General features: G+C 43.6%; 1 protein-coding gene across 2 annotated transcripts; it reads left to right on the top strand.

Moving 5' to 3' along the window:
- The first annotated feature begins 8,286 nt into the window (after positions 1 to 8,286).
- On the top strand, positions 8,287 to 70,826 carry KCNS3 (potassium voltage-gated channel modifier subfamily S member 3). Of its 2 annotated transcripts, XM_074946798.1 has the most exons (7): positions 8,287 to 8,428; positions 9,161 to 9,305; positions 36,484 to 36,670; positions 37,376 to 38,907; positions 46,515 to 46,574; positions 68,459 to 69,081; positions 70,145 to 70,826. In XM_074946798.1, the coding sequence occupies exons 4-6, from the start codon at positions 37,437 to 37,439 to the stop codon at positions 68,560 to 68,562; spliced, it is 1,635 nt and encodes a 544-aa protein (XP_074802899.1). In that variant the 5' UTR covers positions 8,287 to 8,428; positions 9,161 to 9,305; positions 36,484 to 36,670; positions 37,376 to 37,436; the 3' UTR covers positions 68,563 to 69,081; positions 70,145 to 70,826. The 2 variants fall into 2 exon arrangements, 1 of the variants encoding a protein (XP_074802899.1); XR_012638510.1 differs by lacking the exons at positions 36,484 to 36,670; positions 37,376 to 38,907; positions 46,515 to 46,574; positions 68,459 to 69,081; positions 70,145 to 70,826 and adding an exon at positions 22,327 to 22,907.
- Positions 70,827 to 121,896: the final 51,070 nt, after the last annotated feature.

Below are 121,896 nucleotides of genomic sequence, written 5' to 3'. Positions count from 1 at the left end.
CCATTTCTAGCAGCTGACAAGAATGTCTGAGGAACAGTGGGGGGGGGGGGATAAACATGGGAAAATAGTTTTACTTTATGTAATGACCCATCCACTCCCAGTCTCTATTCAAGCCTAAGTTAATTGTATCCAGTTTGCAAATTAATTCCAATTCAGCAGTCTCTCCTTGGAGTCTGTTTTTGAAGATTTTGTTGAAGTATTGCCACCTTTAGGTCTGTAATTGAGTGACCAAAGAGATTGAAGTGTTCTCCAACTGGTTTTTGAATGTTATAATTCTTGACATCTGATTTGTGTCCATTTATTCTTTTACGTAGAGACTGTCCAGTTTGACCAAAGTACATGGCAGAGGGGCATTACTGGCACATGATGGCATATATCACATTGGTAGATGTGCAGGTGAATGAGCCTCTGATAGTGTGGCTGATGTGATTAGGCCCTATGATGGTGTCCCCTGAATAGATATGTGGACACAGTTCGCAACGGGCTTTGTTGCAAGGATAGGTTCCTGGATTAGTGGTTCTGTTGGTGGTGTGTGGTTGCTGGTGAGTATTTGCTTCAGGTTGGGGGGCTGTCTGTAAGCAAGGACTGGCTTGTCTCCCAAGATCTATGAGAGTGATGGGTCATCTTTCAGGATAGGTTGTAAATCCTTGATGATGCGTTGGAGAGGTTTGTAAGCAATCTAGTTAAATATGCGTTCGATTCTGTTTTGTTTAAGTGGCTGATAAAATAAGTTGTGCTGAATGGAATGTATATTCCTGTTTTTGTGTCTTTTTGTAACTTAAGGTTTTGCCTAGAGGGATTCTCTATGTTTTGAATCTGATTACCCTGTAAGGTATTTACCATCCTGATTTTACAGAGGTGATTCTTTTACCTTTTCTTTAATTAAAACTCTTATTTTAAGAACCTCATTGCTTTTTCATTGTTCTTAAGATCCAAGGGTTTGGGTCTGTGTTCACCTATGCAAATTGGTGAGGATTTTTATCAAGCCTTCCCCAGGAAAGGGGGTGTAGTGCTTGGGGGGATATTTTGTGGGGGAGACGTTTCTAAGGGGGCTCTTCCCCTGTTCTCTGTGTAACACTTTGGGGGTGGCAGCTTTTAACCTAAGCTGGTAAGAATAAGCTTAGGGGGTCTTTCATGCAGGTCCCCACATCTGTACCTTAGAGTTCAGAGTGGGGAAGGAACCTTGACAGCAGCTATTCTTACCGTCAGTTGAAGGAGCTGTGGTTTTGGAACTGAGTGACTCAGGTTCTAGTCCCAGCTCCTTTGAGGTATGTGAGGTTTATCTACCAATCGAATAACTTATCTAGCAATTTATCCAATCCCAGACCACTTCATAATCCTCAAAAAAATCTATGAAACATTGAGGTTTAGCCTTATTTTTTTCCAGGTATATACAGTGAATACAAGACAGTAATGAAGAAGATGTAGTGGTCCCTTTCTGCACTTATTTGGACTCACCCAGGCTCACAAGAATGATGTTCCTCCTTCCATTATTCATGATAGCTGAGCAGGATGGGAAGGGAATGTGGTTGAATGCCCTAAATAGATGTACATATGCTTACATCTCAATAATCAGTGCTGCGTGCCTATACAGCAGTATTGATCCACTGCCTCCTTTCCTCTTAAGATCTGAAAGAAATCTTTAAAATTCTGTCTGCCTCCCACACAGCTGGTGGCTGACTCCAACCCCTGCAAGGTGCTCAGAGGAGGAGACATGTCAAGGGCTAAGAACTGAGCAGACAAACAAAGAAAAAAGAGGGTTAGAATAAAATTTAAAAAAATATTGTTTGTACGAAAATAATGGAAATGGGAAGAGGGGGAATAATGAAAAAGAAATAAAAAGCAGGAAAAGAGGAGAATAAACAAATGGGGAGAGTGCAGGGGCTACTTCTTTTGTGCTGCTCTCTGTTCATTTTATTGCTACGTCAGCTCCAATCCCTGTTTTTCTCTCTCTTCCACCAGCTGCACCCTGCCTCATATCTACGTTGTGAGATCTCAGAGGAATGGACTGTCTTGTTTAGTACTTGGCTGTATAGAGCCTAGCACAATAAAACTCTGATCCTTGATGGTAGTTCTTAGGGGCTACCTCAATGGAAATAGTGATAATCAAGAAACAGAGATGAAAACATGGAAAGAAAGATGATAGAGAAATAAAGACGAAAATCAAGACAAAAAGAGAGGGAAAATACGGAAAAGAAAGCATAGACTTATAGAGGGAAAGAGCAAGGAAATATTATATAGGACTTTCTAGGCCCTACAGCCACCACCCTTACATAAGATGTTTTGTTCCCCCCCCAGTAGCAGCTACTGAAAGGAGAAACACTTTTCCACATGGGATACCTCTCAGTGGACAAGATTGCGCATCTCTGCCACTTGCAATCCATCCTCCTTTGTTATATAAACTACTGCAATTGGAGGTTATTTTCAGATCAATAGAAAATATATCCCATCCCTAACGAATATAAAATACCCTCAATGTCTGTACATTTGTCTTCTTCTCCTGTGATACTGCATTAGCTTTAGAGGCAGTATAGTGCTGGCTGTGCTGGCCCGTAGGGCTGATTGGAGGATATTCTCAGGTACAAGTACCGTAAGGGTTCTCTTCTAATATTCATAATTTAAGTACCACCTTTGAAAGGAGGAAGGGTGATTTTTGTGGTTAAGGTATTAGGCCAGGAGTCAGCAGCCTTTGGTTCTATTCTTGGTTCTGTCACGGATTTCTTATCTGCCCTTGCTTCTAGGGGTATGTCTACATTGCAATAAAATACCCATGGCATCAAGCCTCAGAACTCAGGTTAGCTGACTCATGCTTGGTGGGCTGCAGGGCTAAAAATGGCTGTGTAGATGTTCGGGCTTGGACTGGAGCCCAAGCTCTGGGACCCTCCTCCCTTGCAGGGTTTCAGACCCCAGGCTCCAGCCTGAACTTGATTATCTACACTGTAATTTTATAGCCCTGCAGCCCAAACTGTGCAAGACAGAGTCAGCTGACTCAGTGAGCCATGGTGGTGTAGCTTTTTACTTCATGGTAGAGATACCCTAAATCATTTAATCTTAGATGGGTTAAGCTAATGCTTTATCACGGGAAGAGAAGAAAAATGTAATAAATACTTCCCTATCTCCTTGCCATATTCTGAGGATGAATTCATTAGTGAATGGAAGGTGCTTAGGTCAAGTTGTTTTTTACCATTGTAATGAAAGTAGAAATAGAACCCTTTTATTATTCCAAAATAAGTGTCCAAGTGCACTGAAATAACCCACTGTGAATTAGAACCAATTTAGTTATTTCAGTGCAAGTTGTGTGTAGACCAGTGGTTCTAAAACTAGGGCCGCCGCTTGTTCAGGGAAAGCCCCTGGCGGGCCGGGCCGGTTTGTTTACCTGCCACGTCCTCAGGTTCGGCCGATCGCGGCTCCCACTGGCCATGGTTCACCGCTCCAGGCCAATGGGGGCTGCAGGAAGGGCGGCCAGCACATCCCTCGGCCCGCGCCGTTTTCCGCAGCCCCCATTGGCCTGGAGCGGTGAACTGTGGCCAGTGGGAGTCGCGATCGGTCGAACCTGCAGACGCGGCAGGTAAACAAACCAGCCCGGCCCACCAGGGGCTTTCCCTGAACAAGCAGCGGCCCTAATTTGAGAACCACTGGTGTAGACAATCCTTAACTTGATGAGCCCTTTATCTCACTTTTTACACACCAATGTAAAAAAAAAAAGTAACTTCAATGGAGTTCCTGTGGTGTAAACAAGAGAAGGATCATCTCCTCTCTGTAGTGCAAAGTAGTGTAAATCTGGTGTAGATTAATCAATTTATATCCAGACAGGAAAGGAATCCAAAGAGAGATTCTGCAGTCAGCAGCAGGCCTGACCAATGCAGTGTGCAACTCATTAACTGACAGGTGAGAGTTCAGGTGGCTTGTTTCTTAGTGTAATAGAAACAAATGCACCCATGTAAACAGTGTCCCCATCAACTATTAGTGCAGGGACTGCAAGAGGTCCCCATTATCTCACTATACATATCCCATTGATGTACCAGCTCACAGGCTGGAGGAGAATGTACAGGATAGTAAGAACAGGAAAGATCTCAGTTACCATGGTTTATCCCCATTGGCGCTAGTTTTCAGTTAAAAATATGACCACCTAAAGCATATTTACTCCCACTTTATACCCCAACTGTGCTGTTTAAATTATGAATGTTCAATAGTGGAGAACACTGATTCCATTTGCCTTCAATGGTTTCTACTGGTGTATCCGGGGACAGGATTTAGTTGAATGAAGGCAGTTTAGGAAGGAAAGCAAATAGGGAAATGTAGAAGGCAAGCACACAGGGATCGCAGTATTTCACAAACAAAAAAAGCTCACAGTAACCCTCAGACATAACAGTGTTTGGGTGCACTGATGTATACATTGTAGGTTAGCCAGGGAAGCTGTCAAACTGTGTGTGTGTATCTAGTGGGGTCCTGGAGTCAGTCCTCGGTCTGATCTTCATCAATATTTTCCACTGATGACTTGGATAATAGCATGGAGAGTATGCTTATAAAATAGGCAGATGACACCAAGCTGGGAGGGGTTTCAAATACTTTGTTTAGGTGGTTTTATGATGTTGATGGGAGATCTCTCTCCCGTCAGCTTAGAGTGGCTACGTAAGCAATCTTACAGCGGCTATGCCGCTGTAAGTTCACTAGTGTAAACATGGCCTTCCCTAGGCTGTGCAGACACTTAATTCAAGGTTAAACTCCTAGTGTAGACAAGCCCCAAATGGGTTAATGGTACAAAAAAGGCTCACTCTCCATAGCCTTATATAGTCATTTACACCAGTGCAAAGTGGGTGCAAAATGCTATGATTCTGATTTGGTACCATTTTAGATCCATTTTGCACTATTGTTAATGACTGCACAAGATACATGGCAATGAAAAGTCCCCAGTCTGAACCAAATTTTCCCTTGGTTAACTTTTTCCATTGTCGTATGCAGTGCTGTAGCCAAGTTGGTTCCAGGATAGTAGGGAGAAAGGTGGGTGAGGGAATATCTTTTATTGGACCAACTTCTGTTGGTGAGAGAGACAAGCTTTCGAGCTACACAGAGCTCTTCTTCAGGTCTGGGAAACATGCTGCTCGTGGAGGTGGTTTTGTCAGCATAGCAGGGGAGTTAAAGTGGCAGGAGGAGCTTTTCAGTGTGTACACCTCCATTGCTTTGTCGACGAAAGCTGACGTTTGTTGGCAAAACTGTGTAGTATAGACAAGGCCTAACTCCGAGCATCACAGCTAAATATAAGGTGGACTAGATAGTTTAGTATAAGCAATTCACACATATCAAGGTGAAGTGGCCCATTAACACTCCTCCAGTGATAGGGAGGAAAGGAAGGAAGGAGGGAGAAAAGCAGCTGTGTGTTTGTGTGTGTGTGTGTGTGTGTGTGTGTGGGTATTAGTGGGTTATAGATTGTTGTAATAAGCCATACATCCAGTGTCTCTGTGCAGTCCATGATTTTTAGCATCTAGCGAAGTTATGAATTTAAGTTCTGAGGCTTGTCTTTTGAAAATGTTGTGCAGGTTTTCTTTCTTTGAGGATGAGGACTGACCAGTTAGCTATCAAACTATGAAAAGTGTTCACCCACAGGTGATGTGGGGGTTAGGTGGGAGACAGGCATCCACATGCTTAGATTGAGACAACAGCGCGCATGCCCAAAAGCAGAAATGTAGGCAGGTAGGGAATTTTTACCCTTAAAACTTAGGCGTTGAGTGTGTTTAGACACCTACCAGCATGGGCGATGGGTGAACCCCCACTTTCGGGAGGCTAGCCCATCAGCCCCACCCCGTGTGCCCAAGGCCCCGCCCCTCACATGCTAGAGCCCCGAAACCTGCCCCCCCATAACAGGAGGAGCCCCGGACAGCCCCAGCGCTCTGGGCTGAGCGCCAGGCCAGGCCGCTGCCCTCCCGCCCCCGCCGAGCCAGGCTGAGTTGAGCCCCTCTCCCCGGAATGCCACGCTGGGCTGGCCCCCGTCCAAGTGCCAGGCAGAGCCAGCGGCGGTCCCCTGCCGAGCCGGCAGCCCCGGTGCCTGGCCGAAGCGCCTCACACCCCTGCTAGACCCCCGCGCCTGCCACTTGCTCGCAGCGTCCCTCCTCACTCCCCTGCCCCTGAGGAGAAGTGACGTGGCGAGTACTGGGGACCTGGCGGGGGGGCAAGGGAGGTGGAGTGCAGGTAGGCCGGTGGCAGCAGCAGCAGGCGGTGGGCGCCTCAGAGAAGGGGCGGGACCACCACAGCCCAAGTGTCTGTCGGGGGCAGCTGCACCAGGGAAAGCTTGGCCTTTCCTGGCCTATTATACCCGCCAACCATGCCTACCAGGTTCAGCAGAAGTTTTGTGGATCACAATGCTTTCAAAACTGGGATTTAGGCACCTAACCCTGATATTTTGGCATCTCAGTCTGATTTAAGTGCCTATATTCCATTGAGGATCTGGGCTCAAGTGCCTAAAAGTTAAGTGTTGCAGTGCTGAGCTCAGGAATGTCTAAGGCCTTGTCTACTGTAGAAAGTTGTACCAAATTATAGTCTGGATCCAATTATATCAATACAAAGAGGCTTATACTGGTATGAAGATTATCCTAAGAATAAGAAGAATTTCTGGAATGGGGGAAAATCTCACACATTCCAAATACTCAGCACTGTGGGTAGGATATACATTTTCCACAGCTTATAAGAAGGAGGAAAACATTTGTATTTCCTAAAAAGAATTTTTGCATGTGTAATCCGGATACTGTGTGTGGGAGTATAGTGTTTGTATGTGTGCAAAAGAGTGTGTATATGTAGTGTGTGTACATAGTGTCAGTGTGCAGTGGGTGTGTTCTGAAGGATAGCAGTTGTTATAAATATTGGCAATCACAATCAAAGGTAATCATATTCTAAATGATATTCAGATCACATTTATGTTAATGTATGTTTTATATACTGTATAAGCTATAAGTATCATTACTTTGCAGTCCACACCCTCTCCTCTGCAAATGAAATGATTCGTTTTCCACATTAGTAAATCAGCAGGTTGAAAACTATTGTAAATCAGTGTTTTCATTATACATGTGATGCTCGATACTATTGTTGCATAAGAGGAAAAAGGTAAAAGCTGGATCCTGGGCATTTTTGGTCCCCAGCCCTCAAATTCCATTGCGCATATACACAACAAATCCAGCCACTCCAACTGCACCAAACTAACAAACCTGAATGCATCCCAGTACAACAGCATCTCAAACTCTGATCTGGCACCTTGATCCAGTTTGATCCAGTGAGCTTTTATGTTGGGATCCAAATTATTCTGATGGAGCAGGAGAAGGTGCATATGTACTGAGTTGAGACAGTAGAACAAGGTCTGTACCCAAAAAATTAGCAGGATCCAGGTGCCAGTTGTATGTGCGGCTTTCTTGTACCAGGATGTGTTGGGATCAGGTTTGGTGGAATAGCAGAAGCAAGACTCGCTCTCTATTTTGAGGTAGTTTATTCTGGGGCCTGTGTTTTAATTGCGCTGTTGAGCTGGGATGCATCAGGATCTGGCGTTTGAGGGGCTTGGGGGTGCAACAGGAGCAGCTAAACATGCTCGTTATTCATATGGCAGAATGAGGGTGACTGGGGCGAAGATGGAGCCGGAGGCAGGTGCCAGCGGTGGGGTTGGGCAGTGCTGCTGTGCTCGGATGCAGGGCGCTCCGCGTTCCATTGGCACACAGGGGCAGAGACACTTGCTCTCTGTTAGATTTTAAGGGGAGGGAGCCCCAAATCGGCATGATCCAGCTTCTTACTTTCTCCCCGTCTGATGGGAGGTTTTTGACTCTCCCCTTGTTGGCTAACACGTGCTGGGGTGGGGCGCACGGCTCCCCCCAAAGACCCTAACACTTCCCAGTGATGTGTGTCCGGTGAGCTCTTTTAATTGTCCCCAGCGGGTAAATAATACACACACACACCGGTGGGAGAGGTAACAGAGCAAATACTCCGCCCCAAACTCTGCTCTGATGCCGGGGCTGGCTGGGGGTCCAGCGCCCAGGATCGCTGATGTTCCCAGTCCCGTCCCAGCGGCGGCTTCACTTGCTGGCACTTGAGGTCTCTGGCAGCCTCCTGTCTCGCACCGCGCCAAGGAGCTCGCCCTTGGTGTCCCCGGACGGCCGGGGCGGGGGGGCAGGCTGAGTCCGGGGGGGGGGGGAGGCGCTGTGTCCGCAGTGGGGGTGCGCACAGCCCAGCCGGAGCTGGGACTCGGCGGCCAAGGGGCTGGGGAAATCCAATGGGGAAGGCGCCTCTGCGTGGCTAACCCCGCCCACCTCTCCCTGCGCATCTTCCCCAGCGCCGCGCCGCGCCGTGCCGTGGCGAGCCGGTCCGGGCCGCGGGGCTCGCTGCGGGAGCTGGAGAGACGCGTGGATGGGCAGCTCCGCGCCGGAACCAGCCGCGGCCCCTGCCCCCGCCCCAGGTATGTCTGTCAGTCAAGCCGGCGGCTTTGCCTTTCCAGCCGGGCCGCCCCTCCCCACTCACACCGCCCGCCCCTTACGGCGGCAAGCCCAGCGGGGAGTCCAAAACTTCCAGCGGCTGCCCCCGACCCTGAACCCCGGCCAGCGCCGTGGAGCAAGAAGTCAACTTCGTTCCTGCCTCTCGGCCACCCCCCTTCCCAGCCCGCCGCTGCTCCTCGCTCCAGTCCCCTGGCGGAGTTGGTCTCCAAGTTTCCGTGTAGTTTGAGGGGCTGCATCGGCTGTCGTCTGCTGCTGGGTGCCTGGGGACGATTCGTCCCGGGGAAGGCTTTTCTGCCTTTCGTGTTCAGCGTGTGGGGAGACTCCCTGCCTCCCCGCCCGCCCGCCTGCCTGCCCTGCGTGCGGGGAACACCGCTGGCTCTGCCCTGGGGCCAGCGCTGATCAGTTAATTCGAATCTAGTCCCCTTGGACGCCAGAAAGTCGCTGGTTTATATTTGGGGTCAGTAGCGCCCTGGGCTGAGGCTGAGGACTCGGGGCTCTCTTTGGCCCCTGGAAGAAGAAACGTCTGCAATAATGGTGATTACTCCCGTCTGATCTTGGACGAGAGGCTGGGGCTTAAGCTAGTTAGTTTCGCTGCTGCTGGGAAGGGTCACTCTCGTTCGTAGCTTCTCCAGGGCAGATCAATAGGTGCATAGCTGAGTCCCTTTCGCATTGCGGAGCTCACTCTTTCCTTTCAGAACATAGACAAAAAGGAAAGTAGCTTTAAAACAGCCTTCAATCCTAACAAGAGACTGGCCAAGAGGATCTGAAACAGCTCCCATGGATGGCAGGCTCAAATCGGACTTGCTAAGCTGGAGGTAGACTCCCTGCTTGTGGATCAAGGTAGGTTTTTTTGTTGCTGTTGTTTTTTTTTAAAGTGCCTCCCTCTTATAATGAAGAATTTTAATCTGTGTTTCAATGAGACAATGAAAATCCTCATGGCTCACTTTCAGAACTCTTTTCCAGGGATCACAGTCTGACACAGCCCCATTCCAACACAGTTTATTCTTGCCTAATGCAAAGTACAACTGCTGATTGGTCTTTGTGAGCGATAGTCTTAAACAGAGTACCAGCGATGTATCTAGAGGGAGGGTGTACCTGAAGACTTGAACAGCAGGAGTATATTGATTCCATTAGCAGAATTTACAGATCTACCAACAAATCCTTTTAGCACAATTTCTTTCCCAGAATTAAAGTTATCTAAGCTTCTATCACTAAAAGAGGTGGAAAGATGGAATGAGTTAGAGTAACTTCCAAATAAGTAAAAAGAAAAGGAGTGAGGATGAAGTGAGCTGTAGCTCACGAAAGCTTATGCTCAAATAAATTTGTTAGTCTCTAAGGCGCCACAAGTACTCCTTTTCTTTTTGCAAATACAGACTAACAGGCTGTTACTCTGAAACCTGTTCTAAATACGTGCAATAAAAAGAATGTATCTATAGGTAAGCAACAATTCACTATGTATAGCCATGAGCCAATTCTTTTTTTTTAAAGTGATTAGTGATTCTGGGTGCTTCAGTTTTTGGGCGTCCAACATGAGATGCATTAAAGGAGACTGATTTTTCAGAGGGTGGGCATTCTGGGCAATGGTTTCTTATTTTAGCCATTTTCCTTGATCGTGAGCACAGTATTCTAAGAAAATGTATCATTGTTATAATCAACTGGAATTGAATAATTCGTTTTAGCAATAATTGGCCAGGTTTCCTGAAAGTTTGGCAAGAAACAACTGGCTTTACAACTTTGCTTAGTATGTGAAAGAATCAGTTAGCGGTGTTGCCCGTTTGTCACCAAGCAATTATTTGTGACAAGAGCAGAGATCTAGGGAAATGTGTCCCCCAAAGCCCATGCTTGAACTGAATTGTATGTGGGGGAATATTGGCTAATGGTGGAAAATCTGAATTTTGAATATTTTCAAGATTCTGAATTTAAACTACTAGTAAAAACAGGATGTTATGTCCTGATAATACTTATTTAAAATATGGTGTTAAATTAAATTTTTCATAGCTGAACAAACATAAAGGAGAGCAACACCACTTGACTTAATTGAAAGTGAAGAACAATTTAAGAAAACTTATTTAATTAAGTAAAATCTACTAAGTATATTGGTAATTTAGGATGTAAAGCAGCTTTCTAAGAGGAGCCAGTGAGTGCATCCTTCCTCTGTTCTTTCTGCCAGAGAAAGTAAGTGTGCGCGCGTGTGTATGTGTATATAATTCATAGCACTAAGCCAAGAACAAAAATGTCAGCAGTCCTTCAACAAGATGTCCTTAAATACAAGCAGAAGAAGGGGAATGAGAAGGGATCAGATTCTGATTTCAGTTACACTGATGTAAATCCAGAGTCACTCCGTTGAAGTCAATATTCTAGATTTGTGAGATCAGAATTTGTCCTAAAATGTCCTTTGCACTAAAAAAAGGTAATAATTTTATTAAGATAATGTTGAAATAAAAAGAAAAAGGTACAGAGTTTAGGCATAGAAGTTTCTGGTTATCTGGGAATAAGGTACAGATTATCAAGGGGTGCGAAATTCGGTTTAGGAGCTGGTGGAGTAAGGATTACATAATCTGCAGTCTCCCCGATTGGGGGTGAAAGTTTAATGGGTCAAAGTACAGACCTTGAGCTATGGGGGTAAGTTATCCATATAATGGCTATGTTCAGGTGTGGAGTATAATGAGCGGATACGATGATGGGGATGGATCTATCCTACTAAGAAACATTCCCTCTGTGACCACTCCAGGCACATCAAAATTTCCCAAGGGAAGAATAAAACAATCAAAAGCCAGAGTGAATAATAAATCAGGCAGTCAAGATTACCCTAAGAATTTAATTACAGTTTCCAAAGAATAATAGTAACAATCAAGTCAGCAAGTTAACATCAACACTGGTGGCTTGATTCAGCCCTGACAAAATGAATGTCACAGAGGCCCAAATCTTCAAGGGTATGTAGACTCTTAACTTCCACTGGTTTCCTAAATACATTTGAGGATCTGGGCCATTGTTCTTGGGTGCAAAAAGTCTGCCTGGAGTTGAGATGCAGCTGCACAAGGCATCTCAATCTCCTGTTCCACCAGGGAACTTGCAAGTGGTTGGGGAGGTGGCATTGTTAGGCTTACGGATAGACTGATTCAGCATATTCCCTTGATAGCCTCTGCCACTGGTGCTCCCTGTGTATGGGAATGTTCTGGCAGAGCCCCTGGGTCAAGTCAGTGTTGGAAACGCAACCTGTCCTCTCTCCTGGAATGAGTGTTGTCCCCTAACCTGTAGCTGCCTGCACTCCATTCCGGTTTTATTTATACTCCTCAGTGCCAACAGAAGTGAATCAAGCTCTACGTACCCAGCCATTCTAATGTAAATTAAATACCAGTTAGCAAGGAGATAAGGGCATTTGTGTATTTTTGTTTGTTTTTTGCCCTTAAGAATCTGGATGCTGTGTTGGGGCTCTGACTGCTCTAGCTTTAGCGGAGGAACAGCTGGTCTCCATCCATCCTGACTATATATAAACAGGCCACTCCTCCTGTTTACCTTCCTCCTTTGAATCCCTCTCAGATTCTTTTTAGTTGTTTTGCAACATCCCCCTCTCTGTCAAGCCTTGCCATTTGAAGAATGCAATTACCTGCCACTGGGGCATTTACATTTCAAAAGACCTACCCAACTGTAATAAGAAAAGGAGTACTAGTGGCACCTTAGAGACTAACCAATTTATTTGAGCATAAGCTTTCGTGAGCTACAGTTCACTTCATCAGATGCATTCAGTGGAAAATACAGTGAGGAGATTTATATACACACAGAACATGAAACAATGGGTGTTATCATACACACTGTAAGGAGAGTGATCACTTAAGATGAGCTATTACCAGCAGGGGTGGGGGGACCTTTTGTAGTGATAATCAAGGTGGGCCATTTCCAACTGTAATAGTATTAAATGCAAGACTCAGATCCCCAAAGCAACATTATTCCCTTGCTCTCAAACTTCAGAGTTGTGGCACGTCTGCCAGGGGACATAAAATAAAATGGAGGCTCATGAATAAATAAGTTATTCCACTAGCCTACTGTTCGTGGGTATTTTCTAGCTTATTTTTTTCTTTTTTGCTGCTTTTTCTTTCTCTCCTCCCATCTTCCATTTTCATGAACTTCTAATTCTGCTCAAAAAGAAACGGAGTACTAGTGGCACCTTAGAGACTAACACATTTATTTGAGCATAAGCATGCATCCGATGAAGTGAGCTGTAGCTCGCTTCAGCTTATGCTCAAATAAATGTGTTAGCCTCTAAGGTGCCACTAGTACTCCGTTTCTTTTGGCGGATACAGACTAACACGGCTGCTACTCTGAAACCAGTCATTCTGTTCAGTTACTTCTCCTTTTTTTTTTTTACCCACTTTTTTCCCTGTTTTCTTCAAAAACAAAACAAAACCATGCTTCTCTCACTTCCTGTTTATAAAATATGTATATCCCCTAGTCTGGTTCTTCTTAAACAACCAAATCCTCAGCTGGTAAAAATGGTCTTAAGGTATATCTACACTACAGCTGCTAGAGCTGTACCGCTGTAGTGTAGACACTTCCTATTTCAACAGAAGGGATTTTCCTGTTTTCTCTGGGAGACTATAGCTATGTTGATGGAATACTTCTTTCGTTGACCTACCTGCACTAAGGGTTAGATTGACCTAATTACATCGTACAGGGTGCAAAACTTTTCGCAGCCCTGAGTGATGTAGCTAGACTGATCAAATTTTTAAGTGTAGACTAGAACCATGGATCTGTTCACTTCAGTGGAGCTTCACCAATTCATGCTAGTTGAGCATCTATTCCCATAGTTTATTTTCCTTTTCTCTCCTCCTGGCTTCTGTGTCCTCTTCCATTATTCTTTGCCATATTCATCATTCTCTCTGCTTTTATCTTTCTGCCCCCTTTGATTTTTTCCCTTGTTTCTCCCCCCCCTTCTTTAATTTATTCTGTTCTATTTTATTCTATGTAAGTTCTTATACTACCCTAGTCAATGTTATATCTGAGCACTTTCAGAAGTTCACATGACTAATATCTGTCACCTGTGGTTCACTTTCTCTCTCAACCTCTCCCAACCAAGGAAATTCTGTGTGTAGTGTAGTGTTTTGGCAGGGATTTTTTTTGAAAATAGATTTGTACACACTGATCTGCGTTTATGCTAGAGAAGGCAGGTCAAGAAATTGTGGAAGGCCGGTCAAGGAAGTGTGCCTTGCACTTGGAGCTGATGGTGGTGAAGTTTGTGAAGCTGGGGAGTTTCTTCCAGTCTAGACTGCCCCCCAAGAAAGCTCTGTCTCCCACATAGACAAGCTTTAACCTTATGGTAAAGAGTTCCATTGTGTCTCAGGAGTGGAGCTATTGACTGTGGTTCTCATTCTGGGGCCTTAGGAGATCTTTTAGGTATCTTGGGCTCAGGCCATTGTGTGCCTTGAAGTTAAGGACCAAGACCTTGAACTGGTCTCTATTCTGTGGGAGGCCAGTGTAGAGAGTCAAGGACCGGTTCAACGCTCTTGTGGTAGCCTGTGTTGCTCAGGAGATGTGCTGCAGCATTTAGTAGTAGCTCCTTTTTCCTAAGGGCTGATGGCTTCAGCCCATTTGGTTATCCCTGTTCAGCCCTTCTCTCTGGCTACCCCATGTTATACTGTCTGCTCCGCCACTGAGCCCTCCTGCCTCTCCCTTACTCCAGTAAGGTGGTGTAGGTTCCCTTTGGCTTTCTCTCATGTTGTCTCTATCCCATTCACCCACATGTATTCTCTTCGGGCCTACCAGTGTTCCATGGCCTTGCTATGACCTCCCATTCTCCATCTTCTTGTGCTCCCTCGCCCCCACCACAGTGGCTTACCCCATTTATTTCTCCTTCTTCCTATTCTCTGAAGTGTTAATGTGAAAGGAGGTGTGGCTCCCGCTGACTTCTGTTCTATCTGTCTTACCCTCTGCCTCGTGGGGGAGGAGCTGGGAGACAGCCTGCAGAAGAATGCCCTTCAGGGACAGAAAATCCAGTATGGTTGGCCTCTTAGGACCACGTGCAGTGGCACATCTGACTCCCTCACTGTAATAGTGGATAACAGGACTTTGCTAATGTGGGAGTGAGAGTACGCCCACCATGTGCAATCACACATCCCAGCTATGGAAATAAGAGTGGTTTTGATTGCAATTGGCATGGAGCAAAACAGCTCCAGGAAGATTTGCATCTGAAAGTGAGAACTCAGGCAACGAGAGCTGCTTGACCTCTGGATCTGGCAGCTTCAATATAAATTGCCATGGAACAGTTGGACAACGTTCCTCTCCGGCATCAGTAACAAGAATTGTTGTTTTTCTCCTGCATCCCGTACATATTAATTCCTCTAGAGGAAAACAATCCTTTCCAATCTGCGGGACGGATCTCTAAGCTGCAGGGTGGATTTCTCTTGCATAATTTGTTACCCCACTGGCTCTCATCCCCTTTCCCCTCGCTGATGGGTTGGGAAAGTGGCAGCCCATTGCAGTGTCACCTTTGTATTTCAGTCCGCCCAAGCTGTGGTTAAAGTAGATTGAAGCAGGAAGGGGTGCTCTCGCTAACACCAGCCATTAGGCAGGAGCATCATGGGAGCACTGCTTATCTTAGCCAGGGCTGGAGGGCAGCTCCCTTCTGATTTTTACCAGAGGAGGTACTGTAAGCTTCCATTGACTTTAGCACTTGTGTAACAGGGAAGGGGGACACTGAGGCACTATTATGTGTAACTCTTGTAAACTCCCCTTCTCCCTGTAACTCAGTGCAACTCTTTGCTAAAACACAGGCCAGAGTCCTGTCTTTACAGGACTTTTCAGAACGCGCTACACAGAGTTAAACGTCGGGACTGTTGTATATAAAATCCTGAAAAGTGGGCGTTAATAGTTCCCAGTCGAGTTCAAAGAGGGTGCCGTACAGTTTCTTAGGCCATTTCTGTACAGTATGGCACTGCAGCGGCGCAGCTGTATTGATACAGCACGTGTGGTAAAGATGCTCTGTGCTCATTGTAGAGAGCTCTCCCATTCGTATAATAAAACCACCTCCGTGAGTGGCAAAAGCTACGTCAGTGGGAGAGGCTTTCTTGCAGACATAGTGCTGTGCGCACAGGCCCTTACGTTGGTGTAACTTACATCGCTCAGGGGTGTGAATATTCCACCCTCATGAGCAACGTAAGTTTTGCTGACATAAGTGACAGGGTAGACATAGCCTTAGGGAAGGTCTACACTTAAAACGCTGCTGTAATGCTGCTGCAGTCAGTGAAGACTATACCGAGGGGAGAGCTTCTCCCATCGGCGTGGTTAATCCATCTCCATGAGCGGCGGGAATGCTGTCTACACTGGGGGGTGCGCTGATATAACTACGTCGTTTAGGGGGTTTGAAAAATCACACCCCTGTACGATGTAGTTATCCTGATGTAAGTTTATAGTGTAGACCTGGCCTTAGTAAAAAACCACATTTAATGCACACAGAAAACATAAATAGTAGAAAATATATTCTAAATAGTATTTGGAATACTATGAATAACTTTTCAATGTAGGCTGTTAAGCAATACATCTACTGGTATCCCTTATATAGATTTACATGTATTCAAATGTACGGTTCCAACATAACATGCTATACTTCAGCACGCACAGCTAAACATACTCCCTCTGATCTTCCCTCAGAGCTGATTTCTTACTCTTTAAGGTGTGGTGATATGTAGTGTGTGCCACAGAGACTCTTCAGAGCTTGAGAAGAATTGCAGAAACTGAGTCCCTTCAAACGCTGCTGCAGAACAAGCTGTCAGCAAACACACAGTCTGGGGATCTTTACAGTTAGCACCATTCCAGCTCTTGGGTTAATAGCTTAATGGTCCACAGTTGCTGGTGAAGCAGAAATCTACAGCCTGTATCCAAAGTGGTTCGGGTATTGGGATCAGCATATAAAATATTAATTCTCTGCTTCATGCTTCTATACTATCCCCTCTCATCCCAGTGATGAGAGCTGGTGCTACCATTCAGATTTCAGTGCAGAAATCTAATGATGTCTGAGGAGAGCATGTTGCATAAAGTAATGGGACTTGTGTCATTGAGAGCAGGATTGGGCCCATAATTTGTCATGTGCTTTGGGATGAAACGCATTCTATTAATGTACTATATGCTTACTACCAATGAGAACACAGGTATTTAAAAAAGAAAACATGGGAACTGTCCTCAACAGTATTTTCCTTTTAATATGGGGATTTTATTGTATCTTTAAAAAACCGTAATTGTTTTTCAGTTGTTAAAATAATTATAAACTACCAAATTGGCTAATAATTCTGAAGCTGCTCTTTAATTTGGTTAAATGTTCTTTATTACAACTTTAAAGAAAATCAGATTAGGGTTTGACTTTGAAAAGGACAAATCTAATTATTGCAACATCTCTTTCAGTAAGGTTTCAGTAGCTTAGTTCTAACAGAGTGGCATGTATTGAATAAGGGTTTCAGCATTGTATTGTAGCAGCAAGATTGTTTTTTGTGTATGGATAGCCTACTCATAACGAAGCTGCCTTATAGAATCCTCTCAAGCTAAAATGCTCTGTACTTCACATATTAATACATGATAAAGCTCACCTAGTATTTGCAATGGAAAACATGGTGTTTACCCTGATGGGTTAAGCACTCGCCCATTCAAGTCAGTGAGGGTTGAGGATGCACAAAGAATGTATGGTTGGGTCCCATATGATATTTTACTACAGCCCCATTTGCAAGGCATAATTAAAGGCATGTCAATATTTCCATTATAAGCCGTTATTTTCAGGGGGTTGTAACTTGCTCTTAATGTCTGCAGGGCAGGCCAGGAGCAAATATTTTTTCCTACAGATTAATAAAAATGTTGTTTGATACAGAGGTGCCAAACCAAGAAGTGATTAACTCTTTCAGATACTTGGGGTATTCAGTAGCTCAAAGCAGAAACGCTGCAGCTCTGACTTTTTGTTCTTGAAGTTAACAAATACATCTAAAGTGCCCAAACCTGCAAACACTTAATACTAGGCAGAGTGCTCACCTGTCATTTCATTGATCCAACCCCCTCTAAGGGCTGTTGTTAAGTAGTTGAGGTTAGAATGAAGGTCCTGCCTCCTTACTGTCCCTCTCACCATCGGGGGTGGGCTGTTCAAAGGCCAAGATCCTACATGACACTAAGGCACGTATTTAACTTTAAGCATGGAGTGCTTCCATTGACTGTAAAGGGACTGCATATGAGCTTAGAATTAAGCATGTGCTTAAGAGCCTCATCCAGTTCCTATTAAAGTCAATGGACAGACATCAAGGACCTGTTCTAAGTCCCAGTGAAGTCATTGGGGCCGCTTCCATTGATTTCAGTAGAAGTTGGATTGAACACCTGTTGACTTCTTCAATAGGAGCTGAATCTAGTCTAGTGGTTCTCAAACAGCGTGTTGTGACCATCAGCAAACGGGGATGCGGCAATCCCTAGTGTGTGGAAGATGCTATTTTGCTCTGCACAGCGAGACCTTGCATGTACAGTGTGTGCAAGGTCATGATGCATGGGGGACACCATCTTGTAGAGCAAAATGGCATCCTCTGTGGGACATGACCTTCCATTTAATGTGCGTATGAGGAGGTCACATTGTGCAAAGGATGCCATTTTGCTCTTCAAAATGGCGTACTTCACGCTGTCTGGTGTCCTTGGAGGAAATAATTCATTAAAATGGGGTCATGCCAGCAAAAAGTTTTGAGAACTGCTGATCTTTTCCTAAGAGCTTTACAGAATCGGAGCCCAAGGGATCAGTTACTGGCTCCCACAAGCGCAAGGACTGCAATTGTGGCAGGCTCTCATACAGTTTATGCAAGCCAGCTTTCTGTACCCTGCCCTCCGCGTATGGATTAAGGACAATCTAGCCCTTAGCATGGTGAATATTGTAATGAACCATTAGATCTTGGATGTTTTAATTCACTCCACATTGAAAGTTGGCAAGGTGCTCTAAGCCTGTCAGCATTTTCTCCTTCCAAGGTTTTATTTAAATATATTGGGCCATGTTCTCATTTGAATGTAGCAAAAACAAACAAAAACCAACCAGAGAACTACTTTCAGTTGGTTTCATCCTCTCCCCCTTCCCTCCCCACCCAACATGTCTTAGTGGGAAAAAGAAAAATACACTTTAATTTTTGCAGCTAAATAGTATTTTGTTGAACTGGGATTTATTGGTATGTTTTGTTTGTTTTAAACAGCTGTTTATAAATGGAAACCATCTAGGTAGAAAACAAACAAACAAAAAATACCCAAACAAATTTGTCTTAAAATTTTCCATACAATTGCAGAGGGTGTGCTTAATTAAAAGCTTATTCTGGTTCTAGAGTGTTCCCCATTTTGAAGTATAGGGAATCTCTCTAAAGTCAAACTGAACTGATTAAGGCCCTGACCCTGCACACTCATGCATGTTTAACTTTATACATTGGGGATGGTCCATTTTAGTTGGGACCAAAGTGTGCTTACTGTGTTCCACAAAATTGCAATAACTGGAAGAATTTAGAGAAGATTTTTCTCCATTTTCTTGTTCTGTTTGTTCTGTTCTGCATTTGACAGCACTGTCTCTCCTTTATAGTCAGGGTCTCTCATCTTGCATCAGGATCTGCTAGCATGGACGCCTCTCACTGTGTGAAGCCCCCTTGAAGCCAATGGGGTCCATGTGCAGGGCTATATGGACTAGACTGAAGGACTGTGGCAAAACCTAATGCATGTGCTTAGCTTTAAGCACATGGTAGCCCTAATGATGTTAGACTATTCATGGTTCAAGTTAAGCACAGGCATAGGTGGAAATCCTGGCCCTACTGAAGTCAATGACAAAACTCCCACTGGCTTCAGTGGGGCCAGGTTTTCACACTAAGGTTATGTCTACATTGCTCTGCAGTTTGGACTATGGGGGTGTGAATAGCAGTGCACACCAAAGTGCTCTGCTGTAACTCTTCCCCCTCTCTTCCTCCCCCAGCTGCGTTGTCTCCCTGCCCCTCCTCCTCCCCTCCCCGGTGTGGATGTTGTGGGCGCAAATTAAAAGTTCCTACTTCACATTAATTGGACCTGTTTGAAGAAAACATGATAATGGCAGCTGGGAACCTAACTTCTCCCTAAGCCACGTGGCTGCCAAGCAGTCTATCAAGTGCCATGCACTTCAGGTGCCCCTCCTGCCACTGCCATGCTGCTTCTGCCCTCTGGCTTGGAGTCCCTGGCCAGCTTCTCCTGGGAGCCTCCTGCTTGCTGTGTGTGTGTGGGGCGGGGGTTATGCATCTTTAGGAAAATGTGGTTGTAAAACCAAAAAAAAAAAAAGAGAGAGAGAGACTGTGGTTGTAGTACCAGCTCCTTTGAACTCATTTTTGAATCTGTATAAGTTTCACTCTGTGTCCCCTTTTAGGCCCCAGTCTTTCTCCCATTAAAGTCAATGGCAAACTTCACATTGACTTCAAAGAGAGCAGTGTTGAGCCCCAAATTTAGTTTGGTATTTCTGTACATGTATATTTTATACCTATTGACATGACCAGAATACTACCTGTTTGTATATAACCTTTCCCTAGAATAGATAGAAAAGCACCATTACAATGTGTTGTGCCAATGTGCAGCATTTTCCTGCATATTAAAATCCATTAATAGCTACTTAATTCTACACGCAAAGATGATACATGATGATGCTAACGGAGCTGGTGAGATGTATTGCACCAATGTTCAGTAGTAGTATTTAATAAACTACTTATTTTCAGGCAATTCCTTCTCTTCATTAGTTCTGATTAGAGCTGGGATAATGCCTCAGAAATGTCTGTGAATATTCACCCAAATAGAACATTTGGTTGCTGTGTCTGTGTTCAGGTCCTTTCTGTGTTCGCAATCCACAGATATTCTTGCAAATGCTTTTTCTGACTGAATGATTGTGGAAACAGTGAAGTTTAAATGAACAACAGGAATATTCAAGGAACCCCATTTCTGCTTAGTGGGGTGACCAGACAGCTAATGCCTTCCTGAAAAGCTGGGGTGGGCATTGGAGGATGGTGGCCTCATAAATAGTAATGGTGAATTGGTGCTCCACGAAGCTCTTAGATCCAAAAAGACTCAGGGTTCTAAGTAGAGGTGGAGATGGGTTTCACTTCACTTCTGAACCTTGGAAGTGAAACATGGATTTTTATGGATCTAAACAGACTTGAAAATTTTAGGTCCTTTGGACCTGAAAGTGTGGTTCAGGCCTGTCTCTAGGACTCCCACTTTAGTTAGTCAAAAACTCCTTAAAGCAGTGTGTTTTACATTTTTACTAGGGCCCCGTCTACTCTGGCAAGTTTGTGCACAGTAAAGCTTTGAGCACTGTAACTCCCGAGATGCACACACTGCCAAGCCACTTAGTGTGCAGAAACTGCACAGATGCAGTGCTCTGAAAAAAACCACCCCAATAAGAGGCGTACAGTTTCCTGTGCCGGGGCTACAGTGCTGCGGTGCCAGTGTAGACACCGTGGTGATTACAGCGTGGCGATTGGCCTCCGGGAGGTGTTCCACAATACCTGTTCTCGCCTCTCTGGCCATCAGTTTGAACTCTACTGCCCTGTCCTCAGATGACCAACTGTCAGCCCCACCCCGTACAGTCCTTTTGCAAATTTGAAAGTCCCCTTTCTGTTTGCTCGGTGACACATGCAGTGGACTCAGCGCATCTGTCCAGGTGGCCGTGCTCGCTCCATGCACCAGGCGATCCCCCGCTTGGAGCAATGCCGAGCTGCTGGACCTCCTCGGCATTTGGGGAGAGGAGGCAGTGGAGTCACAGCTGTGCTCCAGCCATCGGAATTATGATACCTGCAGACAGATTTCTAGATGCATGACAGAAAGGGGCCATGACCGGGACACATTGCAGTGCAGGGTCAAAGTGAAGCAGCTGCAAAACGCCTACCACTCCAGTGCTACACCAACAAGCTGCTGGCTCTACAAAGAGCTGGATGCGAAACTCTGGCGACCCCACCTTCACTGTGAAGGACCTTGTGGATACTTTGTTGGCTTGCATGCCAGTCGAGAGTGGACTGAGCCAGGAGGAGGCAATCATGGACGAAGAGGGGTAGGGGGACCCAGAGGCAGAGGATGACTTGGAGGCCAGAGATACATGCAGTCAGGAGCTCTTTTCTATCCCGGAGGAGCCTAGCCAGTCATAGCAGTCAGATCTTGGCGAACTGCAAACAGGAGAGGAGGCCCCTGGTGAGTGGATCTGATTTCGGGAATTGTTGAAGCGAGTTGTTGGGGGCTGGAGGGTTGCAGAAAGCAGGCTTGTCTCCCACCTCATACCTAGCCTGAGCGGCCGAACAGGCTGTTGATCCACTTCCTCATTTCACAGGAATCTTCCCGCAGTGATCTCCAGGAAACTCTCATGGAGATACTGGGCAATCTGCTGCCGCAGGTTCCTCGGCAGAGCTGCTTTGTTTCTTGCCCCATTAACGGTAACTTTCCTGCGCCACTTTGCCCTGACGAGTGAGGGGACCATTGCTGCACACAGGCTAGCCACATAGGTGCTAGGGCAGAAGCCGCAGGCTTGGAGAAGACCCTCCCTTGATTCCCTGCTCACCCTCAGCAGCGAGATTTCTTCCATAGTGATCACCTCCTGTGGAAGGTATGGGGACAGGAATGATTATCAGGCCCACCCTACAGGGCTGGCTCTCCCCAAGAGCCACGTGCCCAGTGTACAGCAGGGTCTGGGAACAGTGATTTACCCTGGCCCTATGGCTACTCACTATTTTGGGGGTCTTGTGGCTCGTGTGTGCTTGCCTGGGGTCAGCCAGTTAGTGACAGGTGTGTGAGTACTGGCTGTGTTTTAAAGCACTGAATCAGAGTTGTGTGTGTTGCAAACAATACTGCTTCTGTAAAATGTTGCATTTAAACTTCACAGAGATGACCTTGGGAGCACAGCCTCCCTCTTTATCAGCGGCAGAATTAGAAAGCGTCCAAGAAGAACTAAGGAGGACTTTCTGCGTGAGGTTATGATGCGCTCTGCCACCGAGAAAAGAGAATTGAAGGAGTGGCAGGACAGCGAGAAGAGGGACCGAAAGGAGAACGTGGCACACCAGAAAGAAGACACAGAGTGGCTCTTAACAGTTATGGAGCGTCAAGTGGACATGCTCCAGGGGATACTAGTTGTTCGAACCGAGCAGCCCCGCACTTACCCTCTCCTACAGCTGCTGTCACAAAACTCTTCCCCATGTGCTCCCCCTACACCCTCTTATCAACCTCCTGGCTCCACCCTGTACCTGCAGCATTCAATTCCTCCCTCCTCACAGTCCAGCAGTGTTGTCTCCCACCACCCTCTGCACTCAACCTCCATCCCTCTGCAGTTTGGCCCTGCTGAAGTACAGCACGTGCTGCATCGCACTGCAAAGGAGAAGGTTGGGTATGATCCCTGGACATACACAAATCTGTAGCCGTCACGGGACCCCTCCTCCTCTTGAGACCTTCTCTTCCCCCATCCTGCTCCCGGCTGATCATTTTTTTTCATTTGACTTTCTCCTCTGGTGGTTGCCTTTCAATAAAAGATTTGTTTGTTTGAAAGCAGTCTTTATTCTATTAAGTGAAAGCAAAAAGAGCACTGAAAAGCAACATACAGTTATGCCAAGGTCCCTTCTTGCATCATGTGCACCTAGCTTTACAAGCTCTGCAATCCTGAGCATAGCAACAATTAGTGGCTTTCAGCTTCAAATTGCTGCCTCATGGCCTTCTAATAGCCCTGGTCTCTAACTGTTCAAAGTCAGTCTCCAGGCACTGAGCCTCTGTGGTCCAGCCCTCAGTGAAGCTTTCACCCGTCCCTTCACAAATATTATGACGCGTACTGCACGTGGCTATAAGCATAGGAATATTGTCATCGGCCATGTCCAGCTTCCCATACAGGCATTGCCAGCGGGCTTTTAAACGGCCAAATGCATGCTCCACAGTCATTCTGCACTTGCTCAGCCTGTTGTTGAACTGCTCCTTGCTTTCAAGTTGCCCCATGTCTGGCTTCATGAGCCATGGCATTAAGGGGTAGGCGGTGTCTCCCAGGATCACACTGGGCATTTCAACTTCCCCTATGGTGATCTTCTGGTCAGGGAAGAAAGTCCCTGCCTGCAGCTTCTCGAACAGGCCAGTGTTCCAAAAGATGCATGTGTCATGCACCTTTCCGGACCAGCCTGCGTTAATGTCTGTGAAACACCCACAGGGATCCACAAGTGCCTAGAGAATCATTGAGAAATACCCCATGTGATTGATGTATGCGGTGGCTAGGTGGTCTGGTGCCGGAATTGGAATATGTGTGCCATCTATTGCCCCTCCACAGTTAGGGAAGCCCATTTGTGCAAAGCCATCCGCAATGTCACGCACGTTGCCCAGATTCCATCAACACGACTCCAGTGGTCGACTTTCCCACTCCGCACTGGTTAGCGACTGATCGGTAGCAATATGGAGTAGCCAGCTTCCACAGTGCAATCACCATGCACCTGTCCAGCGACACAGTAGCTCTCATTCTCGTGTCCTCACGCTGCAGGGCTGGGACTAGCTCATCACACAGTCCCATGAATGTGGCTTTCCTCATGCGAAAGTTCTGCAGCTACTGCTCGTCATCCCAGACGTGCATCACGATGTGATCCCACCACTCACTGCTTGTTTCCCGAGCCCCAAAGTGGTGTTCCACTGTGGCCAGCACCTCCGTGAATGCCACAAGCAATCTCGTGTCGTAGCTAGTGTGTGGCGAGATCAATGTTTTACTTCTCTTGCCTTTGTAGTTTAAGGAATAACTCCACTGCCACTCGTGACATGTTGGTCAGTGCGAGCAGCATATTGGTCAACAGCTCGGGATCCGTTCCTGCAGCCAGAAAGAGGCAGGACAGGGCGTGCAGTACACAAACCGTTGAAAGATGGCACCAAATGTGGACAGAAGCACAGGGATTGCTGGGATGCGAAGCAATGCATCACGGGGCATTGGGATAGGACCCAGGGTGCCCTGCGACCCCTTCTGCCTTCCCACAAGTCTTAGCGGCAAAAAAAAGAAAGAGGTGCTCTGTGGGATAGCTGCCCAGAGTGCACCGCTTTGAATAGCGCCACAAGTGTGAACACGCTATTGCTCAGGCAGCTGTCAGTATGAACACGCAACAGCGATTTTCCTTCGGCGCTCTCTGAGCGGCGCTCTGACGGCACTGTAACTTTGCAAGTGCAGACGTGTCCTAGGTTTCACAGAAACAATTTACAGTAACAACTGTAAACTGTAGTATTTTTGCTGTTCAAGAGCCTCTATAAACATCTTGGAGATTTAGGACTTGGCTAAGAAACCAAAACAACACTATTACTGTCAGCAGTAAACATCTTTCAAAACATCAAAAAATCCCATATAACTTCAGGTGCTCAATCTGCAAAGTGCAATTAGATATATAGCAAAGGAAGTGAGTTGTTAAGCAGAATTTGAAGAAGTCTGATTTCTACCATACATCCTCAGTGATTCCATCCCATTTTCACGGTACTCTTTAAATATGTTCTCTTTCTACACGTGCGCGCATGCACACACACGCATGAGTCTGAGGGATTTTCATGAATGAAGCACAAACAGTTGGGGCAATATTGCATGGCAAGAAAAGTAATCTCTCAAACAACCAGGTCCCAAACCATCTCAGGCATTACAGGCTAAAAACAACCAATCCTTTGAACTCCACCTGTAAACTTACAGGCAGCCAGTTCAGATTCCAGAACACTGTTTAATAATGTGCTTTCTGTGGCTGCATCTATGCTTGGAATGTGGTACCCACTTTCCAGTGCTAGCAACAGTGTAAGTGCTAGTGTAGACAAGGTTTAGCCATCTTCAGCATGTCAGAACAGATTTCTAACCTGTCAGAGCTAGCTTTCCTGACATGGTGTTGCTGAAAACACAAGTTTGGGGGTTGTATATTCGGAGGCTTCACTTCACAGAACAGGAAAAGTCCCTCCCTATGAGGTACCTAGATTACTTTTTAATTCTAGTCATGCCTTCACAAGGAAGGTATTGTGGAACTGATGAAATTTAGAGAAGAAGAAAAGAAATGGTTAGAGGGCGGGGAGAAAGTTAGGATTTAAAATGAGAAATCAGTTATGTGTAACTTGTAGTTAGTTGCCTCAGAGTGTGGGTAGGAGAACAGTTTACAACCGCGAAAGATGTACATTTCAAGGAGAGAAAGGAACAATTAGCAGGATTAGAGTTATAACTAGGAGTAATGGGATGAAAATACAAAAGGGAAAATTTTGCACTGAATATCAGGAAAATCTTCCTGGTATGATATGAATTTATTCCCCACCTTCTCTTGGACCAAATGCAAGATTTCTGTGTGTGTGGTGTGTGTGTGTTTTTTTTAAATTATTAATTAGAGATCATAGACTCTAAGGATGGAAAAGATTTAACAGCTCATCTGCTGTGCAGTTCATTATGTGCAGAGGATAGCACTAGGCCTATGCACCATTTAAATCCTTTTTTGAGAGTTCAAGTGGGTCTTAAATAAGGTTGCCAGGTGTCCAGTTTTCGACTGGAACGCCTGGTTGAAAAGGGATCCTGGTGGCTCCACTCAGCGCTGCTGACCCGGCTGTTAAAAGTCCGGGTTGGTGAGGGCTAAGGCAGGCTCCCTGGCTCCACGCTGCTTCCGGAAGTGGCTGGCATGTCTGTGTGGCCCCTAGGCGGAGGGGCGATCAGGTAAGCTCCATTCAATGCCCCCGGGAACCATGGCCAAGGAGAGCTGTGGGGGTGGTGCTTGCGGGCATGGGCTTTGGGAGCCTGCCCTGAGCCTTGCTGCACTGCTGACTGGGAGTTGTCTGAGGTAAGCGCTGTCCGGCTGGAGCCCACATCCTGATCCCACTCTTGCACCCCTGCCTCAGGTTGGAACCCCCTCTCACACCCTAACTCCCTCCCAGAATCCTCACCGTAACTCCTCCCAGAGCCCACACCCCTACCCCAGCCCTGCACCCCCTCCTGTACCCCAACCCTCTGCTCCAACTCTGAGCCTGCTCCCACACTCCAAACCCCTCAGCCCCAGCCCGGAGCCCTCTCCTGTCCCCCAAACTCCTTAGCCCCACCCAGGGGGCCTGCACCCCAACTTCTTGCCCCAGCCTGGAACCCCCTTCTGTATTCTGAACCCCTTATTTCTGGCTCCAACCCTGAGCCCCCACCCCCAGCCAGAGTCCTCACCCTCTCCTGCATCCAACCCCCTGCCCCAGCCCAGTGAAAGTGAGTGAGTGGTGGGCAGGGCCTCTGGGAAGGGGCGAGGCAGGGGCAAGGCCTCAGAGAAGGGGCGTGGCAAAGGTGTTTGGTTTTGTACGATGAGAAAGTTGGCAGCTCTAGTGTTAAATGTTACATAGGCCAATGCATAAGGGTAAATTTCACCCTTTAGATTGTATCCCTTTCCTTTACATTAGGCCTGGGTGCTGGTAAGGGGCAGAGTAATTTGTGGAGTCTCACCTTATTAGAAAATTCTGCCATCTGTCACTCCAAATACTAATGTCTAAAAATCCATTGCACTCTGGGATGTGTGAATAATATTCAAAGCTTGCACTGTTGCTAAATACTTGGCTTTGTTTAGGATGAGACATCAAAAAACGTTATATAAACCTTCATAGGATTGATCACAACACAGTTTGTCAGTTTTGGGGGGTAAAAGCAGTGTTGTGCATAATAAGACCCTGGATCTATGTGGGTGGAACCCTCTGCTTGTGTGGTGGATTCATTTACATCATTGTTTTGACCAGTTGATTTATCTGGGCTGCTTGCAGGTTCAGGGGTCCATCTGCATGGATTCAATTGCAGGGTGGGCTGAAAGGCCCAGTCCTGAAACCCCTTGGACTAGTATTCCATTCACTTTATGTCCAGTTTCTTTGTGGAAATAGTGTGGACAGAGCACTGGATTTAGAGTCAGGAGACTTGAGTTCCGTTTCCCACATCTACAGCTGACTTGCTGTGTGACCTTGGACAAGTCACTTAACCTCTCTGTGCCTTTGGTCTGTTTGTCTCATTTATTTAAATGATTAACTCTACGTGGCTTACTTGCCTCTGACTATGTGAATGTACACTGCCTCGCACAATGGGGCCCGCCTCTCATTTGAGGCCTCTAGACCAGGGGTTCTCAACGTTTTTTTTTTCTGAGCCCCTCCCCCCCAACATACAATAAAAACTCCAAAGCCCAGCTATGCCACCGCTGTTTTTCTGCATTTAAAAGCCAGGGCTGGCATTAGGGGGTAGCAAGCAGGGCAATTACTCAGAGCCCTACACCAGAGGGGGCACCCTAAAACTAAATTGCTCAGGCTTCGCCTTCAGCCCTGTGTAGTGGGGTTCAGGGCCCCGGGCTGCAGTCCCTTGCAGGGGGGCTTTGATTTTCTGCCCTGGGCCCCAGAGAGTCTAATGCTGGCCATGCTTCGCGACCCCCCTGAAACCTCCTAGCAGCCCCCCAGGTCCCTGGTTGAGACCCATGTCTCTAGATATTACTATAATATAAATATTGATAATAATATTGGATGTTAACTGGACTGCTCATGTGAATAAGAATTTCCTGAACAGATGCTGCAGGACTGAGCCCAATATGAAATTCAGCACATCTCAAAAAAGATATACTGGCATTAGAAAAAGTTCAGAAAAGGACAACTAAAATGATTAGGGGTTTGGAACAGGTCCCATATGAGGAGAGATTAAAGAGTCTAGGACTTTTCAGCTTGGAAAAGAGGAGGCTAAGGGGGGATATGATAGAGGTATATAAAATCATGAGTGGTGTGGAGAAAGTGAATAAGGAAAACTTATTTGCTCGTTCCCATAATATAAGAACTAGGGGCCACCAAATGAAATTAATGGGCAGCAGGTTTAAAACAAATAAAAGGAAGTTCTTTTTCACACAGCGCACAGTAAATGTGTGGAACTCCTTGCCTGAGGAGGTTGTGAAGGCTAGGACTATAACAGGGTTTAAAAGAGAACTGGATAAATTAATGGAGGTTAAGTCCATTAATGGCTGTTAACCAGGATGAGTAAGGAATGGTGACCCTAGCCTCTGTTTATCAGAGAGTGGAGATGGATGGCAGGAGAGAGATCACTAGATCATTACCTGTTAGGTTCACTCCCTCTGGGGCACCTGACATTGGCCACTGTGGGTAGACAGGATACTGGGCTGGACGGACCTTTGGTCTGACCCAGTATAGCCATTTTTATGTTACATCCATCTCATTCCAACGTACTGTGGAAATTTTCCTCCTTACAGAGTTCTTTCAGCTAAAATGTACAATATTCACATCAAATAGCATATCTTGTTTTTAAATTGTGCTCCTGATAGTAGCTGAGCATCATTAAAACTACCCGACAAATAAGATTATTGTCTCTTTGCAGAGAGACATTTTTCCTTTATCATTGAACTGTGCTGATGTTGACCTGGACATAACAATGCACTCGGGTTCTCCTCATCTTCCTAAATCGCTCCGTGAAGTTCAGTAATTGGGGCAAAGTAGCTCAAGGAAACTCTTGACATGATCCACTGCCTCAGGCAACTGAAAGGTGTCATCCTTGCAGCACTGTAATTGTTGTTAAATTGGCAAGGATCACGGATGGGCTTTGAAGCAAACATGATTATTTTAACCTGTCTATTCCACTTAGTACAAGTTGATAGTGATCTATCTGAACACTGAACCTTTGAGTCACTGTATGTATTCTGAACAAAATACAAATGATGAAGCCATCAGCAACTGCGTCAGGTGTGTGTCTCATTAATTAGCATACTGCATGTTATCTCCAGGGTGTCTCGTTGTGTTAGGAAGACTGTTAATGGTACTTTTTTTTTTTTTTTTGATCCTTACGTAAATGACATTCAGATAACTAGGTAGTATTGTATCACACTCCTGGGTGTTTAAAGTTCATGAGAAAGCAATTAAAATAATGGACTACAATCACAATTTACCCCCTATAATACTGCCTCTAGAGCTGATAGCATTCTGGAAAGTCAGCATGCCCTTCACCCACATCTAGCCATATACCCTGTAACTGCCAACCAACTCAAAACAAAAACTAGTAGATAGATGCAAATATGCAATCTGCATGAGTAGATACTTATTTAAATAATTTGCATAAATTCTGCAGTCCTTATATGTGTAAAACCTCCCGCTGACTTCAGTATGTGTTTTGCCTGAATAAGGAACACAGAATATAATTAAAAATGAAATATAGAGATTGGATCCCAAAGTTTATTTACTAAAAGGTCTCCTTGGAGGTTGGATTTAATCCATTTCAGGAGAAATGTAGTGGAGTAGTTTTGTTTGCACATCACAGCAATGCAATGTACTGGATAAAGAATACCATTGCCAATGGAATGCATAAAATATTTTTATGGCTGAGCAGATCATTTAGTTGATGGATTGACCTTCTTTTTCTGCTTACAAGATGTCCATAAACAAAGAGCAATTTCTTCACATGTTCTTACTACTCACATTTGACTTTTTTTAAAACAAATTGCCCCTATCCATTTCTTGTGGACATTTTATTATGAATAATCAATATTTGATATACAAAAACTGAGCTATGTTGGTAATTGTGATTGGTCACATCAGTTACATGTATTATTTTTGTTTCCTGATAGGATGAACATATGAGGATTTAAGTGAGATGTAATTGATGCATTGGCCTTCTGCTAGCCTGAAGCATAAGGGAAAATTTCACCTTCGTCATATTTGTCTTACAGTATGTCTACGCTGCAATCTGAAGTGTGATTTCAGCTCAGGTAGACATACCTTTGCTAGCATGGCTAAAGCCAGGTCTATGCTACAAAGTTAGGTCAACGTAAGTTGCCTTATGTCAACCTACCTGTGCATGTGTCCGCGCTCAACTTTGTCTCCGGCCCATGTAAGCGCACAGTTACAGCGACACGGTAAAACCACCTTGCCAAATGGCGTGGAGCTTTGTGTGACCTGTGTTGACCCCAACAGACCACCAGCAGCTGTTCTGCAATGCCCTATGACAGTGACCACTCTGCTTACAGTTGTAAACTCCACTGCCCAGAGGTCACAGAGACCATAAGTCTCCTTTCAAGAAGAGGCATTTCAGAAACACCTGGGAAGTTTTAATGGGGATGGGGGAGCAAACCTAGTAGCTCTCGCTTGTGTGTGCTACCCAAATGACCATGCCAGCTCCATTCACTAGACACAATGTTTTCTGGAGTTGAGAGGAGGTAAGAATAGAAATGTAGATGCAGCAGTGCGGGCTTCAGCAACATGAGGTGGTATCTAGAGCCCCAGGCATACTTGTAAAGCCTGTGCTGAGGCCTGCACTGCCACATCTATGATGCTATTTTTTAGCTATGCTTCGGGTGTCCAGGTATCCGGTTTTTAACTGGAACGCCCAGTCCAAAAGGGACCCTGGCGGCTCTGGTCAGCACCGCCCACTGGGCTGTTAAAAGTCTGGTCGGTGCAGCAGGGTCCTGGGGCTAAGGCAGGCTCCCTGCCTGACTTAGCTCCACGTGGCTCCCAGAAGCAGCCGCCAGGTCCTTGCGGCCCCTAGGCACAGGGGCAGCCAGGGAGGCTCCATGTGCTGCCCCCGTCCCGAGTGGCAGCTCGGCAGCTCCCATTGGCTGGAAACCGCGACCAATGGGACTGCAAGAGTGGTGCCTGCGGGCGTGAGGGCAGTGTGTGGAGCCTCCCTGGATGCCCATGCGCCTAGGGGCTGCATGGACCCAGTGACCGCTTCCTGGGAGCTGCAGTAAGCACCACCGGGACCCTGCACACCAACCCCCTGCCCCAGCCCAGAGTCCCCTCCCGCACCCAAACTCCCTCCCGGAACTCTTGCCCCACACCCCCCAATACCCCAACCCCCTGTCCCAACTCTGGGCCCCCTCCTGAACCTCAAGCTCCTCCTCCCTGGCCCCACCTCAGATTCTGGGGTGGGCAGACTACGGCCCGGGGAGCCAAATCCGGCCCTTCAGCCATTTTAATCCAGCCCTAGAGCTCCCGCCGGGGAGCAGGCTTGGGAGGTTGCCCCACTCTGTGCATGCCATGGCTCCTTGTGGCTCCCGGAAACAGCGACATGTCCCCCTCTGGCTCCTACATGTAGGGGCAGCCAGGAGGTTCCACACACTGTCCCCACCCTGAGTGCCACCTCTGCAGCTCCCGTAGGCTGGGAACCGCAGCCAATGGGAGCTGCAGGGGCGGTGCCTGTGGACAGGGCAGCACGCAGAATTGCTTGGCCGTGCTTCTGCATAGGAGCTGGATGAGGGACATGCCGCTGCTTCCGGGAGCTGTTTGTGGTAAGCGCTGCCTGGAGCTTGCACCCCTGACCCCCTTCCATGCCCCAACCCTCTTCCCCAGCCCTGATCCCGCTCCTGCCCTCCAAACCCGTCGATCCCAGTCCTGAGTACCCTCCTGCACCCCAACCCCTCATCCCCAGCTGGAGCCCTCACCCCCTCCCGCACCCCAACCCCCAATTTTTTGAGCATTCATGGTCTGTCATACAATTTCCATACCCAGATGTGGCCCTTGGGCCAAAAAGTTTGCCCACCCGTGCATTAGAAAGTTGGCAACCTTAGCCATGCTAGTGCAGTTAAAGCTAGCGCAGGTATATCTACGCATGCTGCAATTACACTTCAGATTGTTGTGTAGCCATATCCTTGGTGAAACAGTCAATATTGCTTATTCTCTTTTATTTCCCCAGATCCAAACACCCCCAAATATGGGGGAAGTTTTAATCATGCTATGAACTTTGTGGTGAAGGTCAAGTTTTTAAAAGTAATCTAGGTGTCTAAAGGTGCAGATAGGTGCCTTAAGGTAATCTTACCAGGTGCCTACCTTCATTTTTAGGTGCCTAATATCTTTAGAAATCTGGCCCATTTAAGTGCTTTTGGGTGTCAAGCTTGAGACACTGTATAGGGTGGGTGCTCACCATATTTTGAAAATCAGGACCCTTTAAGACTTTTCATACTGGAAACCCAAAAACTGCAACTCTCCTAATCACTTTTGAAAATCTTGTCCTTGGGCTTATTTATACATATTTTAGTTAACTTACAAGGTTAGGATCTCATCCTGCTACCATTGAAGTCAGAGGGATATTGCTCTTGACTTCCATGGTAGCAGGATCTGTCCCTTTGTTAGTTGTTCTTGTTCAATTCAGTAGAAAAGTCCTTGAAATTTGAAGATCTCTTCTCAGCTCTGGAGAGATGTCTGAGGAGCCTACACATATGCACAAGGATGTATATAGCTGCAGACTAATTAGCCACAAGATAAAATACTAAAAATCAATAGGAGCTTTCTGTGTTTAAAAAATGCAGTAATAAAACAGTGACATCAATCCAACCATGAATCAATTTAATCTTTAGCATGGTAGTGCTTCCTTTTCTTTACCTGTGATTGACAGATCAATTAATGCTTTGGAAAAAAACCCTCCCACCATAGTAGTTTTGGCAAACACAAATATGCCATTAAAACAGCATGACACCCATTAAGCTCTACATTGTATCTGTAAGGCATATCCTTACCCTGAATGTGTTGCAGATCTGCATTATCCTAGTGGGAGCACCAGAGGCATTCCTTTTAAGTCATAGGGTCTACTCCCATAAGTGGACATGGTGAAGCCACCTATATTCCCACTCTTTGGGCTTGTCTACACTTACCGGATTGACGAGCGGTGATCAATGCATTGGCGGTCGATTTAGCGGGTCTAGTGAAGATCCGCTAAATCGACTGCAGATCGCTCTCCCATTGACTCCTGTACTCTACAGGATCGAGAAGAGTAGGAGGAGTCGACAGGAGGGCGTCTCCCGTTGAAATTACATAGTGTGGACCCCACGGTAAGTAGAGCTAAGCTACATCGATTTGAGTTACACTATACACGTAACTCAAATTGCGTACCTTAGATCGAATTTCCCCTGTAGTGTAGACAAGGCCTTCTTTGCTCCCCTTTGGACATAGAGGATCTCATGGGAAGCACCTCTGAACAGTTATGAGGTCCCCAGACTGCAAAAGCTGTAACACTGGCCTTAACCAGGCCATGCAGTGGGTAGGGAGAGGATCCTGTACTCTTCCCCACCTCCCCGATCCTGGCTAGCACTTATGCAGCCATGCAATCGCTAAACTGGAAATAATTAGGTTCCAATATTTTCTCCTGGTGTTTACAGCAGCACCCCATATTATTCCTTTCTTGTTCACACAATGACTGGGGTTCCTCGGTGCTATGATAATACAAATAATAAATAGCAATAATTTAATACATGCTATGAAAGAATTCTGACCAGGCCTCTTGAAATGTCCTCCTGCAATCTGGGCCTGATTCAAAGTCCACTGTTGTCTAAGGAAGAACTTCAGTGGGCTCTGAATCAGGGCCTTTATAAGCAGGAGTCAGTTGCCCTGTATACTGTGCGTTAATGTTGATTATTATCCTCTTAAAACAAAGTGGCGGATGCTTGCTTACTGGAATTATTCAAATGAGTAATCAAATGGAGGCACCATTATAAATATGCATAATGATCTGCATAATCAATAAGGAATTATATACTGCAAGTTCAACAATGGTGCAGTGTTTTAAAGAATTGTTGAGCACTAAAATCTTCCGTTAGTTACAATGACTTCAATAAGTCAGCAGTGGGCAAAATTTTCATCTTATTTCTTTAGTATACTTAGTTATCCCAAGTTTAATTAAATTTTTCTCTTGATTTGATCAGCATAAAAATAAATGGATTTGACAAGGCATTAAGGCATGTTCGGACCCACTGAAGTCGATGGCAAAACTCTTGTTGATGTCCATACAGCTAAAATTTGGCTCACTATTTCTGTGGCATTGGTGTTGAAGCTGAAATGTTAAGCTCAGGGCACTAAAGTATCACTTGAACAAAGATAAAGATTTCCCACTGGAAATTAATAAACAAAGCCTATTTGAATTGACATCGATGTAAATCCAGAGTCACTTCGTGACTTCAGATAAGGTATTCTGGGTGTGAAACCAGAATTTGCGTCAGGACCATGAATGAAGTGGAAAACCATGTAAGGATTGAATTCTGACACTCTTATTCCAGGAGTTGGGCAAGGTGCTTCTCAATGTACATATAATGCCGACAGACCCCAGTTGTCGGCGGGCAGGATCGAACCTGGGACCTCTGGAGCTTAGTGCATGAGCTAAAAGCCAACTGGCTGTTAGCTAAAGCTGTAGAGCAAACTCATTAATCTCTCTCTCCAAGTGGTCTCCGTGCCACTAGATGGGACAGAACACCATACCCAGGAGGTGTGTGGGTTACATACACATCACAGAATTAGGCCTAGGAGGCCGCAAAGGGATGTGACTTTGGAAAATACTCAGAGTGAGCGTAACTCCTGTTATCAATTTATTATCTTGAAAGCTCCTATTTGCAGATGCATACAAGATTGTAGTTTATGCTATAAATGGAATGGATAAATCATGTAATCTCTCTTCACCATGGTTTCTCATATATAAAATAGAGATTATAGTACTTCGTTTTTGGTCTTATCTAATTAGCCTTTGGCTTGAACAGTTTACAATCTGTCTCTTACTATGCCCAATGCTTTAGCACAATGGTCCCTGATCTTGGCTGCACAGTAATTAATCCAGTTGCTAAAAATAAACATGTCAATTTAATTTTGAAAGAAGTCATTTAAAGGGCTTTACAACATTATCATAAATGAAGAGCTATTTTCCCACTGAAGAATGTCAGTTTCCACAGTTCTAATACAAGAACGGATTGGGATGTCTGCTGTACAAAATGAATTAAAAAAAAACCCCTCTCTGGCTACACATCTGCTTTTGTAGAATTGAAACTACTTGTTCTGGTAAATAACTTCTGGGCCTGATCCCACAACTCCTATAGATGTGAGAAGTCTTGTTGGCCTCCCTTTGGGTCTGATCCCACCAGTCAGATGAATTAGGGCTAGTTAGGCTACATCTACGCTACAGCACTTACTGCAGCATAGCTGCAGTGCTTGTGATGGAGTTGCTCTAAGCCGAAGGAAGAGAGCTCTCCCAATGGTTTAACTCCTGCCTCTGCGAGAGGCGGTAGGTATATTGGTGGGAGAAGCTCTCCTGCCAATACAGCGCTGTCTACACCAGCGTTTAGGTCGGTATAATTTACGTCACTGAGGGGATGTGGATTATTCACACCCCTGAGTGACATAAGTTATACCGCAGTAACCTGTCATGTAGGGAAGGATTTATATGCACACAAGGGTTTTAGCTTCTGGTCCTCGGTCCCCTCTGTCCCCTGACTGCCCCTGGACTCCCTGCCCCTAACTGCCCCCCCACTACCCCATCCAACCCCTCCCCTCCTCTCCTTCCTGACTGCTCCCCTGGGACCCCTTTCCCATCCAACCACCCCTTCTCCCTGACCACCCCGGGACCCCCCACCCCTAACTGCCCCCTGCCACCCCATCCAACCCCTCTCCTTCCTAACTGCCCCCTGCCGCCCCATCCAACCCCTCCTCTCATTCCTGACTACCCTCCTGCTCCCTATCCCCTGACTGCCCCTGGAACCCCTGCCCCTGACTGCCTCCCGCCTCCCCATCCAACCCCTCCTCTCATTCCTGATGGCCCCCCTTGTTCCCCGCCCTCTGAGCGCCCTGGCCCCTGACCACCCCCTGAATTCCCCTGCCCTCTATCCAATCACCCCTGCTCCCTGCCCCCTTACCGTGCTGCCTGAAGCTCCGGTGGCTGGTGGTGTGGCTGCACCACGACAGGTAGCCGTGCCGCGCAGCACAGAGCATCAGGTCAGGCCGGGCTCTGCAGCTGCGTGGCCCCAGGAGCTCACAGCCCCGTCGCCCAGAGCATTGCGCCGGCGGTGCAGTGAGCTGAGGCTGCGGGGGAGAGGCCGGGGGCTAGCCTCCCGGGCCAGAGGCTCAGGGGCCAGGCAGGAGGGTCCCGCGGCCCACATTTGCTCTAAAGCAAAGGTTTATAACTAAGGAAAGGAAAGCCAAGGGTAATGTCTCCTAAAAATGTTAATAGACATTTTTTATGGTATAATATTATCTGCCTTTTTTATCCAATTTAGCCTGAATAATATATTTATGGTGAAGGTGTGTAGATATTAAAATGCCCTTTACTTGTGTCTACCTACAGGTACTCCTTCTTACTTGCTGAGACAAAATATTTCTGGAAGTGCCATCTCTGGAAGCTGCTCTTTCCAGAAATGACATTTCAATGTGAGTTTATCAGCATAACCATAATCTATAGACATGCTGTTGCAGAGAAGGAAGTTCTTCTGGAACTGATACAGGTCTTAAGGAGGAACTTTGCATCACTACAGGTGAGTAGCAAGGCAGGTAACAAAATACCTATGGTGGAATCTTCATGAATGCAGATATCCAAATGTGGTGAGAGATGTCTGCAAGGTCAGGAAAGGAAAATGAAGAAAAGCTGTTTAAAACAGACTCTTGAAATGTTTTCAACCAAAGAGTGACAGGAATATAGAATGCTCTTTAAGGGAAGGGTGTAGATTAAGATGTGTTGGCATCATGTAAGAAATAATAGCATGCCCCCTGAGTGAAAATTATATAATAAAGAATGGGATACTATGGGCCAAATTTTCAGCTGGTTTAAATTGATGTAGCTCCCTTGATTTCAAAACTGATTAACTCGTCCTCAGGATCTGGCCCTAAATGCTTAATAGTCTGAGTACATTTTCCTTTTAGTCCCAAAACTTGTAATTTCATTTATTTTTCAGTATGAATATTAATTTAAATTTGGTAGTACTAGGGGAAAGGAGTAATAATAAATGAAGGGAAAAAAAGAATAAAATAGTTTCTGGTTCAGCATTCATCTTTAAGTTTGCTAACTGATTTAATCACCCAGACTAATTTAAGTCTACTTTAGTGGAACTGTTAACAATGTATTTGTCATTTCATTTCTTGTTTTTCAGTGTAGCATTTCCACAGTAAATGGAGATTGGAAAATAATTGTAGCAAGAGCAAAACTGAATTAAATTGTCTAATAATATCTTATGTTCTTTTAGGTGCAATGTAATCTTATGGGTTAGTGCCTCGGAAGCCAGCAGCAGAACTACTGTGTTCAAAATGGTTTATGGTGAATTTTTCCATAGACCTGGGAAAGATGAGGAACTTATCCACTTGAATGTGGGTGGCTTTAAGCAATCAGTTGATCAAAGTACTTTGCTCCGATTTCCCCAGACCAGACTTGGAAAACTGCTCAAATGCCATTCTGAAGAGGCTATCCTGGAACTGTGTGATGATTACAGTGTTGCAGACAAGGAATATTACTTTGATAGGAACCCTTCTTTCTTTAGATATGTTTTGAATTTTTACTATACAGGTAAACTGCATGTCATGGAGGAACTTTGTGTCTTCTCCTTCTGCCAGGAAATAGAGTACTGGGGGATCAATGAGCTGTTCATTGATTCTTGCTGTAGCAATAGGTATCAAGAAAGAAAAGAAGAAGGTCAAGATAAGGACTGGGATCAGAAAAGCAATGACAGAAGTATAGACTCTTCCAGTGAAGAATCATCCATATTTGAAAAAGAGCTGGAGAAATTTGATAAACTGTGGCTTGGTGAAATACGAAAGAAAGTATGGATCAGAATGGAAAACCCTGGGTACTGCTTATCAGCCAAGTTAATTGCAATTTCCTCCCTGAGCGTAGTGCTAGCATCAATTGTAGCCATGTGCATCCACAGCATGCCAGAGTTCCAAAGGTGGGATGACAATGACAGAGAGATTGAAGACCCTGTTTTGGAAGCCGTGGAGATAGCGTGCATCGTCTGGTTCACCGTCGAGTTAGCGATAAGGCTCGCCGCAGCTCCAAGTCTAAAGAAGTTCTGGAAAAACCCTCTCAACATCATAGATTTTGTCTCTATTATTCCATTTTATGCTACCTTGGCTGTGGACACAAAGGACGAAGAAAGCGAAGACATTGAGAATATGGGGAAAGTGGTTCAGATCCTACGGCTAATGAGGATATTTCGCATCCTGAAACTGGCAAGGCACTCTGTAGGACTGCGGTCTTTAGGTGCCACTTTGAGACATAGTTACCAGGAAGTTGGACTTTTGCTTTTGTTTCTGTCTGTTGGGATTTCTATATTCTCAGTTTTGGTCTACTCAGTGGAAAAAGATGATGATGAGTCAGAACTGCACAGCATCCCAGTCTGCTGGTGGTGGGCAACTATCAGCATGACCACTGTCGGCTATGGAGACACTTTCCCGGTCACCCTACTGGGAAAGTTCATTGGTAGCATTTGTATTCTCTGTGGAATATTAGTGGTGGCCCTTCCAATCACTATAATTTTCAACAAGTTTTCTAAATACTATCAAAAGCAAAAGGATATTGATGTAGACCAGTCCAACAGTGATCACAAAGAGAAATGTAATGAGCTACCTTATTTTAACATTAGGGATATTTATGCAAAAAGGATGAACTCCTTCATTTCCAGCCTTTCTTCAGTAGGGATTATAGCCAGCGATCAAGATTCAACAGATGCCTCCAGCATCCAAGATATTGAGGATGTTTATAACACAACATCTGTAGAGAATGGTACTGGAAAATGAGTTGAATCACTTTCTCTTTCCTTTATTTCTGTTTTCAGATATTTGGTTGATGCAGATTTATAAACTCCAGTGAATTTAAGAGCACTTAATTCTCAGGGTACTTAACTGTCAGCCATATTTGGACATTCTTTGCTCTCATGTTGTCACACAAGCTTTATTGTTTAGATGAGGCTTAAAAATATACCTCATATGGCAATTTAGTTTTCACATGACTAGTTCTATGCATTTTGGGAGTGTGGGGTGGAAAAAGCTGAAAAATGGTATAAATTAAATGCAAGTCTAATGTTTGTTCCTGCAGCAGTCTGATTTATACAGAATGTGTTTTTGTAATATATTGCTATTTAGGTAACTGCAGATTGCTAATATGTGGGAAATACAGCACAATTAAGTGAAGTTTCTACATGCAAGTATACTTGCAAAAAAAAAAAAAGCCATTAAAATACATGTAAAAACTACATTCACTAAGTAGACGTGGAGATTAGGAACCTAATAGGCTTCCTGAGTCAGGATGGGAAATTCATTGGGGGGAGGGATAGCTCAGTGATTTGAGCATTGGCCTGCTAAACCCAGGGTTGTAGTTCAATCCTTGGGGCCATTTGGGATCTGGGGCAAAAATTGGGGATTGGTCCTGCTTTGAGCAGGGGGTTGGACTAGATGACTTCCTGAGATCCCTTCCAACCCTGGTATTCTATGATTATGTTGTTACTCCATGGAAGCATAATATTTATGAATTTTTCCTTCAAAAGTCAGAACACGTTTTAGATTTAAAAAAGAAATTGTACACACGGAGCGTGTTTCTCTATATGGTTTTGTTCCTTGTGTAGTCAGTTACACCTGTATAAAGTGAGTGGAAAAAGGGGTTAAAACACTGTGGTTGAGATCCTGTGTGCACCTCTAAAAGGCCCAGCACAGAATTTATAGCCCAGGGGTAGAGGGCTAGGGGGCCTGTGATGGGGTCTTCAGACCCCACATTAAGGCTGAGACAGCACAAAGGCTGAAGCAGTACTGGGCCTGGAAGGTCCTGCTCCTTAGCCATTGTTGAGCATGGTCGTTTCCCCCAGGAGCAGCATAAAGGAAGCTCCAGCAGCTCCAGGCAAGGGTGTGAGAGGAGAAAAGAGAAGTATTTTGTAGAGGAGCACTGCTCTGCAGCAGCAGGAGTAGAAACTGCTACTGAGGGTGTCTGGCTGTGATTTCCCTCTGTCCTGATACTACCCAAAAGGCTGGTGGAACCAGGGGCAAGGGCACCAGAGGGTTACAGGCATTGGCCCTAGGCTGCGGGTTTGAGGCAAGGACTTTAACGCAATTGCAGTCACATCCCAAACTGAGACATAGGGTGCACTGGGAAGTGGCCTAGGGGATTGTGAGCAGTGGGTGGGCTGAACCCAGGCCATCCCACACCACTACAATTTCAGGACCCTGGGCAGGGACCCCTCACTCCCATGCCCAAGCCAGTCCAGCAAGGCCTCAGGCAGAGTGCCAGGGACACACTGAACTGAAAAAGAGACTGAAGTGTCAGTCCCTGCTACAGTGTCTTTAAGCCACTTTTGGCTCTTCTGGTCCTGGGCTGCTCTGGGGGCAGGAGAGGCCCTTGGCATAACTTTGGGTATGTCTATACTGCAATCACAGGGTGTGACTGGCTTTTGGTTAGATGTACCTGAGCTAACTATCTTGGGTCTCAGAGCAATGAAGCTGAGACACCATGGGTGGTACAAACCTGCCTGGAGCACTGGTAGTCGGGCAGCTAGCCTGTGCTGAAGCACACGCGACTGCGGCTTTATTGCTTCGACACATGAGCTGGCTAGATTAAAGCTAGCTCAGGTATGTCTGCTTGAGTTGCAGTCACATGTCATGACTGCAGTGTAGCTGTACCCTTAGGTGGCTCTGGTGGTCTGAGTTATGGCAGCCTCCCTGAACTGGCCTACGGTCTACAGCATGGACCAGAATCTCTGCCACACTGCATGCTGCAGCCACCAGCATGCCCCTGGCATGTCCCTAACACCAGGATTTGTGAGGGCGGTTCTCGAAAGTCAGCCTTAAGGCAGTCTTCCATGGTGATGGCACTGGGGTAATCCTTCCCCAGCCAAATACAGGATGTTTAGGGCTACTATATACCACGTCAGACCTTTAGCCTCTGAGTGAAATTCTGGCCCTGTTGAATCCACTGGGAGTTTTGCAGTTGGCTTCAGTGGAGCCAGAATTTCGCCATATGATTATGATTTGGGGGTATTATACACCCATTTTATACTCCTTTTGTCCTTAAATGACTCTGCAAGGAGCAGGCCCATGGAGAATCAGACCTCTTGGCTTTTTCTGTTTTGTTTTTTTTCCCCCCCTCCCCCTTAAAGGCATATTTTGTTTATTATTAATTGTGGACCAAATCCTGAAGCCTTTAGTCTATACTCAGCCAGAATGCTTATCAATGGGAGTTTTGCCAGTGAAAAACAAAGGCTAGATCTTATTCAGCACCTGCAGAGTGCCCTAGAATGCTGTGTAACTGGTGGTGTTCATACATGCGTCAGGATTTCTGGAGATGCATAGCTGGGCAAGGCAAGCCAGCAGAGGAGCAGAGATGGGCTGATAGATTTGATGACACACAGATCCACTGACTGTGCTTCCACCCCACATCATAGGCTGCAAGACAGCAAAGTGGATCATCTGCCACACTCTGTGTGGAGAGGACGATTCCTTCTCCTTAGGTCCTTCAGAGCCCCCTCACGCTAAACCGAAACTAGCTGTGCAGGATTTGTGGAGAATATTTTAAGCTGTGTAGGGACTTCAGAATTTGGCCCATTCTTTATATAGTACCATAAATGTGCATGATGCTTCACTTACAATTAAGGCAAGAAGACCAGTTCTTCTCTCGGTTATACCATCAAGAGCAGAATTTAGCCTTAAATATGCCTCATTCTTGCTGGACAGTTAGTGTTACAAAAATGCCATGACTGTTTTCATCGGCAGGGATATTTAACACAAACCACACAGGAAAAAACCCAACAGCAAAGAAATTACTGAGTGCCCGAAGAAACCCTCTCTGTAGCCTTCACATATAAGTAGGTTTCAGAGTAGCAGCTGTGTTAGTCTGTATTCGCAAAAAGAAAAGGAGTACTCGTGGCACCTTAGAGACTAACCAATTTATTTGAGCATAAGCTTTCGTGAGCTACAGCTCACTTCATTGGGTGCATAAAAGTGGAAAATGCAGTGAGGATGTTTTTATACACACAGACCATGAAAAAATGGGTGTTTCACTTCAAAAGGTTTTCTCCCCCCACCCCACTCTCCTGCTGGTAATAGCTTATCTAAAGTGATCACTCTCCTTACAATGTGTGTGATAATCAAGGTGGGCCATTTCCAGCACAAATCCAGGGTTTAACAAGAATGTCTGAGGAAGGGGGGGTAGGAAAAAACAAGGGGAAATAGGTTACTTTGCATAATAACTTAGCCACTCCCAGTCTCTATTCAAGCCTAAGTTAATTGTATCCAATTTGCAAATGAATTCCAATTCAGCAGTCTCTTGCTGGACTCTGGTTTTGAAGTTTTTCTGTTGTAATATCGCAACTTTCATGTCTGTAATCACTTGACCAGAGAGATTGAAGTGTTCTCCGACTATATCATTGGTACCAATGTGATATATGCCATCATGTGCAAGCAATGCCCCTCTGCCATGTACATTGGTGAAACTGGACAGTCTCTACGTAAAAGAATAAATGGACACAAATCAGATGTCAAGAATTATAACATTCATAAACCAGTCGGAGAACACTTCAGTCACGCGATTATAGACATGAAAGTTGCGATATTACAACAGAAATTGTTTCTTTCCTCTTTCCTCTCTCTTGCTTTCTCCCTCACTGCTTTTCTTTTATTACCTCCTCTCACCACCCTTAATATCTATATTTTGTTTCATTTGACAGTCACAAAATAAGTAGTGTAGTCCCTATCCCAGAAAGAGCTTCTGCCTGAAACTGGAGTTGCTGCTAACTAGTTGACTGAAAGGTGCACGTATGACTTAATGGAGATGCTTTCAATGTGTAATCTTGCCATAGCATTGAGCTGCATTTAAAGCTTTTAAAGTAATATCCCTATTTGCTTATTGTAAGAAAGGCCAAAATGCAGCACTAAGCAAGAGAGACAGTCTGAAAGTAAACATTCTGGGCCTAATAAATGGCACATCCAAGTCCTCTTAAACTTAGAAGCATAAATTATATCTTCTCAGAAAGCAGGCTCTACATTGATTTCCATATGAACTGACTCCTGTCTGAGAATGCAAAAAGTATTAGAGAGATTTGTCTGGTAAGAGGAGTTTAGCTGCCTGCACCGTTCTTAGAATGCTTGACATGATGCTGTTCACTAATGCATATATTCAGCCCCTAACAGCTCGAGCAAGTGACAGAAAACTGTTAAGAGCTGGAGAGATTCTCCAATGTCCTTGATTAACTGACAGCGTTTGTGAGCCCATTAGTGTCTCTTCACACAAAAAGCAGATGTCTTGAAAACAAAACCAAAATAACCACATCTTGGATATGCAATTAGTATGTGATTCCAATAACTGTATCCCATGAATATAGTTATCTAGCATTTTAGCTTTGGCCATGGCTGCTAATGCATACATTTCCTAAATGTTTAGACTCAGTTAATCAATCTACAGCAGGTGTTGTTAAAAATCAACATTTTTTTGCTCCACAATAATTGTAGAGCTGTAGCGTATCTTCTAAGTACAGAAAGATGTCCTGGCTAGCAGTGGTACGTAGGACAGTGAACGTTGAGTTTTTAATTTTCATTTAGTTAGGGCTATGGTGTGATTTGAACTACAGGCCCACTTGAGGCCAAGAGGGAGTAAGATTTGACGCATATGCCTCTAAAATGGGCTACTGGGACTTGGGTATGTGCCTGCTTACTGCCTCCTTGGGGCACCATCCTCCCACTTGCTATCTAGCACAACTGAGCCAGTACAGAATGTGGTAGTAATTTACTCTGATAAAGGCTAATAGTAAATCATTACTGAGCTGGAGCAAGGGTAGAGCAGAGAGGGATGCTCCTGGAGTGGTGTCACTAACACCACCCTTGCATTACTATGGCCTGTGTCCTTGAGATACCATCTAGTCATTATTGATTACATTTTATAAAAATCTCAGTTGGGGCTATCCAGTGTTCTGGGCATAAATTCAGATACACGTTATGAAAGGACTTTCCATACATACATGAATTTCTACCAAACCCATCAGCCCTCTCGCTCCCCAGGGAAAAAAGGCTTTGCAGCCTATATAGAAGGTTAACAAACCTGGATGCTGATGGTCCAAGAGGAGAGTGCACTCCAAAGTAAAGGAACCTTCATGGAGAAAACCTTGTCTATACTAAAGGGGATACTGTTGATCTCAACTGCTGCAGCATGGTACAGGGAGGGAGGTGATCTCTCAGATAACCAAAGCCCTACCTATTTACTGGTTTAGGGATTAAAACCACACCTTGAGTTCCACCTGGTAGCCTATTGGAACCATTCCACTCTGACTCCTTCCCCCAGGTGATTTCATGGTATAGTCCCATGCCATGTAGAGTGCATCACTATAGTCTAATCTTTAACGGCACCCACTTTAATATCTAGGAACACTGGCCTTTTATTGGGGTTGTAAATTAACGCATGGTCTCTGCATTAGAAGTGTGGTGTAGTACCTGAAGAAAGCAGGCTGTATAAGGGATAACTGTATGGCTGGGGAAGAATTGCTTATGTTAGTCCAATGTGCTATAACTATCAGTAGTTATGAAAAGCAAAATTTAGGCTGAATACCACAAAAACCCCATTCTAACAGTGACACTCATTGGAGTTTGGAATAACCTCTCAACGAAAGCCCAGTCTCCTGAAGCATTTAAACCTACACACTATAAGGCCTGGTCTACACTGCGGGGTGGGGAATCAACCTAAGTTACGCAACTTCAGCTATGTGAATAATGTAGCTGAAGTCGACGTACTTAGATCTACTCACTGCGGTGTCTCCACTGCGGTGAGTCGACAGCTGACGCTCCCCCGTCGACTCCGCCTACTCCTCTCGCCCTGGTGGAGTACAGGAGTCGACGGGAGAGCGCTCGGTGGTCGATTTATCACGTCTAAACTAGACGCGATAAATCAACGCCCGCTGGATCGATCGCTGCCCATTGATCCAGCGGGTAATGTAGACAATTACTGGAGGGAACAATCCTGTACTGGCAAGGAGTTAGACAAGGTACCCCGAAAGTTATTTTCCATCTTAAATTTTCATGATTTCTTGGCTTCATTATAGCCCATGTGAAGTATTCATAGTGTGTGGTGTGTGCTGTATGATTAATGCAGGAATAATATGGGGCCAGATCCCGGCATGAGTTCACAGCCTGTGGGCCTGGATTTCCCTGAGGGCAGGGTAGGAAGGTTCATCCTCCACAGCAGTGCAACCACTTTTTTGGCTGCTACTGTAGCCTAAAGGCCACAGAAGCGACCAACTCCAGTAGGGATGAGTGACGAGCGGCTCCGCATGGTTGCAACTCCCTGGGCCAACCCACCCCTCTCTCTTGCATTCTACAGCACAGTGAACCACGGTAGAACTATTCTCAGTGGTGCATAGGGGACAAAAATACTGAACCTTGTGTGAGGACCACCAATCCTGCCCTTGGGAAGTAGAGCTGCACCAGTTCTGTTATGGCCAGGCCTTTCCACCGTCTGGGTAGGAGGGGGATGACGTTAGACAAAAGCCTTTTTGAGCTAGAATTGGCATCAAGAAATACTACAAGAACAAGCAAAACCGAGGACGTTGTTCATATTTCAGATGCATAAGTGCAGCCTGTTGCAACATGTAATTGTGTGTCTGAATCAAAATGCTTTCACTGAACCACAGTTAGTGATTAATAAATAACGTTAGCCCAAACCCATTCACTAGTATAAAGCATTTTCCTCTCTTCCCTCCCTCCTGACACTAGGTCTTGCTTTCTAAGTGAGCCTGTCAGAAAGTAGTGATGATGTATTCTTGTTTCACATCGTCTGAAGTTTTCCGGTCCCTAGAACACTAAAAGCCAGGTGTAGGGGCTTTCCTATTTTTGTTTAGGAATAAACAAAACCAAACAATACATGATCTTTCTAGTTGCCTACCCCAGTTTCTAGGAGCATAGGAACTGCCCCTGTGAAACAGCTCAATGGTCCAACTAGTGCAATATCATGTTTCTGACCGTGTCTAATGCCCATTTGTTCCAGAGGATGGTGGCCCTCCTGTACCATAGGGAAAATTTCTTCATAACATCTTTTGACAATGAGCTAGTGCGCTGAAGCATGGAAACACTTTTAGGCTTTTATCCCAGCTAGTGCAACTACAGGAGCTCTGTTTCCTTAGATAATCATAGAATCATAGAATATCAGGGTTGGAAGGGACCTCAGGAGGTCATCTAGTCCAACCCCCTGCTCAAAGCAGGACCAATCCCCAATTTTTGCCCCAGATCCCTAAATGGCCCCTCAAGGATTAGAACTCACAACCCTGGGTTTAGCAGGCCAATGCTCAAACCACTGAGCTATCCCTCCCCCCCCCATATGATAAGTATCTGCCTTTTTTGTTTTGTTTTGGTGTTTTTGTTTTCCAGAAGATGAGGTGCTAATTCTGCAGGTCTGGACTATGGAACTTCAGCAAAACCAGGTGGCAGGTAGGTAGGTCACACCTTTCAAAGCCAATGATAAACCTTAAATAATTATTAACAAAAATACTGCAGCTCAGTATAAAAGAGAGTAAGCTGTTGCTAGCACATTTTCCATGAAGGTCCTCAGCTTTGGAATTTGCTCCTCTCCTTGGCCCACCACACTCTCGATTTGTTAACCTTCTAGAAGCATGGCACCTCATCCTTCCCCTCCCCCAGCTCCTTCACAGGGACTGGAGAAGGAGGTGGGGTGATGGTCTTGTTTGGGAACTGGGACTGAGGGTAAATAGGGATAAGGGGTCTGATATGCGCAGGATGTGCTGAAGGTAAGGCTGATATAAATAAATAGGATGACATTACAAAGAAAAATTAGAAACCAACATTTTTCATTTTGTTAAAATTGTTCATTAATTTTGTCAATTTTTAGTTTAAAAAAAAAAAGCTTCAGTCGTTAAGGTATTATTTTTTTTAACAGTTTCCCCACCTCCGCATTTTCAATTTTTTTTCATGCTGGAAAAGGTTGATTTGGTCAACAAAACATTTTTTGTCAACGCACTTTTTCTTTTTGCCCAGCTCTAGTAAAGATTGGTGAAATATTGATGGCATGTGGTAGGATTTTATTACAATGCAGTTTGTAATATTGCGTATTTCATTTGCCATTAGGGAACCCACAGCATTTGCCTGGGTGATTTTTATATGTTGGTTTACAAATAAAAATATAAAAACATTATTTCACAGGAAAAGGTCCTTGGACAATTGAATCAGAAAGAAAAACAGGAACATAAAAAGTGTGGAGTGGTGTCATATATGGAGTGTCCTCACTTTAATAGTTTCACAGTCCTGTGGGATATTTTGCAGAAATCTCTAGGAGCTGTGAAATTCAGGCTGCTATCCTGGGAATAAATTCCCAGGGAATCTTTTCAAACATTAGCAGCTTCATTGTCAGTTGAAACAGAATCATTTGAACCCAGGCTTCTATTGCAAACAACTCTCTAATATGTTTGGTTTTTTTTTCAGTTTAATACAAATGTAAAACTGGAGAGACTACGTGATCCTTGGGGAGCATTTTTCTGTTAATCTGTCCGTTAGTTTGTTTGCCTCGTGCTTGCTTGTTTGAATATTATTTTGTGGTCTGGTGTGGGGGTTGTGTGCTGAGCCTAGCAGCCTGCTAGCCAACTGGCCTTACTAACGAGCTCTAGCCTGCTCCCTTCAATCATTAATCCCTTTAGGATCCCTTGACAACGGGTCGGGGCTAGCTCCTGGAGAACGGGGGTTTAAAAAGCCAGCCCATAGCTGTTCTGTGAAGCTAGCAAATGGGAGTTTTGTGATGGAGTTTAGAGAGGGAGCATGAGAGCCAGATATGCTTAACAAACATGTTCTAAATTTAGGCTTATAATCGTCTCCAAAAAACAAGCAAGCAAGCAAACACCCCTTCACCCAAGAGTAAAAATAATGCACCCAGAAGTACAGCAGAGTGGGGGGCTATTAAGTTTATTGCACTGAATGCAGCATGTATGATTACCTGCCTCGTGGGCAGGTGCCATATAAGTGCATTCAGTATAAGCAACTCATGGCCTTTAGAGACCCAGTCCAGGCCCTTGAGACCACAGTGGTTGAACTGGAGGACCTAAGGGAGACAGGTACATAGACAAGACTTTCTGGAACACACTAGAGTGATCCTTCCCCCAGTCTGACAGCCTGTGTGCTGTTAAGGAGGATGAAAGTCTCAGGGAAGGAGAACATTAAATTGGAGCAGAGGCAAACTATCCCATAGTTGGTACCCTCTTTCCAGATGATGTCATGGTATCCTGTGACACTGAGAATACCCCAGCAGGTGAAGGGTCCCCAGTTATCAGGAAGAGACAGCTAACAGTAATGGGGGATTCAATTATTAGAAATATAGATAGTTGAGTTTCTGATGACCAGGAGAACCACATGGTGAATTGCCTTCTGACTGCAAAGTTTGCAATCTTTTGAGACAGCTAGGTAGATATATATGCAGTCTGGGGAGGAGCCGGTGGTCATGGTGCATGTAGGTAACAGTGACATAGGGAAAGGTAGGAATGACCTCCTGGAGGCCAATTTTATGCTGCTAGGTAAGATATTAAAGTCCAGGACCTCCATGGTTGCATTATCTCAAATGCTTTCAGTTCCACGTGCAGGGCCAGTTTGACAGACAGACCTTCAGGGTTTCAATGCATGGATGAGACAACTGTGTTGGGAGGAGGGATTTAGGTTTATTAGGAAATGGGGAACCTTTTGGGAAAGGAGGAGCCTATACAGGAAGGATGGGTTCCACCAAAATCAAAATGGAACTAGATTGCTGGCATATAAATTTTAAAAGGTCATAGAAGAATTTTTAAACTAAAGGAGGGGGAAAGCTGACCGGTATGCAGGAGCACATGGTTCAGACAGAGGCATCCCTTAGTGGAGGATTTATTAAAGGGAATACTCTATATCCTAGTAAAGAGGAGAAGATAGAAATGGATAAAGTACAGACAGAAACTGAAGAGAAACAGTCAAATGAAAAAGAGTTTCATTCAATTATATCACATGAAGGCAGGCTACTAATATTGACAAATTTTAGAAGTGCTTCTGTACACATCCTAGAAGTCTAAGTACTATGATGAGTGAACTTGAATGCCTGGTATTAAATGAGAATATTGATATAATAGGCAGCACAGAAGCTTGGTGGAATGATGATAGTCAATAGGATATGGTAATACCAGAGTACAAAATATACAGGAATGACAGAGTAGGTCATGCTGTTGGGGGAGTGGTACTATATGTGAAAGAAAGCATACAGACAGATATAGTAAAAATCTTAAATGAATCAATGTGTATCATATAATCTCTATGGATAGAAAGTCCATGCTTGAATGATGAGTGTAGCAGTAGGGATATACTACTGACCACCTAAACAGGATGGCAATGGTGATTGTGAAATGCTCAGGGAGATTAGAGAGGCTACAAAATCAGAAAACTTAGTCTAAATCCCCCATTATTATTAACTCCATATTGACTGTGAATATATCACTTATGGAGATAGTATGCAGAAATAAAATTCCTAGACACCATTGATAGTCTACAGCTAATGCTGAAATTCACAAGGGGAAATGCAATTCTTGATTTACTCCGAAGTGGAGCAAAGGATCTAGTCCAAGAAGTGAATATAACTGAACCACTCGGTAGTAGTGACTATAATGTAATTACAATTTACATCCGTTTAGGGGAGGGAAATACCAAAGAAACCTAACATGGTACCATTTAACTTCAAAAATGGAAATTACACAACAGTGAGGAAGCCAGTTAAATGGAAATTAAAAGAATCAGTCAGAAGAATTCCTGCTAGCTGCATGGAAACTGTTTAAAAACACCATAATAAAGATTCAGACTAAATGTATTCCCCAAATAAAAAGGAAATAACAGTAAAAGGACCAAAAAATTGCCACCATGGCTAAAAAGCTGATCAAGAGAGGAAGTTGAGGCAAAAAGGCGTCCTTTAAAAATTGGAAGTCAAATCCTAATGAGGAAAATAGCAAAGAGAGTAAATTCTGGCAAGTTAAATGTAAAAGTATAATTAATCAGGCCAAAAAATAATTTGAAGAATAAGTAGCAAAAGAGAGACAAATTAACAGCATTTTTTTTAAAGTACCCCAGAAACAAGAAGCCTGCCAAACAACCGGTGGAGCCACTGGACGACCATGGTACTAAAGGAGCACTCAAGTTAGGGCTGTTGTGGTGAAGCTAATTAATTCTTTGCATTGGTCTTCACTGTAGAGGATCTGAGGGAGATTCCGACACCTGAGCGATTCTTTTTTGGTGGCAAAGCTGAGGAACTGTCCCAGACTGAGGTGCCAGCAGTAATAAGTCACCAGTACTAGATGGTATTCATCCAAGAGTTCTAAATGAACTAAACTATGAAATTGCATTAAAACTGTGGTATGTAACCTACTGCTTAAATCAGTCTCTTTACCAGATGACTGGAAGGTAGCTAACGTAGAGCCGATTTTTAAAAAAGGTTCCAGAAGTGATCTTGGCAATTATTGGCCAGTAAGCCGAACTATAGTACCAGGCAAATTGGTTGAACTGATAGTTAAGAACAGAATTATCAGACACATCGAGAAACACGATATACTGGGAAGAGTCAATACTGCGTCTGTAAAGAGAAATCGTGCCTCACCAATCTACTAGAATTTTTAAGGGAGTCAACAAGCATGTGGACAAGGCTGATCCAGTGGCTATAGTGTACTTGGACTTTCAGAAAGCCTTTGACAAGCTCCCACACAAAGGCTCTTAAGGAAAATAAGCAGCTCTGGGATAAGAGGGAAGGTCCTCTCATGGATGAGTAACTGGTTAAAAGACAGGAAACAAAGGGTAGGAATAAATGGTCAGTTTTCACAACGGAAACAGGCAAATAGCAGGGTCCCCCCAGGCTATGTACTGGGGCCTGTGCTATTGAACATATTCGTAAATGGTGTGGAAAAAAGGGTAAACAGTAAGGTGTCCAAGTTTGCAGATATAAAATTACTCAAGATAGTTAAGTCTAAAGCTGACTGAAAAGTTACAAAGGGATCTCATGAAAGTGAAGGACTGGGTGACAAAATGGCAGATGAAATTCAGTGTTGATAAATGCAAAGTAATGCACATTGGAAAGAATAATTCCAACTATACTTACAAAATGATGGGTTGTGAATTACCTATTACCATTTGAGCAGGATCTTGGAGTCATGGTGTGCAGTTTTCTGAAAACATCTGCTCAGTGTGCAGCGGTAATCAAAATAGCTAATAGAATGTTAGGAACCATTAGAAATGGGACAGAGAATAAGAAAGGAAAATATCATGCCACTATATAAATCCATGGTACATCCACAACTTAAATGCTGTGTTCAATTCTGGTCCCGCAGCTCAAAAAAGATACATAGCAATTGGAAAAGGCAATACAAATGATTAGGGGTATAGAACAGCTTCCATACAAGAAGAAATTAAATAGAGTGGGTCTGTTCAGCTTAGAAAAGAGACAACTAAGGGGGGATATGATAAAGGTCTGTACAATTACGAATGGTGTGGAGAAAGTGAATAGGGAAGTGTTATTTACCCCTTCGCATAGCATGAGAACGAGGGGTCACCCAATTAAATTAAGTCAGCAAGTTTAAAACAAAGATAAGGAAGTACTTCTTCACACCACACACAATCAACCTGTGGAACTCGTCGTCAGGCCAAAACTATAACCGGGTTCAAAAAATAACTAGATAAGTTCATGGAGGATAGGTCCATAAAAGGCAATTATCCAAGATAGTCAGGGATGAAACCCCATGCTCTGGGTGTCCCTAAACTACTGACTGCCACAAGCTGGGACTGGACGATGGGGGATGGATAACTCAATATTAGCCCTGTTCTGTTCATTCCCTTTGAAGCACCTGGCACTAGCCTCTGTCAGAAGACAGGACACTGGGCTAGATGGACCATTGGTTTGATGCAGCATATCTATTGTAAAAAGAAAAGGAGGACTTGTGGCACCTTAGAGACTAACCAATTTATTTGAGCAGAGCTTTCGTAGCTCACAAAAGCTCATGCTCAAATAAATTGGTTAGTCTCTAAGGTGCCACAAGTCCTCCTTTTCTTTTTGCGAATACAGACTAACACGGCTGTTACTCTGAAACATATCTATTGTAAAGCTTAATACATTGTCCTAAGGATTGCACTTTTGGAGGATTGAATCTAGACTTGTTCCCATATGCAGTGTGGGCGGTATCTTCATAGTTTCTTTGATGGGAGACAATAGTTGATTGAGTTCATCCACCTGAGAAATAGATCACGCTCCGTTAAACCAAACAGTGCTGAAACATGTAGCCATTGTTAGATCATCATATGTTGGTCAGGATTGCATGGATAAGCACTATGTCTAAAATGCTTTCCAGACCACAGAAGTTACAAGCATGGTATACTTTGTCATGTAATAATATGAACACTGAGTCAACTGTGGTTAGTGGTAAAATTGCAGTGGTTAATGCCTGCTCTTGGTATGTAGTGTAGGAGGCAATCCCTTAAGAGACACAGTAGTGTCCAAGGGCTAACTAGAGACATTACATGTAGCTACAGACCTCAGGTACAAAAAAGATCTGGTGACCCCAAAATCTAGACAAAATGAAATATTTTACTGGCAATAATGAATTAATGAAGTGTACCTTTTTTGAGCATGCATGCAATATCTTTGGAAATAGTCAAGTGAGATTGGGCAGACTTTTCATGATTGAGATGAAACGTTTTGGGAGAGTGAAGAATTGCTATTCTAGCTCCTCCTATAATAACTGTAATTATTGATTGTACATATAGATCAGGACTGTATTGAGGAGCACATCCTAGTGCTTCAAGAGACTCTTCCAACTGGTCAGCAGCAAGATCGTCTGAGGAGGTGAATACTCTATTTTGAAATTGTGCTCTTACTACAAACTTTTTTAGACAGAAGCAACTTCAGTATGCCATGATCCATCTGGAGCCAACCCAGCATGCTAGAATCTAATGAAGACCTCATTCAACCTTCTGAACAAGCCAAAAACACCCCAGAAATTTTCTATAAACATGTCAGACCCAGCCTGCACCACCTGAAGCCATTCCTTAGTAGATAAGAATGAGGATCCCCCTCCCTAACCTTGCAGAATAACCCAGGTTCACCTTCCATTACTGCAGACCACACTCACCAACTATAAAGAAAATGTATCTATCCCCACTATGCAAGAACTATCTGCATCAACCTGGGATATTTCCCCTGCTACTGGAATAAATTCTGAACTATTCCCAATAGCAGTAATGATTTTCATTTACTCCTTTTTTTTCCCCTTGCCTATTGCATTAGCTTGATACTCTCATCGAATTTAGCTTCAACTCATGTTCTCTTTTCAAAATCAATTACAATTTTTCTTTTGTAAGCAGCAGCATTCTGTGGTTTGTTTTTGGCTCTTTGGACATGGTTCTGGATTAATTTTGGTGTGTTTAAAATGTGTAGAATTCATTATAAATGAGTCCAGTTTGATAGCTGCTTGTTGGGGATGAGGGTAACATGGGGGTAGTTTACAGGTGGTTCTGGCTGAGTGCAGGCTAGTGAATAGTTGATACCAAAAAATTCAGGCTTGAATTTAGAACTGTTCTGGTTATAGTTTCAAGTTTCTTTCTGGATTAAGGTTGTCTCCTTAAGGAAATGCTACTGCCTCTGATATTACTACATATACTGATTGGATGGCTGTCGAAACATTATTGTATAACTTTAAACATTCTGGCACCAACGATAACCTCTGCTAATGTACTGTGCTGGCATTCATACAGGGATTGCGGCACTACAGGAGTGTGTAATGCATGCAAAGTGGTTCTGTTATAAAATGCAGTATGAGTGCTAGGTTGTGAATGCAGGGCTGTTTGCTGGGAGAGCTTTGAGCAGAATGCTGAAAGTTTCCATTTTTGCTAGCTTGTTTTTTTTCCATTTTGTTGCCTGCTGAAAGCTTTGAACATTGGTTAATGCTTAAAGAAATGATGTTAATAATAATAATAATTAATGTGGCTTGAGTGGTTTTGGAAAAACAAGACATGTATAAAGGCTTATCAGGATTTAGAAAATTGGTACCCCCCCCCCCAAAATAAAAAAAATAAGAGTGGTTTAAAAAGCCAGGTTCAAATTCTGGCCTCTGATTTGGCAGCATTGCAGATGGACTGTAAAGCTGTCCTAAATAGGCAGCTAGGATTTCCGGGAGAAATCTTGGTGGGTGTAGAGCCAACATAGCTGGCCTTTTATCACCTCTTCTGCCCCAGGCCCATGTCAGGGATGGAGGGAGTGGGATTAGAACGTGCTGCGCAGTGGTGAGAGTCCCTTTAGGGTCATTATGAGCTGGTATGAGAGCAACTGTGAGGCAGGGAAAGAGCTATTCTGGGATCCCAGGTAGGGAGTGATGACTGGTTTCAGAGTAACAGCCGTGTTAGTCTGTATCTGCAAAAAGAAAAGGAGTACTTGTGGCACCTTAGAGACTAACAAATTTATTTGAGCATAAGCTTTCGTGAGCTACATCTGATGAAGTGAGCTGCAGCCCACAAAAGCTTATGCTCAAATAAATTTGTTAGTCTCTAAGGTGCCACAAGTACTCCTTTTCTTTTTGCAGGTAGGGAGTGTGCACCCTGCACATACCACAGAGCTACTGTGTGCCTTGGCAGTGCACCCTGAGCCATAGTTTGAGGAGTTTGGGGATGGGGAAAGGGTATCCCAGGGAGACATGGGAGTGCGGCCAGTGGATCTGCCTCTGGGCAGAGCTGGGGTGTAGGAGTTGCAGGAGCTACTACAGCTCTTCTTGCCCGAGCATCATTTAAGACCCTTGATTTTTTTTTTCCAAAGGTTTAACTTGGGGGCTGTATTGTCCTCTGGGCTGCCATTGGTGGGGGGACAGCCACGGCAGCTGGAGTGGGATTGGGCTCTAGCTGTGGACACAGGCCTGGCAATGCCTCTTTTGCCAGATCTGTGGTGTTGTCCTTTGGCTGGTCCACTCACCTCGAGTGCTACTGTGCTGAGCTATTTAACGGTAGCCCACTGCACCCTCCTGGTTGCTGGCGGGAACTGCACTTGAGTGCATCTGCTGCAGGGAGTCTGATCCATACTCTGTACAGCTAGTCATGCTTTAGGGCTCTGGACCACTCATTACCATATCTCTACCCGCAGATCCTCCTTAGGGCTCCAGAGCTTCAAAGCATGGGGCTGTGAACTGGAGCAGGAAGGTGGGTGAATGTATGGGCCTGGTGAAGGGAGCCTGCCGAATGTGGGTGCCCATATGGGTGACTGAGCGAAGGAGAGCCTCAAACAGCAATGGGAATAATTGAAGTGGGATAGAGAGGAAGGGATGTAGATGGGGGAAGGCTGCAGGAATGCTGTGAGCGCAGTGATTGGAGAGTGGGCACATTGCAAGGGGACAGGCTGCAGGATGCCTCTATTTTGAAATCTTGTCCCAGACCCTAAAAACCTGGCTGTAGCCTTGAGAATCCTATTAGGAAAAAATCCTTACAAGAAAAGGGATTGGACGGAGGCACAGCCTGCCAAAGGTGGAAACCCCTTCACTTGGATTATAGAAAACTGGTCTGGACAAAGCACTGAAGAATGTAGTAAATGAGATAATCTTACAATGGCAGGGGAAAAGACTAGGTCACCTTCCAGGTCTTTTGGATCTTTATAATTCTGTACTTGGTATCTCCAAGAGTGTTCAGGTTTTTTTTTTTTTTTTAAACTTCAGAGTTTGCTTTCTCTTTTCTTAGACCATGTATCCCCAGCAATGTGCCTAGCTAGTTACCAAATTACTGAGTGGGAGGCGGAAAGACATGTATTTCAAAAATCCATACATCCTTTTATGTGATCTTTTATTGTCACATTAATATCCTTAAAATGTCAGTGACTTCCCTACATGTCTGCAAGCCCTGCTTCATAACCAAAGATGTTTTACATGTTTGCAAGCCCAAATTTGTAGGCTTCAGGTTTGTTTGTTTTTTTAATGAAGGGGGGAGAGGAGGAAATGACAGAAGTGTGGTTTTTCTCATTTTTAGTTTTGAAATTCAGAAGAATTAATTGCAACAGGAGGGCAATAATCTATGCTGGCCAAATATTTCCCATAATCATGAGAGTGATTTCTATTAGATTATCTTGCCAAAAGAACACTAAAATAATAATATAATAATAATATAATAACCAAAGAAAGAAAAATTGCTGACTCATTATCTCTCTTTGCTGACATGGAGACTGGGATACCTGGAACTTTTCTCCTGGCAAGTGAGATTATGAATATGTTTTTCATTAAGCAGTCAAAAAAGGAGTTCAGGATCTGAGTAAGCTTAATGCAGAGAATAAAAAGCACTGTTCATCAATACTGTCACAGTTCTACTCCATAATTAAAGGACATCTTTGGTAGCATTCCATAGATGTGAAGGAAGTTCAAGTGCCAGGGAAGTGCACACCTAAGCTTTGTACTGTGACATGGAATGACATCACATAATAGAGTTCAGTCCTTCTTCCATTTATGTTAAGGGAAAAAATCCTGTTGACTTTAATGAAAGCAGAACTGGATACATAGGGAAAAAATTGGGCTGGCTCATGTGTAGTTGTGCTTGGGGTGAGGAACATTAGTCATGGACCCAGGAGAATTGGGTTCTATTGGTGGCCCTACTACTGACCCTAGGCCAGTCATTCCTCCTCTCTCTGCTTCCGAGTTTCCTCATATCCTTTGTCTGTCTTGTGTATTCAGTTTCTAAGCTCTTCAGGGCAAGGGCTCTGTCTATGTGTTTTTTACAGTACGTAGCATGGTGTAGTCCTGATGGGTTAGAATGAGAGAGAGGAGTTGAAGAACCTGGGTTACAGGCCTAAGTGTCAGGGAGGTTGGGAATGCCATAAGCTGTGGAGAACGGGGAGGGTTTGGGAGGAACGATTATGAATTTAATTTTGACCAAGGTGTTTAAGATGACAATGAGCCATCGATGATGAAATATCTGAGTTAAAAATGGAAAGATGAGACTTATTAGTAAAAGCAAGAAAAATCACTGTCCCATTCTTTCCTGTCATAGTTGTTATATCCTTTGGAAATGGTTTATATTTCTGAGAGCATTAGCAGTGAATATGTGAGTCTGTCCATGGTCTCTATAACCAACTAGCTGAAATCCCTCATTGTTTTTGAAACTCAGGTAGTGTATGAGACTGGTCCAAAAGAGAACACTGTGAAGATAAAAATGGTGTAATTTGCTCAGACAAGGGTCTAGAAACACATTACGAAGAAAATCACATCACGTCTTAACAAGCTTATGAGTGAGACCCTCATTATGTAGGATACTTAAACTCATGAACTGCTTGTGGCAAAAAAACTATTTTTCTCATGAGAGCCTTTTTGAAAGGAATCTGATAGTTAAAGCTGTTGGGGTAGCTTTTCTCTGACTATTAAAATGATTGGTTAACTGCTGTGACCTATGTACTTGACTAATGAAAATTCTGAAAAATGTAATTCTGAAATGTATTCTGAGGTTTAAAATACATTATATGTAATGTTTCAGGAAATAAAACAAACTGATCAGATGGAACTATAACCTTACTGAGGAAGTACATTGCTGCTTCTTTGAAATGGTAGATACAAATGGATATTTTCTTTCTTAAAAATGGTGAATATGGTGAATATGTTGTAGATGGAGTCATCAGTCACTAATTAACTAGTAATTTGGGGAACATAAATATAGTACCAAAGTGGACTAGTAGACTCAGGAGATAGATTATTTAATATTTGTTTTATGGTAGTACCTAGAAGGGTAGAGCTTCAATTGGTCTTAATTGTCATAGCTCCATAGAATTCAATAGAGCTATTCCAATTTACACCACTGAGGCTCTGCCCCAGATGCCTCAAGGATCAGGGCCTCATTGTTCTAAGCACTGAACACACCTAACAAAAAGACATTTTCTGCTCCCACAGAGTTTACAACGTAAGTATATGATGAGAAACAACAAATGGATAATGGGATGCACCTTTTACATTTAGATCAGTGTTTTGTATCTAGTGAAAGACAATAAGGGTGTTTGATGGCCTACCAGAAATGAAGTAGTTGTTCTCATCCTGCACCTATTGGACAAATATCCACATCACAGAAATGACCTCTAGAGCAGACAGAAACAAACAAAAAACCCCAAGGAATGAACATGAATGAAGAGCAAAGTATCTTCTGATCCCATTGTATGGCATGGTTGATCGGTAGTGGTGATCGGGTGGGAAGAAATGTCAACTGCTCTTGGTGCAGTTGTAACACACACACCTCCTGGATGTGGTGTTCTGTCCCATCTAGGGGCACCGAGACCACCTAGAGAAAGAGAGAAAATGAGTCTGCTCTTCAGCTTTAGCTAATAGCCAGTTGCCTTTTAACTTATGTAGTAGAGGCTCATGCACGAAGCTCCAGAGGTCCCTGGTTCAATCCCGCCCACTGACGACTGGGGTCTGTTGGCGTTACACAGTCACCCTAGGGGATCCCAGCTTTTCCCTAACTGGTCCATTTCAATTCAACTGCAATTAGATCGGTCCACAGACTCTTAACTTAAATTGAGTCTATCAGCTCTTAAATTCCAGAGCTTACTGATCTCCTTTTGTCTCCTTGTTGATTTCCCAGATGCAGCCTGGCATGGGGTTGTTGTCCACTCTGCTATCCCAGGCCTCTCTGTTCCCCATCCTTTATAGTTTAGCTTATTTCCTTTAGCTGTGGGTGCATGTCTCCATGTTTGGCAGTTCTGGCAGCTATGCAGGGGTGTGATCAGCCTGGTTGCCTGTAAATCTCCTCTCCCTTCTGCCTGTGCTCAGTATGGGATTTGTAAACCCCATTGCAGGAAGATTCCATTGCTATTTTCCATACTTGGCCTATCTGCCTGCTTCTTCGGCCTCAAACTCTTTAGTGTCTGAGCACCTCACAAACAAAATTTTATCCTCAAAGCACCCGTGTGAAGTGAAGAAGTATCGTCATCCCCATTTCCCTTCTGCTGTAGTAAATCCAGGTAGAATGTGTGGAAACATTTGATTTTTTTTTTTCCCCCTACACCTTGTGACTCCCACTATTCACTATTAATCAGAGAGTTTCACTGGCTGCTTCTTAAATTGGAATAAAAATAGATGGGAGACATTTTAAAAGGAAACTAAGGGCTTGTCTACACGAACATTTAGCTTACAGCAAGCTGCATTGTGAAGCTACTCAGGACTAGTCTGCCAAGGACTAACTATCCACTTGGACCCTTCTGACACACAATAACAGTTTGTTAATGTGGTTTGATCTAGTCCTCTTTGAAACAGGTCTAGATGCACGTCAGCAGGGTCCCATGAGGACAGTTAGTCCTCGGCAGGCTAGCATGGGGTAGATTCACACCCCAGCTTGCTGCAAACTAAATGTTTGTGTAGACACACCCTAAGGAAGTGGGTGCCAGCATCTCACAGGTAGAGCTGGTCAAAAAATGTTCGACTTAAGTTTTCCATCAAAAAATGCTTCTTTGAAGACTTCAATCAGCATTTTTATTACTGACATGTATTTGAAAGCCAATATCGCAACCTTGCAGCTTCACTTAGTTCAATGGAGCTAATCCTTTTTTTCCACTGGAGAGGAGAATTAGGCCTTTATTCTCTTACTCTTTCAGGTGTAATTTGATTCATGTTCATGATGATTTCAGGATTATGTTCACATTCTGGGTCCGGTTCTTTCCTTGTTATGGCATCAGTGCTTTGTACAATTTCTAAGAACAGGGCTTTTTCAAACCTCGCTCCAAGGTTGTGGAATATAATCTTCTTTCTAGTGATTCCCGGAGTGTTTTTAAAGTCCGACATCTCAAATCTCTTACTTCTCTAGTTTTCTATTATTGAACATTGTGTGTATTTTTACTCGATGTTCAGAACGTCCAGCACCCAGATCCATGTGATTGATTGCTTTATAAATTCATAATATAATTAATAAATAACAAATAAATATTACTCTTGCTATTCATGCAATCTTGAACTATTTCAGAGTACTTATCCATTGTAACCTGATTTCTAACTCCCGCAGCTCTGTCAGTTTGTGTGAACCATGAATTCTCATTGTATTTAGCACCATCCTCACCTGTGCCCAGTGGTGGATTAGCCACTGGGCAAACGGGGCCAGTGCCCGGTGGCCTGGAAAAATGGGCTATTAACCTATTAACTCTAACTGGAAAATGTGATGGTTTGAGGTTGGGGTTGAAAATCAGGAATCAGACTGCGGTGGAAAGATAGCGGTTTGCTCCCTTGCTCGCCCCACAAAATAAGCTCCGCCCATGTGAGCTGTCAAAATGAGACCACACCCACTGTTGATTGTGTGGCTATTCCTCCTTCAAACTCTCCTTTGCAGTGAGGCCTACAAAAAACTTGACAAAGGCTAGGCTGCTGGTGTGCTGAGGTCACTGCTTATCATGCTGATCAATAGTGTCTCATTGCTTCCTTGTACTCCCCTGTCAGTCTGTCTGTATCCACTTAGACTGTAACTCTTCGGGGAAGGGACTGCCTTTTTTTGTTCTGGGTTTGTGCAGCACATCGCACATTGCGGCCCTGGTCCATGACTGGGGCGTCTAGTCATGATACAAATACTATTGTATTTTCATTATTATTAAGTGCCACTGGGCTCCTTGAGCTTAGCTACCCCTGAGTAGGGCTTGAATATGTGCATACTAAGCTCTGCTACGCTCCTGAGGCTGGGCTCTTTTTCTGCTTGGGGGAAGGGGGAGGAATTGATGGTATCTCCCAAGTCCTACCTATTTGTGGTACCAAAATGAGTAAACTGTGCAGATCTGTGATTCTCCCTCTCCTTTCATACACATGAAATGAAATAATTTAAATGCCAACATTATTAACTATCACAGGAGATCTGAATTAACATGCAATGAATGGGGCAGCTCACATCTCTCAAAGCTATTCTCCACTCTCTGTAGACTCAGGCCAGGTCTACACTGTAAACATACATAGGTATAACTGTGTTGCTCGGGTGTGGATTTTTCACACCCTGAATGACACAGTTATACCGACCTAACCCCCAGCGTAGACAGCGCTATGTCAGTGGGAGGGCTTCTCCTTTCGACATAACTATTGCCTCTTGCAGAGTGGGATTAACTATGCCAGTGGGAGAAGCTCTCCTGTCAGCATAGTAACGTCTTCATTGAAGAGCTACAGTGGTGCATCTGCATCAGTCACAATTTTGAACTTTTCTTCACAATCATAGTAACTAGAGACTTACTAAAAACAAAAAAGCTGAGATTGCAGGGAACAAGTTAATAGCTTCCCAGAGGTGTCAGAATGGCTCAGGGTACTATAAGCTGTTCCTGACCCCTGTTGAGTATTTTCTGTTTGGCAAAGACAAATTTAACATCTTAAAGATTTGATAAGATTTAACTTCCAACTCACCTGGAGGTTTCCTGTACTGTATGGCTATCTGTCTGGTACAATGTAAGCTTTTTATGTTTGTTGTTCTTTTATAACTCAGTGAATTGACATGCCTCTGGCTGGTACTCATATTCATTAATAGATATTTATATAATATGGGTTTTCTGCTGATGCTGCTAGAATTTTGCTCTCTGCTGATATTCAGATCTGGGGGGTTAATTTGGACTCTGTACTCCTGTTTGGGGGTCATAGTAACACTAGGATAAGCATTGTCCTTTTACCATTAATGGAATCTAGCCAGACTTTGTCCATTGCTGACACTCGTGTGCTTTCAGAATCTCTAGGTCACATTATTGTCATGCTTTGCTTCTACGGATCACTGAAGAAAATATTGCCTAGGTGCTGACTTGCGGGAAACGCTGCCGTCAGATCTTAATGTGCTCCAGCATGACTCAGCTTGTCACTTCACTTTGCAGGGAGTTACACTGGCTGATTTGATAATTGTTTTGCTTCAAAATGCATAATTTGGAGACTGTATATTTATCCGAGATTTTATCTCCTTATAGGCTTGGCTATTTCTGAAGGTCATCTGAAGTTGCTGTTTTGGCTGTTCTGAAATACAACTTAATCAGTCAGGAAAAGTGGGACGGGGTGAAACTGAATGGTTTCACTTTGCAGAAGATTTTGCAAACATTTTCATCCATTTTGAGCTCCATAGGTTAGTCCAGGTTCATATGAAACTTTGTACCCCAGCAGACCTTTCAGATAACCTTTTCTGAAGTTTGTGGTCACAGTGAAACAGTCATGCTTTGCAACATTTAACCCAGCATCTCCAAAAAGTTCATGCCATAAAGGATCATTGAATGAATGAATTTAAAGGAAAACTTTCCATATAAAACTCATAGGTATGAGTCTGCAAATATATTATCTACATTTTGAAGAGAGACATGATTTTGGGTGGCACAGTTTTCCACCTCGAGACTCTTTAAAGGGCGAACTTGACTTTCAGAGAGTGGGTGCTTGAAATCGAACCCCTTCAAGGTGACTCAAATACTTTATTAGATGTTGCAGGTTTATAGAGTAATTTATATCAATCCCTCTTCATTTCTGTAGGCCTTTTCCATAAGGATGGTTTGAGAGAAAAGTTAAAAAGAAGACTAAGAGGGCAGTCTTGATGTGTCCTTCTTCCAGATGAAATGCTGGTGAATTTAATATGAGAGTTAATTTTTATGCAAAGAGAAGTATATATTACCTCAGTGCTGATGAGAAAGTTTGACCAAATTTTCTGAATACTGATCATAGATAGAGAATCAGATGGCTCTAAAAATGCTTTCTCCACATCTAATGACAAATGGCAGGTATGACTAGTAACTGGGATCAAGTGAATGGTTTTCTTTTCCAGAGTAGTTGACAGTGACACTCCTATATGCAAATCCTACCTGATCTTCATGAATAATTGTTCGCATAATATCCTTTAAACATGTTGCTTGAATCTTGGCTTTAGTTTTACAGTCAGTATTTATAAATATAGGTTGATACTGCAGTCCTTATTGTGTGCTCCCATTGAAGCCAATGGGTACGTCTACACTGGATTGTAAACCTGGGTCTGTGGGACCCGGACTTGTGGATTCAGTGTTTCCAAGCCTGTGCTTGAGTGTCCACACTGTACTGTAAACCTGGGCTTACTGGTGCTGGACCTGGGTCTTACAAACATTCTAACATGTCCATACTGCACTACACAGCCCTTCTAATTCAAGGCTGTGGCTTCAGCTATGTCCACATTGCAAAATGATGGGGTTTGCACTCGAGTCACAGCAGGACTTGGGCTCCAACCCACCCTTCCAGTAGGGTCTTAGGACCTAGGTCCTGCCTGCTTGTTCACCCAAATCAGATTGATGTATGTGTGGATGGAGGAGGGGCTAGGGCTCAAATCTGAGTCAGAGCCCAGGTCTAATGTGCAGCATAGACATACCCAATGAGACAACATAAGTCAGTGAAGTCCATCCTTGAAAGTTTTCAGAGTAACAGCCGTGTTAGTCTGTATTCACAAAAAGAAAAAGAGCTACAGCTGAAGCTCACGAAAGCTTATGCTCAAATAAATTGGTTAGTCTCTAAGGTGCCACAAGTACTCCTATCCTTGAAAGTGTTTGCAGAATTGAACTTGTAGATTGATCTCTCCAGAGCTGTGTCCCTCTTTGTCTTTTTATCAATAACAAAGGCTGTTTTCATGCTTTGGGACATGATCCCCTGTATATCAGATTAAGATATAGTTTAGATTCAGGACAATGATATGACTACTGAATATTTTACTTTTTTTCAGTTGATTTATATACTATGTATTGTTAATGTGGGGATTTAATTTCTTACAATGTTTCAAAATGAAGCAAATCAATAATACGGAGTAGCATCTTAGCTGAGATCACTTACAACCAGGTACATTTTTTTTATTTCTCATTTTCTTTTTAGGATTGGTCCTGTAGAACATTCAATTCTGTCATTTAATTTTTAATACTTCTCATCTTGTAGTTTAATTATTAGATGAACATGAATTATTACTTGTCATTCTGGATGCGTTTGTGAATGCAGAGATAAGTGTAGGTCATTGATGATCTGAACTTAACTGTAGGTATTTCACTTTTAATTTTCTAAATTTTTCTACAAAGCGTTATCATTATTATTCTTACTAGTGATTTGTATTATGGTGGGTGCGTGGGAGCTCCAGTCACAGACTAGGATGCTGCTGTGCTGGCTGTACAAATATAGAACAACAATTAGAAATAGTAGTTTTACTGTGAAAATCAAATAATGATTCTTGAAGTTATTCATTATGGGTGTACATCTCTTTCTCATATTGGTAAGCATTTCTTCACACAATTAGTCCTGTTGGGCTCATTGACTACTCAGATAAGTGCTTACCAACATGAGTAAAGATTGTATAATTTAACTGTATGGGACCACCAAAAAGGCTCACCAAAAACTGTAAATGGCTAACTTTGAAGTCAATAGGACCTGCTGGGTGTTCAGCATCAGGTTATATTTATCCAATACTTACTCACTTCTACTCAATATAGTCATGCTATGTGCAGATAAGGAAAACAGATCTAGGACTTTTATCAATCTGTGTACTTATATGGTTCTAAATCACCAGTGTTTCTGAGCACCTTCTTTCCAATAAGCCATGCTCGGCCATATGCAGTCAAATAAGTTATGAGATAATGGGTATCATATGAATCTGTTCATGGAATGTGAAAGGCTTTAATAACCCATCCAAAAGAATAATGATAACGAGACAAAACCAAGAAGAGTGAAATAGTCAAATATATGAAGAGCAGCTCTGTATAAGCTCAAAAGCTTGTCACTCTCACCAACAGAAGTTGGTCCAATAAAAGATATTACCTCACCCACCTTGTCTCTGTCATCTGCCACCACTGAGAACAGCCAAGCTCCATCTTCTTTGGAACCCCCCCTTCAGGTAGTTGAAGGCTGCTATCAAATCCCCCCTCACTCTTCTCTTCTGCAGGTTCTAGGTTCTGTACAAACAGAACAAAATAAAAGATGGTCCCTTCCCCAAGGAGCTTACAATCTAAGACACGAGACAACCGATGGAGGACTACAAGGAAACAATGAGACAAAACTGGCCAGCCTGATAAGTAGTGGTCTCAGCACATCAACAGTCTATCTATTGTCCAGTTTTTTTATAGGCATCACAGCACAAGAGAGTTTTGAGGAGGGTTTTGAAGGTGGATAATGACTTGAATTAGCTTTGCAGATGTTTATGGGGAGCATCTCTCAAGTGTGAGAGGCACTGTGGGAACAACCAGGAAGGTGCTTGTTTCAACAAGTGGATGTTGGAGGCATCATGGGCCAGCTAGAAGTGCATTGAAAGCTCAATATCAAATGAGAGGCAGAATGAAGCTAGCTAGATCATGAAGGGCCTTGAACAGAGGCTCTGACTTTCTGATTTCCCAGGGGGTGCTTGACCCCTGCTCTGCCCCCACTCCACCCCTTCCCCATCAGTTCCTGAACGGCTGATCAGCGGCGGGTGGGAGGTGCTGGGGGGGAGGGGAGAAGCTGATTGGCAGGGTCTGGTAGTGGGTGCTAAGCACCCACTATTTTTTTCTGTGGGTGCTCCAGCCCCAGAGCATCCATGGAGTTGGTGCCTGTGGCCTTGAAAGTGAATAGGAGCAGCTTATGTTTGATGTACTAGAGAAAGGGGAGCCCAGTGGAGGGATGTAAAGAAAGAGGTGACATGGTCAGACTGACGGGCTACGAAAAGGACCTTAGAAATGGGAATCTGAATAGGGATATGAACAGGGCAAAATTGCATTTGTTGCAGCAATCAAGACGTAAGATGATGAGAGCTTGGACAAGAGTTTTAGCTATGTGGATGGATAAAAAGGACCATACCTTAGAGATGTTATGCGGAAAGAATCAGCAAGACTTAGGTATAGCCTGGATGTGAAGATCTAGAGCGCATTCTGAGTCAAACATCACATCCAGCTTATGGGCCTGAGTGACAGGTAGGATTGTGGTGCTACCCAAGGATTTTAATTATTCACATTTTATATGTAATAATCCTACAATCTAGTCTAGAATTGTTTTGTTCTCCTCCTAGTATTACATGATCTGATTTCCACATGCTTGGAATTAAAGACATTAATCTCTGACCATCCTCCATTCCTGCTATGATGAGGCCTACCAGATTCTCTCTTTCACATATCCTCGTGATAGATAGTGGATGATCAGGTATTTCAAACTATACTTCATACAACTATTATTTACTTTGGCCTCGGTGGAGTCTTAAGACCACTGCTCTTGGCAAAAGGGACATGCAGGGGTTGTGCTGCAGTGGAAGGCCCCTGGAGGAATTCCACACTATGATTTGGATAGGATGCAGCATACACTCCCTTCTGCCTGTGGGCAGCTCTTTTAGTCAGACTAGAGAGGGGCAGGATCAGACCCCTTCCTCCTCCCACACCATCCAGCCCTTTTGGGTGAAGTTAATGCTGTTGCTTCCTACAGAGAGACCCGTTGTGCTAAACAGTACAAAGCTGAGGTAAAGCAATAGTTCAGGGAACACTAGTTATGATCCCATCCTTTAGCAAGATTATTTGCTTATATAGTTTGGAAAACACTAGAAGAACATTAAAGACCAAAGACCCTGAAGTTGGCTTAACTAAACTGAGATTGTTAGGGCCTGCTTCTACTCTCAGATCATATGTTTACTGAAGTCAATGTAGTTACATTGTTGTGAAAACAGTGTAAGAGAGAAGAGTCATTAGTATTTTTTTCTGTGTTTAAACTATTTCTTCAAGGAATGAGGGCAATCCAAGACAGCTGTAAACTGTAGAGAACTTTAATAATTAGCTACAAGACATCACAAAAGTACTTTGATGGTTGTTCTTAATGACTTTCTTTGCTGCTTAATGATGATGAACGGCATTTACTAGTAGTGCTGTGAGAGCCTAAAGGCCTCAAACCCACTCAGCTGGGAGAAAATGCAGAGTCTGGCATCCAGCTTGAGTAGCTAGACTGACGTGCAGGAGATGGGTGAAGAATCCACCTACCAGAGGCTGCAGAATAGCTGCGGATTTGTTCTAGGGAGGCTATTGCTTCCAATGGCTGACATACATTATTCAGTCCCTTACATGGGGGAGGGCTGAAGGCTCTCATAGCAGTGGATTCTGCATTCTGATCCTTCCCAGCCTGCCCATGCACTATTTACAGCTGCCTCAAGAGGCCACATTGGCCCGTTCTCTGAGAATTGGATCTTTGCAGTGGGAGGTGGTGTATTCTGGAGCGGAGTGGTGAATTCTGGGTTAACTTTCATGGCCAGGGTATAAACTTGCAAGAATTCCTTGTGCTGGAGCTTGTCTGGAACTGCTGTTGTTTTCCACCGACACTAGAAAAGTTTTTTGCTTCTTCTTTTGCTGCACATAGTCATCAGGGTACCTTGGAGATCTGTAGGGACAATAGGAAGGGAAGATGCTAGAGTCTCAGTAGCCAGGCTTAGTAACTGGTAATGGGGATCCACTAGTTGTTCTATTCTATGCCTTTTGGTGGGGTAGAATCACCAGCAAGGCTGTTTTGAAATTTTGCTGGGTTCTAGATTGTTATGGTTGCTACTTCTTGTCTGAAGATGGAGGAGGGTTCTGATCTCAGCCTGCACAAGATGTTGGTTGTTCTAGGAGGTGAGGGGAGTTCTGTGAACATAAGAATGCCCCTACTGGGTCAGACCAAAGGTCCATCTAGCCCAGTATCTTGTCTTCCAACAGTGGCCAGTGCCAGGTGCCCCAGAGGGAATGAACAGAATAGGTAAACATCAAGTGAGCCATCCCCTGTTGCTCATTCCCAGCTTCTGGCAAACAGAGGCTAGGGACACCATTCCTGCTCATCCTGGCTAATAGCCATTGATGGACCTATCCTCCATGAATTTATCTAGTTCTTTTTTGAACCCTGTTCCTTAAATCCAGTCTGAAAATCAGATCCATTGTGTGCTGCTTACTTGAGTCTCTTTTTTAGTGGGGACCCTGACATTATTTCAAGGTCCCAGTTGCCTTGGGATATAACATATCCCTGGGAAGGAGAGACCCACAGGGTATGTCTACATTGCAGTGTAAGCCTGGGCTCAGACTCAGGCCTGAGGCCAAACCCTGGTTCCATCTTCACACAAATCTCTCAGACTTGGCTCAGACCCAGGGTCCTAGGACTCTGCGTGGGTGGAGGGCTTGAGCTTGAGTCAAGACAGGACCCAGGGTTCAAGATCTGTTGCTTTACAGTGTAGATGCAGCCCCCCGACTCGGATCCTGGGAGTCCACCAAAAGTATCCCACAATCTCATGTGCTGACGACCTTTGTCCTCTCTATCGGGAGCACCATCAATTGACTCCAGGGAAATGGAAGCAACTCCCTTTGTTCTAGTGCAGGAGTTCGGCGAGTTAGCATTTAACCCTTCCATTATTTTATTAACTCTGAGCAGCAAACACCTTTGGAGAATCTTCTCTGTTTACAGTGGAGGATGACCAGAAGAATCCTTTGCGAAGTGAGCTGCTTCATGGTCATGGGAGCACACCCAGATTTTGATGAGTCTTTGGTGTGAGGCCAGCAAAACAGTGGACTTTAGTAAAAGTACCAGGAGTGACCATGCAGAGCAGCAAATAGCGAAGAAGTTAGCAGTATCTGATATCTACTGGATCGGTAATCAATGGAGGGAGTGGATTAAGCAGCTCAAGACCAAGTACTGAAAAACCAGGAACCAAAACTGCACCTTGGGCAACTCACTGACATCATGCCTGTTTTGTGAGGAGTTTGGCTGGGTGCTGGGTACAGAGCCAATTGTGGTGCATGCTGACCTGGTCAGCCATGATGGTGCCCTGCTGGCCCCCAAATCCATCTTGGGGATTCATAGGAGCCAGTAGCTCGTGCTGAGTGAGGTCAGCACGGTGACTCTGTTGTTGAAACCAGTCCCAAAGGAAGCTTTACCGTAGGAGCAGCACATCCTGGGGCCATATTTGGAGGAGCTTTTTAATGCCCCACCTGAGGAATGGCCTGCAGTGGAACTGGCAGTGGATGTGAAATGGACAGAAGCTGCCCCAGAGCCTGGTAAGTTTCTGGTTCCATTTTAATGTTTGTTAATATAGGAATGGAAGGGATTTCTGTTCTGTGAACCAATGCAAAAATTATTGAAGCAGTATGCCAGTGAAAGTGAATTTTTACTGGAAAGGTGCAGAGTTTTGCAAGGGCATTCCTGTTTCTTAAAAGTAATAACCTTACATTACCATGCCTTTAAGCACATTGCTCTGTAATCACTCAACAATGGTGGAAGGAATCTGCTGGAAACAGTGAACTGTGATGGGGGTGGAGGGGTGGGGTGAGGAGGAAATGTGTTCCATTTACAAATAGCCCATTTCAGTTAACTGCAGTCCATAGGTGACAAAAGCATTTGTCCCAGGTATGACTGGGGTTTTAAACATTGTCCAGATATGTGCTGGGAGATGGGGGGGAAGAGGGTAAGCAGGGTGGCAGTGGAGGTCTGTGTTTACATGAAGCCATAACAGGCTGAGCATGTGGAAGCTAAGGCAGCATTCTGTTGATTTTCTCATGAATTCTGACACAATCCTGGGTGCTGATAGCTGCAAACTGTTCCTGTAGCAGGAACTCCAGATGGGTAATAACATTTTGGGGAAGGGTATATTTTGCAAGGCCACCTTGGTAGCTGCCCAGCCCACTCCACTTGTAGATGTGCTGTTCAGTCACTGTACGTTTGAGTACCTTGGTTGCATATGCTGCTGGTTTCCTACTGGCAGCTTGGAATAACATCTTTTGCACGGCACCACAAAACCTGTTACGTCCTCTACAATGTGGAAGGCCTAAAACAATAGCAGAATCCTTTTGTAGCATGGTCAGACTGCCCCACAAACCCAAGTTCTGCAATTTTGGGGAAGAGGGTTTTTGTTTTTGTTTTAAACTTGCCATTGTCTTTGCACTTCTTTTGCTGCCAGTAACCCAGGTGTGTCCAGGGAGCTTCTGTGGTCTGAAACATCCCTCTCACAATATATTGAAGTTCAGTCTGGGAAAGTAATATTTTATGTCCTTGAAATTCCACAAGGATTTTTTCTGTGCTCCTCTTTGAGACGGTAACCCTCTGTGTCCTGTCCTATTCCAGGCTCCTTGATCTTTACCGTCTGCAGCACCTCCACAGCCACCACACTGCATCAGAAGCCTGGGTCAATGGACTTTCACGGATGATTCCAAGATGAAGCGTTTCTCTGATGAACTTATGGCTGAACTTCTGGACAGGGCCTAAAAGCAGGTCCAGTACCAAAGACGGAGGAACTTGTGGCTAGAGGAAAGTCATGGCTCAGGATGGCTGCACAGATTGAGGACAGGGCTTCAGAACAGGAGCAGGCCCTTGTGTTGCAGTTCCTGGAACAGGAATGGCAGCTAAGGGAGGATGACAGAACTCATCAGAAAGAACAGTCTCAGCAGGTGCTATCAATAATGTCTGCAAGAGTACTGGCTCCTGCTGCATCACCCACACCACGGCCTGAGTCCCCACTGTGGTACCCTGTGCTGAAGTCCAGAAACAGCTTGGGCCACTCCATGGCTGAGTGGCCCATGCAGTCAGCCCCTATGAGCAACTGGGCAGGGCAGCTTTGCCCCATGAAGTCCTCCATATCGACCCCCTGCCCAGTGGTTGCTTCCGCCCCTCTTCCTCAGTGCCAAGTGTGCAGCAAATGTGGAAGAAAAGGAAAGGGGAACAGCGGGCCAAGGGACATACAACATTTCTGTCTTGAACATAGTTTCACGGTTTGTGCTTGTTCGTGCACATTTTTGTCAGGTTTTGCTGTGACAGGTGTTTTGGTGTGGTAATGGCAGCTGGCCTGCCAGGAAATGGGTTAACATTATACTTTTCTAAGGCATGTTTATAAATAAAGCTTTTTATTTGATCAAGAAAGTTTATTGATATTGCTGCATCACATCATACAATAAAAGTAAACACATGATCAGGGACAGTTAGGAATTAGTATGCAAACACTATTCCTTAGTACATTGATTCCATCAATCCGTACATCAATCACTTCCTTAATCAACCCATACTGTGAATCAAGCCCCCCCCCCAGCATCCCATTTGAGTGGTGAGGTCATTCATAAGTATATTGCATGGCAATCAACTCCCCAACAATCCACAATCAATCAACCCCTTCCCCCTCCCCTGACAAGCACATTCATAAAGGTAATATTTCCCCTCATCCATTGGCCCATGCAAGTCCATAGTCATAGACTCATAGAACTGGAAGGGACCTGGAGAGGTCACCTCGGCCAGTCCCCTGCACTCATGGCAGGGGTATTATCTAGACCAGTGGATCTCAACCAGGGGCCAAGGGCCCCCTGGTGGACCACAAGCAGGTTTCAGGGGGTCCACCAAGCATGGCTGGCATTAGATTCACTAGGGCCCAGGACAGAAAGCTGAAGTCCTCCCAGGCAAGGCTGCAGCCTGGGGCCCCAAGCCCTGCCACCTGGGGCTGAAGCCGAAGCTTGAGCAACTTAGCTTCGTGTTGCCCCCTGTGGGGCCCCAGGCACGTGCCCTCCTTGCTACCCCCTAACACCAGCCCCAGAAAATAGTTGTTGTGGCACAGGTGGGCCATGGAATTTTTATAGCATGTGGGGGCCTCGGAAAGAAAGGTTGAGAACCCTGATCTAGACCATCCCTGACAGGTGTTTGTCTAACCTGCTCTTAACAATTTCCAATGATGGAGATTCCACAGCCTCCCTAGGCTATTTATTCCAGTGCTTAACCACCCCTGACAGTTAGGAAGTTTTTCCTAATGTCCAGCCTAAACCTCCCTTGTGGCAATTTAAGCCCATTGCTTCTTGTCCTATCCTCAGAGGTTAAGAACAACAATTTTTCTTCCTCCTCCTTATAACGTGCTTTTATGTACTTGAAAACTGTAATGTCCCCGCTCAGTCTTCTCTTTTCTAGACTAAACAAACCCATTTTTTCCAATCTTCCCTCATAGGTCATGTTTTCTAGACATTTAATTATTTTTGTTGCTCTTCTCTGGACTTTCTCAAATTTGTCCACATCCTTCCTGAAATGCGGCACCCAGAACTGGACACAATACTCTCCGCAGAGTAGAGCAGAAGAATTACTTCTCGTGTCTTGCTTACAATACTCCTAATACATCCCAGAATGATGTTTGCGTTTTTTGCAACAATGTTACACTGGTGACCCATATTTAGCTTGTGGGCCACTATGACCCCAGATCCCTTTTCGCAGGACTCCTTCCTAGGATGTAAGCCAAGCAAAAGGAGATACGCCGGATCCCTGGAATGGCAGTGGGGAAAGAAACATGAATGTCATTTGGTGGGCATAATGTTCCAGCCTGTCCATGAATGTAGGCTCCCGATGGGCTAAAAACTCTGGCATGGTGACCTTTTCTAGTACAAACCATGTTGATATTCATAAATCAAATTCTGTGGCCCACGAGGGCCTACATAACAATGGAGTTGTACCTTCTGTGGTTTCGTGCTCCTAGAGGAGGGCAAACTATGGGCACAAGTCCAATTAAGGCCCCTGTGCAGTTTGGCAATCTCATTCTCCCAAGGGAAGCAATTACTTCAGCAATATTCTAAACTCACCATCTTGGGGCAAGCCACAGACTTCATTGCCTCAGAAACCTCTGCCACCACTTTCCCCACAGTCAACATTCCAACACCAAACAGGTTGGCAACAGAACTGTAGCAGACTGGGATAGCCAGCTTCCAGATGGCTATAGCAGCTTGCTTCAGGACTGGCATAGTTGCCTTCATGTGGGTGTCTTTACATTGGAGAGTCAGGGCAAGCTGCTCACAAACCTCCAGAAATGTAGCTTTCTTCTTGCAAAAGTTCTGGTCTCACTGCTGGTCATCCCAGGTCTTCAAGATAATGTGGTCCCACCAGTGTGTGCCTGTGGCCCTAATCCAGAAGGACCAGTCTACATAGTGGTATCAGTGGCCGTACTGAGTGTTATGAGCAGCATCAGCCAGTTTGAGTCTTCTATGTCTGTGTCCTCCTCCTACTCCATCATAAGCTCTGTCAGGGGCCTTTGGTGAGCCAGAAAATGTTGCCAAAATGTCCAGCATCATCTCTTGGAAGCTCTGCCCATTTCCTAAAACAGGAATGAAAGCACAATCCAGAAACAGAGTAACAAGCTTTGTGATTGCGGGAGAGGGGGGAATAGATGTGGTATATCTCACCTTTAGCAAGGTTTTTGTGACTGTCTTGTTTGACCAGCTCATAAACAAACTAGAGAAATATAGCCGAGACAAACCTCCTGTAAGCTGGGTACACAACTGACTGGAAAAGTGCACTCAGAGCAGGGTCCTGCAAGGATCTGGTTCTATTCAACATCTTCATAAATGATTTGGATAATGGCATAGAGAATACATTTATAAAGTTTGCGGACGATACCAAGCTGGGAGGGGTTGCAAGCGCTTTGGAGAACAGGCTTAGAATTCAAAATGATCTTGACAAACTGGAGAAAGGGTCTGAAATAAATAGGATGAAATTTAATAAGGACAAACACAAGATATTGTACTTAGGAAGGAATAATCAGTTGCATAAATACAAAATGGGAAATGTCTGCCTAGGAAGGAGTATTGCAGAAAAGAATCTGGTGGTTGTAGTGGATTACAAACTAAATGTGATTCAACGATATAATAGTGGTGCAAAAAAAGCAAACATCATTCTGGGATGTATCATCAGGATTGTTGTAAGCAAGACATGAGAAGTAATTCTTCCATTCTACTCAGCACTGATAAAGCTGCAGCTGGAGTACTGTGTCCACTTCTGGGCTCCACACTTTGGGAAAACTGTAGAAAAATTGAATAAAGTCAAAAGGAAAGCCACAAAAAATTATTAAACCTCTAGAATACATGACCTACAAAGAAAGATTGAAAAAAATGGGTTTGTTTAGCCTGGAGCAGAGAAGACTGAGAGGGGACAGGATTAGTCTTCAAGTACATAAAAGGTTGTTATAAAGAGGAAAACGATGAACTGTTCTACCTAACCACTGAGAATAGGACAAGAAGTAATGTGCTGAATAAAGGGAGATTTAGGTTAGACATTAGGGGAAAACTTCCTTACAGTAGGGGTAGTTAAGCACTGGAACAAATCACCTAGGGAGGTTGTGGAATCTCCATTGTTGGAGGTTTTTAAGAACAAGTTAGACAAATGCCTGTCAGGGATGTTCTAGAAGATTATTCTTAATCCTGCCTCAGTGCAGGAGACTGGACTAGATGACTTATGAAAGTCCCCTCCAGTCATATGGCGCGTCCTCCATATTGTTGTCTCTGGCTGCTGGCAGCATGGAGACCAAAATGACCTCATGGCAGGATGTGTTGGCAGGTTGTTCAAACTTCCTGTAATGTGCAGGGTGGACAGTTGAGTTTTTCCACATTGCATCATGATCAAAGGGCTAGAGCGGCCACGTTTCAGGAGGGCATTAGGGAATCTGGGATATAGCTAGTTTGACTTGTGGCTGCTTACTGCAGTGTGAACGCCAGAGCCCTGTGTTCTGAGCTCAGGCTAGAAAATTTTTAACCTGGGGTTGCCCAGCCATGTAAATGCTCAAGCATTGGGTTCCCTAACATAGGGTCCACTGATCGAGTCCCACTGACCCCGGGCTTACATTGCAGGGTAGACATACCCACAGGCCATTCTGCCTTGCTGTTCAGGACAAGTTATCTGTGGCGGTGGATGTTATGACACTTGGAAGCCCCATAGCTGCGGAAGCTCACTGATGTTGTCAGTGAATCTCCTTGTATATTTGGTAATTGTCATTCTTTGCCGCATCCTGTTAACTGGTAGATAATAATATAAGAATAAGGAGGTATTTTAGAGCGTTTGCAGGTTGGATCTGGCAGCCATTTAAACAATTTTGCCTTCAGCTGCACATTTGTAAACATACCATAAATTTCCATGAATAGCTAAGCTGAGTTCTGGAGTTACCGGAGTCTGCAGAGCACTGCAAACTCTACTGAGATGTATGACAATGAAGGGTTTAAACTAGTGTTCTTCATTGCAAGACCCACCAGCCAGTGGCAGCTCCCATCAACCCTAAGTGTGGCTCCCGAAGTTCCTTCTAAGCTGCGTGGCTGCACAGCAGGCTATAAAGGGCCATGCAGCAGGGACTTGGAGAGGAAAGAGGTAGGGGGTGGGCGGGAACTGGGGAGGGGAGCAAGTTGGGGCTTGCAGGGCTCTTGTGGGCCTCCGGCAGGGAGAGGGCTGGGGGGGAGTCCTCTGGCCCCAGCCCCAGGGCAGCCTGCCTACACCCCAAACTCCTCATCCCTGGCCCCCTGCAGAGCCTTGCCCCCCCCCCCCACATTCTAACCCTCTGCCCCAGCCCTGAGCCCCATCCTGCACCCCAAACCTTTTATCTCCAGCTCCACCCTAGAATCCTCACCCCAGCACCCCACCCTTTGCCCTACCCTGAGCCACCTTCCACACTCCGAACCCCTTGGTCCCACCCCATGTGGCTCTCACATTGAAGATTTTTTGCCAAAGTGGCTCCCACTTCAAAAATAGTGAAGAGCACTAGTTTAAACCAATTTTAAAGTCATTGGGCCAGATTCAACAGTCACCATTGTTGTAACTTAATTGATTTCAATGAACTTTTGTCCACTGACAATAGTGGTGAATTTGGCCCTTGTTATGCAATGCCCAGAGGACCCAAGCCAAGTTCTTTGGAGTCAGGGGCTCTGATAGGAGTTGAATGGGACTCAGAATGAAGAGCTGATTTCATGCATCAGCATAGTATCTGAAACCCACATTCTGAATTAATCACACAATCTGAGCTGTGACACAAGTTGATGGCAGTGAAGGAACCTGTGAACCTTTCCTCTTTCTCTCCTTGTACCATGCTCCATACTCATCAGAATTGTCAGCAGCCAGAGCTGTCCCACTGTGCCTCAGGCCCAGAAGATGCAGCTGAAAGCACTCAGTATGGCAATGCTTGCATTTAAAGCCCTTTCAACAAGGGCAATCCCTTTCTGTACCGGCTGGGAGTCCGGGCACATTGACTGAGAGACAGACCCAGGTATAGTTCATTAACGTAGATATCAAATGCTGGGCTTCAAACACTGACCAGTGTGAAACCCTGTTCAAAAGTGCTCCACAATCTGACAGAGAGCCAGCCTGTATCAGGAGGGATAAAAGAGAGAAAGAAGCTGCACAGATATAGAAGATCAAATAATTGCCTTTTAACGACAGTGATTATACATAAACTACACAATAATGAATTTATTGTCGGGCTCAGGGTATGACTAAGAGCAACTAACCATGGAATGGCTTACCAGCTGCAGTAATACATTCATAATCACATGTGGTCTTTAAATTGAGATTGGAGGAAAGAGATGCTCTGGTTCACCCACGAGTAATTGGGTGTGATAATGTGCACTTATATAGTAGGGAAGAATAACGTGCCCCGTTGCAGGAATCAAAGGGTAAAATTCTATGGCCTGTGTAATGCAGGACATCAAACTAGGTGATCATATTGGTCTTAAAAATCTAAGAATCTGTGTTCTTTCTCTAAAAGGTTTTAGGCAACTAGCTGCATGGAGAAGCTCATGAAGAGGAATGAATCATTTAAAAAAAATATGAGTTTGCTTTTTATCTGCAGCATCTGGGCTCTTACTAGCTCCATCAAATATGAGTTTTACCGCAAAATACTTGTATGGTATTTAATTTCCTCCTGTTCTCTCTGGGCACGGAAGATGGATGTTATTGTGAATCAGATCATTTACAACCTGCTTCAGAATAGTTCTGCGAAGTCAGTGTGTATCCTTAATGCCAACAAACACACACACACACAAACCAAAAGCCCCTCTTTAACCATTTGAGGGTTAGCTATAGATCATATTACACTAATAAATCTCAAAGGATAACAATGTCCTATACTATGCAAAAGTGCCCACAGCCATTTCCATATTTTCATAGAATCATAGAATATCAGGGTTGGAAAGGACCTCCGGAGGTCATCTAGTCCAACCCCCTGCTCAAAGCAGGACCAATCCCCAATTTTTGCCCCAAATGGCCCCCTGAAGGATTGAACTCACAACCCTGGGTTTAGCAGGCCAATGCTCAAACCACTGAGCTATCCCTCCCCCCAATTTTCCTATGTTTTCTTGGTAGTAGCAGCACTTTCATTGTCAGTTACAATGATTTCTAGTCATCTAGTTACTAGACATCTAGTTTCATCTTTGTATGAAAATAATATGCCACCATTCTATCTTCCCCTCTTTGCTCTGAAGAAGTATTTATCTCAAAAGTTTGAGCTATCTATTAATCATAGTTATAGTGTGTTGAGCACTATAGTATTTAGATTCCTGAACAAAGCAAGAAGGCACAAACCTTAACCAAAAAAGAGCTGTGTTCTCAGCTTTCGGGTGTTCAGTCTCCCTCTGTGTACAGCAGGTAAAAATTGCATTCTGTGAGTTGTGGCTCTAGCTGATCTGAATGCATAGTTGCATAGATTCCCTCCAAAGTGGCAGTGTATCTATGCATTAGCTTCTCCTGTCAGTTTTGAAAGGAATGCTATTTAAGCTGCATTTTTAAATGTGACATATTAAGTGGCACCAGCCAAATAAAATGCACCTACAACTGATGTGTCTACAAACCCTACATTTGGTCACGTAAACCATTTAACTTCTCAGGTAAACAGCTACTTACCCAAATGAAAATGTGATCTGTTCAGACAGTTATGGGATTTTACACGTTGACTGAGTCCATGGGCATTTTTTCCTGGTTGAAACTCACATAAGTACATTTGAAAATTTGGTCTTATGAAAGATCTCATCTCTCAGGTACCTTCAGATAATCCCTGTGCACAGCCTGTTTGCCAAGCGTGAAGGCTTAAAATGTGTCCCATGGTAATTATCTTGTCGTGTCAGGGTAACTATTTTTCCAGGACCTGATCAAAGCAGAACAACAAGATAACAATTACTAAGGAATGGGGGAATGAGTCAGAGAAAATAAGAACTGTCCTTGATCTTTGCTCAAAACTAACCCCCACCCAAAGATATGAGACTTGAAAAAGTTTGGTCATGCCATCTCTCCCCCTAGACATACATCCCACCTCAGCATTTCCTCATTCTGAGGGGAACCAGCTGCAGATGTACTGAGATATCACAAAAGGCTATTTTTGTGTTAGTTCCAGTCTGAGAACAATCAGTAAATGCTGCAAATTTGGTGTAATTACCAGCCCAGGTTCTAAAGCTTTCGTTTGAGTAAGTGTGAAGAAGTATCCAAACTGCTTAACCTTTGGAAATTTACTAGTTTCTTATCATTTTACTTGATTGTTTCAGAAGTAGTGCAGGCTGCACGCTAATCATTATTGTATCTATACAAATATAAAGCTAAATTTACAAAATGAGGCCTGTTAGCTATGCCTGCAAAATATGTGCGTGCAACTATTTTATGTGCAAATATCTGTGGTTGCAGGTACAAATGGGCTAGTTAGATGTACGCATGTGCAAAAATGCTTGCACGTGGCCTTTGTACAGGAACATGCATTTGGATGTAGACTTTACGGGCTCAGCTTTGCCGTCAACATTTGGCCCATTGGGGCTTATCTATGGCTTTCACCAATAAGCTAAGGAATGTTTAAATACGTCTGCCCTGTAACTTAGTTTAAAAGTTGTTCTGAAAGTTCTGTGATGGCTCATTTGACACAATTTATTTCAGGTTCTAAACAAAATGCACTGGAAGCAGAAAAGCTGCAGCTGTTTCTTTAACATAAAAAAAATGAAAAACAATTGTGCATTCTTGTTCGGCTTCCAAATACAATTATGTACTTTTGTCCTTCTGCTTAAGACACTTTGGGTGCTAATTTGACTAAATTAGCATGAGCTGCAGTGACTGCACTATCTTCTTTACACAAAACACAGAGGAAACTAAAATTTGTTGTCTTTTGTTAGTTTTAACTCCCCTTCTCCAATACATAGAGGAGCTGTGAGAAACATTGGGGTTTAATTTGTAGAAACCTAGCCTCAATATTAAAAATATGTTTGTCTCCCTCATATAGAACGCGAATCTTTAATTTCTTCGAAGATCCATCTGTGACTGGACCTGTATTCTGCTGGTTACTGATGGTCCTAAACACAGTCAAAACGAATCTTCCTTAGACACTGAAGAGACACAGCAGCACCCAGCTATTCAGAATGGTTAAAAGAACTGTCTAACACAGCTCTAATGGAGAAAAATCACAATCAGTAAGTGGCATTAAAGGGGGTTGAACTGACAGATTTGATTCCATTATGCATTCACTAATAGAGCTTAATATCAAAACCCATTCCACCTAATAATAATCTGCCATTCAGTACTGATATCATTACTTATTTGTCAGGAAGATACTTACATAAAACCACACACACCCTTTATGTCTTCTTTGTCTGCCCTTTTCTCTGTCCCTCTCTTATGTACTTTTTATGATCCACCAATTATGCGATCAAGCTTTTGGGTTCTGTGTAACTCTGCAGGGTGCTTCATTTAATAATCGTCAACATTTACTGCTGCCATTGTATAATAATAATATATTGTGACATGTAATTAATATTGCTTGCTGTTCCTTTACTCATATGTTGTAAAATCTCAATAAATCTCAATAAAAAATAAAGTTCTCACTAGGCAAGCTGTGCAAATATATTAGCTGACTATTTCGCAAAAAGGCAGGCTACCTCAACACTAATAAATCTTTGACACTACACACTTTGGAGTGTTTTTTCTGTTTTGCAGGGAAGTCTCAATCTTTCAACCCACTGACGTAGGCTATAATCAACTGTGGCTGGTCTAAAAAATGCAACAGATAAGATAGCAATATACCAGCAGGTCCAAATGCTGAGAACCTTATGCAGTCAAATGCCTGAATATGATCTCAGTAAAAAATGAGTGAAGACGTAAATGTTTGACTTATGATAAGGACGTCGTTCACAACCACTTCATTGGGTGTCTGCCATTCTTTTCACGTTCTTTTATTTTCAGAACCAAATTTGAATTAGAAAAAGAAAGTTACTATTACCCATTTAAGTTAACCTTTGAAGCAATGTTCTACCATTGTGTGTTGTGGCTTAAGCCTTCATGATAAAATTTTCCAATTTAGATGCTTAAAGTTATGCTTCTGAATCTATATATAGGCATGTAAATAAGTTGCTGGATTTTCAGAGGTGCTGATTACCTGTAATACCCATTTACTTTAATGAAGCTCAGCACTTCTGATAATTAGGTCATTCATTTAGGTACGGAAATATGTATTTGAGTGCATAATATTAAACTTTGAAAACTTTGTTCTGAGCTTTTGAGGAAGAATGATTGATGAAAGAGCTCTCCATCTTCATCAATAGCAGTGAATAATTCCCCTCCGCCTAAAATCTGTCTGCTCATTGGCAAAGACATATTGAAACACCTGACAATTATACTTATTGTAGGTAAGGTGTGTGTGTGTGAGTGAGGGGGTGAGGAGACATAAGAGAGAAAGTTCACAATTTAGGTTGTGTGGCTATGATCAGAAAAGCATAGGAGTAACTTACTTATTCAGCAGAGCTGTTCTGTATGTATACGCAGTGGCCTGTTTAACTTAGTGACAACTATATTTTAACTACTTGTTACGCTTATAAGCACTGCAGAGCCAGCCCAGCTACAGGAGAGTAAAGTGGCTTCTATTCTGACTTATTGCTACCTTCCAGCTGCAGAATCTTTATCTCTGGTGATGAGGCAGAAAGAACAGCTTGACTTTGTGTGAATTTGCAGCACTGGAAGAATTAGGGCTAGTCTAAATGGGAAAATTATACTGGCATAAGAACATAAGAGCTACCATGGTCCATCTTGCCCAGTATCTTTATCTCTTACAGTTGCCCATACCAGAGCTTCAGTGGGAGAGTACGGAACAGGGCAATTTTGGAGTGATCTATCCCTGTCTTCCACTCCTGGCTTCTGATAATCAGAGGTTTAGGATTGCCCCAAGCATAGGGTTGCATTCCTGACCATCTTGGCTAATAGTCATTGACAAACCTAGCCTCCATGAACTTATCCAGTTCTTTTTTTTTTTTAAACCCATTAATACTTTGTGCAATCACAACATCCCACAGCAATGAGTTCACCAGGTTAGTTGTGCACTGAATGAAGAAGTATTTCCTCTTGTTTGTATCAAACGTGCTGCCTATTAATTTCATTGGATGACCCCTGGTTTTTGTATTGCATGAACGAGTAAATAACTCTTCTCTAGTCACTTTTTCCACACCATTCATGATTTTATAGACCTCTATCGTATTCCCCCTTAATTTCTAAGTTGAACAGCCTTAAATTTTTACTCTCTCCACACATGGGAGCATTTTTGTTGTCCTTTTCAGTTCCATTGCATTCTTTTTGAGATGGGGCAACCAGAACTGGACATGGTATTCAAGGTGTGGATACACTACAGATTTATATAGTGGAATTATGACCTTTTTCTGGTGTAACCCCTTTGGGGTTTAGAGAGCGTGGCCTCTTTAAATCTTTGTGTTCAGGGGTGGAAGGCAGATTGTTCCGGGAAGAGGAATTTTTGTTTGGTGGGTGGGGGGGAGCATGGAGAGAGTGAGAGTGAGAAGATGTGTGTCTCTAGAGCTCCAGACAGAAGATCTTCAGCAAGCAGGCCATCACCTAGGGAAGCGGCCGAGAACCTGCCCAAAGCCTTGGGGAGACAGAGCAACCAACTGGGAATGCCCCAGGACAGGGGCCAGGAAGACCACTGTACCAAGGAGGAATCACCCGAGAAGGATAAACCAGAGCTGGACAAAGTATCACTGCTGCCCAGAGCCGTATGGGGCTGTGAGTACTGGGGCTTGTGACTTTGCATTGGGAGTCTGCATTGGGAGTCTGAGGGAGGCTGTAGCTAGCTAAGTGGGGAGATTGTTGCTGTGTGGGTTTCCAGAGAGTGTCAGAAGCAGGCACCAGAGGGGTGTGTTGGGGAAAGTTTACTGGCACTGAAAATGACCAGGAGCACCCAAGACTCATTGCCAGACTGGAACTCTGCCCAGGACTCCTGAACTCTGAGTGCAGATGCTTTGCTTGGTGTCTGCCCTTTCAGACTGAAGTATCGTTGGCCCTGCAGGGCCTTGTGTTGAATGTAACCCTGTTTTACAGCTCCCCTTATCTTTCCCCCTGTTTTTCTCCCATCATTCCTCAGTGATTAAATATTTCCCTTTCCTATATTCATTGTACTGTGTGTGTGTTCGTTCAGTCTGGGGGGTTTGGAACAGGTGCCCCTGGAAGGGAAGGGATTTTCCCTGCTGTGTTCCTGCGCGTGCCTTTTCTTGGCCAGAGCCAAGAAAGTCTCCGCTTGCAGAGGAGACTCCATCTTGGCCACTAAAGTTATACTGTGTTATTTTTTATCCCTCTCCTATTATTTCCTAGCATACAGTTAGCATTTTTTACTGCTGCTGTGCACTGAGTGGAAGTTTTCAGAGAACTATCCACAATGACTCAAAGATCTCTCTCTTAGGTGACAATAATTTGGAACCCATCATTGTATAAACTACGGTGCGAATTTAAACTACTGTAGTTATACTGGTATAACTCCCTACGTGGACATTTTTATTCTGGAATAAAAGTTTCCACACAAGAAGTTATACCAATACAACTAGTGGTTTAATTATACTCGGACAATAAATACCCATATAACTAGTGAAACTTCCATATAGACAAGTCCTTAGAAACAAGCAAAACCGAAACCAAACCAGAACAAAAAAAATATACCCCACCTTTTCCACTTATACATTGATGTAATGTGATCTGGATTGAGAAACAGTGAACATGAAATTCAATGAAGGCTTTAAAAAAAAAAAAACCCAAACAAAAACCCAGAGCCACTTTTTAGATTATAGTAGGCACATTCCCTCTTCACTCTTCTATAGTAGTGCAATTTGGACCAGATCCCTACCTGGTATAAATCGGCACAGGCCATTTGATTTCAGTGGAGCTAAACTAGTTTACAGCATTTGAGGGTCCAGGTCTTCATCTTTTCTGACTCAGGTTACAATAGTGTTGAATGATGAGATGACACAAATCTAATTTTCTATCCACAAATGAATTTTCTGGGTTACTCATCCATGATGGTTTTCCATCACTTTTTAATAAATTGCTGATAACCAAGCCGTTTGGTTAATTCAAAACTACCTGCCTACAGTATAAATCAGTAGTGTGCAAGCCAAAAAAAGGGAAATACTCGAGAAATGTCAGTTTCTGAAGGATCTATCCAAGTTACCAGCCACATCAGAAATAAACACTGCTTCCTCAGAATGGCTGTTCATTATACATTGGCCTTCAAAGGCAGTTGAACGATTTTTATTCTCTGTACTCTAGTTGCACTCTCCACTGGACAAATGCTAGGAATATGCTGGATGCTTACTCATATGCCACTTGGGAAGCCCCAGCTACAGTGGGAACAGCAAACAAGTAGTTACTCTTGCAGATGAAAATGCTCAGCAAAGTTAAAAAAACCCAAAGGTTTTTCATGTTGCAAAGAACCTATTTTTGCTTTGGGTCATCCAAGAAGTGGGGTGGTCCGTATCATAGACATAGTATTTTTGCCATGTGGGATAAAGTGTTTTTTAGAGCTATTATTATTAATTATAATTATTACAGTAGCACCTAGATTCCCCAGCTGAAATTGGATTCCCATTGTGGTAGACATTGCAAATACACATATAGTAAGAGGCAGTTCCTGCCCCAAAAAGGCTTACAATAATAAACTATTTTATCACATTCTTTAATTGATATTATGTTATTAATGATGTCAGTGAGCCTACAGCATTAGATCAGTGCCTATTTATTATTTTAAATTGAAATAAATAAAATAAAAATCTAACCAAACTATTTTTAAACTGACACTTAAACTCAACTCTATTCATGCAAAGGCTGAGGTTTATAAAGTTGCCTAAGGGACTTGGAAGACAATGAATGAGAATCTGGTATTTGAATGCCCTATACGATGTTGAAAATCTCAGCCTAAGTCTCTAGATATGCTGTGGTTATCTGGCCAGCTAGAATTACAGTAAAGCTATGAAGCTCATTTGACATACTCTTGTGTGTGTCCTCAAAGCCTGGCTGTCACTGGGCAAACTGGCCCTAAGGGGGAGTTAACTGTGTTTGTGCCAGATTTGGCTTGCCTCTCCAAGGCAATGAGTGAAGTCATTTGACAAAGGGTCAGGTGATGAGGAGCCAAGACTGCTGGGAGGTAAAGAACAGAACTGAGAGAGAAAAATGGGGGAGGTGAAGATGTTTAGGAGCCAAGCCTAGAAGAATGCCAGCCCTTTCTGCTGTAGAAAGAGTGGGAGGGCATCTCAGAAGATTAGTATTACAGGAAGAGGTCCTGGGAAGGAGTAGCAAGACAGGCTGAGGCTATGGGTGCAGCTGGCCCACTTCTAGAAATTGTTTTATTCACTGTAAATGAAGCTGAATACAGGTTACATTGAACAAACAAAACTTTATTAAACCCTATGTGCTGCTCTGTCCATATGGCTGAGTTGCTTCCAGCTTCCTGTGTTCCCTGTTCTCATGGTGTCCCATAATTCAGTGACTGTCCTTCCAGGGATTGTGGGCCCTCTGACTCCAGTTTCACTGATCTGGATACATCTCCCCTATTTACAAACATTTTAATGTAAACCTTAAAAATAAGTAATTGATGTCCCGATGCTACCCCATGTCCCTTCAACCAGAGGTTGCTAGGCCATAGTTGAGTTGAAGTCTTGTCTTTACCAGAGACTCTGCTAGTTAAATACTTTGGTCTCCTCTACAGGCAACCACACCTGGAGTGACCTATCACTGTCTGTCACCTGTCTTTGAGTCTAGTAAACTTGTTCTCTGTGGAGTCTCAAATCCCTCCCTGTGGGGTCGGCCTCCGGATGGTTTTCTTTTTTCTGTTCTGATCTCTATATTTCTGTAGGCTCTCTCAGGGTGTTGTGTCTGCTGGCTTGTTAGTGCCTCCTGTTCATTTGGATCACTTGGGTCTCTTGTGTAGTCATGTTGTGTGACCTGAGTGCCACTGCATCCCTCCTGACCCCTTTAGTCCACTCCTTCTGGTGTCTCTCTGATGGCTGGATCCTCACAGGAGTGCCTGTCTCCAGGGCTGGTAAGTCCTTGATTGACCTGTCATATTATAGTGACTGTCTTCTCTGTTTTCTTGCATCTCCTCTCAGCGGTATCTCTTGCCTTCTGACTGCAACAGGTCTTCCCTCACAGGTAGCAGGGTTATGGTCCTTCTACTGATCAGTGCCTGTTCTGGACTTCTTTGTTACTGCTGTGATGTGGTATTCTTGTGTGCCAAAAATGCTAACAAGGGCATACCACTGTTCATCCCTGACAGGGCTTTGCTGGTTCAAGTCCCCTTTCTGTCTGAGGGATAGAAGGGCTTTGAACAGGGAGCTGCTACTTCTCACTAGAGTGCCCTCACCTCTGATCTATGGATTATTCTGATGTGGGGCTCCCTCAGTCTCTCTTGTTGAAGGTGTTCCACTTTGTATAAATATTTAAAGAGTCACGGGAGTAGAAGGACTGGATCCTGGATCTCCCACTTCCTAGGTGAGTGCTCTAATCACCAGGCTAGAAAGTTATTCTCTTCCTTTTATTCCTCCCCTCACTGCCTCAAACTGACTATTAAAACTTCAGTGAGGCTTATTGACACTTCAACAGTAGACAGAGGGAACCCTGCCCCAGAATATCCCTTAGCCCAGTGGTTAGGGAACCCACCTGAGATGTAGTAGCAGTAGGACTTGGACTGGGAATCTTTTACACCCCAGGTGAGCACTCTAACTACTATTGGGCTTCAAGTTCTAAGCAAGGTGCTCCTCACTACTTACTACGAAATGGTATTGGTGCCTAACTCCAAGGGAGTGTGCGCAGCGGAGAACCCCACACAGAAGGAGTTGCCATCCTCCAGCCCAGACTTAAGAAGTGCTGAACTTCCTGAGGGAATGGTATTAGGACACATCCCTCTCCTTGGTGTCTCCCATAGGCTAGTTTAGCTTGCTGGCTGTTGTGAATCCCATTCTTAGGCACCTATTTTCCTCCATTTGTTGTATAGGAAGCCTTAACGTCCAGCTCAGGCTTCATGAATCCTGGTGTTTTATAGGCACCTGAAAGTTAGGTATGCAACTCCTAAGTTCCTTTAGGACTCTAGCTCTTAGAGAACTTTTCCTGCCTCTGGGCTTAGTGTAGCAGTGGCTGCAGCAGGAAAGCATGGATTCTCTTAACTTGCAGTAGTATGGTTCAGGGGTGCTTTCTGCTCTTTTCCCAAAGAAAATATGTTAGAGAGGCTCTGGCAATGGCCTGGAAACCCAAGATGAGTGAGTAGCCAATTAGCATTCACCACTTTGCTAAAGAGGCCAGTAGCACATAGAATGGGTCTGAGGGTTGGCTAGGAGCAAGCAGGCAGCTAAGGAGAGGTGTGCAGTGTTGCCAGCTTTGAAACTTTGTGATCCTTGCAATATTTGGTGTGTCTCTTACTTAAAAAAAAAAAATGAAAGTTAAGTTTCTAACCCTCAGACTTCAGAGAAGTTTGAAAATATGAACCCCAAAGGCTCCAAATCCCAAGGTAAATAAAAAGAAGAGTTTGTGATTTGTAAATCAATCTCCCGATTTTTGGAGCCTAACAAATGATTTCTGTACGCTTGGGATTGGCAATATTATGAGAGGGAGGCTGAAGAAGGCTGGGGGCAGAGTTGGCAGATGAGCCTGCTATGTAGATTCCAAGGCCAGAAGGGATCATGATGATCATTTAGTCTGACCTGTTGTCTAACACAGGCCCCAGAACTTTTCCAAACTATTTCCTAGAGCAGATCTTTTAGGAAAAAATCCTATCTTGATTTAAAAATACTCGGTCATGATGGATTCTGCATAAAAAAAAGCAGTCCTCATTGACAATTTTAAGTAGTATTGTTTCATGAACTATAAGGATTAGAGAAACCAGCTATATCAGCTTAGACAATTAGGATTCTATATTTTGGGGTGTGTGTATTACAAAAAATATAATAGAAAAAGTGTGTGTGTGCACGAGAGAGATAAAAACATTTTATATCTAGCCTTTTGCAGGACAATGGAACCTAAAATCAAAACTTTAATATATAGAAAGCCTGTTTTAAATATCTGCATCCAAATATTTCTCTGAATGTGAAGCCTGTAGGTGGTCATTAAAACAACCTGGAGTTAGAAGAGGAGAGAGATGAAAAACTATTTCAATAAATATTGTTAAATGCTAAAGTAAAATAGCATGGTATGTGGTGGTATAGCGATTTTATAGGTACTGCCTGGAGATGATTTGCATAACTCAGTGTTTCAATACTTGTGCACAGTGTAGCTCTTCTTCCAATAAAAGCATTATACCCTCATCATTTATTCTATATAACAATATTAGTGTTTATATTTCTTAAATCTGTTTACAGTTAGTATTATTTAAAAGCAATTAGCTTCACTTATGGAAGTCATGTGAACAACTTAATCATTTATCTCTGTGTATTTTTAATACATGAGTCATCATTGCATCTAGCTATCATCTAGGCAATGTATTTTTGAAAATTACAGGGGTGTTTGGATCAGTAGTTTGGTTTGGACACATATCAAACAAATGAATAAAAGATAATGTAAACAGGCACAAACAATGAGGTATAATCAAAGGTTACATTTTCAAAAGTAACTGAATCTGGGTTCTCTGGTTGAGACACCGCAAAGAAATCGTTAGTGACATCCTGGCTCCATTGAAGTCATAGGGGGTTTATTAAACTTCAGTGGCATCATGATCTTACCCATTAATTTAAATGTTAGTTGATCAGCACTTTCACCTGGTGTTTCAAGTTGCACATTCAAAATGGAGGCACCCAAAATCACTAGTCACTTTTGCAAATCTCTAATCCAGCATCTTAATTATACAACAGCATGCTTACACTTTCTGCAGTAATATAAGGAGAGTTGAATGTAGCTTGTGATTATAAAAACCACTGGAGCACTTTAAAGGGACCATAGCTTAAGGATGACTTCACAGCCCACCAGTTAAAATCCATCAGCTAAATGGATTTAAATCATGTCAACAGATTCAGCTGACTTCTATCACCAATGGGAAGCTCATTTTCTCTCTTGGCTTTTTACAGAGTTTTAATTTTAAAAGAGCTTTAGAACCATCTGGCATATAAACAGTAAGCAAACAACACTTCTTCCTGATTGATTATGCAGCATAACCTCAGGTAAGTGTAGCATGACCAGTTAATTGAAAATTGCTTTTCATTTTGAATTTGCTCTGGGCTAGCCAATGATCATTATTTCACCTGGCTCACTTCGTTATACACTCTTCATGCCCAACCCATTTTTTACAAAAAGACAGACAATTGTTTTTATTAATATTTTTATGTATGGATGTTTGATTCCCGTACTTTATAGTTATTCTTTACTTTTGATTTGTACTCAGACAGATGGAAGGCAAAGTATAACATCTACACTTCCTAACTGCCCTCAGGAGTATTCTTTATTGAAAGATGTTCAGATAACTAAAGGAAACATTAGACTGAACTACACTGGAATAGGTGCCATATCTTGGAGAGGTATGTTTTGTCTCAGGAGGAACTTTTATGAACGTGTTAATACTTGAGGCTGTGAACCAAAGGGAAGGTATGTTTACCGTATATACTAGAGCTATACAATATGATCATAATGAACTCTGAAAGCACACCAAAGCGGCTTGATTTCAGGTTTTATTACAAACTTGAAATTCAGACCAGTATTATTGACAGGGGCATAAACGCTTCAAGGTGATTGAGCCCATTTTCAAGCAAACCAAGGCTGATTTATGGTTTTGCAATCAATTATGTAAAAATGTGTGGTCTGACAGTGTGATATGGGGGGGGGAGAGAGAGAGAGAGAGAGAGAGCGGGTAGCTCTTTTCTGTGGACATGCAGCCAGCCAGCCAGCCAGCTATAGAATCCCTCTTGGTGGTAGTTCTCTACTTGCTTTACCTGTAAAGAGTTAAGTCCACAGGTAAAAGGAAGGGAGTGGGCACCTGACCAAAAGAGCCAATGGGAGGGCTAAAACTTTAAAATTTGGGGAAAAAAACCTTTCCCTTTGTTTTTTGTTGTTCTCTGGAGAGAGGAGACAGAGCAGGAACAGGGCTGAACTATGATGTAGTAAGCTTTAAGCCAGGTATGGAAACCCATCAGATCATACCTAGAGATTGACTTACATATCTGGGGTTTCAGATAAGCAGTCAGGGAAGGTCTAGGAAGACATGATTAGGGTTATTTCTTATTGGCTTGTGGACTGCTCTGTGCTAACCCCAGATGCTTTTGTTTTACTTGTAACCTTTAAGCTGGACCTCAAGAAGGTTATTCTTGACCTTTAATTTTTGTAAGTGGGATTTTTAAATCTAGTAAAAGCTTAAGAGCCAGAAGTATTTTCTTGTTTTTAATAAAATTTATCTTTCAGAACAGGATTGGATTTGTGTCCTAAGAGGTTTGTGAACATGTTTAATTAGCTGGTGGCAACAGCTGATTTCTTTGTTTTCCTTTCTCAGCTCTTCCCTGGAGGGGGGGCTTGAGGGTACCCCACAGGAAGGAATTCTCAAGTGTACCTTCCTGAGTTCCAAGGGGTTTTGCATTTGGGTTGTGGCAGCATCTACCCAGCCAAGGTCAGAGAAAAACTAACTTTGGGAATTTAATACTAGCCTGGAGTGGCCAGTATTAATTTTTAGAGTCCTTGCAGACCCCCACCTTCTGCACTCAAAGTGCCAGAGTGGGGTATTTGCCTTGACAGACATGAACCCAGATGGGGTTGAACTTCAGTTTGAATTTGTTTGAGCCTATAGCAGGGTAAGGAGTCAAATTCTGCCCTTGAATTCAGATGCGTCTATGAAGTAATATTCATTGTACTGATATCTATTTATTGACATTAGTACACATAGGTGACATTTGAATTGTTTATGTAACTGCATGATTGTATTGCTTCTTGCTTCATCCTTGTTAGACACACACACACACCACACTTGCTCTGTCTTGTCTTTAGTTAGACAAAGTTCTTGGGGCAGGTTCTGTGATTATCTTGTTTGTGCAGCACCTAGCACCCATGATCAGGGTCTCTGGCCACTACTGCAACGTAATAGCAACAATAATTTTGCAGGTATGAGATTCTGCTTTCGCTTAACATTCAGCCTATGACTGACCACTGTAATTGAACATCTGAACCAGGCTGATAATTGGAGTGCTTGATTTAAATTGGATTGAATTTGTGGCTAAATTGAAAAAAACAACTAGATCTACAAAAATTCCTACTCTGTTTCCTTAAACTGTCTTAAGGATTTATTACAATTAAAAAAAGAAAAAATCATACCATGGTTAGTGATTTGCATTTGATGCAAAGAGATAAGATCTCAATGGCATGAGAGTCACAGTAGGCATAAATTTCCACTTATCCAATGTAATTGAAGGATCATTTGAAGTGGCTTATTGTAAATGTTAGAACATTACAGGGTTAACAGAGCAAGTCAAATTCCCTTTCCCAGATGTGAAATATTTCCATGTTGAGCAAAATGTTTAGCTTCATTTCCCCCCCCCCCCCCAATAGACACAACACCAAGTGTCTCTCACAATATGTGATTGTCAAACAGTTGAGAGATAAAAGGTTATACCATAAATACTTTAAATAATGGGCAATCTAGAGATACTCACTGATTTTCAGGTAATAGCAACTCCAGTCAGTCCACTCCTACCTGAAAAATTAGAAGCCTACACTAGGTGTCAGATTATCCATGCAATTCTACGTGTAATAAATGAATCAGTAAGAAACTTGTATAAACAGATTGAGCTCTGAGAAATGCTAGGGATATTTCTCTTCCATGTTTGGGTACAGAATGATGAATTCATTACAGCAAGCTGATTGCCATCATTCTGTTTCCTTTTTTTAATTTTCCTATTGCAAAGAAGAATGTATCCCTTACAGAAAAGATGGCTAACTAAAAGTCTTCTATATTTATGCAGGGGTGCTGGAACAATTTGCATGGTGGGAGTGCTGAGAGACATTGAACCAAACTGTAAACCCTGTATATGATGGAAACCACTTCAAGCACCCCTAGTTCCAGCACCTATATATTCATGTCCTAGCTATACAGCATAAAACAAAAACACCTCTAGATCCAAACTTTAGTCTAATAGAGGAATTCAGCCTAATAAAAAGTTTGAGACAGTATCAGGAATAACCACCCATTGATAGCCTGCTTACTTGCTAGCTTAACCCCAGGGAGTCTAATGACCACAGCTGGGCCCATTTGAGCTACCCAATTGGCCAAGCTGCCCAACTGACAGGGGATCAGCAGGCCAGCTCTTAAGATCGGTTTCAGGGTAGCAGCCGTGTTAGTCTGTATTCGCAAAAAGAAAAGGAGTACTTGTGGCACCTTAGAGACTAACCAATTTATTTGAGCATAAGCTTTTGTGAGCTACAGCAGATGCATTCCATGAAGTGAGCTGTAGCTCACGAAAGCTTATGCTCAAATAAATTGGTTAGTCTCTAAGGTGCCACAAGTACTCCTTTTCTTTTTGCTCTTAAGATCATTAGTAGCAGGAGGGTGCTGGCTGCTCAGCCCATGCTAGGATAGTCGCTTTGCCTGCTTGTTCCTAGCCTTGCTTTTGAATTGGATCCTGCCTTGCCTCTCTTCAGTTACCCTGTCTGACTCCTGGCTTTGGCTCTGGCTCCTGGCCTCTAACCCTAGGCTCTGACTTATAAGAACGGCCATACTGGGTCAGACCAAAGGTCCATCTAGCCCAGTATCCTGTCTGCCAACAGTGGCCAATGCCAGCTGCCCCAGAGGGAATGAACAGAACAGGTAACAAACAAGTGATCCATCCCCTGTTGCCCATTCCCAGCTTCTGGCAAACAGAGGCTAGGGACACCATCCCTGCCCATCCTGGCTAATAGCCATTGATGGACCTATCCTCCATGAAACTTATCTAGTTCTTTTTTGAACTCTGTTATATTCCTGGCCTTCACAACATCCTCTGGCAAGGAGTTTCACAGGTTGACTGTTGTGTGAAAAAAATACTTCCTTTTCTGTGTTTTAAAATCTGCTGCCTATAAATTTAATTTTGTGACCCCTAGCTCTTGTGTTATGAGGAGTAAATAACACTTCTTTATTTAGTCCTGGTTTCTGACTCCAGCTGAGACCCTTGGCTCTGGCACCTGGCTACAAACTCTTGCTCTGACCACTAGGCACAACTGCCCACATCCCAGTCCCTAACACACAAGCTATGATGATGGAAGGTAGTGTGGTGTAGGGAATAGAGCACTGGACTGAGACCTAGGATCTGTTTCTGGCTCTGCCACAGGGCTGCTGGGTCCTTGGGAAAGTCACTTCATCTCTTTCTGGCTCAGTTTTCCCACCTCTAAAATGGGGTTAATGATACTGACCTCCTTGGTAAAGCACTTTGAGATCTACTGATGAAAAGTGCTATTAGATGAACATTCCTGAGGAATCTGGGATCTAGACTCCTAGAAATGGAATAAGAAGCATATCTTGGAATGCTAGAGTGAACATCAGTATATATGATGAATAATAGCAATTTGAGAATGTTAGAATAGAAGTGAATCTCTTTAATTCTACCACTAAGTTTCTATAAAGAGTTAGATCTCAGCAGTAAATCTGAAGTTGCAACAATTTCTATTAATCTCAGGAGTTCTCACACCAAGGCAGAGAATAGTTGCAGAGACTGAGACAGAGAAAACAGGTGGGCTAGGTTTTAACAGCATCAATACTGTTTTCTTTGTATAGGTCACATGCTATTTAAATAAATGAGGTATTCCAAAACTTGCCTTGGCCATCAGTAAAGTATTCCACCTAGCAAATACAGCAGGAACTATTGAAATGAATATCCTATTAGGCTTTTTGATCCTTTTCTAGTATCTAACCCGATGTGCCCCACAAGCTTGCTCCAAACTTTTGCCATAATATGGGGAAAAGAGTCAGAACCAAATACAATTATTTTATTTGTATTGCAGAAGCACCTAGAAGCCTAGTCAGGAACCAGAACCCTATTTTGCTAGGCGCTGTACAGACACTGAACAAAAGATGGTCCTTGCCCAAAGGAGCTTACAATTTAAGCATCATAAGAGGTAACAGCTGGATTCAGACAGAGTGGGGAGCACAAGGAAACAGTACTGGTCGGCATGTCTCTTACACCAGCCATTTAACCATTGTCAAGAGTTTGGCAGGCATCCTGGAGGAGGCAAGTTTTAAGGAAGGACTTGAAAGAGGACAATGTTTATGTGGGAGCGCCTCCCAAGCATGAGGGGCAGTACGGGAGAGAGCATGAAGGTTCTTGTTTGAAAATTTAACGAGTGGGTGATGAAGGCTGGCATCACTGAGGGAACGGATATCTCAGTTAATGAGAGATGATAGGTAGCATAGGGTTAGACTGAAGGGCAAATGCAAACATCTGCAGGACAGCAAAGAAATCAAAGGCTAACTTTCCAAACCTCAATATAAAAAACACAGTAAAAACTAAAAAAGAGCCACCATGGCTTAACAACCATGTAAAAGAAGCAGTGGGAGATAAAAGGCTTTAAAAAGTGGAAGTCAAATACTAGTGAGGTAAATAGAAAGGAGCACAAACACTGCCAATTAAGTGTAAAAATGTAATAAGAAAAGCCAAAAGGAGTTTGAAGAACAGCTAGCCAAAACCTCAAAAGGTAACATGTTTTTTTAGTACATCAGAAGCAGGAAGTCTGCTAAACAACCAGTGGGGCCCCTGGGTGATTGAGATACAAAAGGAGCACTTAAAGACTAGTCATTGCAGAGAAACTAAATGGATTCTTTGCTTCAGACTTCATGACTGAGGATGTTAGGGAGATTCCTAAACCTAGCCGTCCTTTGTAGGTGACAAATCTGAGGAATTGTCGCAGATTGAAGTGACACTAGGTGGTTTTGGAATTAATTGATAAACTTAACAGTAACAGGTTTCAGAGTAACAGCCCTGTTAGTCTGTATTCGCAAAAAGAAAAGGAGGACTTGTGGCACCTTAGAGACTAACCAATTTATTTGAGCAAATGCTCAAATAAATTGGTTAGTCTCTAAGGTGCCACAAGTCCTCCTTTTCTTTTAACAGTAACAGGTCACCGGGACCAGATGGCATTCACCCAGGAGTTCTGAAAGAACTCAAATGTGCAATTGCAGAACTATCGTTTGTAACCTGTCCTTTAAATCAGCTTCTGTACCCAATTACTGGAAGATAGCTAATGTAATGCCAATATTTAAAAAGGCCTCTAGAGGTGATCCCTTACAGACCGGTAAGTCTAACGTCAGTACCGGGCAAATTAGTTGAAACAATAGTAAAGAATAAAATTGTCAGACAAGTAGAACATAAATTGTTGGGCAAAAGTCAACATGGTTTCTGTAAAGGGAGATCATGTCTTACTAATCTATTAGGGTTCTCTCAAGGGGTCAAACAAACATGTGGACAAGGGGGATCCAGTGGACATAACATACTTAGATTTCCAGAAAGCCTTTGACAAGGTCCCTCACCAGAGGCCTTATGTAAATTAAGTTGTCACGGGATAAGAGGGAAGATCCTTTCATGGATTGAGAACTGGTTAAAAGGAACAAAGGGTAGGAATAAATGGTAAATTTTCAAAATGGAGAGGGGTAACTAGTGGTGTTCCCCAAGGGTCAGTCCTAGGACCAATCCTATTCAATTTCGTCATAATTGATCTGGAGAAAGGGGTAAACAGTGCGGTGGCAAAGTTTGCAGATGATACTAAACTGCTCAAGATAGTTAAAACCAAAGCAGACTGAAGAACTTCAAAAAGATCTCACAAAACTAAGTGATTGGGCAACAAAATGGCAAATGAAATTTAATGTGGATAAATGTAAAGTAATGCACATTAGAAAAAATAACCCCAACTATACATACAATATGATGGGGGCTAATTTAGCTACAACTAATCAGGAAACAGGTTTCAGAGTAGCAGCCGTGTTAGTTTGTATCTGCAAAAAGAACAGGAGTACTTGTGGCACCTTAGAGACTACCAAATTTTTTTGAGCATAAGTTTTTGTGGACTACAGCCCACTTCATCAGATGCATAAAATGGAACATATAGTAAGAAGTATATATATACACACACACACACACAGAGAAGGTGGAAGTTGCCATACAAACTGTAAGAGGCTAATTAATTAAGATGAGCTATTATCAGGAGAAAAAACTTTTGTAGCGATCATCAAGATGGCCCATTTAAACAGTTGACAAGGAGGTGTGACAATACTTAACATGGGGAAATAGATTCAATATGTGTAATGAACCAGCCACGCCCAGTCTCTATTCAAACTGAAGTTAATGCTATCTAGTTTGCATATTAATTCAAGAAAAGATATCTTGGAGTCATCGTGGATAGTTCTCTGAAGACATCCACGCAGTGGCTGTCAAAAAAGCAAACAGGATGTTAGGTATTATTAAAAAAGGGATAGAGCATAAGACAGAGAATATCTTATTGCCCTTAAATCCATGGTATGCCCACAGCTTGAATACCATGTACAAATGTGGACTCCTCATCTCAAAAAAGATATACTGGCATTAGAAAAGGTTCAGAGAAGGGCAACTAATATGATTAGGGGTTTGGAACGGGTCCCATATGAGGAGAGATTAAAGAGGCTAGGACTTTTCAGCTTGGAAAAGAGGAGACTAAGGGGGGATATGATAGAGGTATATAAAATCATGAGTGGTGTGGAGAAAGTGAACAAGGAAAACTTATTTACTTGTTCCCATAATATAAGAACTGAAATGAAATTAATGGGTTTAAAACAAATAAAAAGGAAGTTCTTCTTCACTCAGTGCACAGTCAACCTGTGGAACTCCTTGCCTGAGGATGTTGTGAAGGCTAGAACTGTAACGGGGTTTAAGAGAGAACTAGATAAATTCATGGAGGTTAAGTCCATTAATGGCTGTTAGCCAGGATGAGTAAGGAATGGTGTCCCTAGCCTCTCTTTGTCAGAGGGTGGAGATGGATGACAGGAGAGAGATCACTTGATCCTTATCTGTTAGGTTCACTCCCCCTGGGGCACCTGGCATTGGCCACTGTGGGTAGACAAGATACTGGGCTGGATGGACCTTTGCTCTGACCCAGTAAGGCCATTCTTATGTTCTTAATATTAATCAGGCAGCCCAACTAAAATACCTAATGGGCTGGATATCAGATGCCATATGTGCTATTTAGATATATGCTTTTCTTACTAAACCACTAAAATGGTAATGAAACTATGCACTTAGTGCTTTTCATCTGAAGATCTTGGAGCACTTTACAAACACTTATAAAATTCACAACACTTCTGTGTAGCAGGGAAGTATTATTATGCCCCTTTTCCAGATGGAGTAATGAATATTATTCACAATTAGAGCCAGATCCACTTCTGTTCTTTATCTATAGACTCTCCTTCTCTCTAGCTTTGAAAGATACTACAATGATCAAAACACAAACCCAGACTAATGTATGGACTAAACACCTCAACTATTTGGCAAGACATAAGACAGCTTGAGGTCAAAACCTCCCTGCCCAAAAATATTTTTGACATGCTAGGCTTGATGCCTGCCTTCTGCCATGAGACGATAACTGGATGGCAGCAGAATAAACTCTGCTAGATCAACTCTTTCAGATTTCATGCTGCTGGAGAGGATGAGAGCAAGTATCATAAATCAACAGGCACACAAGTGTTCTGGAACTGCCCACAGAGCTAAATATTTTGGTCACAAAAAAAACTCAGCTCACAGTTCAATAAAATCCCAGACACCTATGTTCTGGGAACCAGTGCCTCAAATCTAAGCCACAATGTGACAGGGTTAGGACTCGCTACCGCTGGCACCTCCCACTGGGTTGCTCTGGGAATTAGCTCTGTCAAGTCATGGACCACCTTTTTCACATGGTGCCTTGCCCTTCATCTGCTCTGCTGCTCCAGGGACCCTTGTTGCTCCCCACTCAGCAGCATTCTCTTCAGGACACTGCCCTCCAGCAGTGCCCACTGCTCCAGTCTCACCCCCTTCCAGGGGTTTGGTATTACCAGCAGTCCACAATCTGCACCTGTTGTAGTGACCAGCCACAGCCTGGATCAGGCCATGCTCCTCTTCAGCCAGGTGTAGCACAAGGGGAAGGAGACCCAGGCCCACCCACTACTCTGGGTCCCAGCCCAGGGACCCTCTAGCAGCAGCCTCTCTGCCCTCCTTCTCTCACCTCACCGCACTATTGTCCCTGGGCTACTTCCCCTTCAGCCCTATGCCCCTGCCTGGCCTAGGCCAGCAGCCTGGGGTTTTCCTTGGTCAGAGCTCCCCAGCTCCTTCTGGCCTTCCCCAGCACTGCTCTGTCCAAGGTGCTATCTTTCAGCCCAGGAGCCAGTCCTCCTCCCTTGACCACCAGGGAGAGACTGACCACTCCCTTCCTGGGCAGCCTTTATATATGGCTGAGTCTGGCTCTGATTGGCTGTCTCTAACTCAGCCTCTGATTGGCTCCCTAGCAGACCTTCTCTGATTGGATGCCCACCTGCACCGCCTCCCTGGCCTGCTGAAGCCCCATCTAGGATAGGAGTGGGGCAGCCACCCCACTAGACACAACAACAGAGATATTTATTCAGCAATATTACCAAGGAAATGCACTGCTGCATATTTGCATTTGCAGAGGAAATATTGCAAGAATGGCAGTTTAACAGAATTTGTAATTATTCAACTGGTATTCATCATGCAGGACTGAATAATTATTTATACAAATAATCAGGAAAGAGAGCCAAATAGATGATGTACATACAGTCCTAGTCTCTGATGCCCATATTTGATTTTGTCCTCTTTCTGACCATTATTTACTATAAATATTTTTTATGCACAAACAAACAAATTAATGGCTAAAATGCAGCCTCCTGTTCCAGAACTTAAACAAGGGTAGGGTTCTAAAAGTGCTCAGAGTTTTGGAGATGAAGGAGCTTAGCTTTCTCTAAGCAATTCAACCACCTCTTATCATTATGGCTGGACATGAGCGTGTTTAAAAAGAAGTCTTGGAAGAACAATGGCACGCATTGTTTGTACTTTTTACTGAGATGACCCACCAACTGCCTTTTTGTCTTTTTTTGCGACCTACCCAGGTTCCATATTTGTGTGTGGGGGACAAAATAATAGGTCAGAGTCTTTCTCCTCCTCTTTCCCCTGCCAAGGGGGCACTGACCTCCTGTAGCAGCACCCTCCACCATGGCACTGCAACCATAATCCCATCCTGGTACAGAGTGGAGGCCCTGGTTGGAGACTGAGCTCATGCCTCACTCACCCCACAGCAGTGGCTCCTGTCCTACAGGGCTGGGCCTGGCTTCCAACTCCAGGTGTTGCAGTTGCGACCTGGTGCATGGGGTCACAGTGCCACTCAGGTTTCAACCAAACACTGTCATGACAGTGAGGTGGCTTGGCTAAATTTGAATGAGTGACATTGAAACCCTGTGCACCAGAGATCTGGGTCCAGCTCCAGAAGACAGGGGCTACTGCTTCAGGGTGGGCTCCCTCTCCAAACCCTGCCCTGAGACCTTCACTGGCCTTGACCCCTAAGCCCCTTGGAAGAGCCTGGGCTTCCCTCTCCAATCCCTGGCATGGGACCAACCTAGAATCTTCCTTCAAACTACTGATGGGTGGGGACCCAGTGTTTGGAAAACACTGAATTAGGCCTTTGCATCTGATTGGTGCATTGTTGGTGTCTTTAATTTTGTATCAGTCCCTGCCTTCAGGTTTGGGGTGGAAAAAAAACCCAAAAAACAACCCAAATGTCCCTAGTTGGGGATAAAGAGTTTATAGCACAACACATAGCACTGCAATTTAATTTTGTATTTTTGGAGACTGGCGGTACTACGTGGTCAACCTACAATTCCAGTCAAACACAGTTAAAATCAAAACAGTTGCGGTCTTTGGCTTGTTAACTTTGTTCTCTTAGTTGTTGTTTCTTCTGCTGTTTATATTCCAACCTCCATTTGAAGCATGTCCAAAATATGGCAGAAATTCATGGCAAAATAAGTTAAAATCAGGAAAATTCTCTTACAGCTTTTGTCAAAGATAAAAGTCAGAATTTAACTAAGAGAAACAGATTTCTTGCCAAAAATAGAACTGTCCAGTCCAATTTTAACCCGTTTAATGCAAGATGTAATGCCCATTTAGAACTCAGGATGTCTCTTACTGTGCAGTATTTATTTGAGGTGTATTGAAGAACCCCAAAGCACCAACACTAATTCCTTAACTAGGCAAAACTTTCAATAAAAAGAGAATTGTTGCTGTAGCCATGTTGGTCCCAGAATATTGGAGAGACAAGGTGGTAATTAATATCTTTTATTGGACCAACTTCTGTTGGTGAGAGGGACAAGCTTTCAAGGTTACACAGAGCTCTTCTTCAGGTCAGGGAAACATATTAGAGTGTCACAGCTAAATACAATACAAATATAGGTGGAACAGATAGTTTAGCATAAGTAGTTACCACATACAATATTTCAAGCACCCATTCCAGGTGAAGCTTAAATCCATAACTTTGCTAGGTACTAAAAATCATGGACTGAACAGACACACTGGATTTATGGCTTATTACAACCCACTAACAACCCCCCTCCAAGCTGCCTTCCCCCATCCTTCCTTTCCCTGATGACTGGAGGAGTGTTAATGGGCCACTTTCCCTGGAATGGTCCCTTGAAATATGTGTTAACTACTTATGCCAAACAATCTTTCACCTTATATTTAGCTAAAAGAAAAGGAGGATTTGTGGCACCTTAGAGACTAGCATAAGCTTATGCTCAAATAAATTTGTTAGTTTCTAAGGTGCCACAAGTCCTCCTTTTCTTTTTGCGGATAGACTAACACGGCTGCTACTCTGAAACCTGTCATTATATTTAGCTGTGACACTGAGTATGTTTCCCAGACATGAGGAACCTGTGAAAGCTTGAGAGCTTGTCTCTCTCCCCAACAGAAGTTGGTCCGATAGAAAATATTACCTCACCAACCTTGTCTCTCTAATTAAAAGAGAGACATTTTCACAAGGAATAAAAGAAAACAAACAATAGCCCAGCTCCTGCTTAGACCAGCACTTGACAGACTGGTCAAAACTGTAGTACATAGCTTAATGTAGTGGTTTTCAACCTGTGATCCACAGACCCCTGGGGATCCGCAGACTATGTTTAAGATTTCCAAAGGTGACCACAACTCCATTTGAAATTTTTTCGAGGTCTGCAAATGAAAAAAGGTTGAAAACCACTGACTTAATGTATGTTTCTCTTTGAAGTCTGGTCCTGAAGTTTTTTTGCTGCAGGATGGCTACCTTTCAATCTGCTATTGTGTGTCCAGGGAGGTTGAAGTGTTCTCCTACAGGTTTTTGTATATTGCCATTCCTAATATCTGATTTGTGTCCATTTATCCTTTTATGTATGGACTGTCCAGTTTGGCCGATGTACATAGCAGAGGGGCATTGCTGGCACATGATGGCGTAGATTACATTGGTGGATGTGCAGATGAATGAACCGGTGATGGCATGGCTGATCTGGTTAGGTCCTGTGATGGTGTTGCTGGTGTAGATATGTGGGCAGAGTTGGCATCGAGGTTTGTTGCATGGATTGGTTCCTGAGTTAGAATTACTATGGTGCAGTGTGTAGTTGCTGGTGAGAATATGCTTCAGGTTGGCAGGTTGTCTGTGGGCGAGGACTGGCCTGCCTCCCAAGGCCTGTGAAAGTGGGGGATCGTTGTCCAGGATGGGTTGTAGATCACTGATGATGCGTTGGAGAGGTTTTAGCTGAGGACTGTATGTGATGGCCAGTGGAGTTCTGTTGGTTTCTTTCTTGGGCTTGTCTTGCAGCAGGAGGCTTCTGGGTACACGTCTGGCTCTGTTGATCTGTTTCCTTATTTCCTCATGTGGGTATCGTAGTTTTGAGAATGCTTGGTGAAGATCTTATAGGTGTTGGTCTCTGTCTGAGGGGTTGGAGCAAATGCGGTTGTACCTCAGTGCTTGGCTATAGACAATGGATCGTGTGGTGTGTCCGGAATGGAAGCTGGAGGCATGAAGGTAGGCATAGTGGTCGGTGGGTTTTCAGTATAGGGTGGTGTTAACGTGACCATCACTTATTTGCACTGTGGTGTCTAGGAAGTGGACCTCCTGTGTAGATTGGTCCAGGCTGAGGTTGATGGTGGGGTGGAAGCTATTGAAATCGTGGTGGAATTCTTCCAGGGTTTCCTTCCCATGGGTCCAGATGATGAAGATGTCATCAATGTAGCGTAGGTAGAGAAGGGGCATGAGTGGACGAGAGCTGAGGAAGTGTTGTTCCAGGTCAGCCATAAAAATGTTGGCATATTGTGGGGCCGAGTGGGTGCCCATAGCGGTGCCACTGGTCTGGAGGTATATATTGCCACCAAATTTGAAATAATTGTGTGTGAGGATAAAGTCACAGAGCTCAGCAACCAGTTGTACTGTGGCATCATCAGGTATACTTTTCCTGACAGCTTGTATTCCATCTGTGTGTGGGATGTTTGTGTAGAGAGGCTATACATCCATGGTGGCTAGGATGGTGTTTTCTGGAAGATCACCAATGCATTGTAGTTTTCTCAGGAAATCAGTGGTGTCACGGAGATAGTTGGGAATGCTGGTGGTGTAGGGTCTGAGTAGAGAGTCCACATATCCGGACAGTCCGTATGTAAAAGGATAAATGGACACAAATCAGATATTAGGAATGGCAATATACAAAAAACCTGTAGGAGAACATTTCACCCTCCCTGGACACACAATAGCAGATTTAAAGGTAGCCATCCTGCAGCAAAAAAACTTCAGGACCAGACTTCAAAGAGAAACTGCTGAACTTCAGTTCATTTACAAATTTGACACCATCAGCTCAGGATTGAACAAAGACTGTGAATGGCTAGCCAACTACAAAAGCAGTTTCTCCTCTCTTGGTGTTTACACCTCAACTGCTAGAAGAGGGCCTCATCCTCCCTGATTGAACTAACCTCGTTACCCCTAGCCTGATTCTTGCTTGCATATTTATACCTGCCTCTGGAAATTTCCACTACATGCATCTGACGAAGTGGGTATTCACCCACAAAAGCTTATGCTCAATACATCTGTTAGTCTATAACGTGCCACAGGACTCTTTGCCGCTTTTATAGATCCAGACTAACACGGCTACCTCTCTGACACTTAATGTATGTTGTCTCTTCAAAGCATTGCTCTTAACAGACCACCTTGCATAAGGCTGACATTAAATGAGGATTAGTCAAAAGACTCAGCCATTAACTTTGTTTGTAATTACAGCTCCTTTAATTAAACACAGTAAAGATCAATCTTCCACATGGATTACTTCTAGTAACCACCTCAGAGGAGTCACGTGAGGAGGGTAGAATAGTCTCTCTCCAGCTCCTATCAGTTGGGAGGGGAGAGAGAAAGGTGCCAGTGATTATTGTCTTGAAATGCTGCTCCCTTGCTCCCCTGGGAGTGAAGATGTCACCTCCATCTATCCTTGTCTAATTTAGGAATTTATAACGTGCTGATTACCGTGACTTCTGAGCTGTCTCTGAAGCACTCCCAGTCTCTACCTCTTGTTGTTTCTTTCCATTTTTCAGTTCCTTTAAGCCCATTGGAATAATTAGATATACTTTCAACTGAACTCAAGGCCCAGCTTTTGTTCAAAGGGTTACCAACAGGTCAATTTTGCATGACACTATATTTCAACCTATTCAAATCAATAATAATAATTATTATTCATTGCCACAACCAGGATTTACACAGCCTGGGATGAGATGCAGTGGGAATTAAATGAAAATTCATGCTAACTTCATCATTATCAATTGGATAATACCATAAGACTAGGCTAATGTGAGGATTTAATGAGGCAAGAGATAGTGTGTGTATGCACAAGTGTGAGTGAGATAGGAGATCATAGCACTGCTTTGTCTGTTGGCACCAGTACACTGTCAGTGCTCTAAATCAGTGTAGTGTCACTTCATTATAGTTTATAATGAATATTAATGCACACTGAATCAGCTAAATGAGCACTACTTTACTGGAATGTTCCAGTGCTGTCAGCTGTTTGGACTAGTAAATTTAAACATAGATTCCTCTCTATAAAAAATAATCTTGTTGAAAATAAAACTATAACGCTGCCATTTAATTAGGACGTTGTATCAAAGAAAAATCAGTAGCATGACTCAAAAGCAACTGACCCTGCAGCACGTTTCTCTTCAGAAAGCTTGAGCAAGAGTCATCTTTTTTCCTATTTTAGTCTTTAAAAAAATATTCTACTAATTGCTTCCATATTCTCTAACTCAAAAACAAATAATCGATCAATTATTAAACATTATTTTTAGGCACCCCTTCAGTTTCAGGTTGAATGTAGACACAGGGTTTTTAAACTAGTGTTGACATCACTCACACTCTCCTATTCTGTATAGGATGTCTGTGCCTCATTGTGAAATCGTATGGACCAGAACCTCAGCTGGTGTAACTTGATGTAGCTCCATTAAATCCAGGAGTTACAGTGAATTACATCAGCGGAAGAGCGGGTCCCTTTTTTATTTCAATTGTAAAATAGTTCTATGACAGCATAGTATAGACTGTAATCATCAGCTACACGACACACTGAGACAGCCTGGACATGATATTCAACAGAAATAGAATATAGAACCTTGTATTCCAAGAAATAGATTGCCTGAACATGTGAGCTAAAGGAGAAGCCCTAAGAGCTGTTTTAGCATGCAGGTACATCCACCATGGTGTCCCTGTCAGGTTCCCTTTGTTTGACCCTTTGACCACACTCCTGTTCCTGTTATTTTATTAGTTGTCCCCCGAAATCACTTGGCTTCCAGGTCCTGCCCACTTCCTGGATCCCAATAGGACCAGGGAGTGACATAACCTCACATGCTTGAATAGGTCTTGACATTCCACCCAGTAGCACTTAGATACTACAGTGATGAGCACAACAGAAGTCCTTCACACAAGTGTGTTTCTTCCTTGTATTTTTTAATTTCATGTTTGCCCCATGGATGTACAGGTCTCAGTCAATAGCATCTCATAGAGATTTGAGTTACTAGGCATTGTCCATCACCAAATTTTCTTTCTTTCTTTCTTGTTGTTGGATATAAGCATTTCAATGCAACTCCTATACCATCCACATCCCAAGTTATTTTTTTCTAGCTAATTCTTCTGTGGAAAATGCAGTTCCTATCAATGGAGCAGTGCTCATTTTTTAACTATGGTGTTGTTTATCTACAACACCTGAGACGAGGAGCTGAATTTTAAACTCACATAAGGACGGAAAAGGATGACGAGCTCTTATCTCCACTTGAGCTGTGTTTCTCATTATAAAACATATTTAAATGCAGAGATACAGCTTGGATCCTCCCACTAGGGAAATTACAGCACTGCTGTAAGTTTATTCTCCGGCAGAGTACTTTATAGGTGGGGAAAACCATTCAAGATCCTGGGGGAAATAAAAGTCACTTTTGACATTTAGACACATATCTTCCTTTTGTGAACTCCATCATTTATATAGTGCATAGGTTTGCGTGGCATTTGAGAAGCAGATTAAAATACAACGGGCCAAATTCTCCTCTGCTAACTCCCAGGAATGCTGTAGTCTAATTGAGAGGTGAATCCACTGCCTATGCATGGGAGGAGCTCCCTGGAAACATCCCCAAAATCACCGAGGGCCACCTTGAAATGAGATAGTTACATTGGTTTAAATTAAATAGTTTTAAAAATGATTTAGTTAAACCAGTACAAACCATGTGTGGATGCTCTTATTTTGGATCAAGAGTAGTTTATTTTGGTTTAGTTTAAACTTGACTAATTTAAATTAACCCAAAATAAGAAGGTTCAGACAGGAATTTGCACAGGAATTAGGTTTAACTAAACTGGTTTATATTCACACCTTAAATTAACAGATGCAACTTTTTTGATTACACAAGCCTGCATTGTCCTCCTTCAAATACTTCCTTAAAAGTCCCCTCTGCCACAATGCCTGAAAAATCTTGATAACAGATGGTGGGCTGTGACCACTGCTTATTGTGTTGTTCAATAATCCTCTCATTCTTATCTTTTGCCTCTCTTTATTGCTCTTCAGGACAGGAACCATCTTTTTGTTGTGTGTTTGTACAGTACGCTGCTCCCTGACTACGGCCACAAGGTGCTATTGCAACATAAATAATAATAATAAAATAGTCTTCTCAAAGTCTGTGGCCTTGGACACTTGCAAATTATTTTGGAGCCAGCAACAACAAAAAATAGGTGCGATCAGCCAGGTGTTTTGTATATGGTCAACCATTCGCAATATGCCATGGAAAATGCTTTAAGAACTATTTCTGTGGGTCTCGCCTTATAGTGCGCCTTCATTTGAACATGATTGCAAGATTGGCCCGGTGAGAGAGAATATTTGAACCCCATTGAACAGGCATTGTTTAGAAACCTATGAAAACAGTGGCTAACTTGCTATTAATTAACCCCATTGTTACCAATGTTGCCGGCACAGAGTGCCCGAGGCAAGCAACAGCAGGGTTCGTTGCCCGGTATGCGTCGCCCAATAATCACAACGGGGTGGAGAAGCGGAAAAGTTTATTTGAAACTTCAAGTGGTACAGTGAGACATTAATCTCAAATCCTGCACACAGAGCAGGAAGTTACACAGACTTTTATACATCCTTTTTTTTCAGCATACTTATCCAATAGCAAGCTGCCCTAAGTATCCATATAGCCAGCCAATCCGGTATACCAGCTAGTTCCCTTTTTCTTTGTATCATCTGTTAAACTATATATGGAGTTGTTTTGTTCAGCATTGTTTTGCCATATCTGCCCTGTCTGGCCTTGTTCAGTTTCAGACAGTCTGCGCTTGCAACATATTGTTGCAAGAATCCTCAGCATGACTGCTGCGAGTGCCTCCAGGTGGGGGGCCAAGGTCACTTGGGCCTAGTGCGAGGGGGCTTCATCGACACTCGTGGTCTTCCATCCCCTCGAGTTACCTAGTGGCCCTGCCCAGTGCCCCCAACACCAACATTGTAATTGAAATTTGAACAGCTGTACTAGCTATGGCATTTATTGGGGTAACACTGATGCCCCTGGGTGGGCCGGCAGTAGTGGAGGCGATTGAATTTGGGACCTCTGGATTTTAATGCATGAGTCTCTACTGCCTGAATGGAATGACTGCATTCTCTTAACCAAGACTGTAGCAGGCTCATCAGTCTGTAGCTGTCCTAACCACTACCAAGAGGGGGACAGTGTCAAACCAAGTAGGTATAGATTACATGTGCTACAGTACATGCCATATTCTAGTTGGTTTATTCTGGGTTGCTGCATGGGAAATACAGAAAATCCACGGTATAATTTTTCTGTAAATGTTCATCTTTCTCACCCCCTTTTGACATTTCTTTTGGCTTTCCTTTGTTTCAAGGTAGTGCTACCAAATCCTCAATCTGCCATTCTGGGTCCTAAAGCTAAGTAAACATGCACATATCAAAGCAAAATTGTTGTGGTTTAAAGCTGAGCTATCTGCCTCCTTTCAACTAGGTTATTTTGGCAGTATGGAGTTTAGGCCCATCACTAGCTATCTTTCACCAAGGCTGACACCAAGACTGTTAAAAGCAGCAGGAAATCAGCCTGGTGGAAGCAGTCAGTGCTCCTTGGACCTCATCAGAGTTGCACACACTTCTGCCAAGAATGAATTTGATTCTATGTCTTCACAGCTGCTTAAGTTAGCAAAATAGTACCGAAAGTATACAAAGAGTGTGCTACATGTAGTAATCCTGCCAAGTTCCTAACCCACAAAGACCTAGCACTTGACAGTGGCTAGGCAGCTGTTTTGCTGAGATTCCTGCATATTACATCCATCGTGGTTGTTGGACTGTTACCTTGTACTTCCCATATTTGTTTGTTCGATCCACCTGTTCTCTCTCATCTTATCCTAAATAGTGAACTGTTTGGAGCATGGACTGTTGTTTTATTATGTGTGCGCCTAGCACAATGGAGCCTCTGGGTACTACTACAATATACATAATAATAACGAACACTTTACATATAAATGGCTTTCACCAAAAAGATCCAAGTTCACTTCATAAAACTGTATGCATACAACACTACTGACATACAGCTACCTCTGGGGTGGAGCATGACAGTGAAGCGGACACCTGGCAAGCAGCATGCTGTACAGCAGTGTGATGTTGGGGAGGAAAACTTGGTCAAGGGCATTGGGACAAATGCCAGCAACAGGAAGCATGGTGGGATTGTTAATGTCCTTGCAGTGCAGATAACAGCAAACTTTTAAAGTTTTCTTCCAAAAGACCAGGGGCGTGCACAAGGGGGGGCGGGGGGGGGCAAGCAGGAGCACAGGCCCCGCAATCAGCAGGGGCACAGAACTCCTCTGGGGCTGGGGCGGAGAGAACAAACTCCTTCAGCCCCAGGGCTGCGGTGGGAGGGTGGGAGAACCAGCTCCACCGGCACTGGGACCTTCGTGGGGAGAGGCAGCTCTTCCAGCTGTGAGGGGGAGGGGAAGGAGAGGCAGCTCCTCTCCCAGTGGGAGCACAGAAAGTGTCCCTCCAAAAGTGGCCAAATTTTTATTCCTGTTCACGCCGTTGCAAAAAACCCACACAGTAAACTGTTCTGAACTCAATTTGTGATGCAGATGAGAGAGCAGACTCATTTTTATTCACCTGCATCTTTCTTGCAATTTTCATTGTGCAACTCCATGATATGACTCTGTCTGTACAAATCCTTTTTCATTTGTTTTTCTGCGCTGAAGGCCCTGGAAGAATCTTTTGGGGCCTCCCTTATCACACTCGATGCAGAAGACCATGGATCATTTAAACATCTGGGCTAATGAACGTCAAACGCTGCTTTAACACCATCAGTAACATTTCAAATGTGTTCAAGTAGATGAGATTGTCCCATTACATTTGTTCAGCACATTCCATGGCTGCTAGCAGTATAAATATACTCAGGAAGGATGCACTGAGACCAGTTGTTTTGGAGAGGACAATCTGAAGTAAATTTGAATCAAGTGATATGATTTTAAAATTGTTTCTAAAAAGAAAAAAAATCCAGGAGCTGTTTCTGATCTTGTAAGAGTTTCTTGATGGAGAATGTTAGTAATAAAGAACAGGAGTGCGTGCTATAATTAGGACTGGCTACTACTCCTGACCTTACACTCTGGGATTGGAGCTCTTAAGCCCAGTTGTCAGCAGGAAGTTATAACCAAGCTACCCTCTCCCACCTCCACATGGGCTTTTGCAACTTCACTTTTCCTATGCCTGGTGAATCTCCTTTTAATTTAACCCCTCACCCCCAGTAACCAGAGTACCAGTTATTTTCTTACATAAGCAGTTAATGAGGGTGTCAGAGAGCTAGCTAGATATAAAAGAAATGAACAAAACAGTTCTGTCTTAGGTACTTATTTGTCCCCCTTACTGTATTATTTGAGAACCTTATTATCGTTCATGTATTTATTCTGACAACAGCCCTGTGAGATGGAAAAGTACTACTACCTCCATTTCACAGACAGAATTGAGGCACAGAGAGACTATGGCCTAGATCTTCAAAGGTGCTTCAGCTCTTAACTTCTGTTGACTTCAGTCATTCCACTCAGTTGACTTGAGGCAGCAATTGGTACTGGTTAAAATAAGTGGACATGGTGGGTCAGTGTCCCCTCAATACCCTCCCTGTGTTGATCACACACCCCCTACATTGATGCTGGGTGCATTGTTCAGAAATGCCCTTTCCTAGTCTCATCCCCTGACTAGCCCTGCTGAGATTCCTTGGGAGAGTTAATATAGTGACAGGTTGTATTAACTTTCTGCCTCTGCACTTCTGCAGTAGGGATCTATCTTTCAATGTGGTCCCTTGGGAAGTCATAGGTTGCAGGAGTCGTGTCAGTATGGCTCTTTTGGGACCTGTTAGGGAGTGTGGGGATGCACAGGACACTTAGCTGGTGCAGAAACATGAGGTCTCTGTAAAGGTGGACCTGGCCTCATGCTGGTCTTCCAGGATCCGCATTGACTTGGTGTCCATCTCTACAGCCTGTTCCATGGGAGTGAAGGGACCCTCTTTCTGATGGAACAGCTGAAGACAAATCTCTATGCAGAGGGCCTCCTGGAAATTTCCTCCTTCAGCCCCTGGTAAAGTTGATTCAACTCCACCAGTGTTAGCAACACTGGCAGCCCTAGTGTGTGCAGGCCAGTGTCTGTGCCCCTACTGCCAACATTTTAAGCACCATGTCATTGAACCTTGCTCCAGACAGATCTCATTGAGGTAGTGCTCAAAATGAAGGTACCTATTGGCCTTCTATGCTAGGGCTCCCAGCACTGCTAGCACCAACAGAGTATTCATGAGGCCACTGTCATCCATTAATACCCTACCATAGTTATTTCCTATGCCAAGACCAGGGCAATATTTCAGAGTCATAGATACTGAAGTGTGATAAACAGATGATACATTTATGAAAGTTTATCAGCAACTGCTAAAATAGAGTAAAAAAAATAAACCTCCTTACATGTCTTACAGCAAATGTATTTAATCTGTCAAATAGCAAGATCCATAATAACAAAGTGCCTCAGCTCCAGCAGGGGTTGTCAGACAGATTACATACAATAAAACACTAATGCTGGTTGGAAAGTTATCAAAAAGCATGTCCAGTGAAAAACAAAACAAAATCATGGGAGGGGAGGGGCAGGGCCAGATTAACCTTTTGTGGGCCAGGCGCCAAACTTCTTTGTGGGCCCCCATGGGAGCAATGGAGCATGGCATGGGGAGGTCAGTCCCCAGAGCGAGGGGCCAGCCAGGGGCAATGGGGCATGGCATGGCAGGGGCAGCCCAGCTACGCCCAGCGCAAAGTGAGGGCACTGTTTACATACTGGCAGTTGCCAGACACACAGTAGCCCGCCCGTCCCTGTGCTGCCAGCATGCCCCTTCCCCTCGAGGACGGGCCCATGTCACACCACACAGCCCCCCCCCCCACATCCTCTCGACTCCCTATGGCCAGAGCCCGACTAGCCCCACTATGCCCAGCGCCGCCCCCGTCCCCACCACACAAATGCACAGCGCCCTGCACAACACCACCCCTGCGCACAGCCCCACCACAACTGCTCAGCACCCCCCACAGAACCCCCACTCCCTAGTGCCCCAACATATACATCTTCCCTGCCCCCTCACAGCCCAGCACCGCCCCTGCAAGAAACCCACTCCCCCACACCCTGCCTCCTGGCCGCACTCACTGGCCTTGCTGGGAGGCAACTGTGTCTGCCAGGCTGAGCTGGCAGTGCAGCCAGAGCTGGTTCGGGTCGGGGAATCGCTCCGGTCCCTCGGGAGTGGTGTCATCAGCCAGGCCAGGGCCTGCCCCAGCCGGGCTCCCTCAAGACGCACGTCCCCTGGAGGGGCCCAGCCAAGCTCCCCGCACTGTCCCCTTCCCCCATGCCTCCCACCCTGGCTAAGACTGGCCAGGCTTCTGCACCAGTCCCAGGTGGCTCAGCTCTGGGGAGACAGGCGGGGCCTCTCAGGTGGTGGGAAGCAGAGGCTGCCCGGAGCAGGAGGTGCACTGCGGTCCAGCCAGGGGGCAGAGAGGAGCAGGGGGGTAGGGCTGAGGAGGCAGCAGGGGGGCAGGCCAAGAGGAGCAAGTGGTGGGCGGGAGGGGTGGGGGCAGACGGGTCTTCGGGAACAGTGCAAGCGGAGCAGGCCAGGGCCTCTTCTGATCATGGGCCCGGCTCCATGGTGCCACTGGAGCCATTGTAGACCCAGGACTGGGGAGGGGAAAATCAGTTTTTCAACCAGACCTGCAACATAAATATCATAGATGTATTGTAAACTCCAAATCAACAGCTATATTGGTGTTTAGCCTTTTGCATGTAACACGACCTGGACAGTGAAGCTAGAGAAAGTGCTACTTTCGACTCTGGTTTGCAGTGTTGTTTAGATTCAAGTCCATTTCAGTTGACTTTCTCATCTGCTAGCCAATGCTCTTGTGTCTGGGCTTCCACCACTACAAGGGAAGGTTTAAATCCAAAAAATTAAAACTGTTTTCACTGATTTTTTTTTTAATTATTTTATATTAATATTAGATTTACAACCCTTTTTCAAAACAAGCCCTAGATGTTTGACCTAAAATTTCTTGATAGTGTCTCTTGATAGTGTCAGTTTAAAAATCTGAAAGTCATGATAAATCAGGGAAGAGGGAGCTAGAAAATTAAATAGGGGAGATGACTACTGTGACTCCACAGTACAGTAATACCTTCTCGTTCCTAGCAGAAGAATAATTTAAGATGTTTGCTCTTTGATTTAAACAGCTAACCTCTTATAATTAATAGATATGGGGAAAAGGTTTGAAAAATAACCAGCTTGAATTTCAGTTTCAACCTTCAAAAAAATAAAAGGGTTTTTGTTTGTTTATTTGTTTTTGGAGGATTAATGACCTGATCCAAATCCTGTTAAAGCCAGTGGACACTTTCTTTGGCTTCAGTGGCCTTTGGATCTTACTGTAAATCATCGTAGATAAGAAGTCCCTTCCACACCCCAACCACCCTTACTAACAGTCTGCAAAAACTTGTAAAAGAGTCTCAGTAATTGTGGCAATCTGTTATAGAAAGATTGCCATCTTCAAACCTGGCCATGTTCTGAGTTACTAAAGGCATTTTAGGGCACCTCTGACCTGGGGAAGTCCTAGAGTGTGTGAGTCAGAAGACCACTGCTGTATGAACACAGCAACACAGGTACAGTAGGAGTCCCAGAAGGGGTTGACAGAAGGTAGGGAAGAAAAATTTGGGGAGAAGAAGGTATGGGAGGGGTAGAAACCAGGATTCACAAAATCTAGCTGGAGAGATCAGCCAACATGCTAATGTTACTGGGGAAGGGAATGGAATTAGGGTGTGGAATGAGTGAAGGAGAAGTTAGGGTTGAAAGCTCTGTATGTGTGATTGAAGGAGGGAGTCACACCAAAACCTAAACATCCTTACTCTTTATCCAAACCAAGCCAACCTTCTGAAGTTATTGCCCATCACTACTTAAGATCATAATGATCCTCTTGGTGGTTATGCATCTGTTTGTAGATGGGTTGGATGTAGCCAGTGAGGAATGATGCCAGTGAAAAACCAAAAGAGACTAAAGATGCTTTAAAACTGTAAATGAAGCAAACATACTTAAAGAAATGAGGATTTTATTATGAGAGATTACACCAATAGGGACTTAATGGCTTTAAAATATTCAATAAAATGAGCACAGGGAGGACAAAAAGTAGAAAATGAACCCAATTATGATACCATTGATTATAGTGTATTGCTGAGATACAATGCTGTAGATACAGGGGAAGATGAGGGCATGAGGGGAGAGGAACTTACAGTCTCTAATGAAACTTCTACTTGGTCAGAAGACTTTAAAAATACTGCTAAAATTGTTGTACATTTTTGACTTTTCATTGGAGCTGCTTATTCATATTACCTTGGTGACTAACTTCAGAGTAGGAGCCGTGTTAGTCTGTATCCGCAAAAAGAAAAGGAGGACTTGTGGCACCTTAGAGACTAACAAATTTATTTGAGCATAAGCTTTCGTGAGCTACAGCTCACTTCATTTGTGATAAATTTGTTAGTCTCTAAGGTGCCACAAGTACTCCTTTTCTTTTTTCTTGGTGACTAATATGTTCATTTCTATGGTCATTTGCTCCACGATGGGCATCATTTGGGATCAGTGAAAAAACGAAGACTAATATTTTGTTGTTTGATAGTTCCGTGGCAGCTTTCCCAAGGACAAAGAAAAAAGCTTGATGCTCTCATTTCAGTGTCAAACAATATGAATTTCCAGTACTGGGATATAGGATGTCTCAGAATGACCAAGGGTGGAGTAAATGATAACAGTGTGCTTAAAGACAAACATATGCTTCAGTGCTTTGCTAAATCAGGGCCTAATGTATTTGTAAAGTAAAACATGATGCACCTTAGAAGAAGGTAATTGATCATTTGAATACCAAATCTGAGTACATTTTGAAGAGCATTACAATGCCTTGCTTTACCAACATGTCTGACTTTGATTATACTTGCTGATAGCTTGTGGTCTCCATATCATGTGTGCTGGAGTTTGCAATGGGCTTTCCACAATGTTCATGTGCTACTGCTGAACATATGCTTACATTCATGGTGCTCTGTGTTGCTATACAACTAATTTAAATGCACGGGACCAGGGCTGCATTAACTCTCCTGTGGGCCCAGGGCTATTAGATTTTGTGGGGCCCCTGTATACAAGTCTTTTTCCTGGGAGGGAGTTTGGTGCAGGAGGGGGCTGGGACAGGGGACTGGGATGCAGGAGGGAGTTTGGGTGCAGGAGGGGGATTCTGATCTGGGTAGGGGGTTGGGGTGGAGGAGAGGGTGCAAGGTGTAGGCTTTGGCCAGGAGGCAATTACCACAGGTGGCTCCTGGCTGGTGGCGCAGAAGGACTCAGGCAGGCTGCCTGCAGGCCGTGGCCCCATGCTGCTCCCAGAAGCAGCTGGCTGCTAACGTGTCTGGAGGGAGGGGGACAGCATGTCTTCGTGTGCTGCCTGCACCCGCAAGTGCCGCCCTCGTAGCTCCCATTGACTGGGATTTGGCCAATGGGAGCTGCGGGGATGGTGCTTGGGGCAGGGGCAGTGCATGGAGCCGCCTCCTTCACCCCCTGCCAGGGGCCGCAGAGACGTGCTAGCAGCTGGCTGCTTCTGGGAGCGGTGTGGGGCCACGGCATGCAGGCAGCCTGCCTGAGTGCCCCGCTGCGCCACGGGACTTTTAGCAGCCCAGAGTTGGAGATCACTGCCTGTGATTTATTTTGCGGGGCCCCCCTTGAGCCGGGGCCCTGGGCTGCAGCCCCGGCCTTACCCTGGCCCTGCATGGGACTATAATGAAGTACTAAGCTTCTAACCGTGTCACAGCTTGCCCCCCGGACATACATTTTGGCCACTCAGCTTTCCTCTGGCTTTTTGTACTGAACGAAGACAAAGCAACCCTCTCAGAGTGGTAGCCATGTTAGTCTGTATCAGCAAAAACAACAAGGAGTCCTTGTGGTGCCTTAGAGACTAACCAATTTATTTGAGCATAAGCTTTCGTGAGCTACAGCTCACTTCATCGGATGCATACTGTGGAAACTGCAGAAGACATTATATACACAGAGACCATGAAACAATACCTCCTCCCACCCCACTCTCCTGCTGGTAATAGCTTATCTAAAGTGATCACCCTCCTTACAATGTGTATGATAATCAAGTTGGGCCATTTCCAGCAGAAATCCAGGTTTTCTCACCCTCCGCAACACACACACTGTGTGTGTGTGTGTGGGGGGGGGGGGGGGCGGAGGGTGAGAAAACCTGAATTTGTGCTGGAAATGGCCCAACTTGATTATCATACACATTGTAAGGAGGGTGATCACTTTAGATAAGCTATTACCAGCAGGAGAGTGGGGTGGGAGGAGGTATTGTTTCATGGTCTCTGTGTATATAATGTCTTCTGCAGTTTCCACAGTATGCATCCGATGAAGTGAGCTGTAGCTCACGAAAGCTTATGCTCAAATAAATTGGTTAGTCTCTAAGGCACCACAAGGACTCCTTGTTGTTTTTGCTGATACAGACTAACATGGCTACCACTCTGAGAGGGTTGCTTTGTCTTCGTTCAGTACAAAAAGCCAGAGGAAAGCTGAGTGGCCAAAATGTATGTCCGGGGGGCAAGCTGTGACACAGTTAGAAGCTTAGTACTTCATTATAGTCCCATGCAGGGCCAGGGTAAGGCCGGGGATGCAGCCCAGGGCCCCGGCTCAAGGGGGGCCCCGCAAAACAAACTGTGTGTGGGGCGGGGGGAGGGTGAGAAAACCTGGATTTGTGCTGGAAATGGCCCAACTTGATTTTCATACATATTGTAAGGAGAGTGGTCACTTTAGATAAGCTATTACCAGCAGGAGAGTGGGGTGGGAGGAGGTATTGTTTCATGGTCTCTGTGTATATAATGTCTTCTGCAGTTTCCACAGTATGCATCCGATGAAGTGAGCTGTAGCTCACGAAAGCTTATGCTCAAATAAATTGGTTAGTCTCTAAGGTGCCACAAGTACTCCTTTTCTTTTTGCGAATACAGACTAACACGGCTGTTACTCTGAAACCTGACATTTATTACCCTGATGCTGATGGCCAAGCCTATGCATTTAAGTGTGAGCCTTGTTTTGAGGACTTCTGTGCAGGTATGTATTTAATGTTAAGATTCTCATTCTACATGGTGTTGTTTATGCCTCTTGCAAGATGTGTTTCTTCATCTGCCCTGAGAGCTGAATTCAGTGGAGATTATGGGCATTCATCACCTTGCAGGCACTTACCACACGGTTTCTGGGCTTGGGGTGATGTTCTGGCCCCCTTTAAAGTCAATGGGAATTTTGCCATTCATGTCAGTGGGGCCAGGATGTTCTGTCTGGTCCTATTGACCATGGAAGTTAATGGCAGTTTTGCAATGGTCTTCAACAGGAGCAAAATTGGGAGTGACAATTTAAAAGAATCTTCTTGCTAACACTAAGTAGAAAATCCTTTGCCTTATTTCAAGTATTTTTCCATTATTGCATTTACTCGTGTTCCTTAATTACTTCGGTCATTTTGAATGGTTAATTTCAATAAAATTAATTTAAGCTTCCGAGAAAGTAATTTTAAAATTGTGTTTACTTTTTAGAAGTTTTCTAATCATCATAACAGATAAAACTAAAAATCATTAAATGGTTCTTCAGTTATAGTATCCAATGTAATATTAGCCACAAGGGGGAGAGTTTCTTGAACAGAGTTTACAGCCAATAAATATGTAAATTGTCTAATTATGTCTAAGCAAAGAAGTTCCACAGAGCTTTAAACAATTTGCTGCAGAGGTTCTTTAGTTTTATGGGAAAACAGTGTCTCAGACACCCGGTCTTTTAGGGATAATATTCCTGACATGGAAATCTCTAATACATCAGAAAGAGTATGTATGAGTTCATCTACTCAACATTCTTCATAGGCAATCTGTTTTGAATAGACAGTACATTTCAAGGGCTTAAGGATTTTTTCTGTAATCAAAATCATAAGATAAACATCACATCTATATGTGAAATTCAATGATGGTTTCAAATTAAATAGAAAATTTTAATTCTGTACACACAATCTAAGGTTTACTATGCTCACAATTAGAATATAATAGTGTTAAATCTCTGTGTGCGGTTTCCCTCATAATGTGATTTAATTATCCCTTAAAAGTTAAATATAATTACTGAAGTTTTATATTTTTTCAAAGAATATGAGAAAAAGCAAAAGTTCAAGTTCCATATACACAACAACAGAGGTTTTATAGCTGATGTCATTCACATTGCTGTTATTGCCGTTACAGGATAAGTATCTGAACATGTGGAATCTTATTCACCGTGTACAGGAACTCTGGACCTTTGAAGCACAACTCTTCAGTTTTTCAAATGGCTCTTATTTAGTCTTAGAGTAGATTTGTATCAGTAAATGTTGGTAAACGTAGATTTCCCTGCACACACACAAACTGATGAAAAATATTTCCATTTATTATAATAGAAATTTACAGATAGCCAAAGTAAGAAAAATGCCGATTGAGAACTTATTGGAGTTTGACTGAATGATATTTACTTTGTATATTTTGATGTGATGTTGACAATCCATGATTCAAAAAGTCTAAGCTTCATAACCATTAAAACACAAACTGTACTGTTATTAAATCATTACCTGATCCCCTTACCATCTGTTTCCCCCCACAATTTCCCACAACTGTGAAAGTGTAAATCAATGAAAATCAAAACATGCTTAAAATCTATACTTTTGCCCAAATGTGAAACTTTATATATATATATATATATACACACACACACACACACACACACAGAGAAAAATAAACATTGATAGTATCCATCAAAATTATATAAAAAATGAATTCTGCTAAGCCTACTCTTAGCAATCTGGACTTTTCTTTTAAAACACAGTGTGCTCTTAACCTGCTTTGTGGGATAAACAATTCCTATCTGTCCTTTCAGCAATCATTTCTTTCCTTATAGAAAGTCTTCCTTTTGAAAAAGGAATGTTATTCTTTAACATTTTTTTCTTGTGAATTTCTCTTCCAGATAAATCTTTTTAGCTGCATAGAGCATTAAGTAGACTGATAGGATTTTTTTTCTTTTAGATCAAATATCAGTCACAAGAATGTAAGTTATAGAACCATTTCTCATTGACATCTTTGCAGTCAGGATATTCTTAAAAACATTGTAATGGTCTAGCTTCGTGGAGACATGCTCAGTTCTGTTTACGCCTCAACAATAATCTAGATGTTCACCCAAAAGATAAATAGTATAATAGCTGGCTCAGGAAGAACTTAAAATCTACATGTGGTGGTGTATGCATGTCCTGTCTCCTGTTGAAGAGGACGATGGATGTTCTGACACTGGTTACAGTCTACCCTACTGTTTCAGGCCTCACTACCATAAGGCACAATGGTCAGATTCAAAAGGGCAGCCCTTGGGTTCAGGGCAGCATGACCTAGGGGCCAGAGTCAGCACAGCTGCACTGGAGGTCAGGTCTGTGTGGCCTAGGGGTGGGTGGCGGCAGGAAGGGGGAGGGGGACCCAGTCCCTCCCTCTTCACCGGGTCCCGCCCAGGGGCCTGTTGGCAGTGAGTGTGGTCACCACCCAGTCAGCAGGGATCCTATTGCAACAGGTTGACTTTTCTAGGGTGTGAGGTACCAATCACTCCACCCCCCTTGGCTACTTCCTAGTGTGAGTCCTCAAGCGGGGGTCCGTTCATCGTCGGGATCTCTGAGCTCATTGGTGCAGATAGCTTGTTGGGACTCAGATGCCTGTTGACTGGTCATGGGCAACTGCTCTCTGATCTGGGCCTCAGGATCTCTGGTTCCTGCAGTCAGGGGCTGAAGCAGCTCCCAAGCTGGAGCCTCCACTGAGTGTCTTTCTTCTCCAGTGGTCAGCCCGGAATGAGCTGGGCAGCTCTCCTTTATACTAGTGCAGCATTTGGAGCATGCCCAGTCTGGTCTAAGGGGCGGGACTTCCGCCACCCATAATGTGGGATTAACCCTTTCTTGCCTGGTGCGGAGTATGCACGCCCCGTCACACTATGTAATAAAAAAGTATTTCCTATTCTTGCATCTAAGATAAATGGTTGCTCATATTCTTTTTCAGACTAACAACAAAAAGTGTCTACAGGCTCAATCCACTTTCTGATCGTATTCTGAACTCAAATAATTTCACAGTCAGATTCCATGTTTACATGTGCTTTCTAATACATTAGATTAATTTCTAATACAAATTAAGACAGAATATTTCCCCCTCACTTGAGGATTCACCATCACAATGATTTTCAGACATAATCCTAACATAAAATAAGGTTTTATGGGCATTTAGATCTTTCACTTCTCTGCTGCCTAAATAGTATTTTCCAGGAATCTTTCCACTGTGGTATTGCAGCTGCATAGGGGATAGCATTGGTGGTAGCTCTAGTACAGATATGGTATAGGTATTTTTACCCATAACTAGATCCTACTCTGGTCTAACACCAATGGCCATGCAGCACAGATCTAGCCTTTGTGGTAAAAAGGCAGAAAAGCCCTGATTGTGCAAGTTACCCCTGTTGGTGAGCAACTACATGCATAAGTGCATGCTAGCATGAGTAAGGATTCCAGAACAGTCCAAAATGTATTTACTTTAATAGGGGACAGATTCTGCCTACAGACATGCAATGTGCCACTCTCACAAAGATTAATGGGAATTGCTTCTGTTCTACTCTATGTTAAATCAGTTCCCAGGACTGTAGTGTGCTCAAAATCAGCATTATCCTCTCTGTAAAGGAGGTATTTATTAGACTCCATTTGTGCTTTAGCTGGATTGCTATCTCTATTTTCTGCCCAAGCATCTGCCTCATATGTACCTATGAGTTGTGAAACTCAACGTGGTTGTAACAGATTTTCCAGGATCCAGTGCAATATTATTGTCTCTCTGGGATCTAGGTAGACTAATCCCCAAGGGCAAGCTGGAGGGAGGGAACTCAAATACCATAGGTGCTGGGGGTGCTCCTGCACCTGCTGGCTTGAAGTAGATTCCATTATATACAGAGTTTACAGTTTGGTTCAATGGCTCAACACCAACACTATAAAAATTGTTCCAGCACTCCCGTCACGTATTCCATGACTTTGCAACCAGGCCGTGCACTCTGGGGCACGATTTACAAGATGCCTTTTGCTTTTTAAAGCCAGATCAGAAGCCCTTAGTAGAGGGGCTATTGAGTTTTATACATATCTGCATAGTTGTCTCAAAGAAGAGATTCATCCAGTTCTGGTTTTCCTTTGTGTCTGTGTTAAACCACATTTCAAAAATTTGGGCCCTTCCCACTGAATAACCTCCACTGTATATTATGCCAGCATTGCTTATTCCTTCAGGCTTGCACCACTCTTTTTATTCTCTCTGTTGTCCATTTTCTTGTTGCACTTTCCCCTTCAATGTATTTTGGCTGAATGATAAATATGAATATGAAATATCCATAACTATGGAAGTCTATTCCCAGCACAGTGGTGTATTGTAACATTAAATTATCATGGCCAACAAAGAAAAAGACAAACTAAAGTTTTGCTAGTAACTGCTATGCATCACAAAGCAAAACCATCATTCTGCTTTGATCCTTATTAAATGCTTGAGAACATTTTTATTTTAATGTCTTTTTGTATGAATCTTAATGATCCTTTACTCTTTTTCACTTCACAGCCTAAATATTCACCCAGAAGCCTTTTTTTTTCTTTAATTTTCTTTTTCAATTCACAGCCTTAATGTGGATTTAAGGAGACTAACTTTACTCTCCCATTTTTGGCATTCTAGGCCATGGTTATAAGAAGTTTCAAAGGCATCTATTTATTTTGAAGGAGGAGAGCACAGAGAAAACTTGAAATGTCCTACATCATATTTTGGTATCAGGAAAACTGCAGACTTGCTGAACATTGTGCAGATTTACTGGATGTTAAATTAAATTCAGAAGTTGAGATGGCAAAGGAAGACTTTCTAAATATTCATTATGGCCCTCTAAATTGCACTCCTTCCATCAAAGTTATACAGTTCATTAAATATTCATAAAATAGAGGACTGAAAAAAATTCTAATTGCAAATAAATGCAATTGATGTAGATTGCATTATTTATTATCCCATTTGTTAAACTAAGACAACAGGAGTTGATGAAAGACATGTGGACATGAAAGTGGACTGAAATTAAGGTAATTTGAACACAGAACTGTGTTTTTTCTGTTCCTTTTATAGATACACACTCTTCAGCTTCTCTGAAGAGTGTCAAGAAGGCTGATCACGCCTGTTACACCCATGCTGACTAATGAAGCATACGTTTCCATGTGATAGCACGGACTCAGAAATAGGAAACCGTTCATAATGAATCTGATCTTTTTTTGGTAAAGGTAGTAATGGAGGAGATGTAAGCATAATTAGAAAAGTGTTTATAGTGCCACACAGAGAGATTGTTACTTTGAGCACAGAGAGTTTAAACGTCTGATTTACGATATTGGCCCCATACAATTAAATGCTCTAAAAATCTATGCAATTGCATGCCTAACTTGCATATGGAAACACTGCAAGTGTACATGCAAATAGGGTAATTGCACATGGAAATGCAGTTATATAAGCAACCGCTATACACCATCTAGCTGTGGACAATTGCCTTCTCTGTACACACTATAGCAGCAATTTCATTTGCAAAAAAAAGCATGCAATTTTGCATGGGTATCAGTGACATATCTCAGGCCATTTACTGAATCAGCAGCACAGCTGGTATTAGGATATGGTTTGGACACAGATTGTCTGATGCCACAATTTGATTGTCTGATTGGGGCTTTTGGACTATGTCACACCTGTGCACTAATCCAAAAAACTAATGCTAGGATCTCAACACTGAAAAAGAAAATCACTTTACCCATTAAAACAAATACTGGGGAGATTGTGAGAAAACAATAAGACAATGATATTTTTATTACTTCCCCATTTTTACCTGATATATATACCAAGTATCTCTCTCCCTCTAAGCTTATATATTCTTAGAGGGAGTGAGAATGGAAAGTCTAGCATTATTGTTAAGTGCTAATAGTGGGTAAAACCCTGGATCCGCTGAAGAAAATGGGAAAACTCCCATTGACTTCACTAGAGCCAGGACTTTACTCTGCATGCTCAGAGAAGACATAGGGTGAAATCCTGACCCTACTGAAGTCAATGTAAGTTTTGTTATTTCCTTTAATGGTGCCAGGATTTCACCGTAGGCCATGTCCCATGGAGCTTATAGCTCTTGCCCCATCTCTCCCTGACAGCTACCATTTCCACCTCTCTCATAATGGAAGGGTTTAGGTCCTGATCCAAAGCCCACTGAAGTTATGGAAAGACTCACATTCTGGGATGCAATCAGTAAGGGGTTGTGTCACCATCTGTCACCTACAACCTTGGGTGCCTCACAATGCATTGCGCTTGTAGCTCCCAACCTGGGCAGCTCACAAACAGCCCAAGCAGCATGCGGGTTACACCCTGAATGTCTGTGTACAGCTGCAGCCCTGGTCCAGCAACCCTGAGCGCAGCAGCCTGCCAGCAACTCACCAGCTACACTCTGTCTTCCAGCAGCCTTGGTTACTACCTGCAGGGTGACCCAAACACATACCCAGTCCTGAATTTCCCCCAAAATATGTGTTCTGCACTGTCCAGCCTTCTCCTAGACAGTTCAGATATTAGAGGTCTGTTTCCCCTGTCAGGGGTAAATATACAAGGGTTTGCTACTTTAATTGGAGTTACCAAACCCGTCAGTTTAAACACAGCACTGGATTAGTTTTGATTAAAAATACATATATGTTTATTTAACTATAAAGAGATTTTAAGT

Source organism: Natator depressus, chromosome 3 (assembly GCF_965152275.1).
Source record: "Natator depressus isolate rNatDep1 chromosome 3, rNatDep2.hap1, whole genome shotgun sequence".
In the NCBI taxonomy this organism is placed as follows: Eukaryota; Metazoa; Chordata; order Testudines; family Cheloniidae; genus Natator; species Natator depressus.
The sequence above is the reverse complement of the archived record's forward strand: the minus strand, read 5'-3'. Positions and strand labels throughout refer to the sequence as shown.

Coding starts and splice junctions, on each gene's coding strand:
- KCNS3 (XM_074946798.1), top strand. CDS start 37,437: ATGGTTTATGGTGAATTTTTCCATAGACCTGGGAAAGATGAGGAACTT. Junction 38,908..46,514: donor CACAACATCTGTAGAGAATG/GTACTGGAAAAT, acceptor TTTGTTTTCCAG/AAGATGAGGTGCTAATTCTG. Junction 46,575..68,458: donor TCAGCAAAACCAGGTGGCAG/GTAGGTAGGTCA, acceptor AACTCTGAGCAG/CAAACACCTTTGGAGAATCT.